At 41.4% G+C, this 144,179-nt stretch overlaps 1 protein-coding gene across 1 annotated transcript; it reads right to left on the bottom strand.

Moving 5' to 3' along the window:
• Positions 1-34,843: 34,843 nt before the first annotated feature.
• On the bottom strand, positions 34,844-100,276 carry LOC148009256 (GPN-loop GTPase QQT2-like). Its single transcript, XM_087673553.1, has 5 exons — positions 99,956-100,276; positions 38,219-38,445; positions 37,841-38,131; positions 35,518-35,723; positions 34,844-35,423 (listed from the first exon to the last, which is right to left on the bottom strand). Exons 1-5 carry the CDS (start codon positions 100,140-100,142, stop codon positions 35,183-35,185), a joined length of 1,152 nt encoding a protein of 383 aa, XP_087529679.1. The 5' UTR covers positions 100,143-100,276; the 3' UTR covers positions 34,844-35,182.
• Between the last annotated feature and the right edge of the window lie 43,903 nt (positions 100,277-144,179).

Genomic DNA, 144,179 nt, shown 5'->3' with positions numbered 1-144,179 from the left:
TCAGCATACATCTTCATTTGGTCGTGAGCTTTCTTAAGATTCATCTTGCATTGCTAAAGAAGGGTATGCATTCTTTCTAACTCTTCCTTCCCATGAGGATTGATCCTTTCATTAAAGATGACTGTAAGTAAAAGCACCTTGTAACCATACAAAGCCTCAAAGGGTGAAACTCCAATACTAGCGTGGGTAGAATTGTTATAAGCAAACTCAACCAAGTGTAACCAAGAATATTCCCATGAAGTTTGGACATCATAGTAGAAATGGCAAAGATAAGTCTCCAACCATTTATTGACTCTTTCTATCTATCCATCAGTTTGTGGATGATAGGCCGAAGATGGAACCAATTTAGTGCCCATAGATGTAAATACCGCCTGCCAAAAGTTACTCATAAACTTTGAGTCTCTATCATGAACAATCACGTGCAGTAATCCATGTAGCCTAAAAATCTGCTCCATAAACTGACTGGCCACTTGAGAAGCAGTAAACTGAATCTTGGTTGGAATAAAATGGGCTACCTTGGTGAGTCTTTCTACCACCACATATATACTATTCCATCCCTTCTTGGTAGTAGGCAAGCCAGTAATGAAATCCATAGTAATATGAGTCCATTTACCTGTAGGAATAGGTAATGGCTGTAACAAACCTTCTGGCTTATGGGTGTTGTCCTTATTCTGTTGACAAGGCATACACTTCATAACAAGTCCTTGACATCTTTCCACAGTCCTTTCCAATAGAAACTTTTTATGATCCTGTCATAGGTCTTGAAAACTCCTAAATGTCCAACTAGAGGCGAAGAATGTAGTTCCTCCATAATTTTTCGTGTAAAAGAAGAGGTAGAAGGAATAACAATCTTGCCTTTCAACCAAATAAGGCCATTTTTGAACTGATAATGCGAGTTTTCTTCCATAAGTCCTTACTATCATTTCTAAAAAATATGGCTGAATTCTTCATCCAAAAGATAAGCCTCCTGTAATTCTTCAATCCAATCATTTTGCAATTCTGTCATGGCTGAAACTTTGCAAACCCACATACGAGAAAGAAAATTGGCCACTATATTATCTTTGCCCCTTGTATGAGTGATGTCAAAATCATAATTTTGTAATGTAGCTACCCAATGATGCTGCTTAGGAGTAAGATTGGACTGAGTAAGGAAATCCTTAAGTACCCTGTGATCACTGTGTACTCTGAATCGGCTGCCATACAAGTAATGGTGCCACTTTTTAATTGCATGCAAGATAGCTAACATCTCCTGGTCATAAACATTCATGGCCATTTCTTTATCTGTAAGCTTATGGCTCTCAAAGGCAATCACTCCATGCTCTTGTAGCAAAACAGCCCCAATGCCACGGCCACTAGCATCACACTGTATAGTAAATTCTTTGGAAAAGTCCGGGCATACTAAGATAGGAGTAGAGGTAAGGAGTCCCTTAAACTGGTTGAAGCTACTATCTACAAGAGCATCCCAAAAGAAAGCCTCCTTCTTCAACCTATCAGTCATCAAAGGAGCTGCAATGGCCGCATAATGCTTAATGAATCGATGATAGAATGAAGATAAACCAAGGAATCCTTTAAGAGAGGTAGTAGTAGTAGGTGTTGGCCAATCTTTTATATATTGCACCTTCTTGGGATCAGCCGATATTCCTTTTTCACTGACAATATGTCCCAAGTATTCCACTTCAGTCTGCATGAAAGAACACTTCTTATCCTTAGCAAAAAGCCTGTGATGTCTCAATACATCAAAAAATCTCCTCATATGTGCCAAGTGATCTTGTAAAGTCTTACTGTAGATCAGAATGTCATCAAAGAACACCAAAACAAACTAAAAAAGGAAAGACTATAAAATCTTATTCATCAGGCTTTGGAAGGTAGCTAGAGCATTTGTAAGCCCAAATGGCATCACTAAGAAATGATAGAGCCCATGATCAGTCCTGAAAGCAGTCTTGACTTCATCACCCTCTCGCATGCAAATCTAATGATACCCTGACCTTGAATCAATCTTCGTAAAGAATCAAGCCCCCTTAAGCTCATCAAGAAAATCATCAATCCTGGGTATCAGATACATGTTCTTCACTGTGATCTTATTAAGATCCCTATAGTCAATGCACATTCTAAAAGATCCATCTTTCTTTTTTACTAACAGGAATGGAGATGCATAAGGTGAAGAACTTGGTTCAATGAATCTCATCTCAATAAGTTCCTTGATTTTCTTGGCTACTTCCTCTCGTTCACACTTTGATAATCTGTAAGGTGGCTTATTGATTTTCTTTGAGTTGGGCTCCAAATTAATGGGGTGATCTACTGCTCTCTTGGGAGGCAATGATGTAGGTACCTCAAACAAATCTCTATACTCCTCAAGAAGAGCTGTCAAGGGTGGATGGTTTGCTAAATTATTGGGCTGATCTTGCATCTCTTTATTCAAATGCAAAACAAATATTTGTGAGCACCTCTTGTACTCCCTTTTGAGTTGTTGAATGGTAATAAGCTAAAAATCTGATCTACTAGGAATTCCCGGTAAATGGATAAGCTATCCATTGAAGATAAACTCCATATACAACTATGAGAAATCCATAGTGATCCTACCTAATGTCATCAACCAATCACAACCGAGTACAATGCCTATAGGCCCCATTTCCAAAGTGATCAGGTTTACTTTTACTTCAAAATTTTCAGCCAGTTGTAAAGAAACCTGTGGGCATATCTGTGTGCTGATTTCCTCTTCACCATTGGCCACTTGAACTCTAATGGGCTGTTGTAAATCTGTGGAAATACAATTTAGCTTGTCCATGATGGACTTATTCACAAAACTATGAGTACTGCCACTATCTATCAGAATGAATACTGGCTTTCCACAAATGTTTTCCTTCATACAAAGTGTATTAGGGCTCTTAGATCCTGTCCAAGCATCCATGGAAATAGAACAATTAGTGGCTGCAAGCGGCTCATAACAAGTCCCACCTGGATCAAAAGGAACACTTCCACCTGGATCAAAAGAAAAAGAGTCAGTTGGATCATAGAAATACTCTTGCCCAACTTCTTCCTCAAGATCTTCATTTTCAGCATTAAGTGCAATTGCATTAGCTTCATCCACCTCATCTTCAAAATCCTCAAAGACCAACATACTCTGAAGCTTGGGTTTTACATTTTTGTATACACAGTTTGAGGCATGATCAAGTGTATACTTTTCCCCACACTTGAAACATAAGCCTTTCTCCTTTCTTTCTTTGTAAAGATCCATAGGAATAGATTTAGGATTCATGTTGGTTGAAATAGATTTAGGCTTGCTATGCCCTTGTTTGAAGTCAACTCTTGGACTGTTTGCTATCTTGAAATTACTTTGAAGTCTAGAAGCATTGAATGGAGGATAAGTTGGTACCCGTAAGCTCCCATTTGGCACATGATTGCTGCCATAAGTGTTACCAACTTTCCCCTGCTTAAAAACAGTCCTTGGATGTCCAAAACCAGGCTAAAATGAAGATTCTCTTCTATATTTTCTTCCATAGCACTCCGCAAGCTCAATAGCCTTAAAGAGGGAAGTAGGGTTTTGTGCCATGGCATCAGCTGATAAAGATGGCTCCAAACCATACATATACTTATGGAGCTTAGCCTCATCACTGATGCTTTCCACATACATGGTTAGGTTGAGGAATTGGTTAGTGTACTCTCTTACACTTAGGGCTCTTTGTTCCAAACCATACCATCTCCGTGCCAATTTCTCTTTTTCAAGAGGGGAGACAAATACTTCAGCCATAAGTGCCTTGAAAGCTTCCCAATTCTTTACAAGTATGTTTTCTTTTTTAATATACCTCCACCAAGTATGGGCAAATCCCTCCAAATGCAAGGAAGCAAAATGAATCTTCATGTCATCAGTTTTAGGGAATATGTCAAAGTAGGATTCCATCTTAGAGGTCGACTCCTCTAAATCAGATGGTGAAGATGACTGACCATTAAATTTAGCTAGAAGAATCTTTTCCTTTAGCTCTCTCTCATGGAATGGTTGCTATCCCAAAATAGGCTAATCATGAATACCATGTATGGAATCCCCAAATTGAGACAAAAATCTCCCAACAGGTGGCTGAGAACCACTATGCAATCTTCCTATAGGTAGAGAACCCCTAGGAATTTGAATATTCATCCCAAAATCTTGAGAATTAGCTCCATTCAAACTGCCCAAATAGTCATCATGCCATTGTGAAGCCTCTCTCTTCTACTTCATACTGGCTATTTGGGATGTCTGTTTTATCAATAATCCCATGTCCATGACCATTTTGGTTAGATGGCTGAAGTGGGACTGAAGGCTCATTGTTTGAGTAAGCTTTCTCCTTAGCTTCTTTAGATCCCATTTGCATTTGCATCCATTGGGAGAATTATGCCATAATTTTAGCATTAGATTCCACCAACTTATCAATAGAAGCCTTTGTTTGAGTCGTTGAATCCACTAACTTCTCAATGGAAGACTTCGTTTGATCAGTAGACAAAACCATTTGCTCCATTCTTGATAATATGGTCTCATGTCGTTCCCTATGTCTTTGTTTATAGACATACAAGGTATTATTGAGTATACTAACTTCCCCTTGTTGTTGAGGCTCTTTAGGACTCTCTTGAGGTGCATTATCCAACATGGAATCCCTGATTTGCTGAGCGAATCTTCCTGGACCTTATTTTTACCCTTATGTCCTACCATAATAGTACAGTCCTACAGTACCCCTGTCACAAAAATGGCTATAGCTTTTGCTAGGAAACTCCGATTTCAAAAAAATTTAGTTCAAATTGAAACCAAGAGCACCCTCTTTGAGATGAGCTATAGCACACTATAACAAATTTAGGACCAAAAATTCTGCAACTCGATTTCTGAGTCTGAACTGTCCAAACCTGCACCCTGTCTAAACATGTAAGTGCCTTGTTTTGACCCTGTAAGGCAAGACAGTAACCCCAAATGGTTACCAAACCCTATAGAAGGCTGAGTAGGACCTGTGGGTACCCTGTAGTACTTGCAGTTGTACTTCAGTAATGAAGGGTATACTTGTAACCACCTGTAAATGCCCTGTAGTGCCCTGTAAAATCCTTGTTTTACCCTATTTTGAACCTGTAGATACTTGAGCCTTTGGAAAGTATTCAATCTTCAATTCTACACTCGTTGTACCTATGTGAGGGATAAAATGGCATGACAGGCTCCCTACACGGGCTTCGAATCACTAGGAGGTGGGCAAAGTGCCCCCCGGGTCGGTTGGTTGCACCCCTTCGGGATCTTTGATAGTGAGGGAGGGTCACCTCTCTTTTGTTCCACTATCTCCCCCGGCATCCACCTTTTTCCTTGGTGGGTATATCAACATGGTAGTATCTTACTAATCTAATCAATCAGCATGAGATGCATTTCTGAAATATTCATTGAGCCTTTCATGAGATGCAATTGAATGAAATCTTGAAGTTTGGATAAGGAAATGGTCTTACCAATGCAATTCAGTGACTCACTGATTGCTTTAGTACTTACCCTTGTACAATATTTCAGCTTGGGCAAAAGAATTCAACCAAAACAAGTGAAGGTTATGCATCAAGCTTGACAAATGATATCTATGATGAAGTAATGATTGAATCAAGACCGAAATTCAATGGAATAGATTGAAATTAATGAAGAATAACACTAATCTCTGATCTATTGATCAATTCAGAGAATTAATTGATCAATAATCTCCCATCAACAAGTGGAAAAGCAATAGCAAGTTGATTATTGAGAGATTTCAGAGATTAGTAAAAGAAATACCTCAATTAAGCTTGAAGAATATGATAGATGTTAGCTCCAATCCCATTGATGGAAGAATTCTTCAAAATCCACCATAAATCCATCATAAAGCTTGAAATATCCATAGAATCAGTCCATACAAGCTCCAATATGATTAAATTCGTGAAGAATCAATGCCCCGAGCTTGCTTGAATACTTGAATATCAAAGATTCAAGCCTCTTGAAGAAAAACCCCAAAATAATTCTTCCATTTCAGCTCCAATGTCCTCCACGGGCTGAAATCTCCACAATGTCTTCAATCTCTGACTTGTACATAGTACTAGAGAAGCCTTGGAGGTCGGAGAAGTCCAAAATTTGAAGAAATTTGAGCTTCCAGGTTTGTGGCTATGGCTGCCCTACTGTGTTTTAGGGTTTTGAACAAAGAAGATGAAGATTAGAGTTCTCCTCCAAACTGAGAGCTGCTGAAATAGAGCCTGATGAAGTGCTTCAACACAAGTAATCAATCAGTGGAAGATCTAGAGCAAATCAGAAAGAGGTTGAGAGCAGGAAATTCAGTGCAATTTTCGGGCTGAATGTTGCTCCATCTCCTACATCACTACCTGACCAGGATACTCTTCTTGAAGCTCAGGTGATAAGGAATCATTGCCCCATGGTTTGGCTGTGAGGGATGATCAATAGAGAGAGATCTTTGAAGAATTCTTGGCAGCCACCATTGAAGCTTCAGCCAAAAGCTTGAAAGAGAGAGAAGAGAAGCTCTCTTTTGAAAAGTAACTGGAGTTTAACCTCTAACTAAGCCCGGTTAACCTTCCTTTACCCTAGTTACCTCCAGTTTTGCATGAAGTTTGATGAGACGACCTGCCACTTAAGCCATCCTCCTCCATATCTAACCTTGGATATCTCCAGATGTAGTCTCTTACTAGTTGTAGATGATCTGCAGCACTCCATTAGTCACTATCTTGTACAATACTTGTCTGAAATTGATTTTGATGGAGGAAAATAGGACTGAAAATAGAAGAAAAAGAATGGATCAAAGACCAATGCTCTGATACCACTTGTCAAAGAGTGAACTAAGGAGAGAGAAAGAGGAGAGAGAAGACTGCAGAAGAGAGAGAAAGACTGTAGGAAGAGAGAGAACAAGAGTGATGAGGAGAGAGAAAAGACTAGATTTGGAGAGAGAAAGATAGGAAAGAGGGAGAAGCCATAGAAGATGTGAGCAAGATGGGAGAGAAGGACAGTAATTGTATTAATGTGTCAAAAAGATATGAAAAATTACATGTCCTCTCCTTTTATACCAATGTTAGTGTGACATGGCATAATATCAATATTATTTACACTAAATCCTTATTCCCAGCTTCTTACAGATCTCATCTACTTCTCTTTTCAGCCTCTTGTAATTGTGAAAAGCTTCAAGCATGAAAAGGCATCATCCTATTTCCAATTTGTGACAATACAAAGCTCTCAAATCCACCATTATTGCATTGTGAGATTCCTTGGGAGAAGGAAAGGTCTAACAAGAAAGGTAGCTTGGTTTTCCTCCCTAACTTCCAATTTATGGTAGATGAATTGGTGGTTGGCCTCTATTAACCCCCAAGCCAACATCATAGGAGAAAGCCAAGGATCTTAGGTCTTGTGAACAACTTAAACCCTACACCCTATTACAACCCATAACCTATTAGATGTTCAACCCAATGACCACATGTATCAGACTTAGCCACAAATAGATTGTTGTTTATAACATTAATAGATTGAAATATTTGCATAACTTTTGCTACACAAGTTGAAATATAAAACTTTCTCTAGAAAAGTCAGAGCTTAGAAGGTATACTATAGCTATTTAGAAGAAATCTCTACCTATTTGTGAGAACAAGTACCTTCTATTCAAATTGTTGTCTAAAATTCTTGCATGTTGTTTTGTACAACCAATCAGCATCTACACTTTGTAAATTCCATGTACATAGTCCAAAAGTACCAAACTTGAAACAAGAATCGGTAAGTTAACACCAACAAAAAGCTTTATATGGACATGGGATCATTTCTGACTGGCCTCTTTCTCTAGCGGATGGTTGTAAGTACCTTGAATTCTGCTTTGTTTAGATTGTTGTCTAAAATTCATGCATGTTGTTTTATACATCAATTTGGTTTCTAAGCTTCATAACTTGCATCTACATGGTCTAAATTATGCTTGTAACGATTAACATGCACGAGAACTAGGGCTCAACTAGGAATTAGATACCTAGTCACATTAACCGAGTATAAAAGGTGTAAGAGACCCAATTTAGGGCATCCATGTATAATCAAGAACTAACGCTTCACCTTCTTGTTCAATTTCCATGGCTTTCTCCCTCTCTCTTCCTCCTTTCTTGTCTTTCTCTCTCCTCTTTTAGTATTTCTCTCTTTTCTTTTAATTCTCTTTCTCTCTCTTCTGCTCATTCACCCTCTCCTCTCAGCTTTGTTCATTACAATTGGTATCAAAGAACTAGGCTTTGGTCCTTTCTCCCTTCCTTTTTTCTCAATCTAGCTTCCTTTTCAAATCTGAAAATCCCAATTACTTAGGCAACCAGTACATGTATATAGCAACGAGTACTACAATTAGTGACAATTTTCTTGAAGACAAGCAAAGTTATGGCTAAATATTTTGACACATTTGGAGGTAAAATTGTTAATTTAGCATGTCTTCACTTTTTCTTGTGCAACTTTTAGGGGTTGCAAGACAAAGTTAGAGTCTCAAGAGTTAAAAGAATGAGCGAAACCCCAATTACTTTTTGATTCAAGCCTTCTCTCCCTCTTCTTTTGCAAAATGCCATGGCTGCCATGCCCAAGAATCCTTAAGATATTCATCCCAACTCCTCTAGGACATCCAAGATAGCAAGAGATGGGCTCTAAGAATCCTAAGCTTGCCATTGAGCAATGACTTGAGTGCTTTTGATATTGTGTGGCCTCCAAGAAGCCCCCCACTTTTTTTGATATATTTCATACTGAGTGGGCTACTCCTCTCTTGCCTCTCTTCAGCTATATTCCACCTCTACTTGAGCTCTCTTAGGCTTTAAACAACTGATTAGGGAATCTTGTGTAGGATCTTGACCTTCCTTCTCGAACATTTGAGCTTCCATATTCTTAAAAACCCTAGTATACAGTAGTGGACATTTTTTGATAGCCATTTTAGCTCTCAAACCATTTAAACCTCTTCAATCTTAGCCCCAGGAGTTTCTTTAGCCATTCTTGGTTACATTAATCTAGATTGAAGACATGGAGCTCAGCATGCAAAGGCTTCTCATGGGAAGCCATGTAAGCTCCACATGAAGCTTTCAACTCTTAAAGAGGATGCACGAGATCAAACACAAGAGTTTCCACCATCACAGTATGCATCAATTACTTAAAGATTCCAACCCATTGAAGGTGTTTTGCTTTTGTGGGGTGAACTAATGGAGGATTTGAGCATCATTGATAGATCAAGTCTCATTGATCTACTCCAATTAGTGGCAAGGTATGCTGATTAAAATTTAATCTCACATTTAGTCCATTTTATTAGCTTAATCCTCTTGTATGAGTGATTTATGGTTGTCTATTTCCTTATACTTAGAATCCTTCATTGAATGCATGTTGTCCCTTTGAATCAGTAGCTTGCTTCCTTGCTTTCCTTATTGCATTTGAATTTCAATTAACAATGGAAACTCTTCCCCATTGGTTCATGTTGACCCTAATACTTCCCTTGTCATGTGTATCTTGATTTTCTCCCAAGAAAGTGACAAGATATTGTAAAAGGCTAAGTGGTAGCTAGTGAGTCACTAGATTGCCAAGGTAAGCCCTCCACCCTAGCTCTTGTCCAATTCTTGCATTTCATGAAAATTCCCAATGTATATTTTTCCACATACATCTCATGCTGATTGAGTAATTAAATTTTTTTTCCATAAATACTCTAGCTAAGGAAAAAGGTTGATGCTAGTGAGGTGGTAAGCCAAAAGAGAGATGGCCCTCCCTTATCACTTAAGACCCTGAAGGGGTGCACAACTTGGCCTAGGGGAAACTTTTCCCACCACTTGGTGATTGGAAGCTTGATACTTATATGCAAGTGTAGTTACACTCCATGACTCCAATTATATATCCTTGATATGATGCACTTTCATTGATAAAGACACCCATGTATGGCACTTGACATGTATGTAGTCAATGCAAGATGTATGGCACTAAGGCTTTCATATGTAGTGATGATAGAGCAAACTAATACTTAAATGTGCTTGAGATCATAGTCCATATTCTACATATGTTGATTAGTATGATTCTTAGGCTCCTTAGCCCTTGACCCACTCATATAGTGTGAATTTGGATGAGGACAATCAATGTTTTAGTTATAGTAATTCAAACACAGCCCTATAAAGCTTGTTGCTATAAATTTTGTATTACATATTGCAAGGAACCCTATATCTCATCTCAAATAGAGTATCATTCCCTTATATTTTAATTAAAATCTCCCTAATCAGAGTTATGATCTAAAAGATATGATCATTTTTGTGCAATGAGGTCAATGTGGAGAGGGTGTAGACTGCTCCATATAGGCACATAGATTCAATTGTAGAATTCTTTGATCATTTTTTGTCACAAAGCTTCATAGCTCAACTTGAAGAGGCTTTTCCCCTTTCATTTGGATAAAAAATCTCCTTGATCAAAGTTCTATACTAGAAGTTATACCCGTTTTACTAATAATGGGTCATGTGGATTGCACTCCTATGGTAGAGCATAAATACAAGAGCAAGGCCCATGGTGAGGTCCAGTAGGAGATTAGAGACTCTAGGGCCTCGATGAATGAGAAACCTAGCTCAGCACAAGATTATAATGGTGACATGGAAGAGGCGGTGCCCAATATGGACCTCTATAGTATACTCAATCGCACCCTTTATTAGCATGAGCTCCATCACGTGGAAAGGCACAACAACATGGTTGCCAATCACTGTCAGATGCATAGTAAATGGCCCTACCCAACTCTTGGACCTCAACAAACCTTAGAACACCTCACCATTCTAGTCATCCAATTTACCACAACCTTGACACAAGGTAAGGTAAATGAGTCCAAGCACGAATCACGATGGTCTCTACCATTAGAATAACTTCATATTTCATAGGGTATTCTTGGAGCTAAAGTCATTCCTCCTACTTCCACATGTGAGGTTAGCAAGCCCTCTCATATTAAAGAAGAGCCTCTCTTGAGCTCTCCCATCATTCATGTTGCCAGCCCTCGTGTGAGACCACACACCCTCCCTTGAGTAAAATCTCCCTCACTCACCCTAGAAGCTCCAATGGAACTTATCTGGCTCAACCTCATAATGGACAACATGGTGTTAATGGCTAGCATGATAGAAATAGGTAGCATGGCTTCCAAGGATAGAATAGGTTCAATGCACAACGTGGCATGTATGGATAGCATGGTATGTATGGACATCATGGTATACATGTCCAACAAGGGCAACAAGGCCCCGTTGAGCTCTGTGACAAGATCATTTTACTAAGTACAACAATCAATCACCATCCCCATCAGACTTGGAAGAATGGATCTCTAAATTTGATTCATGCTTTTATTTGTGCATTAATGATCAAAAAAATCTTTTCACCTCTCTCCATCTAGAGGGATTTGCCTATACATGGTGGTGCTACATCAACTGTGAGAATCATCCATTTATCGATTGGGAAGACTTTAAGATGCATATGGTCTAAGTCTTTATTTCCTCGATGGAAAAGGAGTAGTTGCCAAGATGATGGTATCAGCTTAACCAATGTACTCTCACAGTGAGAGAGTATATTCATCAATTTATGAACTTGGCCATGTATGTTGAGTGTTAGTGATGATGCAAAATTATACAAGTACATCTATGGTTTAGAGCCTAGCTTGTTAGCTCATGTGATGGCTCAAAAGCCTTCTACCTTATGTGATGCAAGTGAATTGGCTAAAAGACATGGAACGAAGTATCATAAAAATGAGAAATTTCAACAATATTTTGGTTAGCCTCGCACCCTAATGAGTCTAGGCCCCTATGGGGGCGTTTTTAAAGGCAACCCCATGCCTAGTAATAGCAGCCCCAAAATACTACTTACTGTTGAGATGATAAGCTCAACACATGTGGACATTGATGATGGACTGCCTGGTTAGATGGGTCCACACGTCTACACTTAGCACGTTGGTGGTCATTATGACTCTTACATGGCTACTGACTCATTACTTATTATATTCAGGTTGTTACACCTATTTACAGCTGGCATAGTTACAGTGCCAGTCGACTAGTGTAGTCGGTTATGTATTGTTTGACTTAGTAGGCCACTTTCCTTTATGTTGTATCTTATCTATACTTTATGTACATCATAAAGTGTGTGGAAGAAGAAGAAGAAATCAGCAAGAAAACGTTTTGGCCTCTATCTCTTCTCTTGTCTCTTGAGTGAGCTTCTCCTTGTGCATTCTATGTGTGTTTGGCGCAGCATCTTGAGCAAGTCCCCCCACCACACAATTCTTAACATGGTATCAGAGCCGCACCACTGAGAGAGGCTGATTTCGAAGGTTGAAGCGAATGAGAAGAAGCAAGTTCGAGCAAGCAAGCCACGGGTAAGAAGCTATTCCATTGTTCCACTCTCTCTCTTGGATTGTGCCTGTGGAGGCATCGGAAGCAGGGTCGAGTAAAAATCTCAGATTGCAGTGAGATTTGGTGTACGCGAAGAGCGCTGTATATTCTGCAGATAAGTCCTTAAGGGTAGTCCGCATTTATTTTGGGCATCTGAGGCCGTTTCAGGCCCCGTTTTAGAGCCGCAAGGTTGCGGACAACAGTTTCAGGGTACACTGTGACTTCGACTGTATTGACCGAGAGTGGGTGCACAGGTTACAGATTTCAGATCTGTAAGTTCAAAGGTGTTTACCAGTGAGTAAACATAAGATTTATCTGCAAACTAGTTGCAGATTGCATGTATTGTTGAGCAGACAGTGAAAAAGGCTGTCTGGTGTATTGCTGTGCACTATAAGTCGAGGGTTGCAGAAGATTTGCTTGCTGTTTGGTATTATTTTTGTGATAACGGCAGAGAACAGTGGAAGCCCCATCATTGAGAAGCTAGACAAGAACAACTACCCTTCATGGAAGTTCCGTGTCACGAACTTCCTTATTGGAAAAGGCCTCTACGAGTTTGTTTCAGGTGAAGAAAATGAGCTGGAGGTGAGTGATCCTCCAACTGCAGAAGAGACAAAGGCACGGAAGGAATGGAATGCAAAAGATAAAAAGGTCATGTATTGGTTGTCTGCAGTAATTGACAATAATATGCTGGGACATATTAGAAATGCAGAGAATTCATATGCAGCTTGGACTATACTTAAAAGTATGTTTTCTGTAAATACAAAGGCACGAAAGATTCAACTCAAGCAAGAGTTGAATACATTGAAGAAAGGGAAGATGTCTATCAATGAGTATGCACTGAAGGTAAGGAGCATTGCAGATGCCTTGGCAGCAATTGATGCAATGCCCGATGATGATGATTTGGTGTTGTCTACCTTGGGTGGACTTAACAATGAAAAGGCTTGGAAGTCTTTTGTAACTTCTGTATATGTTAGAAAGCCATTTCCAGATTTCGATGAGTTGGACTCCCTTATGATCATTGAAGAGATCAACATGCAGAGTGAGACATCTGAAAGAAGTGGTGAACAGGTCCAAGCTTTCTACTCCAATTCAAGAAGGGAACGTGGCAGGTTCTCTTCAAGAGGCCGTGGTACAGGACGTGGTAGTGACAACGAGCAAAACAGATTGAATCAGCAATTTGGTGATATGCAGGTTTCAGGAGGTCGTGGTAACTTTAGAGGCAGGGGGAGCTTTAGAGGAAGAGGTGGATGGCAGAACAGAGGTTCTAACAACTCTGGTATTGTGTGTTACTACTGTGGCAAAACAGGTCATATTGCAGCCCAATGTTATGCTAAGAAAGATGACATCCGCAGTGGTAAGTTGCAGCAAGGAAACTATGCATCATCTTCACGACAGAATGAAGACAAAAATGAATGTCTATTTGTTATGCAGCATATATTGAATGTTGTTACAGGAAAGGGAACACATGATGATGTTTGGTATGTTGATTCAGGTGCATCCAATCATATGACCAGCTATGCGGAATGGTTTGGAGAGATGCAGGATTTGCAAAATGCAGGTTATGTGCAGACGGGTGATGATTCATGCCACCCAATTTCACATGTTGGAAAAGTTTCCTTGTCCTTGCATGATGGTAAGACAAAGAGTCTTTCAGATGTATTACATGTGCCATCTATTACAAAGAACTTGGTGTCAATGGGTCAAATGGTAGAGCAAGGGCTGCAAGTTAGATTTAATGCAAAGGGCTGCTTTGTAGAAGACTTCAATGACAAGTGCAGGTTGGTAGCAAAGGAAAGTAGAGTTGGATGTATGTTTACTCTAGATGCTGGAATTCCTACTATGAATGCTGCTATGTATGCTAAAGGAAAAGGTGTTGTTGTAGATATTGAAATTTGGCACAAACGCATTGGACATGCAAATGTACAAAGGCTGAAATTAATGCAATCCAAAGGGTTGGTTACATGTTTGCCTACATTTAGAGTTGCAAAATTTCATAAGATATGCGAAGCATGTCAGTTTGGTAAGCAGGCAAGACAACCCTTTTCACATGATAGAGATGTAAGCAGAAATATCCTTGATGTTGTGCATACAGAAATTTGGGGGCCTATACAAAATGTATCTCTTGGAGGCAGTTCATACTTTGTCACATTCATTGATGATTGTTCTAGAAAGCTGTGGGTATATTTTATGAAGAAAAAGAGTAAAGCGTTTGAGCACTTTAGAACTTTCAAGGTTGCAGTTGAAAGAGAAACAGGCTTGAAAGTAAAGTGCTTAAGGTCAGATGGAGGGGGAGAGTACCTCTCGAATGAGTTTAGTGATTTTCTGAGGTCTCATGGGGTAAAGAGACAATTCACATGCAGGTATACCCCACAGCAAAATGGGGTTGTAGAAAGGAAAAACAGGCATATTGCAGAAGTTGCACGTGCCTTGATGGCTGAAAAGAATATGCCTAAGCATGTTTTGTCTGAGGCTATTCATACTACTGTTTATATTATGAATAGAACTCCCACAGCTGCAGTTCATGGTATGACCCCCGAAGAATGTTTTACAGGTAAGAAGCCTGATGTCTCACACTTGAAAGTGTTTGGCTGCATTGCGTATGTTCATGTGCTAGATGAGTTGCGGAAGAAACTGGATCCAAAGGCTGAAAAGTGTGTCTTTATTGAATACTCTTTAGAGTAGAAGGAGTATAGCTATTATAACCTTGTCACATGTAAGTTCAGAGTGAGCAGGGATGTCATCTTTGATGAAATGAGCAGTTGGTATGCATCTAGTGGTGATGCATTGGATGATGATGATGATCATGACACTCATGTGCAGGCTGAAAAGCAAGAATCACGGACTCTTAGTGGACCAGAGACATCATCTGGTAGTCCTTGGTCTGGGAGACTAAGGAGTACCTCTACATCTTCAGGTGCATCTAGTAACACTACAGGTAAAGACAAAGGAAAGAATAAAGTGTCAGATGGCATTGATGCAGTTCTTGATGGAGACTCCAGTGGCTCAGAGAGCTTGGATGATGAGCTTGGTATTCCTTCTGTCAAGACACCAGGTGTACAGAGAGCTCATAGTAATGCAAAGGCTCCATTGAGTGATCCGATGGTACGCAGATCTAGTAGGGTCAGATACCCTGTTAAAAATTTTGGTTTTGAAGTTTATCCAGCTCACCATTATGCTTATATGGTGAAGCTAGTTGAGGATATTGAGCCCACATGTTTTGAGGAGGCTGTTGGTCATGCTCATTGGGATGCAGCAATGGATGAGGAGATGGCTGCATTAGAGGCCAATAAGACTTGGGATCTAGTATCATTGCCAAAGGGCAAGAAAGCTATTGGATGTAAGTGGGTTTATAAGATTAAGCACAATGCAGATGGTTCTATTAGTAGGTACAAAGCTAGGCTGGTTGCAAAAGGCTATGCCCAGACATATGGCATAGATTATGATGAAACCTTTAGTCCAGTTGCTAGGATGGAAACTGTCAGATGTGTGATTTCTTTGGCAGCAGCCAAAGGCTGGAGATTGCAGCAAATGAATGTGAAGAATGCCTTCTTGCATGGTGATTTGCAGGAAGAAGTGTATATGGATCAGCCAACAGGTTATGAAGATTTAGAGCATCCCACGTACGTGTGCAGGTTGAAGAAGGCGCTCTATGGGCTCAAGCAAGCACCTAGAGCATGGTCTGACAGATCAAAGAGTATCTTGTCAATATTAGCTTTTATGTTTCTGATGCTGATCACTCACTTTATGTAAGAAAGGGAGATGCAGGTTTGGTCATCATAGTGATGACCGGGAAATCAGTGCAAATAAAGGCACCAAAATGTGCTAAACATGGAAACATCCTTTGTAAATTAACACTTTGCTTTTGTACCCCCTTGTCAAAAATCAAATATGAAGCAATGTAAAATGTGTAGTCCAAAAGAGACACACTATAAAATATTGTTAGGAAAAGGAAAGGTCAAATCCTTTTGTCTCATGCTAAAAATTGAAGGGTCTTTAGACCTTAGCCAATGTACGTAAATTTGAATTTCATAATTCAAGAAAGGAAAAGGAGGTGGTTGCAGTCGTGGGATTTGGGGAGGTGGGAGGTTGAGGTGGTTACACCCTCTCTCTTCCTTTATCTTCTTCTCTCACGGTTCATTTCCCCTCTCCCATTTTGGCACAACTCTCATCTTTCTTGTTCTTGTTTCCCTCTCTTGTGCTTCATGCTCATTTCTAATGGAGAGTGAGGAAGAGGAAGAGGGTGAGGATGGAAGAATTTCTCAATTTCTTGTGTGCCTTCCTCTTGTGTGTTTTGGAGCATGGTTCTTGGTGAGAAGAAGAAGAGGTTTCTTGCAGGTTTTGTGTCTAGCAAATGTATTTGCAGCCTCTCTTGGCCGGTTCGTGGTTCTCATGGTGCCGTGGCAGGGTGCTCTTCATTTGGTGCACTGGCCGGGAAAGGAGGTGGCTACAAAATCTGCAAGTGAAAGGGTTTGCAGTCTCATTTCTTAAGTTATGGTTTTTTCAAATTTGATAGAGCTTCTGGATTGAAAGAGACTAGAAGAGAAAGGGTCATTCAAGGATGCTTGTGCTCAAAATGAGAAAAGGTCTGAAACAATGCTTGGAGATGGTGGGAAGATCAAGAAGTGTTGCAATTTTTATGGGGCTGAGCATCATTAATCCATCCGTCCATCAACCATTTGGCACCACACAAGCCTCGCCATAATACATACCTCCTTCTGCTTCCTTCCTAAGCACCACCCCTGCTGCTACTATGGTGGTGTCTCAGCACCCTCTATGAGCTTGGGGGCTGATTTCATGCCGGGCTGTGGGAAAGTGAATAATTTTTTCTATCTCCTTCGTCATCTTCCTGCGTGTGCCCTCTTTCTACGGCGTTATGCAGGACTCTCCGAGGAGCTGGAACAAAGGATTAGACATAAACGTGGAGGCCTTAAATCTGGTGCTGCCGTCGAGCAGTTTGGTGGAGGAGAGGTCAAGATCAAAGCGACAAGGAGGGAAGCTCCATGGGGAAAAGCACTTCCACTGTGGCCTCAATGCACGATTAGAGCCAGGCTGCGACGCCATGATTGACAAGCTACTTCAGGCCGGATTTTGTGTGTGGGAAGGATAGAGTAATGTCTTGGTGCAGATTTTGCGGATGCCAAATGTGCGGGCGAGGAGAGACAGACGAGGGGGAAGCGTGTCTTGCCCATGCAAAGCTTCTTGCTGCTGGCTGCATTCATGGACGTTGGAATCCTTTGAGAATGCCACAGAGCACAGAGAAAAGCTATACACAGTTGAAATCATTTGCCTTATCTTCCACTCCTCTTATCTCCACGCGGCAGTTACATGCCGCTCCTTATCCACCTTAAGAAAACCATTTAAAAAATTTAGGCCTTGATTATTCTACTTTTAGATAAATACCTTGTTTGGGGGTTCATATGCTTATCTTCACCTTACCCTTAATTCAACCTTCTTTTACCAAGACTGTCATCCATTACACACATTGAATCTCCTTAAGTTTTCTTTTGGTTAATTTTTCTTTTTTGTTTTTCATAAGACTTACCTTCCTTTTCTTTCTACAATATATTTTTCTGGGTGGAGTGCGTAATTGCCATATCTTTTGTGAGGGATGCTGGATGGTTATATCTTTTTGGGTTTTAATGAGCTTCATGACGTGGTTGTGTTTCAACCTATCTTGGGTGTGATGTTAACTTTGCGTGCAAGTTGAATAAGAGCCCTATGTTTTGTGTGCTTGGTGAAATTTTCTTGTGGAGTGTTTGTTACCTAGGCTAAACGTCCTAGTTATGTGTGTATTTTTGTGTGTTTTTTTTCATTTCCTATCCCATGGCAATTTTGAGATCCAATTCAAAGAAGATTGAAGGAAAGCAATGAAGATTGACGACCGAAGATGAAAATGAAGATTTTTTCAAAGAGCTGATTGTGGTTCTTCTTCAAGTTTGTTCGCGGGGACGCTTCACACTTAAGCGTGGGAGGAATGATGACCGGGAAATCAGTGCAAATAAAGGCACCAAAATGTGCTAAACATGGAAACATCCTTTGTAAATTAACACTTTGCTTTTGTACCCCCTTGTCAAAAATCAAATATGAAGCAATGTAAAATGTGTAGTCCAAAAGAGACACACTATAAAATATTGTTAGGAAAAGGAAAGGTCAAATCCTTTTGTCTCATGCTAAAAATTGAAGGGTCTTTAGACCTTAGCCAATGTACGTAAATTTGAATTTCATAATTCAAGAAAGGAAAAGGAGGTGGTTGCAGTCGTGGGATTTGGGGAGGTGGGAGGTTGAGGTGGTTACACCCTCTCTCTTCCTTTATCTTCTTCTCTCACGGTTCATTTCCCCTCTCCCATTTTGGCACAACTCTCATCTTTCTTGTTCTTGTTTCCCTCTCTTGTGCTTCATGCTCATTTCTAATGGAGAGTGAGGAAGAGGAAGAGGGTGAGGATGGAAGAATTTCTCAATTTCTTGTGTGCCTTCCTCTTGTGTGTTTTGGAGCATGGTTCTTGGTGAGAAGAAGAAGAGGTTTCTTGCAGGTTTTGTGTCTAGCAAATGTATTTGCAGCCTCTCTTGGCCGGTTCGTGGTTCTCATGGTGCCGTGGCAGGGTGCTCTTCACATAGTCATCTATGTGGATGACTTGATTATTACCGGTGATAGTGATAGTGGGATTGCTGAAGTCAAGGATTTTTTGAAGAAGAAGTTTGAGATGAAGGATTTAGGTGAGCTAAGGTACTTCCTTGGCATTGAGGTGATCAGATGTGATGATGGTTTATGGATGTCCCAAAGACAATATGGCTTGGATATGTTGTCCAAGTATGGTATGACAGCATGCAAACCACTTTCAGTCCCGTTGGAGCAGAATGTAAAGTTGAGTGCTGATGTTGGGGATGAGATAGAAGACCCTACTATGTTCAGGAGGATAGTGGGGAGTTTGATCTACATGACCATTACAAGGCCAGACTTGAGCTAAGCTGTTGGTCTTGTGAGTTAGTTTATGCAAGTACCTAGAAAGCCACATTTGGATGCAGTCAGATGCATATTGAGATATGTGAAGTCCACATTACATTATGGACTTTTCTATGAGGCAAGTACAGATGTACAGGTGTTTGGATACACAGATGCAGATTGGGCTGGTAGTATATCTGATAGAAGATCTACCAGTGGATACATGTTCTCTCTTGGTAGTGCAGCAGTTGCTTGGAGCAACAAAAAGCAATCTACAGTTGCTTTGTCGAGTACAGAGGCTGAGTATAGAGGTGCTGCTATTGCAGCATGTGAGGTAGTATGGCTACAAAAGTTAATGGCTGATTTGGCAGGTGGAAGGTCTAGTTGCCATTTATTGTGACAATATGAGCAGTATACAGTTGGCTAGGAACCCTGTGTTCCATGCCAGGACAAAACATATTGAGGTACACTACCACTTTGTGAGAGAGAAGGTACTAGCAGGTGAGATTGACTTGGTGTATGTCAGCACACAGGATCAGATAGCTGACATCTTCACGAAGGCATTGGATACAGAGAAGCTTCAAAAGTTTCGAAGCTTACTTGGAGTTGCAGAGATGCAGTTGAGCTTGAGGGGGAGTGTTGAGATGACAAGCTCAACACATGCGGACATTGATGATGGACCGCCTGGTTAGATGGGTCTACACGTCTACACTTAGCACGTTGGTGGTCATTATGACTCTCACATGGCCACTGACTCATTACTTATTATATTCAGGTTGTTACACCTATTTACAGTTGGCATAGTTATAGCGCCAGTCGACTAGTGTAGTCGGTTATGCATTGTTTGACTTAGTAGGCCACTTTCCTTTATGTTGTATCTTATCTATACTTTGTGTACATTGTAAAGTGTGTGGAAGAAGAAGAAGAAATCAGCAAGAAAACGTTTTGGCCTCCACCTCTCTTCTTGTCTCTTGAGTGAGCTTCTCCTTGTGCATTCTGTGTGTGTTCAGCGTAGCATCTTGAGCAAGTCCCCCCACCACGCAATTCTTGACACTTATCCCCCCCCCCCCCCCTTCCATGCTAAAAGAAAAATGACATTTTTGGGACAACATTTAGCTATAATGGTGAGGGTATATATTTTGAAAATAGACCCCAAAGTGAATTATTCAAGAGTCCAAGTAATAAAAAATTCATTTCTTCAAATGTTGTGAAGGATTGGAAAGAAAAAGGCTTATGCTTTAAGTGTGGTGATAACTACACTGCATATTATGCCTTAAAATGCCCCTACAAGACAACAAACAAAGTTCATAGCATGTATATAATGGAAGATTGGCACAATGATTAGCAGGAACTACATGCCTTGCAAGCTATAAATCAATTCACACATGTTGAAAATGAGAAGTATGCAGAGGACTTGGATTGGGAGTAGCTCTATGATCTGGAGGATGGGTTTTCCTTTGACCCAGGTGAATACCTACCTCACGATCTTGGTTGGATCACCTCTACTACCCCCCACCTACCACTTCCCTTTTGCTCTATCTCCATGGATGCATGGACTAGCTCTAGGAGCCCTAGCACCATGTGCATTCAAGGAAGCACTAATGGAAAGCATGTATTTATCCTACGATAGTGGTAGAATACACAGTTTTGTGAATAAGTTAGACATTGATCAATTGAAATGTGTCCCTATGGAATTACAACAACCCCTGAAAGTTCAAGTAGCAAATGGTGAAGAAGAACATCACACGTATGCGCTTCGCTTTCATTATACTTGGTTGAAACACTTGGGTAAAACATCACACGTATGCCCCATTGATGTTGTCTTAGATTGTGAGATTGACTGAAACACTTGGGTAAAATTGCTATGCACTTCTCTTAGCTCTGCATGGAGTTTATGACTTATAAATAGCTCATCTGCTTAGAGTGAGTTCATGATTATGCTAATTTTTAGCTAATTATAGCAAGGCAACTTAAAAGGGAGTTTAAAAAATGCTCACAAATCTTGTCTTGCACTTGAATAAGGAAAATTCAGATCATCTATCCAAAGTATCTGAGAGTTCAACTTTGAAAGCCTTACTAGAGGAGTATGACGATTTGTTTCAAATGCCCATAGCCCTTCTTCCTAAGAGGTAAGTAGACCACCCACTTGATCTCGAGCCCCATTCTAAGCGAGTGAACAAGCCACCTTATAGACTCTACAAGTGTGAACATGAGGAAGTTGCAAAGCAAGTCAAGGAGTTACTTAAGATGGGTTTTAGCAAGCTGAGTTCCTCACCTTATGCATCCACAATCTTGCTAGTCAAGAAGAAATATGGCTCTTTTTGCATGTGGATTGACTACAAGGACTTGAATAATATCACAATCAAGAACCGATATCCTATCCCATGGATTGATGACTTGTTGGATGAAAGGGGCATGGTATTTCACTAAGATTGATATGCACTCTGACTACCATCGGATACGTATGCAGCAAGAGGGTGATGAGATCAAAATGGCTTTTAAGGCTAATCGTGAGCTTTATTTTTTCTAGTGATACCTTTTGGATTGACTAATTTCCCAATCACATTTTAGAGCTTAATGAATAAAATCTCACACCCCTTTCTTTTCAAGTTTGTGCTCTTATTCTTTGATGACATTCTTATTTACAATAGATCACAAGAGAGGAGCAGTTGGCACATGTCAAATGGGTATTTGATGTCTTGAGAGAGCATAAGCTATTTGGTAATGAAAGTAAGTACATCTTTATGTAGACCTCAATGAAGTATCTGCAGCACATTTTTAATGGAAATGGCATACAACTTGACCCCAAAAAGGTGGAATGTGCTAAGGATGGGGACTGGGACCCACACCATCCAAACACTATCTCAATACATGGTTTCCTTCATCTCACTTCATTTTATAGATGTTTCATCAAGCATTATGCCATCATTATTACACCTTTGATAGATTTGCTAAAGGAGGAATCATTTTTTTGGGATGATATTGCTAATCAAAACTTTAACTAGTTGAATAAAATGCTTACTTCAATCCCCCATCCTTGTATACCCTAACTTCTCAAAAGAGTACTATTCAATGTGATACTAGTGGTCGAGATATTGATGTTGTATTATTGCAATAGCATTGTGTAATTTCTTTTGAGGGCCATAAGCTTAATGAAAAGGAGATGCAAGTGAATGTTGATGACTAGGAGATATTAGCTATCCTTCATGCTATTAAGAAATAGCACCATTATCTATATGGTAGCTAGTTTAGAGTAAAGAGTGACCATTGAGTCCTCTATTACTTCTTAACTCAATATACTTTGACTCCTAAGCAAAGGAGATGGGTGGAAACTTTACAAAATTATGATTTTGGCATCTCTCACTCTAGGGGTTGATTCACTATCATGGATGCAATATGCACAGTGCCTTTTATTTCAAAGTTGCATAGTGATTAGATTGAAGAGCTTCACGAGGGTTATTTTTTGAATGAGGACTTTAGTCACATATTATAGAGATTATAATATGGGGTAATGGACAAAAACTCCCAACATCAGCCCAAAAATGGCCTTATATGGTCCCATGACAAGATTGTCATCCCCCACACTTCTCCCTTCTACATGGAGGATCATGGAGAAAGAGATGGATTATTGCAAGATTGCTGGTCATTTGGGTGCTTTCAAAACATATGATAGGATTTCCAAGATATTTTATTAGAAGGGCCTATGGAGGGATGTCAAGGATTTCGTAGCCAGTTGTGTCCCATGTTAATAGAATATAGATAGCATGCTTAGATGAACTAATCTATTGTAGCCCCTTCCTATTCTTGAAGGGAAATGGATACATATCACTATGGATTTCATTACTAGCTTGCATGTTACCAAGAAAGGATGGAATAGTATATATATGGTAGTTGACTGCCTTACTAAGGTTGCCCACTTTATTCCTGCTAAAACTCAGTATACTGCATTTCAAGTGGCCATCTAGTTTATGGAGCATGTGGTTAAGTTGCATAGGTTACTATAAGTTATACAACATGATAGGGATGCCAAGTTTATGAGAAACTTTTGGTAGGTGAATTTCACAAATATGGGTACCAAGCTTACTCCATCCATCGCATACGACCTATAGATTGATGGTCAAACCAAAGTGGTCAATAAATGGATCGAGACCTATCTAAGGTACTTTTTCCATTATGTGCAACATAGTTGGGATATGTGGCTCCACTTAGCTTAATTTGCATACAACAACTCCACCTACTCTAGCATTGGGGTTTCTCCTTTTGAGGCACTATATGGGTATACGGTTCTCCTCCCTATGGTGGTCATGTTCAACGACAAGATCAATCCCCAAAATAAAGAGGATTTAGAGCACATGCAGGCCCTGCTTTAATAATGCAAAGTGAGTCTTCAAAAGGCACAAGGTCATATGAAGCTTTATGCTAATGAGAGAAGAATGAATTTGGAATTCCAAGATGGAGAGTTGGTTCTATTGAAAGTGCCCAAGTCCCACTACTCCACTCTCAAATGTTGAGATGTTTGCAACCACACCTACTTCAGTCTCTTTGTAAAGGAGCGGTGAGGGCTTAGGATTAGAATCCCATATGCACAGTAGAAGAAGTGCTACCATCCAGCTTTCTATAAAGCATTGTATTTGCTCTCTTTTCTAATGCAATGTCATAGTACTTTTGTCCTTCAGTAAATTCTCTATGTCTTTGTCATTCTTATACATAAGATGTCTTTATGAGTCCAAGTCTCAATCTTGGAACCTAATTTACTTGTGTAACAGTCAGTCATGTCAATGTCTTCATGAACTCACTCTTTCTCTTCCAACCTCCATAGCTTCCACATCTACCATCCCGTGTCTTTTCACATGGTATCAAAGCTCAGTTGAGCATGGCACTACCTCCTTAGTCTCTTCTTACCTCCGATCATCTCTTGCCAGCTCACATTCAGCTCAACACTTCATTTTTTCAACTTCATCTTCAGTGAATCTTGTGACTGCCATATCCAAACATGACCTAGTGTACTTGGAGCTTCCATATCTCATCATAGAGGTCATATATTTGGAATCTTCCTTCTAAGGAGTTATGTCTTTGCTCAAGACAAAGCTTCCTATCACATAACACCTTGACATTGGCCACTCCAAAGCTCAATATTGCCAAAATTCATGGTCGCTACCCAAAATGCGTCTGCTGCCGTTCGTACTACTGCTGCTGCCATCACTATAGTTCATGATGTTGACGACAACCATAGGGAATTTATAGCCCATCATTAAATATTCATTTCCATATTAAAAGTTTTCAAAATGATCAAGTATATCTCTTGCAATGTCAAAAAAACCAGGCTACCCCCAAAAACCCTAACTATGACTCCATAGCCATTTTCACCTAAGCTCAAAAATCTCATCATTTTTTCTCTCCTTCCACCTGGAGCAACCCATTGCCACTCTGATCTATTTTCCTAGGATCAAAACAAGAAGGGGAAGGACCTAGAAAGATTGTAGAAGGATCGATGACCCCGAACTAAGAAGATTCAAGTTTGACATCAACTCAGACATAGTCTTTACATAGTGTGTTTTCACACTGTCATTACTTGTGTCTCTTGACACACTGTAATCTACTCTTCCACTAATAAAATTTGAGAATTCTGGAGTTTATTTTTTGTTGTCCCTGCAAATCCAACATGGAAAAATACTCTCCAACAACTCACTTCAAAGGAGTCGGGTTTCACACCTGGCAAACCCACATCAAACTCATTCTGATGAAGAAGGGCCTCTAGGCCATTACCATTAGAAAAGAAAAGAAGCCTCGTGATGTGGACCTTGCAGTCACTTGGCAAAAGAATGATGATAAGGCTCAGGCCATTATCAAATTGGAGCTAGACAATATCTATATCCACCATGTGGATAACTGTGATACTTCACATGATACATAGAAGAGACTTAACACTTTGTTTTGTGCACAATCTAATTCATCAAAGTATGGTCTCTTGATTGAATTTTTCAGGCTTGAAATGAAGTCCAGCACATCACTTGCCACACATCTAAATTACATGGAAGGACTTCTAACCCAGCTTGCATGAATCAACATTAAAATGGAAGAAGATGTTCGCATTGGTGTTCTACTTAAAAGTTTGCCTCCTAAATATAATAATGTATCAACAACTCTAATCAATATGCCAAACCCTGAGCTTGTTGATATCCAAGCATCACTATTAGAGTAGGAAAAGAAGCTAAAAAATAAGGAAGAAGCAAGCACCTCTAGAGATGAACAAGCATTATATGTTGGCAACAAGTACAAAGGCAAGAAGGACCAGCTTTTCTGTGACTTCTGCAAAAGGACCGGACACACCGAGAAGTTCTGTCACACCAAAAAGAGGTCCCAAAAGGCCTATCTAGTTGCTGTTAAAGAAGAAGAAGAAGAAGACCACCAAGAGAAGGACAAACCTCATCAGTCCTTCTATTTGGATAGACTTTTTTAGCCTTGTATTACCTAGCCCTAATGCTTCGGACATAAACTTATAAACTCCTCATGTAGCCTTATACTACAGCCTCTGTACACTTTGTGAGGCCGTTGTTATAGCCTCTGGATGTCCATCATGCTTGTGGTACCCACACTTAGCCTTTTTTGCAATAGCCCTCTGGTTTTTTGCCATGTTTATGGTGTGCCCACACTTTCAGGTGTTGCTTTCACTAAAGCCTCTATATGCTTTGTACTTTTGGTTGTGATTGAGGAGGGGTGTTGAGATGTTTACAATCACACCTACTTCAATCTCTTTGTAAGGAGAAGTGAGGGCTCAGGATTAGAATCCCATATGCACAGCAGGAGAAGTGCTACCATTCAGTTTCCTATAAAGTATTGTACTTGCTCTCTTTTCTAATGCAATGTCATAGTACTTTTGTCCTTCAGTAAAGTCTATGTGTCATTGTCAGTCTTATACACAAGATTGTGTTTATGAATCCAAGTCTCAATTTTGGAACCTAATTCACTTGTGTAACAATCAGTCATGTCAGTGTCTTCATGAACTCACTCTTTCTCTTCCAACCTCCATAGCTTTCGCATCTACCATGCTTTAGATCCCCATCTTTTCACATCAAAGAGGATAGCCATAATAAGTTGGCCCATCATTTCTATGGCCCCTATCACATCCTAAAGAGAGTTGGTGACTTGGCTTACCGATTAGAGATTCCCTTCACTACTAAAATGCACAATGTATTTCATATCAACCAATTAAAGCCCTTTATTGGCACCTTAGTAGACTATGTGAAAGAGTCAAGGCATCATTGAGTATTTCCTTGAGGCAATCATTGGGCAACGAGATAAAGCTTGAGATCTTGATCCATCAAGAAATACTTCATCAAATGGCAAGGCCTACCCTTGGAAGAAGCCTCTTGGAACTGAACCACTTTCATGGAAGAGTTTCCTATGCATGAGTGTATTGAGATATATATAGATAGAGATATGTAGGGATTATGTGGATGATTCATAAGGATATGTATACATGTAGATTTCAGACAACATGTGCAAATTCATCTCTTTTGACTTTCATCCTAGTTCATGCTCATGCTGATTCCTAACTTTTTCGCACTGCTTGGGGTGATCTTCAAGCCTAATGCTTGAGAGCAATTTGTGCAATTGAAACTCATATGCCTCAATTTTCATCTCAGTGCATGTGTATCAAAAGATTATTGATAACAAAAAGCGTATATTAATATATTTTGTGATTGAAAAATCAACATTCCACTTATCTTGTATCTAAGCCAAATTTTGGATTCCAAACCTAATGATAAGCGTGATATCAGGGACTACTCTACCTCTCACAGAGGGAGTACATTCATAAAGTCCTTGAGTATTTTCACATGCATGACGTGAAGCCTATTCGCTGTCCATTACCTTCTTATGTGAAGGTTTCATAGGCCGATTGTCCACAGACAGATGAGCAGAAGGCCAAGATGGCCAAGATCCCTTATGCCTCATCCATAGGAAGTTTGATGTATGCCATGATAGCCACTCGACCTGATATTGCCTTTGCAGTTGGTGTTGTGGCATGTTATATGGCTACACCTGGCGTAAAACATTGAGATGCCATGAAGGGTGTCATGAGGTACTTGAAGGGCACTGTAGATATGTGTATTTGCTATGGTGGCTAGGATACAGGAGTTGTGGGGTACACAGACTCTGATTATGTACATACAAATAGTAAGAAGTCCACTTCTGGCTATGTATTCACCTATGATGGAGGTGTTGTCTCTTGGATGCCTAGGGTTTAAAGTGTATGGCTCTCTCTACCACTGAGGTTGAGTATGTTGCAGCCACTGAGGCTTGCAAGGAGGCCATATGGTTGGGTCGTTTGGTTTATGACCTTGGGATTGATACTATACCTACGTTGCATTCAGATTCTATGAGTGCTATTCAGCTAACCAAGAATCCAATCTTCCATGCAAAGACAAAACACATTGAGACAAGGTATCACTTCATACGTGGGGTTGTGGAGGACAAGCCTGTTGACCTTATCAAGATCTCCACTGGCAAAAATCCTATAGATCTACTCATGAAAAGCCTCACTACTGAGCATTTTGCCCTCGGGGGGTTCACTATAGATGTTGTATGGTATCACATGAGTGTAAGTAAGGGGGGTTTTGGAAGGGGACACTTAAGCGTATACATTAGAGGTAGACCCCTCTTAATTTCCTATATTGAACTTAAATTTAAGGAGGGGATAGAGGGAAAAAAGAAGGGGGGGATGCATTTGATCACCTCTCTCCATATATTGGTCTCTCCATGGCATACAAGAGACCTTGACAAGTAAGGTTAAAATCCTAAACCCTCACATCGTAGGGTTATTGAATTAATCATAGTGTGGGAGGGGGGGACTTGGCACTCTCCCATGGTTTTGGTAGAGAGATTCAACTCCCCTTCTTCAAAAGAGAGCTTGGTATCCGCTTGGTGTAGTCACTTTAAGTATAAAGGGGTTTGATTCCCCTACTCTCTCTCCTCATATGGTAAGAGGGCATGGGCACTCAAAAACATTGCAACACATACTTTGATGGTATCCAAGTGCCACTACATAAATCACTTTGTGATATGACCATTTTGATACTTTTAATTGCTTAGGATAATTCCAACTTTTAAAAAAGAAAGTTAGTTATGTTCTATGAAAACTTAGATTTAAGAAAGGGGATACATAAAAAGTCATACATGTATATATCTTAGAAGCTTAAATAGGGGGATATATTAGTCTTACAATCTTCATAAATAGGGGTTTTTTAGAAGTCCTTGCACACAGGTGACATGCCTTCTTTACTATGAGTGAACCCCCCATGGCTTTGCCTTCCTCAAGAGTTTGATGGGCATTGGATGAGATGATGTGTTTCCTCATCCTATTGTACATGTGTATATTGTACTGTCTTTTCTTTTTCTTTTCACTCCTCACTCGGGCAGATTTTCCTTTAAGTGGGAGGTTTTTGGGAGTAAATGTGCCTCCGCCTAGCCGCCCGTGTATTACTACACTGACAGTACTTGCCATTGCACACTGCAGGTGGCAGGCGCCTATTACCGTCACTTTATTCTTTATTCTTTTAGTGACAGTTTGAATAAAGGAAGGCCCGTTGGTCACACATTGTGACTGTTGGAGTTCCCATTTGGTCTCTCTCTCTTTCTTTCTCTTGCTCTCCCACCATAGCTCTTCCAAGCAAGCTTCGATCCTTTGCACCTTTCACATGTCTTGTTTTTTGATTTTTTACATTTTTTCCTTGATTCTTGCTCTTCATTTTCTAATGAGCCATCCTTTTATGCTTCTTCTTAGGCCTTCCTTGCATCTTGTGTCATTCATATGGTTAATATTACCCCCCTTCTAGCCAAGTTGGCTCCACATCGAGCTAATAACAATTGAGGACAATTGATATCCCACCCCGGGGGTATGATGCCAGGAGGCATATTCCACGGTGGATTCCATGAGGTTTTGTGGTGGATTCCATAAAATTTTATTACCAGGGCTCATACACAAGGTGGATTCCTTGTGCAAAAAGTCGATAGGTACGCCTGTCCTTTTCGGGCGTCTTGTTAATTTAATGTGCAAGTGGGTGATTCCATAGCGGGTGATTCTGCAAAATACATATTCAAATTAATAGATGTTTATAAGTTTAAAGTGCGCACTCGTAATAAATTAAGGTTAGGATTGAGTTCTAACCAATTTATTTATTTTGTAGCTGAAGACTACTAGGTATTCACTTTTGTTGGTTTAATTTTATTATTTTCTAACAATTGTGAATGCTTCAATTGATGTGTAGAGCAAGCAGCGGTGGCGTTGGGAAGCACTAGAGGATAGTGTGTATTCAAATCATTATCATTTTTTATGGGCGCGCATCTTAGGCATGGCGCCAATATTTTGACGTGCTTATTTATTGAAGCACTTGATATTTATTTATTATTTTTGTATGCGCATGGACGCACGATTTAAATATTTGTATTGGACATTATATTTGGGTACCACCCGACTCCTTGGGCGCCCAATAGCTTTAATTCTTTAGTGGGACAAAAGTAAACACAAAAGCTAAAGCGTGCTAATTGTAAATTGGGCTATTTTTTGAGCTTGGAGATCAATAATATATAAAATACATGCTTTGTGGAGCGCTCACACAAGGCATGGGGAAAAATTGTATCCAATTAGTCTCTTGCTTCATGTTGTGCAAGCTTTCTTCCTTGTTCTTTGTGCAAAAGTAGAGTTCTTTTGTTCTTGGGGACCTTTCGGCGCTTACTACGCGTGCATACAGCGTCTGATCTGTGCACCATGTGGATCATGAGCTATGAACCCAAACAAATGCAATTTACATATAGCTTGGATGGAATTGGGTGGATTTCAAGAAATCCCTAAAAGAATGGATCTTCATTACCTAATGTGCAGAAGAGTGATGTACATAAACCTTCTATTAACACCGACATAGTGGCTAAAGGTAGTATGCTTGAGACTTCAAATCTTGAGCCTAAAGCTACTAATATCCCTACTAGCCCATCCTATCAGTTAGACCAAGTTGAGCCAGTTGAACCCTGAGATATCCCAAAGGAGGTTGCTCAAAGTCACCTCTAGAGGGGCATGTGATAAGATGAAGTTGATTTAGACTTTTAATATATATTTGCAATCACAACAGTAGTAGAGCTGCAACAACAATAGATGCAAGCTTCTGCAAAAATTGAAATCTATAGTGGTTAAGGCTTTGTAGCTTGTGGAAAATGAAATGAAATTATTTACCAATCATAATAGTCTGACTTTGTTGCATTTGTATGTAGTAGAAATATAATTTTTTGGGATTTCACAAGTTGCATGGAGCTAGTACTTTGTCAACTCATCACACGAGTTAAAAGTGTGCATTACTAAATTCTAAGTGAAGGAGCCAAATCGGGTTGAATTTAAAAAGGCTTTAAGAGAATATATATACATAGAGGATGCTAATTTGATTTCTCATAGAATATAGGTAACTAAGCCTAACAAAAGACTTGTAACCACTAAATTGCTATGTGAACTTGAAAGCACATATTATTTAGTTAGATGTAGCAAAGTAGTTGGCTCTTAAAGACGCAAAAAATTGAGATGTTTTTCTAGGCAATAGATCATGCCTTATAGGAGAATTTGAAAGATCCTTTGGAAGATTAAATAACAGAAATGACGCAGAATCTATTACCTTAATGAACTTGTGAAGAAACAAAGAAGAAGGGCCAGATTGCATGTTGGGACTTTGCCTAACACCTCTAGAAAGGCACAATAGAATCTATAGTTAATCTATTTATGCCTATGGTTGTACCTCCTACACCAATAGTGAAAGAGGATGTCATGGATGAGTTAGTGAAAGGGATGCACAAACCTAGAATTGAAGGTTATGAAGTTGGACTAGGCTAGATACCAAGCAAAATGCAATGCCAAACAAATTGAAGGATCTGTGGATTGACAATAAATCTTAGCAAACTAGACAAGATTGTGAAAAACTTTTGGTGGAGCATCCTATTCTCCTGGAATAATATGCCAATGATTTTGGAAACTTGTTATAGAGACTTGCAAACTCCTTTGTCATCATTAAGCCACTTGAGAATGAAACCCACTATATGCATTGACCATTTGAGGGGATCAAGAAAAAGAGAAGTGGAAGGAGGAAAGGGAAAAAATGTTAATTGATGAAGAAGAGGATAAGCAAAATTATAAAACAAAGAAACAAGAAATAAAAGGGAATCGCACAAATGAATGCATTCTAATAGGAATGGATATAGAGAAAAGGCTAGAAATGTTGAAACAACAGGGGTAGAATGCATAAGAAGAGGAGGGGTAGGAAATATGCAATCAATAATAAAAGAACAATGAGTAAAATGGGTATCTGAGGTTTTAAAGAAGATTGGAATAAAAGAGGAGGGAATGAGCTAAGATTGAGTTTGCAACATGGAAAGGTAGGCTTCCTATTTATGAGAAATTTGTTGATAATACATAAGTGAAGGAATTGCTATACCTATGGTGGAATAACAATAATAAGCCTCGAAAAAGCAAGAATAAAATGGAGGATTTTGAGAAATATAGGACAAAAGATCGTGCCTCAATTGGGTATGATTCTGCAAATAGGGGCCTTCAATTATCTCTAATTTAGAACAACATATTCCACTAGAGAATGCCAAGATTCCGCAAAATATATATTCATCCTAGAGGAATAACCTTGGAAAAGCTCATCAACATGCAACTCCTCCTTTAGGCTCTACCTTGGTCTACTCAAGAGGATTGAAGGTTCCCATCCCTGGATGCAATTAATCCAATCACTGGCTCTCTAATGCAATGGTTGCAAGATGCACTTGGCCAAATGGCAAGATGTGATGAATGGTTGCTCCATCAGGATTATCCAATCTCAAGTCAATTAAGCTTTGGCAAATGCATGGACTAAAGTGCTCACGGACTCAAGTTGGCCCACGGAATGGAGTTGTAAATTTGATCCATCCCTCCTCTGCAATGTATGGTTGGTCCCACATGCCTACAACCCACCATTTTCCTTGGCTTTGAAGAGCACCAAAATGGCTAAAAAATTACACACAAAAGGGATTAGCCAATGTGTAGATGTATGGAACATTGTAGCTCATAAATTTAGAGATCCACTATGGATCAAACAGCACTTGAATCTCACTGACAAGAAATAGGCTTGGATTGAGCAAAACTACCTAACATGTATGGCCTATTGCCTATGAAGCCGACGGACTTCACCCAACCAAAGTACTAGAGGGAGCTAGTAGACGAACATATGGCATTGTGACAAGAAGCATGATATCATGGCCCCATCCTCTAAAGTGATTATATAGATCTATGGAAGAGATGCTTTCCACATGCGAGCATTAAATCATGGGTGAGATGCCTCCATAGGGTCTAGAAGGCAACTCCCTCTCCCAAAAGTAATTTTCTTCTATGGAGGATAGTGAGTCCTACTAGTTCGTAGCCACCTGGCTAAAAATTATCTCACTATTATATGCTATCTGCAAAAGACAGGAGAAAATGGTGATCCACCTACTATGGGAATGTGCCAAAGTGCGACTTGTTACGAACTTGATTAAAAGTTTCCCAAAATTGGCTAATCTCAAATATAATTTAAGCATGAAAACCGCCCTTTTTGGTGATCTAGATGGCCTTGATGACCAAACATTGAAACTTATGAATGATATTAGAGCTCTCATCCTTAGGTTTATATGGAAGTTACATAATGAAATGTACTTTGGAAAGAATGTTATAGTCTCTTTGATGGACATGTCAAGGGAGTTGAAGGATTCTACTGGTAATCTTATGACTAGATTGGGAAAAGCCCATTGGATTTATGAACTATTTGCATGGAAATTGGCTATTTGGCTAATGCATATTTCATATGCTTGTAAATATTTGCTTTTGATTATGTAATATTATCATCTCACATTAAAACTTTTAGAATATTAGTTAGTAATTGTTTAGTTAATTAACCTAATTAATCACTATGTAATTGTAATGATTAGCTAATAATTAATCACTCTAATAACTAACTAATTTGGCTTAAGTATGTTAGTTATGTGTTAGGCTTAAGGGATGGGTTTTAAACAAGTAGCTATCTATTATTAAGTAATTCATTATTGATGGTGGTTATTTTTCAAGCATAAAACTAATCATTGCTTTACTTGGAAAGTTTTATGTGCGTACAAGAGAACGTTTTCATTTGCTTCTATTTGATCATTGCAAGCTTCAATTTAGCTAACACACTACAATCTTCATACGTACAATCTTTCACAAGGTTAGGTCTACCTTCATCAATAAAAGAAAATAAAGAAAAGCAAAGAAAGATATGTCTCTCCTCGAAAGACAAGGGAATGGCAACTTCATAGTTAGAAAATAAAGAAACTTATGCACACTCTTCACCAAGCCACTTGCGTAGTGTGTTTATGTGTAGCTACAAGTTAAGTCTCAAACCAAAAGTAACTTTCACCCCAAAAAAAAAGTCAAATGTAAAAACCATGAAATCTCAAATTTTGATCATGCAACTTTCTTGTTTTCCATTTTGTGTTTTGTAAGATATTCTTCATCAACATGTCTCAAGTTGTACAAGAAGTTTCTAACCAAATTTGATTAGCTCCAAAAGTTCGAGCAATATTCATCTAATGCACAACTTAAAAGAGATGTTTCATTTTGCTTAGATATACTTAAAGAAATTGTGCTTTTTTTAATGTAAAAATTAGGATGCAAAACTATATTCAATCATAGAATGGTACTATTGTGATGAACAAATACACATTCTTATGCTAATAGGATACACAAGAGTAATGCACTCCATGCAAATTCCAAATCACAAAACCTCATTAAGAACTTCTAAGAAAAGGAAAACTATGGCTTTCAAAAAAACATCACTAAAATCAATTAATGTGCTTTATGTTCAACTTTCATTTTTGAACAACAAAAAATAATGCACACTGCTCCAAACCTTTCAAAATAAGCACCTAGCTGCACATGTTAACCTGGCTCAAAGTTTGAGAGATTAAGTCACTGCAAAGACGAGCTGGATTGAGAAAGACGAGGAGACATATGTTTGATAGGAAATTTGTTTTGATAAACCCAATGTATTTCACTGGCTTTCGTCACAAGATTTAATTTAAGGTTATGTCCCATTGCAATGCAAGAGAGCATAAGAGAGATTGCAGACAAAGGCATTTGTGGGTTCACTGCACAGCATTGACCAGTTATTAAGTATTCATGCTTATGATGTGATTGCTTCAAGATCTTGCTTTGAGGTGTTGAAGGTCACACATTAGATCTAAGAGTGGAAAGCTTGCTTCCACCTGGTGAGATTTCATTGGCTGTGGAAACTACTGATAATGCAAGTGGTCATCTTTGTGCCCAAAAAGATCTTACTCTTTTTGACAAAGAGCTCCCACCCAAGTTAAAGTTGTACAGCAAGTACTTGCATCAACAAAAAACATCCCAACATGAAGATTGTCAGCTAAGATATTCAAACTTGCACCAAAATCTATGCAGTCAAGCATAACCCCAGCCAATCCTCCAAGAAATGTCAAATTACTAAACTTTCAAAGTTGAGGATTTTACACAAGTGCTGAAAACAAAGTCTCCTTCACACTTTTACCATGATGTTCGTGGGAACATTGATAACAGTCACCCAATATAGTCACATAAGTCTTACTGCAGCGATATGTGTGCATGACTGACAAAGCACCACCTTATTAAATCCCCCAGCTACAATTAAAGTCTTGTGTTGCTTGTGTTCTTCACTTTCTGAACCAAGCCAGTTGTTTACAAAAAGGATGTACATAATGCCTACCATATGGAGACTCAGACCAGGGTCAGAACAGGTAATTTGCAAATAAAGATGTTACAAATGTATGGCCAATTTCAAACATGAAGGTATCATCTAATATTGCTGATTTGAGATGATGCTAATAGCGATCATCTTCCTCATCATCTTCAACTTCATCTTCATTGTCATCTGTTTCTTCATCTGTTCCCTCATCTTCTTCAATCTCATCTAGCTCCATTACATCCTTTCCCTTGGCTGAACTCAGTACCACCTTCTGGCCCTTCGATTCTTCGATATCTTTATTCAACCGATTTAGACTCTCTTTTCGCTTCAGCTCTTCCTGATTCTCCTTCTCTGCTCTCTTAGCCTCCAGCTCTTTTCTGTGAAAAGTAAGATCTTTATTTAGCATTCAAAACTACAAATTATACCAGCATACGCACCAAAAATGGAAACATTCAAAGCTTCTATACAGACCTGTATGTGCCCATATACTCATCTGCACATGCTTCAACGGCCTCAAAAAAAGCATTTACACCGACCCCAGTGATAGCAGAGACTCCAACACTATGTAGATTTTGATAGAACTCGTCAAGAACTAGGCATAAACTGCGACTTAAGTTTGAAGTGTATGATTTCTCAGTCTCTACTGCTGATTGAAAAGCTTCAAAGTCATTCATCCACTGCAAATTCAAAGGATTCAATCTTTCTTACAACATATACCAACTAGTAGAAACATTACACCGATAAGAACATTTGGAGATAAGAAACTTTAAAGTATCTGTAAAGGATGGGAAACTTGTTTCTGAAACCTGTGTTTTTTATTGTGTATGTCTCTATGTTCGTTTATGCATTGCTAACTGCTGTGCATACTTTGACAAAATCCCCTTAATAGATAAAGATATAAGATTAAACCCTTTCCCACACAGAGAAATTCAAGCTCAATATGCATCAAGCTTGCAGTTCCAGTTGTTGATGCAAGGTCTTAGGTTAACCATTGTGCAATGAGTGTAAGAATAAAATCGGACATATGTGTCCATCAAAGCAGAATCAAATTGTGTCCATCAAAGCACAATCTTGTCTGCCAAGACCCGTGTGGACAGAACACTTGCATTCACTTCCCCATTCTTTATCTTGTACTAGACCTGCTGTTCTACATAGTTATACTAGCATAATGTTTTGTTGCTCTTCACTTTGATTATCTCTATGTTACCCTCTCTTGGGTTCTTTATGTAGGCTAATGTTTCAAATGTGACCATTTTCAACATTTCTAAAAGACTTTCCTTAAGAAAGGAAATTGTCTATGTTATGAGAGCCCATCAACTTTGGTAAATAATAATATCAATACGGGTTGCAACAAGTGGGCAAGCAAGATGATGACAAGTTGCAAACACCAAGAGTAAGAAAGGCTTTCTAATAGTGGTTCTAGTGCTTCCTAGTTATCTTCCTCAAAGCTGGCCAAGGGATAATCTCATGTTGCAGCTCTTATAAGGCACCTATCATTAGCTTGTTATCATAAGAGATGATCCGCATAATTGGAAAGATTAATTGTGTTGCTACTGTTGATATTAAATCTACTTCTCTTAGTATGCCACTGACTAGAGATGGGATTAGTCCTTTGTCATCTTTTGAACCTCTTCAATTGTCTATTTTACAAGCTGCTTCTTATGGACACAGATCTTATTACTAGATGAAGCCATGTGCCAGGATCTTTGATCCATCTGCACCTCCAACTTTGATTTTACTACTCTAGATAGAATGCTAACCTTGGCCCCAATTTAGCTCACCCATTTGCAACTGTTTGCAGCAATCATAAAGTCCAGAAAAAAAAACCAGCAGGGCAATGCTCACATGCACTTGTGCACCCTTGTTTTATGAGTAACAATTGGATGCCTGCAGTATCAAAATTCAACTTGAGGTCCTGCACTCCCAATTTGATCAATTATGAGTCTTGGATGAATTTCCATAGTTCAAATTCCTCCCCAATTGTTTTTGCCACATATTTGTAAAAGTATCCAATCAGATACTTCAGCAACTATAGAAATTTTTTTAAAGCCAAAGATCAATATTCTCCCCTATGTTATGGGCCTGTGATTTTAGCAGTTATGCTTGGAAACTAAATAATCTGTAAGCTGGTAAAATTTTAAGTCAATTTATCAATGATAGTAGATTCTTTAGTTTTGCTCACACGGACTACTTACTTTTGGCTAACATATGGACTACCACATCAAGACTCCGCACCTATGGCCGGCCATGTCAACACTTTCAAAGAATCACCACTTATGACTGTCATACTTCCAAAACAAACACACTCAGCTTCCACTGATGAGATGAATACAGAGTGTTGCTTCTTTATGGACCAAAAAACAAGACCACTCTGAAAAGACGAACAGTACCTATGACGTTTTCTTGAATCAATATCTTCTCCCAATCGTCATTTTTATATTCAAAACATTGAATACCCTGCCTATAAGTAATGCCAAAGATGGCTACACCTTTGAAACGGCCCCCAGGGCATCCTTCACACATTATATCCATATCCTACGAACTAAAAATATGAGATTTATTTGTATGTCCAAAATGAAATAGCAATCACAGGGGGCAAGAAACAGGAAATCTGTTAACCAAAAAGTCTTGAAACAATGCATTTCTTGATGCCAGGTATATAGCATGGTTTACCTCATTCAGTTGCTATTCTTTTATTCTGACTTTAAGAAGAAGAGAAATTCCTTGACCTGGAACAAAAAAACCACACACAACTGAAAAGATATGGTAGGCTAGTAAGTGCAGAAATACTTACCTCAACAGCAAACTGGTGCTGAGCCACATCTGTTTTGTTGAATACAAGCAGCAAAGGAAGACGGGTTTTGTATAATATGCTACAAGCATAAAGCATGTTGCTCATAAAAGTGACCGGATTTGTCGAGCGAGGAGTGTCAATCACATATGTCACAACAGTGGGAAAGGTTGACGCAAATGCTTCTGTGATAATTGCTCCAGAAGCTGACCATGTAAAGATTTCAATCTGTCCTGGTGTGTCTACCAAAACATAGTCCAGCTCATTTGCCCTTTTCTCCACCAGTTCAACAACCTGAAGCCATATATATCAAACTAACTTTGAGCACTATAAATATACCAACTGATGTCTAACAAATGACCAGAATATATTAAAGAATACCTCATCAAACTTTGTAGCGAACAGGTTTAGAGATGTGAGAATACCACCATTTGGACCCAGATTGTATTCCTTCATGACATTCTTATAATTGACAGTGTCACGAATGTCTATGTTTGCAGTAAATGGTAGTGATACAACTGCAGGATCCAAGTTCAAAACATATCCTCTAAGTCCTAGCAGTTGAGTATCAGCAACTAGCCGATGTAGAAAAGTTGTCTTTCCACTTCCTGTGTGATAAATAGCATCAGATATCAGTCAGGTAAATACATGAACCTGTATGCTTCAGACAGGTCTTTTTTCTGTAATGAGTAACACCTTTTATCTTTATCTTTTGCTAAACTGAAATCTTGTAATCTGACATCAATGAAGTGTTGCACTGAACATTTCATAAAAATCTTCAGACACCTTAGTAAACACATTCAACCATAGTTCAAAAAGCTTGCCAGAAAAAGAGCACTGCTGTCAACAAAAGTCAGAACCTGAATAGAATTTTGTGAAACTACTTGAAAATAAAGGGCCCATGCACACAACCATAGTAGCCAGGAGTTTTGGAAATGGCACGATAGCAAATAAGTTTCAAACAAGTTCCCTGCATTATCTATGTTTAGGGACCATCTGACAAACATGTCTTCCATGTGTAGCAAAAGGTACAGATCATAGAGCTTGTACACATGAAATGTTCAAAGAAATACCCAATTTATCTATTACATACATGACCAATGATCAAAGGCTACAATATAAACCTCTAAACAATGTCAAACCTTCAAGAATAAATGCATTTCATGCTATTTCCAAAAGATTATGACTTAAAGCATCATGGTCAAAGACTAAATTCTAATGTGGTAATCTATTTACTGAGAGAGGGAGAGAGGTTTTGTTTTTGAAGTCATGAATATGGCTTTTGCATGCTGGCCAGATGGCCTCTTGTCCAGCTGCTCATTCTTGAACTCAAAAACACGCACACGCACATGAATATTCTGACTGCTGTCCACAGCAATAAACAATTAACTGTAATAGACTGTAATGTATTCACTGTGTGTGTGTGTGTGTGTGTGTGTGTGTGTGATGTCACGTCAATGGTCGCAAAGCTGTCATGATTTCCGAAGCACCTTACATTCAACACAATTTTCAAGACACCTTACAGTCAACACAATTTCCAAGGAAAAAAGTGAGAGAGAGAGATCTATTACCACAATTTTTGGAACCACAAAAATTTTGGATGATAAGAACATCTTAAATTTGTAAGAAACATTTCTCACGAGTTTCGTAGGTTTCATGTTTCAGAAATGAGTTTCCATGCAACTATGCACAAAACTGGCCTGACAACACAACTAAAGCATTGCAAGTTCAAAACTATTGGACTCGGACAGCAAAGCCTGTGCTGTGTCAAGATGGCAGACAGTGACCGACTAGAACCCAAAGAGTAACTGCAAAACCAGATATGCAATCAGAATGGGTGGTGAGTGTCATGTTGCACAGGTGCCTCTTACAAGCAACCTTGAAGAAAGATAATCAGAGTCCATGCCAGGATGAACTCAAATTTGCTCCACTTTATGTCTAATGAATGCCTCAAGTAAAGAATTTCACCAAAAAACTTGTGAGTGCACATGCACAAGCGGAAAGTGCACTGGAAGAGAGAAAAAATGAACACTTGAGAGAAGAAAACACAAACACTTGTATAATGCTGAATGAACAAGGCAGCATACAGGACCGATGCAACAGAGAATAGCCCTCACACAAGTGCTAATGAGCATTGAGCATTGTGTACTAGTCTCTAGACTCTAATAGCTACTGAGTAATAAGTATCTCCTATCAACATCAATGAATAATTGGCAACTATAGTCTAGACTCTGCAATACTAAACTGACTCCTGTATATCACGAGTCACGACTCATGAATCATCCAAACTCTGAGAATCTGTGCACCATCTCCTCGTCTGCATCCGAAGACCATGATCGAGAGGTTGATGAAGCAACCTTAGCCTCAACCTCAAACTCTGGCTTTAACTCTACCTATGATACATGACCATACGTGGGCCTCGTCTAACCCTCCTCTGTGCACGAGTCTCATGTATCGGTGCCGATAGCTCCTCATAGAGCATGGAGAAGATATCCCGCTCCTCCTATGGTATTGGCGGGACATCACACACCTCTATATCAATCTTGTCAACATTCACCTGTAAAGGTGAACGAGAAAGATATATCATATGAGATAAGATTCAACATGTTCAATGTTTACACATATCACAATTTACAATCCAACTTCCGAGCAATGAAAGTGTCAAGGTTAAAAAGTTAATTACACATAATATTAATCATTACCAATTTACCTGTGAAGGCTTAGGGGACAGAGCGGTCCTCTTAAGAAGCTAAAAATTGCAATGGCAAAACACTAAACGCTCCAACTGGACAGTTATGAGCTTGTTTCTCTTTTTGATTTGGAAAATGGCCCATGTGCTCCAGTTTCTCCCAATAAGTATTAAACTACAATCTTGCGAGAGAACCCGAATGGCAATGCGTTTCTATTTGAATTTAAGAGATTGAGGTTAAGTAATTAGCAATTGCTAATATGCAAGCTGCACAATTAACATTTAAGTAGACAATAGATTATAAAACATGTTCCCTAGGTTGCATAATGCATTAGATAATCAAGATTCAAAATATGAAAGCCACTAGTCACATGCCAAAGTAGAAGCACAATTGCCGTATTTCTCCCACCAAGAGACAAACTAAAGTTGTGTCTCTTACGCCTGGGTATGGGTCGGCGAAAATGAAAAAAATAATTACAAAATATCAACAAATCATCCTCTACTCTCCCCATCATATCTATATCATCCCCTGTGAGATGCCACATGTACTCCATAAAGCCCTCCTCTAACTCCTCGCTAGTGTACTACTCACTGCACCAAAGGGCATACAAGATATATGCGACAACATGGATTGGTTTATGAAACCAATCCCATCGTGCATTTCACATTGCATGAATCTCATCAACCCTTCAGAGCAAAAAATAATGGATCATAGATAAAATAACTTTAAAACTTGGAAGTTAAAATAATGATCAATCATCAGGAAGTCGTCATTAACACCAAATAATTACATGTATAAAAGTTAAACAAGAACTTACTTGTCTTGGAACAAAAAGCTATTGCGAAGCATGGCCTCGCTAATTTTATCCATATACTCATATAGAAGGCCCAAGTGGAACTTTTCACCAATGTCTCTCCCTCAACCCACCAACTCTCATTTAAAATATTGCGTCTAAAAGTAAGAGCCTTTGCAGACTCTCTCTTACTCCATGTGAGTCATTCCTGGCATGCAATGATTCATATCAAATTTGGACGGACCCGTATCAACCTTTTCAATACAATAAACATATGAGCAAATCTAATGATAGAGGGCTTCAATAGCTTAAGTGTACTATTGGCTCGAAATATGCTTGTACGGATGGTCTCTTCCGAAACCTTACTATGCTTGTCGTCTTGAAAATGTCATCCACCCGAGATATTTGCCCAACATCTTCAATAAGCAAGTCAAGGCAATGGAATACACATGCAGTCTATAGACACACAATTGCTTGCATTATTTGTCACTATATTCACTATTCATTTACTTCATTATTCTCTATGTTCACTGTCTTTGTATTACCCTAACCCTGACTATGTTCTGTGTTAGCAGTTTATGCTTTTGTCATACGATTTGGTTTTGTGTTTTTTATATTTTAGAGTATTTCTTCACACCTTGTACTTTGGTTGTTATTTATCTAACTTCTTTGGGTCAAATATCTTGGTTTTCTTCCTTTGTGGTTCTTCTGCTAAGACTTTATGTCATGATAATATGTATTTTTGAAACCTCACTTAACATATGGATTAATTTTTAGTAACATGGTTATGTAAATGTTGCACATGTGAGGTGTAACTGGGGTTAGAGGAAATTTATGAGCCTGGGACCTAAGAAAATCACGAGATGTCAAAGACAAAAGTTGCTAGGAGTTATACTACACACATATTTCGTGGTATACGACACCAATTGTTAGTCTAAGTCATTCATTTGGCCATAAGTATCAGTTGTAGTGATACTAAAGAAGTGTCATTTAATGGTACCTAATATCAATCTGATGGTGAAAGATGATACAAAGACACTCAAGAATGAAAGTTGCCTAGCTAATTTCATTATTGACCAATCAGATTACTTTTTGGGACATCGAAATAATTAATAGATTAATTTTTAATATTTAAAGACTGAAAATTAATGTTTAATTTATTTAATTATGAATATTGCTGAAAAATGGGATTAAAAGGTTGCCTCATGTAAGTGTAAAACACGTTTTTAGGGATTGGTGGAAGTCTATACTAGCCATTGTGAGAAAGAAGGAGGCTATTAGAGAGCAAGGAGAGACTGCTGATCTGATTTTCAACCACTAAGGATCAATCCTACAGCATGAGACATCAGTTTGGAGCCCTCTAAGAGCAAGTGACAATAGCCCAAGGTTCTTTTGGTGCAAATGATAGCATATAGAATGGGACAACAATCTGTCTAGCAGTCCTAAGCTGTAGATGACAGCTTACATGGCTATTTAGTAAGGCAACACCAATAAATGACTAATTTTCTTCAGTTCTTCCCAAAGAAAGTCTGAATTCTCTCTCTCTAGCATGCTCTCTCATCTCCCAACCTTGCTCCAAAGATTACAACATTAAGATAACCGAAGGCTGAGAAATTTCAAATTTCTCTACTGTAAACCCTAAGAAGCGTGCCAAAAATTGGAAGCTCCAAGACTTAGATTCAACACAGCCGAGGCTATTTTTCAGTCAAATTCAAGTATCAAATCAATGAATTTGGGGTATTTTCTATCTCCATCAAAGTGAGTGAAGGTCAATTGACTACCCGAATCAAAGGGGCAAATCAGATTGAAAACTCGCTAGTCATTTTGGACAGCAAGGGAAATTGAAATACCGAAAGGAATTGGGAAAATCCCATTGTACATCAACTTCTTCTTTAATTAAGTTAAAGAAATACCGAAAAGAATGCTAGTTTTGGAGCTAACAGGGTGTCCATTGTCTAAGATTGTGAGTTAATTTGCATTTCTCAGTTTTTTGATAATGTTGCTGTTGTAACTAAGTTGTAATCAAGAAATTACCACCCATCCACGGAAGGAAGGCTAATTTCATGGTTCCATTGCTGGGATGCTATCAAATCCTTTGAATTGGTGGGCCTGTGGCACTTCATTGCAGCTTGGGACTATTGCATTAGTGTTGAAATTACTCTCAGCAGTGAATTACAACAAGCATGTCTTCATATGGTGATATGGGATCAAGTGGAGAGGATGCATCACTCCTTGGTCAGTCACGTGGTGAAGGAGGAAATGCAATGACCGATGTTAGGCATGGTTCTCAACATGGACAACAAGCTGAAAATGTAGGAAATGACCCAAAGCTTGGCACTTCAATGCATAAAGAGGTTGATGACCAGCAAGGGACTGAAGAATTCAATGATAGCTTCAAGGATCGAATGCGTATAACAGCAAATCTTTTTGCTGAATTGGCAAAAGATCCCCAATTTTCTTGATTCATAAATGCCCCAAGAAAGGATAACAAAGGCAAAGAGAAGAAGACACTTTCTACAACTTCGACACAGCCACAAGAACCGAAGGAAATGCCTAAGCCTTCTTTGGAAGAGCCCAAAATGCCTGATCAGCACAAACACTTGGTACCCGTGGGGCAGCAAGGGCAAGTGCATCGCCAACTTGATAGTGTCAATCCATGGGAACATGCGTAGCAAGGTAATTATGCACAACCAAGCATAGGACAGCAAGGATACTTTGGTAGCGGCCGTAAGGGAATGTATGGCTCAAATCCCAATGGTATCCAGCAGCAAATACATGGCTCACAACACCCAATGTATCTGGGTAATGCAAGTGGAATGTTTGATTCCATGTATGGCAGCATAGGCATGATGCCTAGGGTACAAATAGGGCCATATGGATATGTATCTGCACCCCCAGGGACTCTCGGAGCACAAGGATTTGGTGCTAGTCATATAGGAGTATCTGATAGTGCTAGTTATCATGTAAATACAGCAAATGCACCCTTTTTGCAGCAGCCTATTCATGATAACTTGACTTTCATAGATCCGCCGAAGGACTATGATGAAGGTGGTCAAAGTGTGAAGCTTGAGCCTTTCAATGGTGCAAAAGGGAAGATTTCCTGAAGCTGCTGCTAGTTTTTGCTGTTAGAGAAGGAAGAAGGCTGCGTGTAGCCTAAAAATTTGGGGCTTTTCCTGGATTTGGAAACCGTAATGCAAAACAGTGACATTTGACCCAAAAATTGCAAAACATTGTGCGCATTTGCCCCCAAAAATTTTGGGGCTTTTCATGTATAAGTGAAATTTTGCTTAGTTGAGCCAATTTCATTGTAATTTTTGCACATTTGGATCCTGAAATTTGGGGGTTTTGCAGAATTTGTGAAATTTCTACAACAATTGCCCGTATTTGATACTTGGGATGATGTATTGATGCAATTGGGGCAAATTCACTCGAAAATTTTAGGGCTTTTCACATAGGTGATACATTTTGAGCCGATTTGTGCTTTGACAGTGAAATTGCAGCAGATTCACTATTGAGTGGGAGAAATTTGAACTTGGGATGTTTCAAATGTTATAAAAGGGCAGCTTCTCTTGGTACATGCTTTGCTGAATGCTCATTATGCAGAGAAACAATGGTATATACAGTACTTGGGGTTATTGTATTTGGGCATTATGGTGATGTATTACTAAAGTGGGAGTTGTCATTTATGCAAATGTATCAGATTTGATCCATGTACATGCTGTAATCAGTACTTGAGATTGAAATTGCAGCAAAACATCTGCTTTTTGGACACCTTTGGAAGCACAAGTGTGTATACTTGCTGTTATATTCAGCAACCTTGCTATTGGCTGAAAGTATTCAGCATTTTATTGCAGTCTTTTATTGTTGAAGATGGCTGGCAGTGCACCTACATCTGACGCAAAGAATCTCTTTGAGATTTGTAAATTTGATGGCAATGGCTTTGATCTTTGGAAAGATCGTATGCAAGGTATACTTTTTCTAAAGGATTGTGATGATGCAACATAAGCATGTCGCTTTGTCAAATGAGGATTGGGCTAAATGAATAAAAAGGCCATTACTTGCATTAAAATGGCTGTCACTGATGATATCTTGGTTGATATCAAGGAACTTACTACTGCTTAGGCAGTTTGGGAGAAACTCAAGGCTACGTATGATAATACAACCCCTGTCCCCAATCAAGTACATCTCATGCAAAAGTTGGTCAACTTGAAGCTTGATGAGTCTAAGTCTGCCTCAAAGCATTTAAATGCTTTCATTGGTATTTTGAGTCAGCTTTACAAGATGCAAGCTTGCCAGCTTTTGATCCTAAGCTGAGGGTTATCTTTCTGCTCATGACTTTGCCAGATTCATGGGAAGCAATGGTTGTATCATTGAGCAACAATCCCAACTTTACATTTGATGGTGTGCGTGGTTCTATTCTCAATGAAGAGATTAGATGCAAGTCAAGTGGGGAAAACAATGGATTAGTCTACAATGTAAGAAGAACAACTAAAAAAAGGACAAATGCTGCAATTAAGAACAAAAATCGTAACAAAAGCAAGGAAAAACAACAAGATGTCACTTGTTATCAATGTGGACGCAAAGGGCATAAAAGGGGGATGATCTGAAAGTCAAGTTGGCTGAATATAGACAATTACTCGCCGAGTTCGCCACTACTGGCTCTCCAAAGTTAGACGACGATCAGGTTCCATTCTTCTTGAATAAGTTTGTGAGAGATTGAGTGGATAGAAGCTCACCTAAGAGTGAAGTAGATAGTGTGGAGAGTGGAAGCACAACTCCCAATACAATAGACTGAAAGTGTAAGATGAAAGTACAAGGTACAACCCTTAAACCTTAGGGTTGTAAGAGGGTGTTCACACCCGAATTGTGTGCAATACGATAAGTGCCTGAAAATGTGTAACATAGACACATAAAATAAAGAGAATAAATCTGCAGAAAAAAACCTCTCGTACGGAGAGTAAAAAGTACCCCAATGTCCTACTGAGATCACTAACACTCCTCTGTGAGCGTAGGCGTAAGTAAAACCCAACAAAACCCCCTAGAGTGAAGAGTGATCAAAATACAAGGATCATCAGCTACCAAAGAAGATCAAACTTAAAGTATTGTGAAATGCTTTAAATTTATTAGGAGGAAGAGCTTTGGTGAAGATGTCTGCCACATTATTGGTGGTAGGACAATAGACAAGGCTAATATCTCCGGCATGTAGCCTCTTTCTAACAAAGTGATAATGGATCTCAATGTGTTTCATATGTGCATGAAACACTGGGTTCCGTGCCACTGCAATGGCACTCTAATTGTCAGTGAACAAAAGAGTAGGCTTCATGATGGATACATCCAGATCAGCTAGCAAGCATCTAAGCCATACACATTCAACTATGGTGGTCAAAGTTGCCTTGTATTCAGCTTCACATGATGATGTGGCAACAGTGGACTATTTCTTGCTAAGCCAAGATATGCAAGATAAGCCAAGAAAGAAACAATTGCCACTAGTGGAGTCACGTGAATCATTATCACCAGTCCAATCATGTAAGTGCAGTGGTCCCCCCTTGGCATAAAGCAATCCAAGAGATCTAGTACCCTGCAAGTAATGGAAAACACGCTTGACAACTTGCCAATGTGACATGCATGGCTAATGCATATATCTGCTCAAGGATGAAACTACAAACTATATGTCCGACCTAGTGTTGCATAGGTAGATAAGACATCCAACTATTGGAGCATATGTGTGTATATCAAACAAATAACTGTCATCATGCAATGACAGCTTCAGTCCAGGTTCCATTGGTGTACAGACTGGCTTGCAATCCTATAAACCAAACCTCTCAAGAAGTTTACCAATGTATATTGACTGTGATAAACCAATACCTCTAGCATCATGAATGAACTGAATGCCCAAGTAATAGTGCAAAGACCCCAAGTCTGACATCTTAAAAGTCTGCTGCAAATTTTGTTTAAATGCTGATATCTGATCAGCATGGATCCCCCCTCTTTACATACGTAAAGAGTAGACTCTAATGAGTTGTTTATGAACTCTTGGCTGAGTAAAAAACCATAAATCTTTGCATACCAAGCTCTAGGAGCTTGTTTCAAGCCATATAAAGCCTTTTTTAGCTTGCAAACCAAGTGTTCGAATCCCTCAACTGCAAAACCAATGGGCTGCTGTATATACTTCTTCATGAAGTTCCCCATATAAAAATGCAGTCTTTATATCTAACTAATGCACAGTCCATCCACAATGGGCAACCAAAGCAACCACAGAGCTGATAGTAGTCATGTGAGAGATAGGAGCAAATGTCTCCTCATAGTCAATGTCTTTCTTCTGTGCATAGCCCTTGGCTACAAGCCTGGCTTTATATTTGTCAATGGAGCCATCTGCATTCCTTGTCAACTTGTAGACCCATTTTGTTCCAATGGCTTTCTTCCCACTGGGCAAAGACACTAAATCCCATGTTTGATTCTTAATATGGAATCAAACTTAGCTTGCATTGTTGTCATCCAATGCACACTATGTCGTGCATCCTCAAAACATTCAGGCTTCTCATCATCAACTATATTTGCTGCCATAACAAACTCCATGGTATGTGCAGTATCATGCATATGAGCTTGCCTTCTAGTACAACCAGCCATGGGAGCATCTAAATGACTATGTTTCATAGTTTGTAAATACCATCTAGGCATTTGTCTTGCCTCCTAATTGTGCACAAGCTCTTGCTGAGTTATAGATTCAGCACTTTGCTGAATATTCAGATCAGTCATTGGCTGATTTTTTGCATTATCCAATGGAGCAGTTGGCTGAATATTACGTTCACTTGCTGAAACTCCAACTGAATCACCAAATGAAATGGGCAACAGCCCTTCAAATACATCACTGGTAACTGATATGTGTCAAAACCAGCAAGGGATAATTTTAATTTTTCATTGAAAAGTGCATCCCTACTGACAAATACCTTTTTAGAGACAAGATCATATAATCTGTATCCTTTGCTCTCACTGCTATACCCCAGAAAATGCCATTTGACAGCCTTGTTATCCAACTTTTTTCTAAGTATTTCTAAGTACCTTGGGAATATGTGCATATGCAAGACACCCAAAAGTACGAAAGTGCCCAACATAAGGTTTCTGGCTATTCCAAGCCTCAAAAGACATCATATTCTTTAATGCTTTGGTGGGGCATCTGTTCAAAACATAGCAAGCACACATAATGGCTTCCATCCAAAAACTATGTGGCAAGCTCTTTGCTTTCAGCATACATAATGGCTTCCATCCAAGCACACATAATGGCTTCTATCCAAAAACTATGTGGCAAGCTCTTTGCTTTCAGCATATATCTGGCCATCTCCATGAGTGATCGATTCTTCCTCTCTGCAACCATTAAGCTCTATTTCTCTCTCCAGCTCTTCCAAATCCCTGAAATGCAAACTGAGGTCTCCCCTGCCACTCTGCCACTCTTGGCCTCTTATTACCCTACCCAAGCCTGCATTCACCTTAGTCTTGCTTCCCTTACCAACATTTAACCCAAATTTTCATTTTTTGCCCTTCTTTTCCCTATTTCAACCTATTATACAGCAACAGAAACCCTACTATGTGCTCAACTATTTTGCTCCTATTCTACCTAAATGCAAACAAAAATCATAAAGAAAGCGCATGCACTACTCCAATCTACCTTTCCAATCCCAAAAAACCAAAGACTTACTTGCTAAGGAGATCGAATACCTCTTTAAACTCCCTCGCTTTCTACCTATCTACCTCAAACACCGGTTCAGGGAAAACCCTACTTCAATGCTCAATTCGAAGCGCGCAAGCGCTCAAGGCTTGAATCCGTTGGTCGCGGCAATGGAACCAAAATGAAATGGCGAGCACAAGCTCAACCGCCAAGACCCACGGACCGCTTATTGTTTCAAGTCTTCCAAGCCAAGCACTAATGGCTACCTCCCACATAGCCGACGCGCCATCCATCTCTATGGATGTAGTGAGCTTACCTCTATGCCTGATCGAGTTACCTCCTCTCCCGAGCACTTCAATAGCTCCACGAACCAAGTGCAAGCTTCAAGCAAGCTCCATCCTCAAGCTCCACGCTCCACGCTCCATTGCCGCAAGAAAGACAAGAGAAGAGAAGAGAAGAGAATAAGAGAGGAGAAAATGGAGAGCTTCTTCACAACGGTCCCTCACCCTCCCACACTCACTCTCTCACACTCTCACACTCCCTCTCTCAAGCACAAGCTCAAGCAAGCAAGAACAAAAAGAAGAAGAAGAAGAAGAAGAAGAGAGCTACTTTTGGCCACACACAAAAATGAGTTTCTCATTCACTTTTCAACTTTATATACAAAACCCTAAATCTCTTTTGGGCGGTCATCCCCTTATCCCCTTTTTTACATGGCCGACCGTAGCCTAGGCTCCTTTTTCCATTGTTCTTCTATCTTCCTAACTTCCTTCCTATCGCCTATCTACCTTTACAATTTGCACGAGTGAGAGCCCGACGCTCTTAAAATAATTCATGGTGCGCCTTGCGCTCTTTTATAAAAGCATTAACTTGTGCTTTTTCTTGTGCTCCTTTCTCCTTGATTTAGAACTATTTTGCACTTCTTGTGTTTCCAGATTCTTCTTTGGCGCGCCTTTGCCTTCCATTTCACTTTCGCCTTAGCCTTGTCTTCTGCTTTAGATTTTTTGGATTTTCCACCTTGTTCCTTTGAGGGTTAATATCCACCCAACGACTTTGTCTGCATAGGGCCACATACATCTGAGTGAACTAACTATAACCTGGCTGTGGCTTAAAAGCAACATTACGGGAAAACAAAAACCAATGCATTTTCCCCAAAATACAACCCTCGCATAAGTGCTCAAGAGGTCTCTCCAAGAGAGGTAATCCATTAAGCATCTAGGTACGCTGTAAAAACATCAAGCTACCATAGTTTACATACCCCATGCGAGCACGCCATAACTCCACCTGTAACACAGTAGGAGTAAGAGTAGACGCTAAATATGCCGACTGATCAACTGAAAGAGCATCCAACTCATATAGCCCATGACATAGAGTGCCAATCAAGACCAAAGTCATGTGTTCCTTATCTCGCACCATGTATCTATCATCATCAAAGGTGACATGCAAACCACACTGTGCCAAAGAAGAAATGGTTAACAAACTCTTCTTTATACTTGGCACAAATAAAACATCCTCTAGGTGGAGAATAGAGCCATCAATGGCTGTGAGCACAATCTCCCCAATACCTCTAACAGGGTATGATGCATTGTTGGCACACTGTATAGACCTTCCAACTGGGGATGCACCAACAAAAGCAAAGAGATCTCTGCAAGATGTGATGTGCCTAGAAGCACCAATGTCAAAAAACCATGTGCCAACATCCTCAGTAGAGCTAAATGCTCTATCAACCCAAGAAGAGTTATAACTACATGTATAAAAACAATAGTCCCTGTCTGCAAAGGATGTTGACTCAGTAGCAGTGGAAGGAGCATCATGAAACAAATATCCTTGTCTCCTTTTTCTTCTTCTTGGCTATGCGCTTTCTACACTGAGTGATGTAGTGACCTAACTTCTTACAATAATGGCATTTGCCCTTCCTGGCTTACGTATCCCCTTGTTTCTTAATACCTTGTGAAGTGCCTGAAGTCCCAAAGCTCTGCGGAGCATTTTTTGTTTAGCTGCCCTTGCCCTTCTGTCATGCCATAAAAGCCTGCTCAGAGGCTATAACATCCATACCACTGTTTCTTCTTGTCTGCTCCTCCTCTAAGATCAAACTGACCAGCTGAAGAAAAGTAAGCGGCTCTAGGGCAATCCTCATGGTGAGGTTCAAGGCCGTATGAAAGGCCAAGTACGAGGGCGGCAATGAATTCAATGTAGTAGATATCATCTATGCATCTAAGTAATACTCATCAACATTCATAAGCTGCTCACGCAAGTCCTGAATTTTGTTTAGGTGATCATGCATAGAATCACTTGTTAGCAGATATGTCAGCTCATATGTGAGTTTGAGTTGCAAAGGCTTGGGCATATTATTTAGGCTACTTAGGCATTTTTTGTTGTGCTATTTTATGGTCATATTGGGCATTTATTGCTGGACGACCAGCATTAAATATTGGCCGACCTAACATATTTTATGACATTATTCATGCATATTTATTCTGAGCTCCTCCTCAGTTGTTCAGTTCACCACCTGGAGGTCTCGTGGAGAGAGGAGCTGGTGCCGTTGCCCACGCGGCTAGTGACTCACTGTTGTATGCGACAATCTGGTGTCTGATATATGGACTCCATTTTCCGAGCATACATCTGAGTTCTCATCTGTATTGAGTTCTTTCTTTCCCTTTCTCTTTTGTATTGTGTTTCAACAGTTTATTACAGCTTATGTTTATGCTTCCATTGCTGCACCACTTCTGACATGTATCAAATTTCAAGATTTGTGCTCCTACTGTGTTTTCTTGCTGATTTCAGGACTGTTTTCACCCTTACTCATATGTGACTGCTGCTCCATACAAGTGACCTGCTTTACCTGCGTTTTCTGCAGATTTGCCATTGCCTACTGTCTACAGCCCCTCTGCTGCCTGCGTTTTCAGTTTTCAGGCTGCTGCAACAGTTTTTCATTCTATTTGTGGTAGTACTCAGCCTGTGTTTTGGTGTTCTTGACTCCTTCCTGGCTGGGCGACTGTACCTTTAGGCCATTTTTGCTATTTTTGACTGATTTTTTAATTTTTAGCAACAACTTTTTGTCTTCTTTTGGTCAGATTTTGGGCTATATTGTATGTGAACTCTTGGTTTTTGCAATCTGTGCTCGTGTTCCGGCTGTGTTTCCTCTCTAAATACCTTATTTTCTCTACTTCTCTTCTAAATCCTCTATAAATGGCTCCTCCATGCACATCCACTAATGACAAGCTCCATGGACCTGATTATTACACATGGAGTGCGGTGATGAAGGCCTGGTTTATCCAAAAGCGGTTATAGTACGTGGTTGGCAGAGCTATTGCACGTCCTCAACAACCTTCTCCTGTTCCAACTGATTTTGATGAAGACAACCATGAGGAAGCAATGCTTACATGGGATTCCGATGATGTCGGTGCTTATTCGGCCTTACTTTGGTGTATTTCCAAAGAAGCCCTACAGGTGGTCACCTCCTATAGGACAGCTTCAAACATATGGTTGAAGTTGCAGTTGATGTACGAGACTCCTTCCACCATGAGGGCCGTTACTCTCTATGGCCAGCTCCAACAACTGAAGTTTGAAACCAAAGATACGATCCAATCATTCCTACTTCGAGTTACCCAAATCCAGGACCAGATTGGCACTATGCAATCTGCCCTCTCAGAGGCACATCTTGTTGGTACGGTACTCTACAAGCTTCCTCAAGGATTTGATGGAGTGGCAAATGCTTTACGATCACAAACATCTACAACTCCTGTTAGTTTTCTTCATATGTCCTCAATGTTGCTTGAGCATGAGGCGACTTTGCGAATATAGAGGCAGGCTTCCGTCACATTATGGAGATTCAAGTGAGGCTCTTGCAGCCATAGTATCCCAAAACGCTGTTTCAGTAGCTCTGAAACGGACCGGCAGTTTCAGTCTAGAACAAAAACGGAAGACCATCGTTTCGCAATCCTACGGCCTGTTTCGGTACTGGTTATCCAGTGCGCCTTATCACAATTTGAGTCCGATTCTAGGCTAACCAACTTCCGATTCCCACAGCACATTCCAGCTCTCGCCTCCTCCTCCTCTGACCTCCAGCTCCCTCCTCCTCTCGAGTCCTCCTCCTCTTCTTTCTCTTCCTCTTCCTCTTCCTCTTTTTCTTCATCCTCTTCCTCCCATAATCCTCCACCACCACCACCACCACCACCACCACCACCACCACCACCTCCTCCTCCTCCTCCTCCTCCTCCTCCTCCTCCTCCTCCTCCTCCTCCTCCTCCTCCTCCTCCTCCTCCTCCTCCTCGCACGTCACTCCAATCAAGGGATATGAGGGCTCCGACGGATCAAAGAAGTGGCAGTGCAACTATTGTGGATTGGAGAAATCAAGAAGCGTAACGCGCGTGAAAAACCACTTGACATGTGTTTCGAACAAAGACATCGGGTCTTACGCAAATGTGCCGACAGAAGTAACAGTAAGTCTCCATCTTTGGCACCAAAAGCATATGGGTATTAAGCTAGAAGAGGATGAATCCTCTCATCCAACACTACATCGGGCTAATGAAGCATAAGTGGGGCAAAGAGAGGCTAGTGGACCTAGTGGCACTAGCCAATTGGAGGTGCTAGTGCCCCATCAAAAAGAAGTGCATCCATATCCGTATCGGGTCTAAGTGCAAAAAGAACCCCATTGCCATCTTCTAGTGGTGGTGGGCAAAAGGGCTCCAAGTGTCCATACAGGACTTCAAAGGCAGGTAATTCTGAAGGCAACTAGGAAACTCACACACTTATTTATTCGGTGTACTATCCCTTTCAATGTGGCTACTACACATCAATGGAAGAAGACAATCAGGGCAATAAGCCGCATAGGGTCTGAGTGGGAAGGCTCATCCACAAATGCATTACGCACACGGGAGCTTCGAAAGGAAAAAGCATCCATAGAGGCTCAATTGGAGCCCTTGAAGGAGACATTGGTGAAATATGGATGCACAATATCATGCGATGGATGGTCAGATATGTGCTGAAGGAATGTTACAATGTTTTGATGTCTTCATGTAAAGGCACCATGTTCATTTTAAGGCCATCGATGCCTCTGCCTCAGGTCTTATGATCACATGAGCTTTCATTTGGGAGCACATGCGACAGTTCATCATGGATGTAGGAGTTCAAAATGTGGTGCAAGTGGTGACAGATAATGGAAGCAATTGTGTGTCTATGGGACGTATGCTTGAGGAGGAGTTTCCTAGTATAGTATGGACTCCATGTGCATCCCATTGCCTTGACTTGCTTATTGAAGATGCTGGGCAAATATCTTGAATGGATGACATTTTCAAGACCGCAACAAGCATGGTAAGATTTATGAAGAAGAGGCCATCCGTTACAAGCATGTTTCAAGCCAATAGCACACTTGAGCTATTGAAGCCCTCTACCACTAGATTTACTTATATGTTTATTGTATTGGAGAGATACGGGTCCGTTCAACTTTGATACAGACCATTGCATGCCAAGAATGACTCACATGGAGTGAGAAAGTGTCAGAGTGCAGCGATGCGGAAGTGTGGGACCAAGACTGAGAGAGAGAGTGAACATTGAGAGGAGAGAGAGAGAGACGGTGGAAGATGAAGATCTGCTGTATAAGGTGTGCTGTATACAAAGATATGCAGATATATACACGGGCGCAGTGCGCGAGACTGCGTGTCTCCACCTCGACGATGCAACCTGTTGTTCACCTCGAAGTACACTGCAGTTTGCACGAATCTCCAACCTGAAATCTACAAACAGAAGTGTGGAACAATGTGCACAATGTCGGCTATGAATAGCCAAAAATAATGTGATCAAATATGACAGGTCGGCTGCATTAAATGCAGCCGACTGGTACAGTCCGACTGTACCAGACTGCCACATGGCAGCTGACATGGCCTGGTGACGTGGCTGCCTGCTCCGCCGGGGGATGACCTGCTCCGCCAAGGGATGACAATCGCTAACACCCCCTCTCAGAGCCTGGACGGGGCAAAAGCCTGAGGGATCTGGCATGTCTCCGAAGTAGAGCTTGGGGAAGCGCCTTCGTAAACAAATCTGCAAGATTGTTCTCCGTCTTGCAGTACTCCACAGCTATGGTCTCATCCAGAAGCTTCTCCTTGATGAAGTGGTACTGGATCTCTATGTGCTTCGTCCGGGCATGGAAAACAAGATTCCGTGCCAAGGCAATGCAACTCTCATTGTCACATCGCAGAAAAGTAAGACGAGTCTGGGGGCAACCAAGCTCCTCCAGCAATCTCCGAAGCCACACAGCCTCACATGTGGTGGAAGACGCGGCCCGATACTCCGCCTCAGTAGACGAAAGGGCTACCGTGGGCTGCTTCTTGCTACTCCATGAGATAACACCTGCACCCAAGGTAAAACAGTAGCCTGTAGTAGACCTCCTGTGGTCCACATCGCCACCCCAATCCGAGTCGCTCCAACTGGCAAGTATAAGATCTGAACCACCTGTGCCTGCTGGATAATGAATCTCTAAGTCAAAGGTCCCCCTCAAATACCAAAATATCCTCTGCGCAGCCTGCCAATGCACCGTCTGAGGTTCACTCATGAACCCCGCCAAGAGACCAACAGCAAAACAAAGATCAACACGAGTGTTGAAGAGCCAAATCAATGATCCAATCAACTTACGGTAGCGGGAAGCATCCGCCAAGGGAGAATCGGAATGTGAAGTGGCCTTCCAGTTCGGATCCATAGGAGTAGAGATGGTCCAACAATCCTCCATCGCAAAAGAACCCAAGAGCTCCTGTACATATCTCTGCTGAGAGATGAAAATCCCCCTCTGAGACTGATAAATCTCATGGCCCAAGAAGAAGTGGAGTAGACCCAAGTCCGTCATCTCAAACGTCTGATGTAAAGCTGCCTTCGTCTCTTTGACCTTCTATGCATGATCACCTGTGACAATCAAATCGTCAACATACAACACAAAAAGCACACAACCAGCCTCGGAAGTGTGTACGTAAAGCTGCGGATCGGCCTTGGAGCATCAATATCCCAACTGTGACTGAAGGAACGAGTCAATCTTCTCGTTCCATGCACGCGGAGCCTGCTTGAGGCCATACAAGGCCTTCTTTAACCTATAGACTTGCCCATCTGAAGATCCAAAGCAAGGAGGCTGCTCTACATAGATCTCCTCCTTCAAATCACCATTGAGGAAGGCCAACTTCACATCCAACTGGTAGACATGCCGTCTCCTATGGCCAGCCAAGGCAAGAACAACTCGAATAGTCGCCATACGAGCAGTGGGGGCAAAAGTATCACGACAGTCAATCCCTAGGCGCTATGCAAAACCTTTAGCAACAAGGCGAGCCTTGTGCTTGTCCAAAGAACCATCGCTAAGGTACTTGGTCTTGAAGACCCATTTGACACCAATCACCTTCTTATGAGAGGGGCGAGGCACGAGGTACCAAGTGCCATTCCTCTCAATAGCCTCCAACTCGGCTTCCATAGCTTTCTTCCATGGTGCGGACTGTAAAGCCTCCTTCACGGAGGTGGGCTCTCGATCCTGCATAACACGGGTCATCAAACAATAGTTAGAGCAAACAAGCTCCATAGAATGTGCCTGGTGCCTCCGTGACCGCCGCGGACCATCTTGCGGTCCCCACTCCTCAGGGACCCCCTCGATCCCTGAATCTCAGAGTGTGTCACGGGCCCAACGAGGAGGAGGCCCGACCTCTCCTCGTCGCTCTCCATCAACTGAAGACTCTGGGATATCCACCGGTGGTAACTCCTCGGGGGTGACCGGTGGAATAGTAGACTCTGTATCGAAAACAGAATCGGAATCAAAAGGCGCTGGCTCCAAAGGAACTGTCTCGGGAGCCCAACTCTCCCCTGGATCTCCAAGAACGGGATGCTCCTCACCCGCTGCTATGGCTGGAACCTCCATGAACCGCACATCTCGACTTGTGTACACATCCCACTTTACGAGATCATACAAACGATAGCCTTGGGACTGAGAGCTGTAGCCAACGAACACCTGTCTTCAGGAAGCCGCTTCAAATTTATCACAATGAGTCTTGGGAATGTGAACATAGGCATCACACCCAAAAACCCTAAAATAAGAAACATCGGGCTTAGTCCCAAAGTAAGCCTCAAAAGGTGTCATCCCATCAACAGCCGAAGTGGGGGATCGATTGAGGATGTGAACTGCAGTAGCCACAGCCTCGGCCCACAGAAACTGAGGTGTCTGTTGGTGCTCCATCATGGTACGCGCCATCTCGATGACACTTCGGTTCTTCCGTTCAAGAATGTCATTTTCTTGAGGAGTATTGGTGTTAGCAAACTCCTGGTGAATGCCTTTATCTGCACAAAAACGAGCAAATTCATTAGAAACAAATTCACCACCCTTGTGGAGCGCAAGGTCTTCAATCGTCGGCCCGATCGGTTCTCCTCAAAGAGAAGCCAATCCTTGAAGTGGGAGAAAGCCTCTGACTTCAACGCCAAGAAGTAGGCCCACGTCATCCTGCTGTAGTCATCTACGATCAACATGAAGTAGAGCTTCCTTTCAAGGACTCGTTCCGCATAGGGCCACAAAGATCCGTAGATACAAGCTCCATCGGTGAAGTAGACCGCCGCGAAGCTTTGTTGGGAATCACATCCCTATGTTGCTTCCCACGAATGCAGGAGACGCATGGCTGCTGGCACACCACTATGTCCGGCAATCCTCAAACAAGTTGTCCACGTGACGCCCTCCGAAGATAATCATAGTTGAGGTGACCAAACCGAGCATGCCGTAGCTCTGACTGTGTCTGAGAGGTAAGAAGAAGAGTAGGGAGAGCGGTAGAAGACGTCAATTTGTAGATGCCGTTCTTTTCTCCTCATATCCGGATGAGAGAACCTTCCGGAATCCACGATCAAGGACTCGTACCGAATCACTATCAAACTCCACCAAAAGTCCAAGTGAACAAATCTTATGAACTGAAAGTAGATGATACCCTAAACCTGACACATGCAACACCTCTGAGGTATGGGTACCACCACGTCCATCTAGAATAAGTTGTATCTCACCCCGGCTTGCAATAGACACCGAAGAGCTATCTCCGATGAGAATCTACCCACGCGAGGGGCGCAACTGGGCAACACCAACTAATGAAGGAGTCATGTGCCGAGAGGCACCACTATCTACGAGTCACTCTCGAGCCTGGGAGGCTGACATCGCAGCATTAGAAGCCATCGGTGTAGAGTCCTCAATGACTGCTAGATGAAGAAATGCAACTGATGAGGGTGCAACCACCGCTCCAGAATCCTTCGAGTCCTTCTTGTTGGTGTCCTTCGTGTCTTTGTCGGGGCAATCCTTCTTCCAATGGCTGGTCTTACCACAAATATGACATGTGGATTCTTTGTCCTTGTCCTTCTTTGACTTGTTGTCCTCCTTCTTCTTCTTTTGGTCCTTCCCTTTCTTCTGAGAGGCTTGACCTGTCAATGCTTCTGACTTGGAAGCATGTTGTCCCTTCAATTGTTCCTCTTGGTCCAAGACCATAAGAACCAACTCTTCCCACCGAAGAGTAGACTCACGCCCCGAAGCAATAAGGGCGGAGTAGAAAGCACCGAATCGTGGTAGCAACTGGGACAAAAGTGTAATCGCCATATCTTTGGAGGAAATCGGCTTCCCCGCATTCTGAACCTGCATCTGAAGCTGTCTAAGCTTGTTGATGTGCTCTCGCAACGAAGAAGACTTGTTCACGGACAAAGTCCGCATCTGCACCTCCAAAGAAACCCTCTTCATAAGGGTCATCCGGTTATACATCTGGTCAAGCTCCAGCCATATCTCTCGAGCCACCGTCAAGTGCTCGATGTGGGCTATCACGGCTGTAGTACAAGACAGAAAAAGAAAAGAACGAATCCGGGCATTCAATTTGTCCCAGTGAGACTGGGCCTTGGCCAACTCCGCACGAGCATCGGAAGAGAGTTTGGACTCATCTCTCACCAAGGGCCGGTCGATCTCCTCCTGTACCAGCTCTACCAAATCATAAGACTCAAGGATGGCCAACATCATCACACGCCAAATGCGGTAATTATCGCCATCGAGCTTTTGATATGAGGGAAGAGCCGGTAAGACAGGCACCTTTCGATCCATGATCATCTGGAACTCCAAGTCAATCTCTATAGACATCATCACCTGTAATGCCTGCACAAACGCAAAAGCAGCCCCCTCTGACTGTGAAAACGCAGCCTGCTAGGGCTCTTTCTTCCGCGTCCCGAACCTTCTTCACCCGCCGGGGGCGATGAAAAAGTACTGCACTTAAAAGCTGAAAACACAGCCTTCCTCCTCTTCAAACAGCAGCGAACAGCAGCAAATTTACCAACTGGACTCCTTTCCCGCGCACCCACGCTCGCCTCAACCTTGTTCCGATGGGCAGCCCTCCCGCTCGCCCTCGAACACTGGAAACGCAACCTTGTGTCGCGATGGAATCTCCTCTTCAGGCAGGTTCTTCACTCAGTCAACCCTTCTTCACTGCTCTGATACCATGTCAGAGTGCAGGGATGCGGAAGCATGGGACCAAGACAGAGAGAGAGTGAACACAGAGAGAAGATAGAGAGAGAGAGAGAGAGAGAGAGAGAGTATATTAACGTCTCTAAAAGGCCAATGTGGCCTATGAGACCAAAGCAGTACAAACAATGATGGTGTGTTTCTCATCTAGAACGAGAAAAAAGATGAAAAACATGCCTATAAGACTGAAAAGGAAATGAAATAGTGTCCCATAAAAGGGAAACATGTCAGTGATCTGAAAGTGAGAGTAGAGAAAGGAAAACTCTCCATCAATGATATGTCTGTTCTCTAGGGAGGTGTATCTCTGCATAGCTGAGGCGTCTTGGCATCTGTCTCCTGTGGCGCTCAATGATGGCTTTAATTTGTCTGTGGTGTGGATGTCTAGACCTTCGTCCGGGTGGACGTGGACACCTAGACCGGCTAAGTGCCACTGCTCTATCCAAAGGGACACCTACAGAAGATGAGGTCCAATGATGATGTACTCCTGTAGGCTGTGTGGCAGTAGTAGTGGTATCTGCCATACTCTGTCGTGTATCCATGAAAAAGTCAGTGACTGCTCTCTGTCTATGTGAGCCGAGCTGTGGGGGCCTCCTACTCCGTAGAATTGTTGCTCTGCGCCTCTGGAGCTCCAAGAGGAAAAATCCCAAGCATCTCTGATCCTCATACTGCATGATCCGTCTCAGGGGTCCAAAACCCTCTCGAAACAAACAGTGGTATCTACCTCGTATGTCGTAATATACAGTGCATCGGCAGATGTAGTGTTCCTCTGTCTCTGGCTCTCTGTCGCATAGTGGGCATATGCGTTCTTCTGTCTGTATACCCTCCCATCTGCCTGTCTCAATCCTCAGGTGGTGGGATGAGTTGCGGATCTGACCAATAACTGTGCGTAGTCCATGAGGCAGCTGTGTGTCCATGTAATTGGGTCGGGTGATGAAACCATCCTCAGATACCTGGAGGAAGTGGGTCTGGTAGTGTGCCATCCTCGTGCCATGGGGCGAGGGGGGTCGGATCCAGGTCTTCTTCGTATCTAACTTCAATATGTCTGCTCTGATCACATGGTTTAGCTCTGATCGGCTTAGGTCAAGTGTAGGGCAATCCAGGCTATAGTCAAAGGGGGGTAGTCTGTCAATCTGCAGACCATGTAGACGCATCCATGTACTCATCTGAGCATACCAACAGTGTCTGTCACCGTCTGCTGCTAGTTGTCTAGAAGAGGCCAGGGCTAGCCGTGGGTATCTATCTTGAGGGAGCTCCCATAGTCTATGTATGAAAGTCACTGCCTGAACCAAGGCCTCAGCCACCATGGGTGATGCCCCCAACTCAGCTCTGATAATCTCATGTGGGGTCGAGCTCTTTGCTCGTATCATGCGTGAGATCATCATGACCAGTGGTCTTTCCATATGCTCCCATCCATCATAGTATTCCTTCTCTGGTCCATCCTGGTCTCCCAAAGGCTGTCTCCTCGTGTGAAACAGACTCGGACCCCAAATAGCTGCCCCATATAGGAGTGTGGGTGTAACCAAGGTGTCAAAAAGCCACAGTTTGGTGCGCGGCTCATGAAATTGTATGTGAGCACATTGCCTCTCCAATGCCCCTAAGGCTGCATATGCTTTTGCCAAACGAGCCTCTGATGTCTCTCTCCAAGAGAACTGTGGTCCCTTCAATGTGACCCCCAAATAAACATACTGCCTAACCATCTCCACTGGCTCTCCGTCAAAAGTAAACTGGTGCTCAGCTCTTGTCACCCAAGCAGCTGAAGTGTTAAATACCATAACTTTAGTTTTCCCAAGGTTCACCTTAAGATCTCTATCTCTGCAAAAAGCTGATAATGCATCCAAGTGTCTATTTAGTCCCTCAGGTGAGTCAGATATAAGTACAATATCATCGGCATAAAGCAGTAATGGTATCAGCACTCCAGCTAGGCTGGCTCCGGCCCCACCCGTCCTATCCACATATTCTGAAATTTCATCTATATACAGCCCAAAAAGTGTCGGTGAAAGTGGACAGCCTTGTTTCACCCCAATGGTGCTATTGACTGTATAAGGTGAAGATCTGCTGTATAAGGTGTGCTGTATACAAAGATATGCAGATATATACACGGCCGCAGTGCGCGGGACTGCGTGTCTCCACCTCGACGATGCAACCTGCTGTTCACCTCGAAGTACGCTGCAGTCTACACAAATCTCCAACCTGAAATCTACAAACAGAAGTGTGGAACAATGTGCAGAATGTCGGCTATAAATAGCCAAAAATAATGCGATCAAATATGACAGGTCAGCTGTATTAAATGCAGCCGACTGGTACAGTCCAACTGTACCAGACTGCCACGTGGCTGCCTACTCCGCTAGGGGATGACAATCGCTAACAGAAAGAGTCTCCAAAGGCTCTTGCTTTTAGACACAATACTTTAAATGAGAGTTGGTGGGTTGAGGCAAAGACATTGGTGAAAAGTTTCACTCCTATTTACACTGTAGTGCGCATCATTGATATGAAGGGGAATACTTTGGAGCTTCTATATGAGTATATGGATAAAATTTGCGAGGCCTTGCTTTGCAACAGCATTTTACCCCAAGATAAGTAAGTTTTTGTTTAACTTTTACACATGTAATTATTTAGTATTAACGACTCCTTCATGATTGATCATTATTCCAATTTCTAAGTTTTTAAGTTATTTTATATATGATCCATTATCCTTTGCTCTGAAGGATTGATGAGATTTGTGCAGTGTGGAATGCATGATGGGATTGGTTTCATAAACCAATCCATGTTGTCGCATATATCTTGAATTCCCTTTGGCGCAATGAGGGGCAATACACTAGTGAGGAGTTAGAGGAGAGCTTCATGAAGTACATAAGACACCTCACAGGGGATGATATAGATATAATGAGGAGAGTAGAGGATGATTTGCTAGCATTCCGCAATCATTCTTTTCATTTTAGCCGACCCACTGCTAGGCTTCGAGAGAGACAGCTTCAGCCTCTCTTGGTGAAAGAAAATACGGCAATTGTGCTCCTACTTTGGTATGTGATTGGTGACTTTTATATTTTTAATCTTGGTTATCTAATGCATTATACAACTTAGGTAACAAATTTTATAATCTATTACCCACTCAAATGTTGATTTTACGGCTTGTATATTAGTAATTGCTAATTACTTAACCTCAATCTCTTAAATTTGAATAGAAACGCATTGCCATTCGAGTAGGTTTTGATCTTAGTCAGTGTGACAAGACCATCATTCAAGACCTGTCGAATAAAGTGGTACCGAGCATCTATGTGTTTGGTATGTGCATGGAACATGACATTCTTAGCTAGTCATACTGCACTCTGGCTATCACAACCAAGCTCTGGAGTATGTGAAAAAAAGACCAAAATCCTTGACCAAACGGCCAAGCCAAATAGCTTTTTAGAAGCTTCTATGGCTGAAATATATTCAACTTCTATAATACTCAGTGCCACAATTTTCTCCAATCTTGAACACCAAGAGATAGCCCCACTAGCCAAAGTAAAAACATACCCACTCGTAGATTTCCTAGTGTCAAGATCTCTTGCCATGTCCAAATCACAAAATCCCTACAACTCTAGTGTACCCTTTCCATAGCATATACACTTTTCTTGTGTACCTTTCAAGTATCTGAAGATACATTTCACTACTTCCCAATGTGGCTTGCAAGGGTTAGACATGAATCTACTAACAACTCCCACTACATGAGCAATGTCACGACAAGTTGCAACCATGGCATACATCAAAGATCCATAAGCTAATGCATAAGGTATACCCTTCATGGCATTAGTAGCTGTATCACCCTTAGGGCAGTCAGCTTTGCTAAGCTTTGTATGTAGCGGTAAAGGCACACCAAGCGCCTTAGCATCAACCATATTAAACCTGTCAAGCACTTTGCTGATATACTTGTCCTATGAGAGAAATAACAAGCACTACCCTCTGTCTCTTTTAATGCGCATGCCCAAAATGTGTTCAACTGCCCCCAAATCTTTCATGGAGAAGACTGAATTCAACTGCCTTTTAAGAGCATTCAAAGTACCCTTATGCTGTCTTGCAATCAGCATGTCATCCACATATAAAACCAGCACAATAAGACTTCCATCATCAGTCTTTTTAGTGTATAAGCAGTGATCTGCATGACTGCATTTAAATCCATGGTTGAGCATAAAGGTATCAAATTTTTTGTACCATTGTCAAGGGGCTTGTTTCAGCCCATATAAGCTGTGTTTCAGCTTACAAACCGAATGCTCTTTTCTTGGAATAAAAATCCTTCTGGTTGCTTCATGTACAGCTCTTCATCCAAGTCACCATGAAGAAAAGCAGTCTTCACATCCATCTGATCCAACTCTAAATCCAAGCTTGCAGTAAGAGCAAACAAAACACGGAGCGTAGTCATTTTCACTACTCGTGAAAAGGCCTCCTGGAAGTCTCTGTCTTCCTTTTGTGTATAGCCCTTAGTAATCAGCCATGCCTTGTACTTGGGCTTTCCATCAATACATTTCACTTTGTAAACCCATTTATTAGGAATAGCTTTTCTATCCTTGGGCAAAGGTACAAGCTCCCATGTGTTATTTGCATATAGAGACTTCATCTCTTCCTGCATACCAAGCTCCCACTTTCTCTTGTTTTCACATGACTGTGCCTCTTTAGCCACATCATTTGATGCAAGATTATAAGGGGTTGTCAACTCCCTTTTAATGCCATGCATCTCACAAAACTTATTAAATTCATTTGAGACATACTCATCCCTATTATCTATTCTTATGGCTTTCAACTTAAGTCCTTTCTATGTAGTAACAAAAGCATGAAACTTTTTAAAAGCATCCAACACTTCCTTTTTGCTCTTAGGTACATAGACCCATGACTTTCTACTGAAATCCTCAATGAAAGTAACAAAGTACCGTGCACCCCCATACGAATTAACAGGCATAGTGCACACATCAAAGTGTACTAAGTCAAGAGTATTAGACTTTTTAACAACACCAAAGTGATAAGGAAACTTCACTTGTTTTCCATATAAGCAATCATTACAAAATTCAAGACCAAAGCCTTTTACATCAAATCTCCCTAAAGAGGAGAGAACCTGAAGGCCTTTCTGGCTCATATGAGCAAGTCTTTTGTGCCAAAACTCCATCTGTGAATGGACTTCAGCCACAACCAAGAACTTGCCAGGTAATGCTTTACAATGCAAGTAATATAAAGCCCTCTTTTTGCTACCTTTAACAATCAGCATAGAGCCCTTATGGACCTTCCAAAATCCACCACCAAAGGTAGTAAAATACCCTTTAGCATCAAGCTGCCCAACTGATAGTAGACTTTTCTTTATGCCAGGTACAAATCAGACATCCTACAAAATCAGCTCTTGGTCGTTTTCAAGGGCCAAATGAATGGTGCCAACACCCTCTATCTCACGTACATAGTTATTATCCAAGTAAACCTTGCCTAAGCAACCTACAATGTATTCAAAAAATGACTCCAAAGAGAGGGTAACATGAAAAGAGGCACCATTGTTCACTATCCATGATTGTGACAGCCCATCATGAGCTGAAACTAAGGCATCAATTACCTCCTTTTTGGTGATGTGCATATCACCTGCTACTACCATAATATCTGCATCATTACATGAGGCTACAACAAGTATCTCTTTAGCGTCAGGAAGCTCTTCAATGACCACACTAAATGCAACATTTGCCTTTGTAACTTCTTTTGAGGAAGAGCTGTTATCATCTTTCTTATCATCCTTCTTTTTCTTACCCTGCTGTTTCTTTCTTTCTTGCTTTTTCTTGAATTACCGGCAATCGGGTTTTTTATGCCCTTTACGCCCACACTGATAGCATGTGACATCCTGCTATTTGCCCTTGCTTTTCCTTCTGCTTTTGCCTTTACTGGCTACATTACCCCTCTTTTCAAACTTGCCTCTTAAATGGTAAGCTGAGCCACTGCTTTCACCAATAGACTTTCTTCTGATTTCTTCATTAAGGATTGAACCTCTAACACCATCAAAAGTCAAAGCGAGGTCGTTGCTAAGTGACACAACCAAAGATTCCCAGCTGTCAAGCAAAGTCATCAATAAGAAAATAGCTTACAATTTATCATCAAAAGCCGCCAAACCAAAGTCCTACAACTCACTCAAAACCCTTCTGAAAGCACTCAATGCTCAAATGTTGGCTTAGACTCATCCAACTCAATGTTCACAAGTTTACGCATAAGATGCACTTGATTCACAGGAGTTGTATTTTCATAAGTGTCCTTAAGCTTTTTCCATATAGCATAACCTGTATCAAGACGTTTGATGTCTATAAGTACATCATCAGACACTGTCATCTTAATGTATGCAATGGCCTTCTTGTTAAGTCTAGCCCAATCCACATCTGTCATAGCTGCACGCTTAGTCTCCAAGAGAGCATCTTCAGTCCTTGAGAAACAAAATGCCTTGCATCCTATCCTTCCACAAGTCAAAGCCAGTGCCATCAAACCTCTTGATTTCAAAGAGGGATTTAGTGTCACTGCTGCTAGAAGCATTTGCTGCCATTTTTCAGCAATACACCAAAAATTCAATGCTGCAATTTATGAAAGCAAAATGAGCTGAATATTCAGCTGATTTCAGCCCAAATTTTCAGCAAATAATAGCAAGATTCAGTCCAAGTACATGTACAGCAGTAGAACGAATGACTTTCATAGTATAACTGCAATTTCAGCATACATTAAATGCATACATCACTGCCAGGTAACTCCCACATCAGCAATATTACCAAAAAAATACATCTGCGACAATCCCAGATCTGCAAATGATCATTAAGACTGCTGCAACATGAATAATCAGCAATACAACAACTCAATGGGAGCTGCCCAACATATGTACTGCATACATATGTGCTCATATCAACTTCTAATACACAAACACCAAGAAATCTCTGCAATTTCTCCAAAATCACACAAGCGGGAGATTAAAAATGCTCAAATCACTGCTTATGGCAACAAGATTGCTTCAGCAATATTCCCAAAGTGCATTTCACGCATCAACTTAGCCAAAATCCACATATTTCAGCAAAAGCCCCAAAATTTCACTGACCGATCTGCCCTGATTGCATTAATACATGTTCCCGAAAGCATAAAACGGGCAAATTTAGCAAAATTTCACAAAATTTTGCAAAAGCCCCAAAATTTCCAAGTCCAAGTGTGCATGAATGTCAGCCAATTTGACTCAGCTGAACAAAATTTCGCCAATATAGCAAAAGCCCCAAATTTTATGGGTCCAATGTTGAGAAATTTTACTCAAATGAGTAAAATTTTACTAAATTTGGTGAAATCCCCAATTTAAACACACACAATGTCTGCAATTTCTGATGCACATGCCTCAATTATGCATGAACAGCACTAAATCTGGAAAAGCCCCAATTTTCTAGGTCTAAATCTGTACAAATCTACGCAGTGTGCTTGCCTGCGCAAACACCCAAAAGAGAGGAGATAAAATAAGTCAAAATTTCTGATTTAAAAAAATGGCCGTTGACCTCCTTGCCAGACAGATGTCAGTCCGCCGTCCAGCCCTACGTGCCAAACGTGCGATCCGTCAGTCGCGTTACCTGGAACCCCACACCGGCCTATCGCCCCGGCCTGTCGCCCATCTAACGACTAGGCTTGCCACCTATCGAATGTCCAGTAGCCTATCGACTGTCCACGAAGCCGTCTCCCTTCACTCACATTGGTCATGTCTGCACGGTCGTCTCCCCCGTCACGTCACGACTACTGGTCATCGCAAGTCCAACAACCGTCGCCCCACTGCCACACGCCTGCTGGTCACCTGACTGCTGGTCTTCACCACAACCTGTGCTGAACAGGCCTTGTGGTTCAAGCTGCCTATGTCGTGGTCTCGGAAGCTCGCAAAATTTGTGCTCTGATACCAATTTGAAGGGAAAAGAGTGCACAATGGAGTGCGAGATGGAGGGACGAGCTGCAAAGCTGAGAGTTAGAGAGAGTGAATGCAAAGATAGGTGTACCTGATCGTGATGGTATACAAAGAATAAAAGAATGTATTTATATGTTAGGGTACAATAAGGGTGTGTTCACACCCGTATGACTATATACACGGAGATGAAGGGACTTTACACCCAATAGTGGAACAAGGGACATCCCCATTCAGAAGCGTCACAAGGGGACGGTTGTCCCCCCATTCCGAGGACGTATTACCTGTCAGGGATGGGACTGTCAGGAGACAGACAGTCACCTCCCGTGCAACTCCTGCTGGGCCACCTAACTCGCGCATCTCCCACCAGACTCGCGGCTCCTCCAACACCTGCTCCAGTTTCCAACTCCTACTCCCCCCGCACCCCGCCTTACTGCTCGCCTTGCAACCTGGGCCCCGCAGCCCTTCTTCTTCTTCTTCTTCTTCTTCTTCTTCTTCTTCTTCTTCTTCTTCTTCTTCTTCTTGTCTCCTCCTCCTCCTCCTCTTCTTGATTATCATCATCATCATCTTCTCCTCCTCCTTGCTCCTTGGAGCTTGGGCTCCTAGCCTCCCTGCATCGAGCACCCGGGTCCTGCAATGAGCAACTGAGCAACTGAGCAACCAGCATGGCTTCTTCACGACCGGCTCGTCAGGTCGTCGGAGAGAGAGACAGACGCTCCAACACATGGTCGTGGTGGGATGAGGTAAATGTTGAACGCCCATTAAGTGGAGGCAAATCACACCCTTTGTCATGCAAGCTGTGTCCATGCCGGCGTACGAGTGGCGAAATAAAGTAGGGCCCATTTATTACATGAGCCAAGATTGGAAGTGCAATTTTGTCCCAATGTAACGCCAAAGAAGAGAAAGGAGCTTCTAGATCGTGTGGCTGGACAAGAGGCTCTATTTGCATCGAGGCGTGTACGAGTGGCGGTCGGTCCAGCTACACTTGTGACAGCAGTAACAGCAACAGCTGATAGGCCTAAAGCTTCATCTACAGTAGCGAGTGTGGCATCCACACCACATGGAGTCGCTGGATTGAGTCCATATTCACCATCAGTGCCTTCGTCCTCGACCATTAGACGCTAGACTACTCTCGAGGGAAGTTGGGACCCAATCAAAAAAGAGGAGACAGATTCAACAGTGGCTCATTTTTTCTACCACAACCATATTGTCTTTCATACGGCCAAGTTTTAAGTCTTGACAAATTGATATGCTCAAATCTTTACTATTTACATTTTTTTCCCTTAAATAATATAATTTTTAAATTTATAACTTATATAATATAAGCTTATAGCTTATTCTAAAATCATGTCATCATGCTAATTATTGTGTTTATTATTTTATGTCCCTAGGTCGGAGTACTTTAGAGCCATATTTAAGAAGGTTGAAGAGTATAGGCCTAACTATGTGCCCCCCTCTTTTGAGACTTTACGCACTACCTTGCTCGATAAGAAAAAGCGTGTTGTGGAGCAAGCTGCAGCAAACATAAAGAGAGATTGAGAGAAAAATGGTATCACACTTATCGCTAATGGGTGGAGTGACACGAGAAAGAGGTCTATCCATGGCATTGTAGCTTATTCTCAAGGGGAGATGTATCTTATGTCATCCCATGATGCTTCAGGGACTAAGAAGTCCGCAGATCGGCTTGCAGCAAAGTGGATCTCTGCCATTGAGATTGTTGGGCCACATTTGGTGGTTGGTTTTGTAGCTGATGGTGAGCCCATAAATAGGGCAACAAGTGTCATTGTTCAAAGAGTGTATAAGCATATCACATTTTCTTATTGCATGGTGCATTGCCTGAATAATCTTTTGAAGGATATTGGTAAGTTATCATGGGTCCATCCTGTGATACATGATGCAAATCAAATGATTGCTTTTATTTTAAATGTTGGGAATAAAGGCCTCATGCCTTTTACATGTGCTCGGGTGTGAACACACCCTTACCATTTGTACTTACACATATATATCTATCTAAAAACCTAAAGGTACACACTCGTCATTGTACCTAAAAACGTGCCCACTCTCTACTCTGCTCTCTCTCACTCTTTGTCTCTCTCACTGCACGTAGGACAGTCTGTCTCGATCTCCGTGCCTAACTGGTCCCTACAAACTGACATCAGAGCGTAAGGTGCTGCAGACGATCGTCAAGCTGAGGCAGAAAACCAACGTGATGGCAAGACAGCTCAAAGGTGAGCAAGAGAGTCACATGCAACAAGGCCAAGCTCCAGAGAGGAGAGTGTGGCGGACTGGCGATGAGCGTCTCCAACAGACGTGACATGTAGGCAATGGATAGCGGGAGCAGCAGTTGACTGCAACAGGCGTGGATCAGGCATGTGACGGGCTGCAGCGCTGATGAACACCAGGCGATGCTGCAGACGAGCTAACAACTGCAGTGCTGACGAACGAGGAGGCTACTGCTGCATGACACGAAGGCAGGCTCATGCGAAACAGGGACAGGGTGCCGGGCTGCACGGGCGACGAGCACGACCAGCAAGGACGGAACCGGCAGCCAGACTCACGCCGCCCGACTGACAGGTCAATGGACCCGTCATCTATTCCTTTTTTCCAAAAAAAAAAATTGGAAAAGTCCTCTCCTTCTAACCAAGGTTCGTGTGCATAAGCACAAAATTCAGATTTGTGCATATTTTGGCCAGCAAATTTGGGGCTTTTCCCAGATTTGAGAAATGTGATGCAGGACAAACAAATTTGTCTCAGAAATTGCATGAATTTGTGACATTTTGTCCCCGAGATTTGGGGCTTTTAATGTACATGCGCAAACTGGGCTGAAATTTACCCAATTTCTCGACATTGATGCACATTGGACCCTGTGCAATTGGGGGCTTTTACAGTTTGGGCAAAATTTGTGTACCATTTGGTCATTTTATGTACATGAAGGTTGAATTCCGCACAATTTGGACATCAACACTTGATAAAATTTGGGAGTATTGCTGAAATTGCTCTATTTTGGCAAAACTGGCCTGTCCTATGCATGAAAGAGGAAATGCAGATGTGTGTATGATGCTTTGAGCACAAAATTTTGGAGCTTTTGACTGTTCGTGTCTAATTTTATGCCTGTGGGTACATGTACAACAAAAATTGCAGCTGAAATTTTTGGATTCCTCATGTAATGTGATGTATATGCCCTTGCAACACTTGTAATCAGTTGGATAATGCTGTAGCACATGGTTTGGTTTCTGAAAATTTAATTACAGAACTGAAATCTGTGCTTCTGCGTGGTCATTTATTGCTGATTGGTACTTGTTTGTACCTTGGTCACTTGGGTGACAGTTTGGACTTGCATTTGCTGGTTTTTTTTGTCACATTTGGGCTGAAAATCATGGCTGGTAGCAATGACAACAGTAATCTGATGCACATAAAGAAGCTTGAAGGCGCACACAATTTTGGCAGTTTGGCAAAAGCAGTGCTACAATATCTTGTTACAAAAGAAGCAGGCAAAGCCAATCAAAACCAAAGGGGCAAAGCCCACGGACATGGATCAAGATTCCCATGAAAATGAGCCATTACTTGGTGCAAATGCCTCACAAAAAGTCTCTTTCTTTGAAATCTTCTCCTCTAGAGTTAGTACATTCGGATGTATGTCAAATGCCAAGATTATCTTTAGGGAACAAGAAATATTTTGTCACCTTTGTCGATAATGCTACATGGAAGGTATGGGTTTATCCCATTCATAGCAAGGATGAAATACTTGATAAGTTTAAAAAATTCTTGGCATTGGCTGAAAATCAAACAAATAAGACACTTAAGTATCTTCGCTTTGACAATGGTGGGGAATATGTGTCCAAGGCCTTTCAAGCATTTTGTGACAGCAAAGGGATAAAGAGGCAACTCATTGCCCCTCATAATCCACCCCAAAATGGAGTCGCAGATCGTATGAATCGGACCATACACGATAAGGTCCGTACGATGCTATCTCATGCTGCATTACCCCATGGTTTTTGGACAGAGGCTGTTATGACAACCGTTCTCTTAATTAATCGGTCACCAAACAAGTCTTTTGAAGGGGGGGGGGGAGAGAGGGAGTTCCCCAAGAAGCGTGGTCGGGCAAGCCACCTTCATATACTCATCTGAAAGTGTTTGGCTGCTGCGAGGCTTTTGTGCACATTCGTAAAGAAATACTCAGCAAACTTAAGCAAAAGTCCTGTAAATGCATTTTCCTAAGATATGGTGACGAGGGTGAAATGGGGTATAGATTGTGGGATCCTGAGAAAAGGAAAGTAGTACCTAGCAATGACATTATCTTCCGGGAAGATCACATGCACAAACAGCCCGAAAAGACTCAGGAGGTCTATAGGGTTGTATTCCGGGAAGAAATACCTTTTGGATAGCAAAATGTGCCTGTTGTACAGCAGCAAATACCTGCTGTAAATGAACTTGTAAATGCTGGAAATGATCAGCCAGCTATTCCCCATGAAAATGAGCCATTACATGTGTAGGAACAACCAGGACAGCAAGCTGTTAATGATGATTTGCAAGCTGAAATGCCAAGACAGCATGCTGAAAATGGAAATTTGCAAGAACAGTCAATAAACAATGACCATTGGGTTAGGAGATCGTCTAGGGCTGCTAGACAACCTGACAGGTTTGTTCCTGGTGCAATTAATGTGGCTGATTATGTCATGTTGACAGACTGTGGTGAACCGTCTTGCTTCAAGGAAGCAATGGACAGACAAGACAGCAAGAAATGGTATAAAGCCATGCTGTCAAAGATGGAATCTCTTGAAAAAAATTGCACTTGGGACTTGGTGCAGTTGCCTAAAGGGCAGAAAACTCTTCCATGAAAATGGGTTTATAAGATGAAGGTCGCTTTTGGTTCCTCACCAAAGTACAAAGCAAGATTGGTTGCAAAGGGGTACAAGCAGGAGCATGGAATTGACTTTGATGAGATTTTCTCTCCTGTAGTCAAGATGACTACATTAAGAACCATTTTGGGCTTGGTTGCAATTGAGGATATGGAGCTCATACAAATGGATGTAAAGATTGTGTTTTTACATGGTGATCTGCATGAAGACATATATATGCAGCAGCCTGAAGGGTTTGTTGAACAAGGGAAGGAAAAAATTGTATGTAAACTCAAAAGGAGTTTGTATGGGCTGAAACAGGCACCAAGAGAATGGTATCATAAGTTTGATACATTCATGCAGTCCCAAGGCTTTCATAGAAGTTAAGTGGATCACTTCTTGTACACCAAGAAGACAGCAGATGGCAGCCTGATTATCTTGGTTTTGTATGTTGATGACATGCTAATTGTTGGCAGGGATACTCATGCCTTGGATTCATTAAAGCAAGGTCTTCATGGCAGCTTTGACATGAAGGATCTTGGTGATGCAAATCACATTCTTGGCATGCGAATACTCAGAGATAGATCGAAAGGCTTACTCTATCTATCTCAGCAGGTGTATATCTCCAAAGTTTTGCAGCATTTCAATATGGAGGGGGAAAAAACAATTGGGGTTCCATTGCCTCCATATGTGAAACTTAGTGCAGAGGACAGCCCTACATCTGATGATGAGAGGGCTGAAATGGCCAAGATACCATATGCTTCAGCTGTTGGCAGTTTGATGTATGCTATGGTTGCTACACGTCCTGACATTTCCTTTGCAGTGGGAGTGGTTAGCAGATACATGGCAACCCCTGGCAAGAAGCATTGGGATGCAATGAAAGGTATTATGAGATACCTCAAAGGCACAAAGAAGTTGTGCATCTGCTTTGAAAAGCAAAAGGCATCTGTTGTTGGCTTTACGGATGCAGACTATGCTGGTCATGCGGATTGCAAGAAGTCCACTTCTGGACATGTGTTTACTTTCACAGGAGGAGAAGTCTCTTGGATCTCCACGCTACAAAAGTGTGTTCCATTGTCTACTACAGAGGCAGAGTATGTGGCTGCCACTAAGGCATGCAAGGAGGCTTTATGGCTTTCACGTCTAGTGGGAGAGCTTGGCATCACAGAGTTACCTGTTCTCCATTGTGATAGTCAGAGTGCTATCATGATAGCACGGAATCCTGTCTTTCATGCAAAGACAAAGCACATACAGGTGAAGTACCACTTCATTAGAGATGTACTTGACAGCAAAAGCATTGAGCTTATCAAAGTGCATACAAATGATAACCCTGCGCACCTTCTCACGAAGAGTCTTCCAGAAAAGCGGTTTGCTCATTGCCGACAGATGATGGGAGTTGGATAGATATATGTATTTCAACTTTGTACATACCTAGACTTAGCTGATTCTTTTCTCCTCTTAAGGCACATTGCCTTTAGGTGGGAGGTTGTTGGGAATAAAGGCCTCGTGCCTTTTAAATGTACTCGGGTGTGAACACACCCTTAGCACTTATACTTACACATATATATCTATCTAAAAACCTAAAGGTACACACTTGTCATTGTACCTAAAAACGTACTCACTCTCTACTCTGCTCTCTCTCACTCTTTGTCTCTCTCAATGCGCGTAGGACAATCTGTCTCAATCTCCATGCCTACACGGTCCCTACGTTAAATCACCAATACCTTCGCTATGAGTTTACAAAAAGGTCAAAAAAAATATCGTTGAAGTATTCAGACACAGTTTGCCTACAACTTTTTGATGTTGGGACACCTCAGAGAATGCATGGGTGCAATGAGACAGTTGTTTGTTAGTGATGAGTTTAGTACTTCTTCATTGGCAATCACTCCTATGGGCGTGACATGCAAAGAAAATGCAAAGAGCAATGAATTTTGGAATAATGTAAAAAATTTTGATGCAATTGTTATGCCTATTGTATAGTTGTTGAGACTCATTGATGGTATACAGCCATGTATTGGCAAATTGTACGAGGCAATGGATAGGATGATTGAAAAGTTAAAAGATTTAGTGTTTGATGCTGAGCAATATGAGGAGATATACGATTTGTGCATTGAGAGGTGGAATGCCTATAGCTCACCTTTGCATTCAGCTGCATTTGTTTTGGACCTTCAGTTTCAGGGTAAGGATTAAGAAAATGATGCTGAGGTCAATCTCCATTGGAGGCAAATTCTTAAGCACATGGTGCCTGATGTTGACACTAGGCACAAAATTAGAGATCAGCTTGCTCTCTATAGGAGAGCAAAAAAATCTTATGGCTGTGGGGATGCTCTACATGACTGATGAAAGGTCGGAGCACCTTTGTGGTGGAAGAATTTTGGATCAGATAGACCAAAGTTGCAGAAGTTGGCTATTCGTATCTTAAGTCAAGCAATGAGCTCCTCTTGCTTGGAGCAATTATGGAGCACCTACCGTCATATTACTTCAAAGAAGAGGAATCGCCTTGGAGTAGAAAAAGTAAATGATTTGGTCTTTGTTAGTGCCAACTTGAGAATACTTTGCAGAAGTGTTACATCACAGGCCGATCCATTTACCCAATGCGAGATGGAGTAGGAGGAGGAGCATACTCGCTTTATGGAGACTATGCATGGCACCCATGATCATGAGGAAAGCACTTCAAGAGCTGCAGATGCACATTTTGCTAGAGATGATAATGATTCCCTCTAGATTTGGCCTTATTCCTTGCTAGATTTCATTTTGTATGTTGGTTCCATGTTTATGGCTGGTTATAGCTTGGTATCCAGCTGCTAGCTGCCTATATGATGTCATGACCTATTGCCACATGGCACAGCTTGTAGATGCTCATTTTGTTGCAAATGATGATAATTTCCTTTAGATTTGGACTAATTCAATGCTAAAGTTTATTTTGTATATTGCTTTATGGCTAATTACAGCCTAGCAACCAACTGGCTGCTGCCTACGCCCTAGGACCTACATGATGTCATGAATGATAAAGCTACTTTAGTCTTTCGTCTTTAACTACTTAATGTTCACTATTTTTCTCCTTGAACATTTGTTTTTAGTTCCTATCTTTGAAGTTTGAAGTTTGAACTCTTAAGCTTTCATGTCACATTAACAATGACAAGCCACAGTGGAGTTTGGACGCATGCTCTTTTGTAATACATTGATTGTTAAAATTTATCCATATGGTTTGTATTTGTCATTTGCTCATCTCATGTTCGTTATGCGATATGCTAATAAAATTCAATGAAAAATGATGTTTTAAAAGCTCAAAAATATGCTTGTTTATATATTTCATTGCAGTAGAGTCCAATGTGATGAGCTAAAAACTGTTTTATGTGTGAAAATGCATTTTTTAATATGTCGTTCCTCCCCCCCCCCGGTCCCCGATCCCTGGTTTTGGCCAACCTCCGACCCCATTCTTGTCCCCAAACCCTTATTTCTATGGTCCGGATGAGTCATGAGTCATGACTCGTGATATATAAGAGTCAGTTTAGCAGTGTAGAGTCCAGACTACAGTTGTTACATGCATCATTGTATCTTGATCCCACTTATTATGCACCTTGATTCTTGTTCCATTGTTCTTGATGTCACATGTTGTTGTAGGCATTGATATATTTACATACCCACATAATATTGTATTTATTATAGTGTACAATCCGAAACGTTATTCCCCCGTTTCCAAAATTTGGTCGAAACTCCGAAACTCCAATTTTTCCCATTTCTGTTTCCCCCGTTTCTGAAACTCCCTCATACTAAGCTTGCAGCTTCAAAGAGGGGTTCGAAGATGAAGAAGTTCAAGACCCAGTGTTAACACTGTGGCAAGAAGGGCCATTTACGGAAGGACTACAAAGAGTTAGCACTTCTAGAAAGAAAAAGGAGCAGAAGACGAAACGGGATGTGGACTGCTCTCACGAGTTATCATCTACCTCAGATTCCGACACAGATCCTCCGGCCAAGGCAAAGTCCAAGGCGCGGAAGCGATCCTCTTCTTCGGATTATGGGAAGGGCTTGGTGGCCCCTTTCTCAGTTGCTTTCTAGTGGTGGTAATGAGGTCATCCCTCACGACTCTCCAGTGCCAGAGAGGAAGTGTGAGAGAGTGGTGAGATGGGGCGGCCATGCCTCATCTATATTTCTATACAGATGCATAGGATCCAGAGAGGGACATCCCTGACACATCAACCGCACTATGGCAGGTACAAATCCTGGAGCTAGGATTGACATTCACGTTCATGATGGATTAATTCTTTGACAGAGAGCGGATGGCTTTCGTCTAGAGCTCACATGAGGGGACACTTTGGCGGTTTGGCCAAAGAAGGGGAATCCATGGTCATTTATGCGCTGTAGCATTGGTGACAAGATGGTCATGTGTGCTACTTCAGAGGCATTGTTGACAGATATTGAGAGCTGCTATGATCTTCTCTATCTTCGAGAGCTAGTACGATTGACATTGACATCAAGTTCTCTCCAAGGCACCTTGGTAGTGGCTTGATCACCCACCACTGCTTGGGTGTCCATGGTCCTACTTCGTGGTTCTATATTGTATGGTTTATGATTCCTTCTCATTGTACCATTGTATTTTATCAGATCACTCATGATCTAAGAGAGGGTGTTAGCAAATATGTCAACTTGTGTGTGAGTCTGAGCTACAAAGGCTTGGGCACATTATTTAGGCTATTTAGGCATTTTTTATTGTGTTATTTTATGGTCATATTGAGCATTTATTGTTGGCCGACCAACATTAAATGTTGGCCGACTTGACATATTTTATGGCATTATTCATGCCTATTTATTCTAGGCTTCTCCTCAGTTGTTCAGTTCACCACCTAGAGGTCCCGTGGAGAGAGAAGCTGGTGCCAGTGCCCACACAGCCAGTGACTCACTATTGTATGCGACAATCTCGTGTCTGATATATGGATTCCATTTCTCGAGCATACATCTAAGTTCTCATCTGTATTGTGTTTTTTCTTTCTCTTTCTCTTTTGTCTTGTGTTTCAACAATTTATTACAGCTTATGTTTACACTTCCATTGCTGCACCACTTCTGACATCACCCTCATCCAACTTCAGTGTCTCAAGCTCTTTCTTCAAGAAAGAGATGCAGGTCTCATTCTTACCAGCAAACATCTGCTCCAAGGTCAGCCAAGCTTCTCGTAAAGAAGCTGCGGACCGAATGTGAGGGATAATAGACTGTTGAACTGCCAATGTAGTCAGTGACAAAGCTTGTGCATCTCATCTATCCCATGCCTTTTGTGCTACTGATCTTTGGGGAAGTGACTGAAGTGGAGCAAGTTGAACAGGCTGAGTTGCCCATTGTCCATGTCCTCCTAGAGGAGGAGTAGCAGGAGCCACAACTCCGGGCCTAACTTCTTCTCTGCTGACATAGTTCCAAAGATTCTTCACAATCAACACATTCTTCATCATGAAGGACCAGAGTGAATAGTTGTTACCATCCAACTTGTCCTCCTTGGATACATAGGCAAATACATCACCTCCCTTATTTGCCATGATAAACAATGCCAAAAAAGGAGCAAAAGAGCAATGTCCTAGCTAGACCAACCTGGAAATCTCAAAATTTACAAAAATTACAGCAAATAACTTGCTGCAGTTAGCAAACTGCAGTACACTGGCAAAACTGTCTGTGTAATGCACGCAGTCCAAGGTGCATTCAATGCTCAACAACACTGTAGAAGCAAAAGCCCCAAAATGCTCAAAAATAGTCTATTTCAGACTGAAACTACTCTGCATGTACCAATGTCTTCACAAAACTCAAAAGCCCCAAAAGGTCTTGCCTTATTTGCCAAGAAATTTCTGTATAAATCGTGTCCCAGACACGTACCAAGACTGTTGTGCCTGCCCAGGCAAAAGCCCCTTCCCCAGAGATGAATTTGGAATAAAAAAGTATTTTTTACTTGAAATTTTGTTTACCTAGCACAGGAACCAGTCAAGCTGGTGGCGGGCGGCCTGAGCAAGTGGCAGACGGGTGGCAGACTAATGGTCTGGGCATTGAGAATGCAGGGGCATAGCTTGCCACATGCGGGCACCACTGGCCGCCACGCGAGCGGTTTGAGGCACAGGGTGGCGCAGGGCAGAGGGCAGAAGCAGAGCGCAGAGACAGAGCACAGTGCGGGCGGACTGCAAGCGGCCACAAAGGCGGAGCACACGGGCGCTGGTATAGGGCACAGGCAGCGCTACAGGGGAACTGCACAGGAGCTGCTGAGGCTGGAGCAGCACAGGGCAGAGGTGGCTCAGGCGCAGGGAAGCTATGCAGGCGGACTTCTTAGGCGGCAGCTCTGGCTGACAGGGCGGCACAATCTGCAAGGTACAGACTGGCGCAGACTGCAGCTGACTGTTCGTGTTGAACTGAGCTGTACACCGAGAAAGGACTGAGCTATACTCAGCTCTGATACCAAATGTGAGAGATTGAGTGGATCAAAGCTCAGCTGAGAGTGGAGTAGACAGTGTGGAGATTGGAAGCACGACTCCAAATACAGTAGACTGAAAGTGTAAGATGAAAGTACAAGGTACAACCCTTAAACCTTAGGGTCGTAAGAGGGTGTTCACACCCAAAGTATGTGCAACACAATAAGTGCCTGAAAATGTGAAGAGAATAAATTTGGGGGGAAAAACCTCTCGTACGGAGAGTAAAAAGTGCCCCAATGTCCTATTGAGATCACCGACACTCCTTTGTGAGAGTAGGCATGAGTGAAACCCAACAAAGTTGCCTGAAAAAAACTTCAATTTCATTCACCACATCATCTCATAGCCTCAATTGCCAACTTTTTACAAGTTTGAGTCGTAGTTACCTGGAACGGGGAACGGGAACGAGAACGGGAGGAATATCCAAGGTGGGGGAACGGGAACGGGGGGAATGGCACATGTCTTAAGTGCCCCAAATATGCCCCGAATGACCCAACTTGCCCCAAAGAATGTCCCTCTAATTGCCCCAATACCCCTCAATGCTCCAAATTGACCCAAATGTCCCAAAATTGACTTGATTACCCCCACAGCTCCAAATTGCTTTGAACTGCCCCAATTATCCCAGTTTTCCTTGAAATTAGACAATATAAATGGATGATTACCTTGGAATTGAGAATAGGCCAAAATTTGATTGTGATTTGCAAGAGTTCATAATGCATCAAATTTGAACTTTGCATTGACTCCTAATCGGCTTGTGGGTTGTCTTAACACTTTGAATATTCAATGAGAGAGAGAGAGAGAGATATGTGTGTGCACATTAGGCGATGAAGATGGGTGAACATGTGGTAGAAGGAGTGTGATACACGCATAAAGAAAAAACGTGAAAAAATGTAAATTTTTCGTCAACAAGCTTAGAACGGCCGTTCCAAACAAGGAACGACAGGAGGAATGACAGGGAACGGCCATGGGAACGGCCTTGGGAACGGCAAGGAATGTTCCCTGGCCGTTTCACCTCCTCCAAGGGTCTAGAACGCGTTAGGCCATTCCTACACGCCGGAACGGCCGTTCCTTGTTTCTATGGTTTGAGTGTCAATTCTTGCGTTGCGCGAGGCTGCATGATCAAGTCCTGAAGAAATCCTCATCACAGCCTTATTCAGAGCAAAGGGGGTTGGTTGCCTCTTCTTCGGGAGGGAAAACCAACAATGGCAAGAACTCACAAGATGCGAAGTCAAGCCAATCAAAGGGTGACTCCTCTTCCTCATATGAAACCAAAGAATCTAGACCTATCTAGTAGCAACTCCCTAAGAAAAACCAGTTTTGCACACATTACCAGAGAGCATGCCATGTGGACGAGGAGTGTCGCTCCAAGGCCCAAGGTCTTCCACCTAAAAAGCCTCAGCAGACTACTACGACTGCACAGTCCAATGGGGCTACACCTTCTCCTCCTCCTTCATCTGCTCCTTCAACACCCGTTGCTGCAGCTGGACATGTGGCCCGCGCACAGCCTCAACAGACAGTCTCTTTCACTCCCGCTGAGGAACTGGCTGATTGGTCCGCAGGTCCCGATCCCATTGCAAGCCCTGCTACTGAACGTACATAGCAGTGGACACCTTCTTAGACTAGCATATCTCTAGGTCCTTTAGGATACCCTAGGTCAATCTAGCATCCATTTTTCGCACTCTTAGAGTCGGACCCATAAGATTCATTGTCCTTAGTTTTCCCCTAAGTCTTCCACTCCTTTTACTCCCACACATACACATTCATTGCATTGTCTTTTCAGTTAGATTTTCTCTCTGTTATGTTTTACTTTGGGACATCTCACCACTAACCTCTGTGTTTGCATATTCTCATCTCTTTTGCAGGGTTTTGTCTTTCTGTGTAGGGCTAACTTGTAGATTGCTTTGGTCCTACCTGGGCTAGAGACGTGGGGATGTGTACCGTTCCTTTCATGGTTTCATCACCCTAGGAGTGCTTGCTCTTCTTCTAGCATGGAGGTTTCCCCTCCCAAGGCCGATCGTGCAGCATCTCTCTCGATGCTATCATCATGACAGTGACTTCTACCTTTGTCTTCCAGCGGGGTGCTTCATCCACTTCATCTTCATCATCTTTTTCTATTCTTTATGGTTCTTGGCACCACATGAAGACCAACGTCAATCTCCTCTTCCTTCTTCACCATCTACATCCAAGTTAAGAGGGGGTTCCTACCCTTCTTGGTATTCTACAAGCTTCAGCACTTTGTCTTCGACATTGTTGTACCTTCCCCTTTGCATTGCATGATTTTATCATCTTTGTACTAAGGCGCTTAGGCAAGTGAACAATTTCCCCACGAGGGACACTGTCCAAGTGGCACCTACTGCATAAGCATTCTTCAACATGTAGCATACTTTGCATCTCATTGTGAAAAGCACCACTTGAGCGGATCCTAAGTTGTTTCCACCGGCAGCTGTTGACACCACACCACCATACTACCTCATCATATTTTTCCTCATCATCGACACCCTTGAGTGGATGGGTAAGCTTGTATTGTTTTGTGATGTATTGGGTGTACCCTCCCTACTCCCGTCTTCTGGGTCACTATTACTCAATTGACCACATCCCATAAAACTTAACTCTCACTTTTAAAAATAGAAAAAAGTTCAATGTGGTTCCATCCATCTTTATAGGGCTTGGTAGGCCAGTGGGAAGCTGACGTGCACCCTTTGTCCGATACCCTATTCACTCTGGGGTGACTACTTGGACTCCCTTGGTAAGATAACCATCACCTCTATAGTCTTGGTAGGCAACTGGGCAGCCGATGTGTACCCTTTGTCTGATGCCCTAGTTCCTTTGGGGTGGGACGCCTTGGGATAAGTAAAAATCAAAGTGGCTTGCCTAACCTTTCGGCTTCGTTTTGGGGCCGAGAGGGGATATTGAGCTAAAACACGCTTTTCAACTTATTAGCATTTTTAAAACAGCCCCAAAATACACTTAATTAATGAAAAACCCTAAAAAGGGGAGCGCTCCAAGAGAAATTCAGTGGTCTCCCAAAAACCCTAATTCTTTGGGGCACCCTTCAACATCTATAAATAGATAGGCTGCCCCCATTCAGCCTTATTACCATATGTGCAAGTTTCACACCCTTGAGTGCAAATTTCAGCCATCAGTCTACCTCACGTGGCTGTCCAGCCTTCGAGACTCTTGCCACCTCTTCATCAGCCCTTGCAGTGCCCTAACGCATTCCTCCAGGTTGTCGCCCACCGTTTGGCGCCTTCATCTAGGCTCCGTTTGGCATCTTCCAACAATCGCCAGCATTTTCATCACCTTGCTTGCGTTTGGTGTCTCTTCCTCCAGGCGATAGGTGCTTGTATTCCTCATCCAAGCGACATCCATAGTTTGCATTTACACTCATCTGGGGGCCGCCTTCCATCTCGGCAACTTCTCCTACTTGCGTTTGGTGCTCCAGGTCCTTCTGGCAACATTTTGCAAACTACACACTCTGACTGTTGGTCACAGACTTGGAATCCGTCTCTGATGGACGTCACTCTCCAACACACTACTCTGCCCTTGAGTATATACACACTCTTACATTCATTTGCAATATTCATTCAGTTCAGAGTTGTGTTCTTCTTTCCCTTCTTTTGTTTGCGTTTGAGTTTCTGTGTTTGAGTTTTGAGTTTTGTGTTTAGGGTTTGAGTTTTGAGTTTTGCATTTAGGATTTGAGTTTTGCTTTCTCTATCTGTCTCTTTGTGTTTCTGTCATGGCCGTACACTCTATGTTTCCTCAATGCAAACCCTAGCAGTTTTCTTCACACTTGTTTCTCTCTCACAAGAAAAGTACATCAGCAAAGTACTTGATCCTTTTTCTATGGTAGATACTGAGCTACTTGGTGTTCCTATACCACCATACCTTAAGTTTAGCAAAGCAAATTGCCCAAAAGATGATAAGGCAAGCAGCTCTATGAAGGGTATTCTTTATGCTTCAGCTTGTGGTTCACTCGCGTATACTATGGTTGCTACTAGGCCTGACATTGCTCATACAGTAGAAGTTGTGAGCAAGTTTATGTCAAATCCTAGCAAAGCACATTGGGAAGGAATGACATGCATCTTATGGTACCTTAAGGGCATGCAAAGAAAATGCATTTGCTATGGAAAGGGTAAGTTAGATCTACAGGGGTATTGTGATGCAAACATGGCAAGTGACTTGGATACTCGCAAGTCTACTGGTGGGTACATATTTACCTTGATTGGTGGGGCAGTTTCTTGGTGCTCTAGATTGCAAAAGATAATAGCACTTTCTACCACTAAGGCTGAATATATTTCAACCATTGAAGCCTCGAAAGAAGTTGTTTGGCTTGGTCGTTTGGTCAAGGACTTTGGGCTGCCCATCAAAACACCCATACTTGGATGTGATAGCCAAAGTGCTATATGCCTAACTAAAAATGCCATGTTTCTTGCACGTACCAAACATATAGATGTGCGGTATCACTTTATCAAACAGGTTCTAGATAATGATCTAGTCACACTGACTAAGATCAAAACAAGATAGCACTGCAAATGTTCTCACTAAAAGTCTTGCAAAGGCTCAACATGGGCATTGCATTCAACTAGTGGGAGTTGGCTAAGGGTTCGCTTTCCACAAGTGGTTGGGTGTAAAGACCCTTACGCTACTCCCATGTGTATATTACTTTACATATGTGAGCACACCCTTGTGGGTGTAAATGTACTATACCCTAATATATATACAATCTTTTATTATTAGTGTGTGCCACACTGGTACACACCCATCCCTCAACTCCGCTGCACACACCTCGATTGACGCACGCATTTCCTAAGTGCTTCCTCTCGCACTCTTCACTATTCATCGTCCTTTGCAAGATGAGTCCAGACTCTCTTCCCAAGATAAGGTGCAGTTGGCAAAGGCTCAAGCACATTGGGATAAACTCAATGCTCATATCCACTCGTTCTTATTTCTCTCATGTACTACCATTCTTATCTCTCATATTGAGGATTTGACGATAGCCCGAAAGATATGGTTGAAGCTTGATAAAATGTACAATCGAATGACCATCATGAAGAAAGTTTCTTTAGAAGTGCAGATATGGACTGTGAGTGTCAACAAGTCATTTTCTATGCGGGAGCATATTAACAAGCTGAGGTAGCTTTAGATGCAAGTTCAAAATGCAGGGAAGGTGATCACTTCTGAAGACATGACAATAACTCTTCTTTCACAATTACTGCCCCATTTCAGAGGTTTTATCACAGACTTGGGATCCATCTTCAGTGGACATCACACTCCGACATTGCTCTACCCTTGAGCACACTATACACTCTTACATTCATTTACAGCATTCATTCACTTCAGAGTTGTGTTCTCTCTCTCCCTTCTTCTGTTTGTGTTTTGAGTTTTTAGTTTTGCGTTTAGGGTTTGAGTTTTGCCCTCTATGTCTGTGTCTATCTCTTTGTGTTTCTGTCGTGGTCGTACACTCTATGGGTCCTCAGTGCAAACCCTAGCAGTTTCCTTCACACCTTATGCTTCTGATGTTGCGTTGACGGCCGCATACACTCTGGAGTGGATTGTTAACAATGGTGCCTCACAACACGACTCCTTCAACAAGTGTTGCTCATTTGTGGCCTTTGCATAGCCAAATTCTCATTGGACAGAGACATGCATCTTATTCCAAATGGGTAAAGCGGTGAGCATACATCCGAGATGCTTTATGTGTTGGTCTTGGGGTACCATCTACTTTCAATGCACAATCTTTGTGCCCTCGGCCTCTTGGTCGAATTTGATGTGGACTCCTTTCGGATTCTTGATCGTGGATCGCGACAAGTTCTTTCTTCAAGTTATAAGGAGAATGGAGTCTACAAATTGAGATCTTCTTCTGCCTTGATTCTCTTCTTCTTACCTCACAAACTCAGTCCGAGCTTTGGCATGCTCGGTTTGGCCATCTCAACTATGATTATCTTCGAAAGGTGTCCAAGGGACAACTTGTTCGAGGTTTGCCGGATATTGTGGTGAGCCAACAGCCTTGTATATCTTGCATCCGTGGGAAGCAAACTCATGATGTTGTTCCCAGCAAGGCTTCGAGGCAATCTTCCGCACCCTTGGAGCTTGTTTCTACCGATCCTTGTGGACCGATGAGGATGGATTGCCTTAGGGGAAGCTTGTCGTTCATGCTAATTGTGGATGATTACAACAAGATGACCTGGGCTTATTTCTTGAAGCTGAAGTCGGAGGCTTTCTCCCACTTTAAGGATCGGTTGCTCGTTGAGGAGAACCGATTGGAGCGGAAGCTGAAGACCTTACGATCGGATAAGGGAGGAGAATTTATTTCTAATGAGCTTGCTCCTTTTTTTGCACATCGTGATATTCACTAGGAGTTTGCCAATACAAACACCCCTCAAGAGAATGGCCTATTAGAGCCGAAGAATCGCAGTGTGATCAAGATGGCCCGTACCACGATGGAGCATCTTCAGACACCTCAATGTCTATGGGTTGAGGCTGTGGCTATTGTAGTTTACATCCTTAATCGTTTCCCTGCTTCCGCTGTTGTTGGTATGCTTCTATATGAGGCATACTTTGGGTCTAAGCCAAATGTTTCTTATTTCACGGTTTTTGGGTGTGATACCTATGTTCACATCCCAAAGACACAACATGACAAATTTGAAGTGGCTTCCAAGAAAGACAAGCATTTGTGGGCTATAGCTCGCAATCTCAAGGCTACCAATGGTATGGTCCCGTTAAGCGAGATGTCTACACGAGCCATGGCATTAGGTTCGTGGAAGTTCCAGCCTCAAAGGGGATTGAGAAACACCCTGTTCTTGAAGATCCCAATGATAGCTAGGCCCTAGCAACTATTCCTTTGGAGCCTATGCCTCTTGAGGACTCTTCTTCAAATGAGGAGCTCAATTCTCAACCACCCAATTCACCGATTCCTCCTTAGCTGTCGCTGGACATTCCAAAAACTTCAACAGATGGAGAGCGACGAGGCGAGATCCGGCCTCCTCCTCATTGGGCTCGTGACACTCTTCGTGATGCAAGGATTGAGGGGATCCCTGAGAAGTGGCAGCTATAGGATGGCCCGCAATGTTCTCAAAGGAACCAAGCACACCACACCGAGCTTATTTACACTAATTACTATTTGATGACTCGTGTCATGCAAGATCGAGAGCCCACCTCCGTGAAGGAGGCATTATAACACGAACATTGGTAAAAAGCGATGGAGCAGGAGTTGAGAGGAATGACACTTGGTATCTTGTGTTGAAGCCTCCCCATATGAAGATCATTGGAGTCAAATGGGTCTTCAAGACCGAGTACTGCAGTGATGGCACATTGGACAAGCACAAGGCCCGCCTTGTTACTAAAGGTTTTGCACAGCACCTAGGAATTGATTTCCATGATATTTTTGCCCCTACCGCTCGGATGGCTACTATTCACATCATTCTTGCCTTGGCTAGCCATAGTCGTTGGCCGGTCTATCAACTAGATGTGAAGTCTGCCTTCTTGAACGGAGAGTTGAAGGAGATCTATGTTGAACAGCCTCCAGGCTTCGGTTCTTCTAATGGTAAGGTATACAGTTGCAAAAGGCTCTCTATAGCCTTAAGTACGGTCCCTATGCTTGGAATGAGAAGATGACTCATTCCTCTAGGAGAAATTGTGGTATCAGCGTTCCAAAGGGGACCCCCAACTCTATGTGCACACCTTAGGTGGAGGTCGTGTATTGTTTGCCCTTTATGTGGACGACTTGATTGTGACAAGTGACCATACTTAAATGGTCAAGCAGACAAAGATAGTACTTCATGAGAAGTTTGAGATGACAAATATGGAACTTCTTCACTTCTTTCTAGGTCATGAGATCTATCAGACTCTGAGGGGGATCTTTATATGTACAGGAGTTCTTGACTACGTTTGAGATGGAGGGATACAAGTCTCTTACAACTCCTATAGCAACTCACAGTTGCCCTCTCTTCGACTAAGGCAAAGTATAGAGGGGCATCTTCTACTACATGTGAGACAATGTGGCTTCGCACACTCTTGGAAGAGCTTGGCTCTTTGTAGAGAGGTCCTACTATTTTACAGTACGACAACAAGAGTTGCATTGCCTTGGCCCGGAATCCTATGTTTCATGCTCGGACAAAGCATATTGAGATCCGATACCATTTCATCTGGGAGAAGATTCTAGATGAGACCATTTCTCTAGTCTATTACAAGACAGAGGACGATCTTGCAGACTTGTTTACCAAGGTGCTTCCCCAAGCTTTACTTCAACAGCACACCAGAACCCTTAGTCTTCTTCCATGTCTATGATCTGAGAGGGGGTGTTAGAGCTGGACATTCCCTGGACAGCAGGCACGAACAGTAGGCGTAGTGCCCAGGCAGTGACACGTGGCAGACGGCAACTGATGTGGCAGTCGGACGGGCTGGTCAGACTGATTCCTGACCGGTCGGCTGCATTTAATGCAGCCGCTGACCTGGTATTTCTAGCATTTTTATGCTGGCCTATTTATTCGCCTTGGTTTTTGCAGTCTTCCTCACTCGTGCTCCCAATTTTCGAGCTGTAGACTATGGAGACTGCCCTCGGGGCTGATGGAGATCGAGATCTTCAAGGTGGAGACACACACAAACACTCTCTCCGTCTACATCCTTATACAGCATTCTTCACTGCAGACTCTCTCTCTCTCTCTCTCTCTCTCTCTCTCTCTCTCTCTCTCTCTCTCTCTATGTGTGTGTTCACTCTGTTTGGGCCATTCGCTTCCACATTGCTCCACTCTAACAGATACTAGTAAAGTTCACTCCACTAAAATACATTTTCAAGCCCCTAGGTTGCATTCCTTGTTTTATGAGTTGAGATGGGGGACATTTGCCAAGCACTGCTTTAGATGTGGACAATTGGGACACTTTATGTCTGAATGTAATCAGGATCATGTGGGATCACAACATTGTATGGATTCAAACAAGGAGACACATATGCATATGCAAGCTCCTCAAGCTCTCTCTCAAGAGCAAAATGTATCTCCTCTTCCACCCACCGAGCAATCCAGACTTTAGGATTTGTGCCATATCAAGTCAATGGAAGAGTCTCGACCCTCCTATTGTGGCCAAGCTTCTAAGGAAGCCCCTTGGGTAACAGTTGTGAAGCTTGGTGCTTGCCAAGACACTTGCCCGGCTCCTATGCATGCCCCCTCACAGAATGTTACTCAAACGTTTTAGAGAATGGGAAAGGGATTTTATTCCAAGCCGCCCGCATCTAAGCAAGAGGGAAGAGTTCTCCAAATTCCACCTTGCGATTTGATTCTTGGGGAAGGTTGCTTCCACCAAGGGAAGCTCTTCATGCACAGCAACAACAATTTCCTCCCCGTGCAAGGATCGTGGATTTCCAAAGAACTAACCTTATAGATGTTATTCACGATGAAATGGAGCGATTTCACGTTGGTAAAACCGCAAATGCCAAAGGGAAAGCAATGCAATAATAGTTTTCCCTTCTCTATTCTATCATGAGAATAGCATTATGGAATGTTAAAGGCGTCTCATCTAGAAGCAAAATGTATAACCTATGGAGGATTATTTTTGCTGGCAAGTGGGATATATTATGTACAATGGAGCACAAGCAACATGCTATGGCTGGTTCCACTTATATATATAAGGATTTCACAGTATTTTTCAATGGTCGGGGCACTTGGGTCTTGTTCTTTGTTCACTCTTCCCTACAACCATCTTTGATTCACCAAAATGCTCGAGGCAAGTTTATGATTGTGGAGATTATGTACGAGGGGAAAGCTCTTTGGTTGGTAGGGATGTATGCTCCCAAAATAGCTCGGGATTGGCAACAAATTTGGGTGGACTTGCAGTGTCCCAATTTGGCCCGCCAAGGGTTTGTATTGGGAGAATTCAATACATGTGAGTTTGTGGAACAAGCAACTTTGATCCATTCTGTGATGGATGGTCTCAAACTTCAAACATGGGATGCCTCTTCATTAAAATAGGACATGTGGTCCTCGCTCCATCCTTCAAAGCCAGGTTTTACCTTTCATTGTCTTCAACATACTAAAACTTGGGCTAGATTGGATAGTATGTACATTTGTCAATGTGATTCTTTCCTTTCGGCAATGCTTAATATGGGAATGGAGAGACAACACATCCTTTACAACCACTTTCCTTTGACCTTGGAAATGATTCATCACCCAATGGATGCCTTCAAGGCCCAACTAGGGCATATGCCCTTGGTATTCAATCAGCCCTTCTTGTTGCATGATCAGTTCTCAAAATACATGCTGCAATTGATAGCCTCATAGAAACAAGGAACGGCCGTTCTGGCTTGTAGGAACGGCCTAACGCGTTCCAAACCCTCCAAGGAGGTGAAACGGCCAGGGAACGTTCCCTGCCGTTCCCCCTATCGTTCCCTACCGTTCCCTGCCGTTCCCTGTTCAGAACGGCCGTTCCAGGCCTGTTTACTGAAAATTGACGTGTTTTCTTGCTTTTTTTTTTGCTTGGGTCATAGTCTTTCTACCACATATTCACCCATCTCCATTGCCTAATGTGCACACACTAATCTCTCTCTCTCTCTCTCTCTCTCTCTCTCTCTCTCTCTCTCTCGGGTTGAAGATTCTAAGTGTCAAGACAACCCACAAGCTAATTAGGAGTCCATGCAAAGTTCAAATTTGATGCATTATCAACTCTTGCAAATCACAATCAAATTTCAGCCGATCCTCAATTCCAAGGTATTCATCCATTTATATTGTCTAATCTCAAGGGAAATTGGGATAATTGGGGCTATTCAAGGCAATTTTGAGCTATGGGGGTAATCAAGTCAATTTTGGGACATTTGGGTCAATTTCATGCATTGACGGGTATTGGGGAAATTAGAGGGACATTCTTTGGGGCAATTTGGGTCATGCAGGGCATATTTGGGGCACTTAAGGCATGTGCCGTTCCCCCCGTTCCTGTTCCCCGACCTTGGACGTTCCCCCCGTTCCAGGACCCGTTCCCGTTCCCGTTCCCCGTTCCAAGTAACTATGGATAGCCTCTTTTAGCCGACAGGTACTATTTGAGGGGTTGGATGCATGGGCGATCTTTCTGAATAATTCACAAGATCTGTCTAGAGTTTGTGGTATTCAGCAAGCAGCTGCATTTAATGCTGAATTTCAGCATTTGTAATTCTTGTTGGAACACTCTCACCCTGCAACAAGCCAAGGACTCCTTTGAGGAGCTGTCCACTTACTCCGAATGGTTAAAATGCAAAGCGTAGGCTCTCCATGATGAGCAATATGCAAAATACAAATTGCTAGCCCATTTGGATGCCTTATATGATAGTAATTACCAAACTCATCAGTTTTATGCTAGGATTTTCCAAAAATGTGTGTGAGAGTATAGTGCACTTGTTGGATCCACAAAATGAGGTGGTCACTGAGCCTCACTCTATCATACAAATGTGCCTCCAATATTATAAATCTTTGTTGGGTGCTCAAGAAATTCTTACTGACACGGTTCATGCTACCTACAATTATGTTATGGGCATGGTGCATGACCAAGTGAAACTTGAATGGGTGGATTTTATGGATGTCGATATTATTGAGGAGGTTGAGGAGGTGTCTCATCTACCATGCAGCAAAAGCCCGGGTTGGGATGGCTTGCCTAATGAATTATTCTCGACATACGTGGATCAACTTAAGGATCCATTGGCCCATCTTTGTCAACAAGTTTGGTGGTTAAATTGCATGCCCTCAAATTGGAAGGTCGCAATGCTTCACATATTACCTAAGATTCCCTCACTTCAAACTTTCAAACAATGGAGGCCCATCTTTATTATGGGATCCTTATATAAAATTTTGTCGAAGATCATTGCGAATAGACTACAAAAAAAATTTATGCACTTGATTCACCCACGTCAATATGGTTTCATCAAGGGACACAACATCATGCACGTTATTCTCAATGTACAATAGGGAATTGATTATGCAAAAGCCTCTAACCAGCAAGTTATAATGATCCAACTGGATATTGAGAAGACATTCGATCATGTCAACTGGTTGTTTCTACGACATTTAATATCTACTATGAGTTTTGGGCCTCGAATGATCTCTCTTATTGATACGAACAGCACTGATGCAATGGCGCATGTCATGCTTAATGGGGGAGTGATTAAGAAGTTTGCTCTTACTTGCTCACTTTGCCAGGGATGCCCTCTTAGTCCCTTTTTGTTTGCTTTAGTGACACATCCAATGCTCTCTCTATTGGGTAAGTTGACTATTGATGGAGAGATCATTGGATTGACACTTTCTAGTTGAGATACACTTTCAAGCCTTGCTTCGCGTTTATATATCGATGCATAGAAATCTACATTGATCAATTGTATAGAGAGGGACTTGAATAACTTCGGGTGATAGGTAGGTGTGGTTCTGTCAGAGTGCAGCGGTGCGGAAGCGTAGGACTGAGAGAGAGAGAATGCAAAGAGAGAAGAGAGAGAAAGAGAGTGGAAGATGAAGATCTGCTGTATAAAGAGTGCTGAGTACAAAGATATGCAGATATATACACGGGCGCAGTGTGCTGGACTGCGTGTCTCCACCTCGACGATGCAACCTGCTGTTCACCTCGAAGTCTGCTGCAGTCTGCACTGTCTCCTGTCTGAAATCTGCGAACAGAGACGGAATCTGCGCGTGTCACCAGTCTGTAATCTGCGAGCAGAGAAGTGTGTCAGACTGCTGAGAATGTCGGCTATTTATAGCCGACAACTGCCTGGAAAATAGGGCGCCAGAAATGCCCAGTCAGCTGCATTAAATGCAGCCGACTGCCTGCAGTGGGTCGGACTGCCACGTGGCAGTCCGACTGTGCAGTCCGACTGTACCAGGCTGAAACCTCCTGCCTGGCTGTGATCTCTCTAACACCCCCTCTCAGAGCCTGGGCAGGGCAGAAGCCTGAGGGATCTGGAATGTCTCCGAAGTAGAGTCTGGGGAAGTGCCTTCGTAAACAAATCCGCAAGATTGTCCTCCGTCTTGCAATACTCCACAGTGATGGTCTCATCCAAAAGCTTCTCTCGGATGAAGTGGTACTGGATCTCTATGTGCTTCGTCCGGGCATGAAAAACAGGGTTCCGTGCCAAGGCAATGCAACTCTCATTGTCACATTGCAGCAAAGTAGGACGAGTCTGGGAGCACCCAAGCTCCTCCAATAATCTCCGAAGCCACACAGCCTCACATGTGGTGGAAGACGCGGCCCGATACTCCGCCTCAGTAGACGAAAGGGCTACCGTGGGCTGCTTCTTGCTACTCCATGAAATAACACCTGCACCCAAGGTAAAACAGTAACCTGTAGTAGACCGCCTATGGTCCACATCACCGGCCCAATCCGAGTCGCTCCAACCTGCAAGTACAAGATCTGAACCATCTGTCCCTGCGGGGTAATGAATCCCTAAATCAGACGTCCCCCTCAAATACCGAAGTATCCTCTGAGCAGCCTGCCAATGCACCGTCTTAGGTTCACTCATGAACCCTGCCAAGAGCCCAACAGCAAAACATAGATCAACCCTAGTGTTGAGAAGCCAAATCAAGGACCCAATCAACTGACGATAGCGGGACGCATCCGCCAAAGGAGAAGCTGAATGGGAAGTGGCCTTCCAGTTCGGATCCATAGGAGTAGATAGGGCCCGACAATCCTCCATCTCAAAAGACACCAAGAGCTCCTGTACATATCTCTGTTGAGAGATAAAGATCCCCCTCTGAGACTGATAAATCTCATGGCCTGAAAAGAAATGGAGTAGACCCAAGTCCGTCATCTCGAACGTCCGATGTAAAGCTGACTTCGTCTCTTGGACCTGCTGTGCATCATCACCTATGACAATCAAATCATCAACATATAAGACAAAAAGCACACAACCATCCTCGGAAGTGTGAACATAAAGCTGCGGATCGGCCTTGGAACGCCGATATCCCAACTGAGATTGGAGGAACGAATCAATCTTCTCGTTCCATGCACGCGGAGCTTGCTTGAGGCCATACAAGGCCTTCTTCAACCTGTAGACTTTCCCATCTGAAGATCCAAAGCCAGGAGGCTGCTCAACATAGATCTCCTCCTTCAAATCACCATTGAGGAAGGCCGACTTCACATCCAACTGGTAAACAAGCCATCTCCTATGGCCAGCCAAAGCAAGAACAGCTCTAATGGTCGCCATACGAGCTGTGGGGGCAAAAGTATCATGACAGTCAATCCCTGGGCGCTGTGCAAAACCTTTAGCAACAAGGCGAGCCTTGTGCTTATCCAAAGAACCGTCGCTAAGGTATTTGGTCTTGAAGACCCACTTGACGCCAATCACCTTCTTATTCGGGGAGCGGGGCACAAGTGACCAAGTGCCATTTCTCTCAATAGCCTCCAACTCGGCTTCCATAGCTTTCTTCCATGGTGCGGACTGTAAAGCCTCCTTCACGGAGGTGGGCTCTCGATCCTGCATAACACGGGTCATCAAACAATAGTTGGAGCAAACAAGCTCCGTAGAATGTGCCTGGTGCCGCCGTGACCGCCGCGGACCATCCTGCGGTCCCCACTCCTCAGGAACCCTCTCGATCCCTGAATCACGGAGTGTGTCATGGGCCCAGCGAGGAGGAGGCCGAACCTCTCCTCGTCGTTCTCCATCAGCAGAAGACTCTGGAATATCCACCGGTGGTAACTCCTCGGAGGTGACCGGTGGAACAGTAGACTCTGTGTCAGAAACAGAATCATAATCAAAAGGCACGGGCTCCAGTGGAACTGTTGAAGGAGCCCAACTCTCCCCTGGATCTCCAAGAACGGGATGCTCCTCACCCGTTGTAGTAGCCGGAACCTCCACAAACCGAACATCGCGGCTAGTGTACACATCCCGCTTGACGGGATCATATAGTCGGTAGCCTTGGGATTGGGAGCTATAGCCAACAAATACCTGTTTGCGAGAAGCTGCTTCAAATTTATCACGGTGAGCCTTGGGAATGTGAACATAGGCATCACACCCAAAGACCCGAAAGTAAGAAACATCTGGCTTCGTCCCAAAATAAGCCTCAAACGGGGTCATCCCTTCCACGGCCTAGCCACAGCCTTGGTCCACAGAACCTGAGGGGTCTGTCAGTGCTCCATCATGGTGCGCGCCATCTCGATCACACTGCGGTTCTTCCGTTCAAGAATGCCATTTTCTTGAGGAGTGTTGGTATTGGCAAACTCCTGGTGAATTCCTTTATCTGCACAAAACCGAGCAAACTCATTAGAAACAAATTCACCACCCTTGTCAGATCGCAAGGTCTGCAACTTCCGGCCCGATCGGTTCTCCTCAAAGAGAAGCCAATCCTTGAAGTGTGAGAAAGCTTCTGACTTTAATGCCAAAAAATAGGCCCAAGTCATCCTGCTGTAGCCATCCACGATCAGCATGAAGTACGAGCTCCCACGCAAGGACTCATTCCTCATAGGGCCACATAGATCCGTAGATACTAGCTCCATCGGTGAAGTAGACCGCCGCGAAGCTGTGGAGAATGGCATCCCGATGCTACTTCCCCCGAATGCAGAAGACACATGGCTGCTGGCTCACCACTATATCCGGCAACCCTCGAACAAGCTGTCCACGTGACGCCCTCCGAAGATAATCATAGTTCAGGTGACCAAACCGTGCATGCCATAACTCTGACTGTGACTGAGAGGTAAGAAGAAGAGTAGAGAGGGCGGTGAAAGACTTCAGTTTATAAATGCCGTTCTCCTCATATCCAGATGATAGAACCTTCCTCGATCCACGATCAAGGACTCGCACCGTAGTACTATCAAACTCCACCAAAAGGCCAAGGGAGCAAATCTTATGAACTGAAAGAAGATGGTACCCTAAACCTGGTACATGCGAAACCTCTGAGGTATGGGTACCACCTTGTCCATCGGGAATAAGCTGCATCTTACCCCGACCTGCAATAGATACTGAAGAGCTGTCTCCAATGACAATCTGCCCACGCGAGGGTCGCAACTGGGCAACACCATCTGATGAAGGAGTCATGTGCCGTGAGGCACCACTATCAACGATCCACTCTCGAGCCTGGGGAGCCGTCATCGCAGCATCAGAAGCATTCGGTGAAGCGTCCTCAATGACAGCTAGATAAAGAAATGCAGCTGATGAGGGTGCAGCCACCGCTCCAGAATCCTTGGTGTCCTTCTTCTTGGTGTCCTTCGTGTCTTTGTCAGGGCAATCCTTCTTCCAATGGCCAGTCTTTCCACAAATATGGCATGTGGAGTCTTTGTCCTTGTCCTTCTTGGACTTGTTATCCCCCTTCTTCTTCTTTTGGTCCTTCCCCTTCTTCTGAGAGGCTTGACCTGTCAGCGCCTCCGACTTGGAGGCATTCTGTCCCTTTAACTGTTCCTCTTGGTCCAAGACCGTAGAAACCAACTCTTCCCACCGAAGAGTAGACTCTCGCCCCGAAGCAATAAGGGCAGAATAAAATGTACCGAATCGTGGCGGCAACTCGGACAAAAGTGTGATCGCCATGCCATGTCTTCGGAGGAAATCGGCTTCCCCGCATTCTGAACCTGCATCTGAAGCTGCCTTAGCTTGTTAATGTGCTCCCGTAGCGAAGAAGACTTATTTACGGACAAGGTCCGCATCTGTACCTCCAAAGAAACCCGCTTCATTAGGGTCATCCGATTGTACATCTGATCAAGCTCCAACCATATCTCCCGAGCCACCGTCAAGTGCTCGATGTGAGCGATCACGGCTGTAGTACATAATAGAAAAAGAAAGGAACGAATCCTGCCATTCAGTTTGTCCCAATGAGACTGAGCCTTGGCCAACTCCGCACGAGCATCGGAAGAGAGTTTGGACTCATCTCTTACCGAGGGCCGGTCAATCTCCTCCTGTACCAGCTCCGCCAAATCATAGGACTCAAGGATGGCCAACATCATGACGCGCCAAATGCGGTAGTTGTCGCCGTCGAGCTTCTGATCTGCAGGAAGAGCCGGTAAGACATGCACCTTCCGATCCGTAATTGCCTGGAACTCCAAGTCAATCTCTGTAGACATCTTCAGCTGTAATGCCTTCACAAACGCAAAAGCAGCCCCCTCTGACTGGGAAAACTCAGCCTGCTAAGGCTCTTCCGCGTCCTGAACCTTCTTCATCCGCCGGAGGCGATGAAAAAGCAAAACCTGCACTTGTAGGCTGAAAACTCAAACTTCCTCCGCGTCAAACAGCAGCAAATCCACCACCTGGACTCCTTTCTTGCGCGCCCACACTTGTTTCAGCCTTGTTCCAAGGCGCAGCCCTCCTGTCTGCCCTTAAACGCAAAAAACGCAAATTTGTGTCGCGATGGAGACTCCTCTTCAAGTTGATTCTGCGCTCAGTCAGCCCTCTAACACTGCTCTGATACCATGTTAGAGTGCAGCGGTGCGGAAGCGTAGGACTGAGAGAGAGAGAACGCAAAGAGAGAAGAGAGAGAAAGAGACAGTGGAAGATGAAGATCTGCTGTATAAAGAGTGCTGAATACAAAGATATGCAGATATATACACGGGCGCAGTGTGCTGGACTGCGTGTCTCCACCTCGACGATGCAACCTGCTGTTCACCTCGAAGTCCGCTGCAGTCTGCACTGTCTCCTGTCTGAAATCTGCGAACAGAGACGGAATCTGCGTGTGTCACCGGTCTGTAATCTGCGAGCAGAGAAGTGTGTCAGACTGCTGAGAATGTCGGCTATTTATAGCCGACAACTGCCTGGAAAATAGGGCGCCAGAAATGCCCAGTCGGCTGCATTAAATGCAGCCGACTGCCTGCAGTGGGTCGGACTGCCACATGGCAGTCCGACTGTGCAGTCCGACTGCATGCAGTCCGACTGTACCAGGCTGAAACCTCCTGCCTGGCTGTGATCTCTCTAACAGGTTCTTCCAGGTGAGATTACTCACCACCTAGGTTATCCCATAGGGGTGGCTCAAGCCTTGCTCGACTAGATGTCTTCCTGCATATGATAAGTTTATGTTTTGGAAATCTCATGGTTGTCCTCAACATGTGCGATTGAAAGTGGCCCAAACAATCATGGTCAGCATGATTTCATATTTTTTGCCACTCCTTCCATGGACATGAAAGTCATTGCATGAGCTAGTGCAGCCTATCAACTTCGTGCTCTAGAAAAAACAAGGAAATTGTATGGGCCAAGTGAGGATATCCTAGCAACATGTGATTACGCCAAAACAATTAAGTGGTGCTACCTTGTTGGATGTGAAAATCCACATGATAGATTTGAGGTTTGCTCTTTTACAAGTTCTATGAGTTCAACATCACCCTTGGACCGATATTGCCAAGTTTTTTATGGAGGATGTGGGCATTTCCCATGGACATACTACTTTCAAGGCCTCATGATGGAATATCCTAAAGTCCACCCAATCATTTAGAACTTCTAAGTCTATTCTTCGCACCCACTTGATTGCATCATGGCATGACTCTCTTCGCGCACCTCTAGACTTCAAGCGAATTCTTTGCAAACAAATGGTGTTGGCTACTTCTAGGCTGCTTGGCTAGCCTGACAAGCAATTGCAAAGGGCTAAATTTGATTATGGCAAGATTGGGCCTAAACACAATCTAGGATGCTGCTATCCTGGGTTGGGTGAGGGTTTATTCTTCACACCGCATTTGCCAATACTTTCCAATTCTAAGCGGTTACAGGTTACTCTGGTCAACCTTGGAGGGCCACCTTTGAAGGCACTCTCCCCTACTTGCTCCTTTACCCTTATCGCCATGGTTAGATTGGGCTTTGGTGCAATCCCAAATTTTCTAAAGTGATTAGCTAATCAATTTTACCACAAAATGGTGGAGGGTAAGAGATGGATTACTGAAAAAGCTTGCAAAGTTTGGTCGATTCATGACACTGCAGCTAAGTGGAGGGATCACCTGCTTCGGTTATGGAAGTCAAAGCTTCCCTATCAAGGGAAAGTTTTTCTTTGGAGGCTTCTCATTGAGGGTCTCCCCACACACAATGTGCTGCGGGCCTAAAAGATATCCCAAGGGTCAGTGCAGATGCATATTTTGTACTACTTGTGATGAGACACCGGCTCATCTTTTTATTTATTGCCTGATTGCCAAACAAGTTTGGACTTCATTTCCAAAGTGTGGACCTTGCTGACAAGTCAAAGACTGCCACAATCCATTCTTGGCTCCTTGGCAAGATGCGTTCCTCGGCCACATTGCAGTCTCATCATCCTTGGCTCTTTCACTTCATGAGCTTTAGCATATCTAGCGGACTAGAAATGTCTTTATAATTGATTCGGCCTTAGGTATCCAGGGCCATGTAGGAAAAGTGCAAGGCTTGCTATTATCGTAGATTTCTTCCATGATTTCAGCTGATCTCATTATTGAGAGGTGGCTGCTCTGCACATGGACATTGTTGGCTCCACCCTTGTTGTACCATCTTGATGATCCCCTTCCTACATTCCTGTGGATTGGTGCTTGATAGCTTTTTAGAGGGTTTTTGTTCGTGCATTGTGCTCTTTTGTTAGCCTTTTGGCTTCGTGACAGCTCTTGCCATTTATGTCTGGTTGGCCTGGGCCCTGAAGGCCTGATGTATTTCGAAAAGCCTATGATTGTGCTTGGTCAGCCAAAAGGCCTGATATAGATATTTCTATACATTATTTCAAACTTCTTCATGAAAAAAAAGAACTCGGAAAAGACTGAACGCTGAATCCAAAGGAGAACATGTACACAATGTGTGTTGGAGTACGCACTCAGCCTGACCACACTCTCTGACATAAATAAACACCCAGCAGGTCAGCCAGGCTGAATCTGGCCGACTGCTCTGCCACATGGCTGACTGCCTGTGGGCTGCCTGGACCTGCCTGACTGCCCGCACTGCCCATAAACTGCCTGTGCAGCCTGCCCACTGCCTGGGGACTGTCTGCCTGCCTGACTGCCTGAAGGCTCTCCGCATGATTTATCAGGATTCAGGATTGGCCAACCATTTGCCAAGAGCCACAGAGTCATAAATACCCCAAACTGCAGGATAGATTCTGGCATCACTCCAATGGACATTGGAGCCCAGATGTTAGCAGGCAGCAAAGGCAGAGCATTTTAGGGAGGGCAGGTCTGGACAGCAGTGCCTGATAGCATGGATAGCTGGAGCAGTCAGGTCAGAAGGCAGTGGGCTGCTACAATCTGCATTTTAAGACAGGACAGAAATGTGCAGCAACAGGGTAAATCAGGTCAAACAAGGTAACACATGGCATGTCACCCTGCCACATTCTCAGTAGCAGCCCATCTGACTAACTGGCCACTGTCCACTTGTCACTTGCATGTCAGATGTCCATTCAAATTTCAGTCCCCATGTCATCTGCCACATGGCAAGCTGCCACACCATTGCTTCATCTACAATCAATGGAGCTATGCAGGTCATAGTCCAGGCGTAAGCCCAATTGGGACTACATGAGTCCTGAGGTTGGGTTTAAGCATGAGAACATGGGCTAGGTGCCTAGTGTAGCTAGAGATATTGGCACCCTAAGACATTTACCTAGTAAACTGCTGCTTGAGGTTGGTAGTGCTGCTTTGTCAGTTTTAGGTGCAGTCTATCCTTGTTTTCCTAGGTTTTTTTCCCTTTAATGCTCAGATTTTTCAGGCTGTCCAAAGGGCAGTATCAACTATCATGCAAGTTGTGAGAACACATAAGAAGCATATACTGTTTCCAAGAGGAGACATAAGATATCATTCCCCTTGAGGGCCTTAGGTGTTCTGTCTATCAACCAGCAGCACAAGATTTCACAAGATTGTAGGGGTCAGTAGGTGGGTCATGCATGCATGCATACATGTGTGTCTGTGTAACCACAAATTTGAGTATGTTATGACCAAATGAAACATGCTTAAAGAAATGAGTACAAGTTTAGCAGAGAGAACCCTACACAAAGCCACTACCTTGGTTCACCACAAAAGAATGTTGAGTATGAAGCTTTTCAGAAACTAAGGACGAACAAGTCTCTGCATAATCATGTCAAGCTGTAATTGCTGCCTTTTGACGAAAAATGGGGAAACAAGTGTGTAACTTGTGTGTGTGTGTGTGGGGCTGCATACTTGCTGGTGTACGTTCGTACATGAAGCACATCAGACACAACTGAATGTCGTAGACAAAGCATGTGTAACAATTAGTGTGCACCAGAAGCCAGTGTACAATTGAGATGTGTCTTCTATACGTGTATATGTACATGCAGACGGTGATCACAAAACGTGCTTTGCATCAGTTCTTATGCCTATGTCTTGCTCCCACCGAAATCTCAGAAGCTACGCAGGCATGAATGATGCTCCCATTTCCCTGCAACAACAACAGAAATCACCCGGACAAAACAGAGGGATAACAAGAAGTCTGTCTTCCATACCTGCCATGCCAATGACGATCAGGATAACAGGTTTCCTTCTTCCCGAACCTGAAGGTTTAGAGTCTTGAAGCAAATTTTGGATGCCATCCTCTACGTGCTTGAGCTGCTCTGGCTCAATGGTGACTCCGGGACGAGAAGGGCCGCCCTCATCGTCGTCTTTGAATTTGTCTCCGTCTGAGTCAATCATGTTGGTCCGGCGCCACTCTCTTCCTTCTACTTGTTCCTCTTTTCTCCTGCAGCTTCTCCTCCTCCTCTTACTATGTATCTTCTCTTACTGAGACTGCACGTTTCCTCGCGAAAGGATCCTGGTTATTACAACTTAAAATGTCCGGGAGCGTTCAGGACAAAACCAATGCAAATTACAAAAATCTCACAAACACCTCCAAAATTTAAATTGAAACTTTCAATTTTTAATTCTAGAAATAACAAATTCATATGACTTCTTTTTCCATTAGACTCACACACCCAAAAGTTCACAAGGGGGGTCACCCCCCCCCCCCCCCAAATTCATACAACTTGATTCAAAAAAAAAATCTCAAAATTTTAACTTAAAAGGTTTTTGTATCCACCGCCGCCAAAAAGTTTGTCCGTGAACACTAGTCTCGACCAATGAAAGCTGTTAAATAAAATTAGTTAAAGAAAATTTAGTTTTTTATACCTGGCTCCTTTCTTTTGATTCAAAATTGTAATGTACATTGGCATTCTCGAACTTGCATTACTTGATTGAATTCTCATGATGCCATTCTGGCAATCGTTATTGCTTTGCAGCATAGCTCTTTGCATGTGATAGTGAGAGAACCAGTCTACATAAGGGCAATTGAGTAGCAAGTTTGCTTTCCTCATGCAATAGCTTTCCATAATAGCACAAAGTTGCTACAACCAAGAAGAAACCTAACATTTGCATGTGAAGGACTAGTGTACCCTAATATGCATTGATGGGTGTAAAAAGTTGCATAAGTCATCATATTGATCCCCTACAAAATAAGATTTCTAGCAATATAATAATGATTACATGCTTTTATCGTCTCACTATAACTGACAATGCATCTTAAAAGGTGATGTATAGCACAAAGTTGCTACCACCACCAAGCAACATAACATTTGCATGTGAAGGACTAGTGGACCCTACCTAATATGCATTGCTGGGTGTAAAAAGTTGCATAACTCATCATATCAATCCCCTACAAAATAAGATTTCTAGCAATATAATAATGTTTACATGCTTTTAACATCTCACTATAACTGGCAATGCATCTTAAAAGGTGATGACATTTTTAGAGACCTCTTTCATATGGACATGTTGATGCAACTGCTAATCATGTTCAATAAACAACACCTTGAGGTTGATAAATGTAATGCATTACTTTGTCAATAATCTATATAAGATATTAGCATGTTGTATATGATAACCCTAAAAGCAAGGTGATCCTACAAGAATTGGGAAAGTTCCAACATATAGCATGTGCTAAATAAGCACTAAGAAAGTTGGTGGTAGGTACTAGGACGGAAATGTTCCAACATATTGCATGTGCTAAATAAGCACTAAGAAAGCTTGTGGTGGGAGTGGTAATGACTATGATGATATGGAGAGGGAGCCATGGTGATGGTGGCAGTGGTAATTATAGCAATAACAGTGGTTGCAATGAAGATGGTGGTGATGACTTGATAGTGACAAGGCAATGCAACAATAATAGTAATTAATGGTGGATGGAAAGTGTGAATTACTTGAATAAGTGGAACAACAAAAAGGTTGTTTTCGAAAGAAAACTAAGCAAAAATTACTTCCTACTCCGTGTGACATTTACTCAAGTTTGGTGTCCATACCACTTGCACTCCTCTGTCAATTACTTACCGTACCCTAGTTGATTATTTATGATCAAAGCCCAATACTTGCACATTTGGAAGATATTATATTTGAAATAAAGCTTTAGCATGTATCCATTTTCCATGTGTCTACTTAGTTCACTTGTATAATCAAGCCTAGTTGATAGGAAAACTAGTTAAACTTGGAATTATATCTCATTATGTCCTTTATGATCCCCTTTCTAGATGAGAAAGCATTGAGTTTGGCTATACTCTTCTTTGTTTGCATATGATGATACCCTATTGAAGCTTTGACTTGCTATAGCTATAACTTTTGCATTCTCTACTAGAATATATCACAAGGTGTATTTTGATGCCTCAAGCCTCCCAATTATTTTTAGCTACTTCCAAACTTTTATAGTAGGACAATAGCATCATTCTCCCAATTTACAAATGCATCAAAAGCTACAATGGACATTTTGAGGTTCTACATATCAATTCCTTATCAATGTTCTCTTGGCAATTGTGACATGTTTTGCATTCCTATTATGCATCATGGACTAAGGAAGGAAAACAAAAAGCTAGCTTTCAAGACCTTGAAAGTAACTTTCTCTTTGTTATAACCACTATCATCATGGCTTTTCTAAGTATATTCTCCTCCCATATATGAATTAGATTTTATCTAAGCATTAACGCTCTATGTACTAATCTTTTCTTTTGTAGCATAGTGTAATGGCTTGAAAGCATCAATGACTTCAAGAATCTATCCTTGTATTGCATAGTGTAATGGCTTGAAAGCATCAATGACTTCAAGAATCTATCCTTGTATTGCAAATATTTTCTTTTTGCATATAATGTTTGCATGACATGAAGAGCTTGCACTACAACTTGTAGCTTACTTGCCAATGCATCAACTTTCTTATTCTATCTCAAGTTTGATGTTGAAAAGCTTGAATATGTGCATAGGACCTAGTAGGTTGACCTTTCTAAATGTATGACACTAGCATAGGTGCTCAAAGGGTCACTGTGTATAAATCCTACACATCACACACATTCAAGGAATGTTTTATATATCCCTATGTAACATATTTGAAGAAATTTCCTTCATCCTTTTGTAAATTTCTATAAGATATATAAATTCATTGCATTAATTTTTATTTTTTCATAAAATAATTTAAGAAATCCTTATGTAATATACAATATGATGCTTAATCCTTTCCTTATATATCAAACTAAGTAGTTTGGCTTTAGTGACATTATAACTAGTAACAACAATCACTCTCTCAAGACATACCTATATTTACATGGCTAGGTTTACAACATCTCCAAGGTACTACATGTTGTGCAGAAAAGCTCAAATATAGAGCAAGAAATGCAAAGTATATGACAAACATAGAGTTTGATGGAGAACTTAAGAAGAATGGAACTTTAAAAGTATGTGAATGAATGGATATATATACCGAATTTACTTTAGGGGGGCTCAAACCTTTGTGTCTCAAGGACCGAGGCTGAGTCAAGGAAGGAGTCGAAGATGATGATGCCAACTCTAAGACTTAGAGATGCTAATGTTAGCTCCAAGAGAGTGTCATACTCAAAACAGATCCCGAAACAATAGTAACAATCCAACAAATGTTGATAATAGTAGTAATAGTGTACACTATCCAAGAGCAGCAAAGTGCTAAATATGTTATCAAAGAATGAAATATTTGACCCAAAATGTATCATTGAGTGTGGACAATAAACTGGCCTCTTTCTCCAGTGGATGGTTGTAGGTACTTTGAATTCTGTTGTGTTCAGACTGCTGTCTAAAATTCCTACATGTTGTTTTGTACATGAGTTTGACTTCTAAGCTTCATAACTTACATGCACATAGTCCAAATAGTACCGAACTTGAAATGGTAATTGATAAGGTGCCAAGGATAACTAAATGAATGTTTAACATGTGAATCACTGGCCTTTTTCTCTAGTGGTGTGGATGGTTGTTCCCTTGGCTTCACTACCCCACAATAGGTTGTCCATCAAAACTTATAATGATAGATGTCCCAACTTTCACCATATCTCAATTAGCATGTTGCACAAATTGTGATTGTAGCTCCATCTAAAGCTTGTTGCTTGTGTTAATATATGCACATTTGAGCATTGCAAATAATTATTCAACAATCATTGGAACTCTATCAATCACTGCTTTAAGTTTGGTACCATTTGGACCATATACGTGCAAGCTATGAAGCTTAGAAGTTGTACTGCTCTACAAAATTACATGTAAGAATTTTAGATAGCAATCTAAATAGATCAGAATTCAAGGTACCTAGTTTCAAAATTAGGCAAAGATTTCTTCTGGAGAGTTGTATCATACCTTCTACTCTCCCTTTGCTCAAGAAAGTTTTTTAATTCAACTTGTATAGCAAAAGTCATGCACAGGTTTCAATCTGTCAATGTTGTAAACAGTCGCATGTTCATGACCAAGTCTGATACATGCGGTCATTTGCGTGAACATCTAATAGTTTCATAATTGAGTTTGATATATGTGGTCATTTGGTTGAACATCTAATAGGTTATGTTCATGATAGAGTGTAGGGTTTAAGTCATTTACAAGACCTAGGATCCTTGGCTTTCTCCTATGTTGTTGGCTAGGGGTTGATAGAGGCCAACCGATCGATTCATCTACCATAGATTTGAAAGTTAGAGAGGAGAACCAAGCTACCTTTCTTGTTGGACCTTTCCTTCCCCCAAGGGACCTTGCAATGCAACAATATCTGATTTGAGAGCTTTGTATTGTCACAAATTGAAAATCAGACCTTGTAAGAGGGTCAATACAAAGCTTTGTATTGTCACAAATTGAAAATCAGACCTTGTAAGAGGGTCAATACAAAGCTTTCTATCTTCAATTTGTGACAATACAAAGCTCCTTGTAAGAGGGTCAAAACAATACAAAGCTTTGTAACGGTATCTGTGGCATCCTCTCAAGGATCTTAGTTACTTCTTTTTTTGGCTCCTCTTACAATCGTGAATACAAAGCTTTGTATCTTTTTCTTGTAGGGTCAAAACAGGCCATATCTAGTCTTCAGTTCGTTAGGATACTTGAGGTGAGAAAACTCTTCCACGATAGTGATTGGGTGTCAAGAGGCTTCTTCCAAGGGCAGGCCTTGCCATTTGATGAGGTATTTCTTGATGGATCAAGATCTCAAGTGTTTATCTCATTGTCGAATGATTGTCTTAGGGATATGCTCAACAATGCCTTCTTCGTCTATGGGAGGTAACTCTTCCATATAGTCCACTGAGGTGCCAATGAAGGGCTTCAATTAGCTTATATGAAACACATTGTGAATGTTGGTGGTGGAGGGAAGCTCTAATCAATAATCCAAGCCACTAACTCTCTTTAGGATCTGATAGGGGCCATAGAAATGATGGGCCAACTTATTACTTCTACCATCCTTTAGAGTGGAGTAATGGGACTTAGGCACTTTCAATAGAACCAACTCTCCCTCTTTGGAATTCCAAATGCCTTCTTCTCTCATCAACATAAAGCTTCATGTGACCTTGTGCCTTTTTAAGACTCACTTTGCATTGTTGAAGCAGGGCTTGCATGTGCTCTAACTCCTCTTTACCCTGGGGATTGATCTTGTCATTGAACATGACAGTAGGGAGGGGAACCTTATACCCATATAGTGCCTCAAAAGGAGAAACCCCAATACTCGAGTGGGTGGAGTTGTTGTATACAAATTTAGCTAAGTGGAGCCACTATCCCAACTGTGTTGTACGTCACGACAAAAGTGCCTTAGGTAGTTCTCAAGCCATTTATTTATGCTTTCGGTTTGACCATCTGTTTATGGGTGGTATGTGGTGGATGGAGTAAGCTTGGTACCCTTAGTTGTGAAAACTATCTACCAAAAGTTGCTCATAAACTTGGTATCCCTATCTTGAAAACACCCAAATGACTTGCGATCTAGCAAGAATGCATCTCTTCCATAATCCTCTGTGTGAAGGGAGAAGTGTAGGGATGACAATCTTGCGATGGGACCGTACAAGGCCATTTTTGAGTTGATATTGGGGGTTTTGGTCCATTACCACATGCTGTAATCTCTAAAATATGTGATAGAAGCCCTCATTCAGCAAATAAGCCTCATAAAGCTCTTTAATCCAATCACTATGCAACTCTAAAATAGAGGAGACACTCTGCATTCCACATCCATGATAGTGAATCGGCCATTATATTGTCTTTGTCCCTAGTGTGAGAGATGTCAAAATCATAATTTTACAAAGTTGCCACCCATCTCCTCTACCTAGGAGTCAAAGTAGATTGAGTTAAGAAGTACCGGAGGACTCGATGGTTGCTCATTACTCTAAACGAGCTGCCATATAAGTAATGATGCCATTTCTTAACAACATGAAGAATGGCTAACATCTCTTAGTCATAAACATTCATTTACATCTCCTTTTCATTAAGCTTACGGCTCTCAAAAGAAATCACACCATGCCCTTGCAGCAAGACAATACCAATATCTTGACCACTAGCATTACACTGAATGGTAAACTCTTTCGAGAAGTCAGGGCATACAAGGATGGGAACTAAAATAAGCATTTTCTTCAATAGTCAAAGTTACAATTAGCAATAACATCCCAAAAATGATTTCTTCTTTAACCAATCTATCAAAGGTGTTGTAATGGTGACATAATGCTTGATGAAACATCTATAAAATGAATAGAGGCTAAGGAAACCATGTAATGAGGTAGTGTTGGATGGTGTGGGCCAATCCTTAACACATTGCACCTTTTTGGGGTCAACTTATATGCCATTCCACTAACAATATGCCGCAAATACTCCACTGAGGTATACATAAAGATGCACTTACTTTCATTACCAAATAGTCTATACTCTCTCAAGACATCAAATACCCATCTGACATGTGCCAAGTGCTCCTCTTGTGATCTACTGTAAATAAGAATGTCATCAAAGAATACAAGAAAATTTTGAAAAGAAAGGGGGGTAAGATTTTATTCATGAGGCTCTGAATGTGGTGGGGGCATTAGTCAATCCGAAATGCATCACTAGAAAAGATAAAGTCCATGATCAATCCTAAAAGTCATTTTGATCTCACTACCCTCTCACATATGTATCTGATGATAGCCAGAGTGCATATCAATCTTAGTGAAATATCATTCTCCTTTTATCCAATAAGTCATCAATCCGTGGGATAGGATGCCGTTCTTGATTGTGATCTTATTCAAGTGCATGTAGTCAATGCACATGTGAAAAGAGCCATATTTCTTCTTAACTAGCAAGACTGAGGATGCATAAGGTGAGAAACTTGGCTCAATAAACCCCATCTCAAGTAACTCTTTCACTTGCTTTGCAACTTCTTCATGTTCACACTTAGAGAGTCTATAAGATGGGCTTGTTCACTCGCTTAGATGGGGCTTGAGAGATCGAGTGGGTGGACCATTTGCCTCTTAGTAGGAAGATGGGCTATGGGCACCGGAAATAAATCGTCATACTCCTCTAGTAAGGCTTTCAAACTTGAATTCTTAGATACCTTGGAGAGCTGATATGAATTTTCCTTATTCAAGTGCAAGACAAAGATCTATGAGCATTTCTTAAACACCCTTTTGAGTTGCCTTGCTATAATTAGCTGAAAAATAGCATTACCATGAACTTCCTTTGAGCGAATGAGCTATCTATAAATAAATCATTAACTCCACGTAGAGCTAAGTGAAATCCATAGAAATTTTACCCAAGTATTTTAGCTACAACCCAAGACAACATCAATCCATGCTAATGCAATTAGATAAACTAATGCCATATAGTTTTCAACCAAGTATAGGGAAAGTTGGGAGTATACATGTGTGCTTTTCTTCTTCATCATTTGCTGGGGAATGGTTGGACCTCTGAGAGAGAGAGAGAAATCCTACCCAATGGGGAATAGAGGCTCTAGACTATTGGGAAAACAAAGTTTATGAAGTCCTAAGAATAGTAAAGGGCTATGAATGCCAACCAAAGTGGAGGATGCGCATTTGGGAGGGTAATGCTGATTCTTGGATGTCATTTTGCAACACCCTACTGTTCGAAAGAAATAACCCCACTTTTATGCCATATCCAAGAAAGGTAGAAGTGGATTATGACCCCAACAACCACGGCCGATACGACTTCCCTATAATATAATATAATGTCAATGCCACAAACACTAAAGAAGCCCTCACCTTTACACTACAAGATCTACATGACTCCATAACCCACTTCCTAAACGAATTCACTTCATGCCCAGACCTAGCCTTCCTAACCACATTTAGTTGTGTATTTGGGGACTCAAAGGCATGTATCAGAAGGCTTGAACTTATAAGCCAAGACTTGGAAGATGAAGACATAGTACCGCTTGTTTATCTTAGGGTCAAACTCACCGCAAAAAGAGAGCACAATGTCGATGCTCTCATCAATGAAGGAACATATTTTAATATCTTGACCTATGAAGCATAGACTTGACTAGGCCAACCAAAGCTCACATTGACTAATGCAACTCTTAATCCTTATGGGGGATAGCCACAAGCACTTATCTCTTCTCTTCTCTTCTCTTCTCTTCTCTTGTGTGCGGCTATGGAGGATGGAGCTTGAAGGTGGAGGCTTGGGGTTGCTTGAGCATGCATCTCGAATCGTGGAGCTACCGCATTGCTTGAGGGAGGAGGCTACTCTTTTGGGCATCAAGGTAAGCTCACTACACCCCCGTAGGATTGAAGGTGTGTCGGCTAGGTGAGAGATAGCCATTTGTGCTCGCTTGAAGCAATAAGCAATCTGTGGGTTCTAGTAGTTGAGCATTGTCGTGACGCTACACGTCCACCTTTGCGAACTTGAGGGTGGAATTTTTCATCAAGAATTTGATCTCATTAGTCAATGTCATTAGGAATTTGTTTTTTGTTGTGTGTGTCTTTTGTTTGCATTCTACATGATGCATGAGCACATGTAGATAGGCTATACACATTTTCTTCAGTGCATTCATAATTTTTGTGTGGATCATCGTTTGATTGGTTGCATAGCATGGATTTGATTTTGCATGTCCTCTTCAAATCATGAATGATTGAGCACGAAGTTCTATTTCAAAGCATATTGTCTTGCTAGGACATTGTACAACATTAAAACATGTATGTTCTAAAGGCCATGAGGATTCACCATTTGATGAGAAAATCTTGTGTCGTGCCGTATCAGATGCAAATGGGAAATTTATTTTCAGTTCAATGCATTGTGGACAGTCTAAGCTTCTGCCTTATTACAAGGGAGAAGTTACAATCTTTGATGTTTCACCTGCTTCCATTGAAGTAGCTGTTGGTCATGGCAATGTTGTTATCACTAAGCCATTTCAAGTACCTAGGATAAGTGTTGATGGCTGAGTTGTAGACAATCAAGGCTCAGAAGCCTCACTATAAATTTAGTACATTACATTGAGTAATTTCATGGTGCTCCTGAATATTGCTTTGCTACCAAATATTGTTGTAATCCAGTATGACTTGTATGAAACTATTGTAGCTAATAGGACTACTCATCATGGTTTTGTGCCCAGGTGTTTTGGCCTCTAAAGTATTAAAGCAAACAAAGGAAGTCACACTAGCATCAATTGATGCAATGCTAGCAAGACAAATTTGTTGACTGGCTTGCTATCATAAGCATCTAAAAGCCAAAATGACAATGTAGTTGGAAGATGTCATTATTTGATGCACTTATGTATGTTTTCATCTTGAAAGCTTGCAGTACAATGGGAACTTCTGAATTAGATGAATTCACACACTCTGAAATAGTGAAAAGGGCAATGGAAAAAGAGCCTCACTTACACAAAGGAATAGTTATTATGTATATGAAATGTGGCTTGCTAGCACAGGCAACCAAGGCATTTGGCACTTTGCCACTTCAAGATATAGTTGTATGGAATGCATTGATTGTGCATTATATAAAGCAGGGGCTTGAGTACAAGATTTCTTGCAATACTTCAAAGGTCTCATATGTTTTGGACGCAGAAGACTAATCACATGAAAAGGAAGAGGGAGGCCTCTAACAATAGTAGGAGAATGCACAAGTTTCACAGGTGGATTGACAATTTAGCAAGCCACAAAGTGGATAGAGGAATAGCTACACAGAAGCTCATGCTTTAAGTGTTTTGCCCTTTTTTTCATGTATTGTACATTAATACCATGCTAAAGCGTGCAATGCTGTTGTTGAGAATGACTTTGAAGTTGTCTGGTATGCACAACCAATTCAGCATATGTTGCAACCGAAGTGGGGGTCCTTATTAGCTAGTTGGAGACTAGCTTGGTAGAAGGAATATTATTTACAAGGCATTGTGCTCCTCTCTGTAACATATTACACAAAGATCCAGCAGGGCATCTCTCTGTTCTTGGGGCGCTGGACCGCTCTGCAATTGCCTCACCCACTCCAAAGTGCAACGGTACATAGATGAGTTAGAGAATATGCTGGATAAGAATATGATAGTGTTGTTTAATGCAAGTACTGAGGAAACTTGAGGATGATGCATCCAAGTTTTCCATCCATGGTAGGTATTAGTGAAATATAAAATGAAGGAGAGGGGTTATTGTCCCTTCATCAAAGGGACCAATGCCATTGACCCATCCAACCCTATATAGTTGTAGAAGATGATGAGAGCCCAAGCCATAATAATGTTGAATCCTGACAAATCCTTAATCCACCACATTGATCAACTTGCAATTGCAAAGGAGAAGTGGGATGAGCTCGAGAAATTGTATGGTGTAAGGGAAAAGAACTCCAAAATCTCTTTTTCAGCTTGGAATACAAACAAGGAGAAGACTTTGGAAAGTTCGTTTCCCACATGAAGGGACATATGGCACAACTAGCTTCAATCCGAGCTCTAGTTGCTCAAGAAGATGCTATTGCAATACTTTTAAAAGCTAAATGGAAAGTCTTTCCAACTCTTGTAACTACTCTAACACATGTTTCAAATCCTACACTTGAAGGTGTCCTTCAATCTTATCTAGATAAGGATAGAAGAAATCAAAAGGAAGGCACCACTAGCTCAACATCTACCTCGATAACCCGAGGTCAACTCTTAGTTCATACAATTTCCACTAAATGTTCCTTTTGCAATAAAGAGGGACATATTGTAAGCAATTGCTAGAAAAAATATCCCAACAAGATAAAGTGCAACAATGTAAGCAAGCATGACATATCACCAGTAAATATTCTAACTCCCCTAAATCACCAAAAGAACTAGAAGCAGACTATGTCTTCAAAGCACTTGATGATCACCTTTTTTAGTATTATCTTCCCATAAACATCCTTGCAACATACTATATAAAGGCATCCCACTGATTGATTGAGAGGGGAAACATTTCCATGCTATGTAATCCAATGCCACCTTGGCATTGAGAGGGGTGTTAGAAATATAGCATGAGAACCTATGCAAGCAAGGGTGCATGAGGAAAGGTGAGGTGTGAATGGACTAGAGGATAGGAAAATTCCTAACCCTAGCTCATCCAGTGGCTATATGAATAACCCTAAGGGTCGCTCTGAGTGTAAATGAGTGAGTGTACCAGTTGTACTTCATGAGCAATTGAATAAGAAAGATCTTCTTCTCGCACTTTGTGAGCTCTCTTCTTCCTCTTGTGCACACTCTTCCATCTTGCAACTTTGATATGCCAACATAATCCATGCAACCTGTCTTGCATCCTCAACTATAGCCACTCGCACCTCTATCACCTCCCACCTCCTCAACATGCCATTGTTGACTCCATATCTTGATAGCTCATCGTGCCACTACACTACATGTCATATCACTATAGGGCACACCATGTCCCCATTGTGGACCATCATGATCATATCCACTAGTTATCCACCTATGCTCCATGCTACATCACTACCATCCCCACCGTTCCTGCCATCATCATCATTGTTGCTCTTATCCCCCCACCGCCAAATTCTCTTCACCACCATGTTTGGCACCAACATCGTCTTCATCATAATTTTTTGCACCACCATCATTATCTTCACCATAACCTTCACTACCTTTATCACTTGTGCCATCGGAAGGAGAAGGAGCCCTACATCGATAGCCATATTTTGAGAGAGAAGAAGAGAAAGAAAATTGGAGCCACTAAAGAGGAGAGACACATCAAGAGGGGAGCAAAGCCACCATTAGGGGAGGAGGAGCAACCCAAAGCCACCATAAGACATGAGCAACAACATCGAGGACACCATGGCAACCGAGCCGGAATCATACGTAGTGTATTTAACCCATTGCATGTGAAGCTGTTGAGAAATAGAGTATTTGTGAGAGGTCAAGACCCCACCTTACCCTGTTAGTGTGATTGTCACCCTTTCTAATAGGATGAATGATTACCCAAGAGAGGATGTATGCGTGTTAGAAACAATCTGGCCGCTTAGACATTATTACTGATTGCACATGCAAAAGATTCCTTGATACGTATATGAACTGTGAAGGCTTAACACTTGCTTCCTTTGTATCAATGCATTGATCAATTTTCCTTCACATGTGTGTAGCCATGCGAGCATAAGGATATTTCCCCCTCACACACTCAATCACCAACCTATTGGGTGGGAGGTTTGATAGGAGTGCAAAGGACAATGGGTGCTTAGTACATTGTGACTACACCATGTGACCAAAAGGGGACTGATAGAGCATCCACTTGAGGTGTACATCTAGAGAAGTGCATCTTCTATTGTGCATTCATCACCATGTATCCATCCTTGCTACATTGCACTATCCTTCCACCACATGGTGAGAACCTAATAACCCTTAGTCTACCTTAGGCAATGATAGTGCATTCTTTCACTTTGTTCACTCACACTTTGCATATACTCAAGGAATATGTAGAGTACTTGACTATATGTATTCACCCCAATAGAAGTAGCCTCAAATCCACTGAGTACACCAAGCCATCTGGATGCATAGTAAAACACAAGGAGACATGAGCTACCGACTATGTGTAGCTATGTACACTTGTAAAGTTCACCACACCCTAAGCTGCATAATACACTAGAGCATCCATGATAGGCATTCACTACAACTTGGGCCCCATGCACCCTTAGGAGACCATGTGGTTTGCAAATTGCATATAAGTTTCCATGATAGAAGCACACATGTTAAGCATATTAGGCACCTTGATTGTGTTAAAGAACTTGCACGCATGATAACAACTAGACATAAGACCCAAGAACTTGCAATAGAAGAGAAAGAGAGCATGAAAAACCAAAATCACCAAGGGGGTTATCGACCCTTGAGTTAGCTCTAAGGCCTAGGCCTGAGCTGCATGCACCTAAGAGTGGCTGAGAGCTTCGCACTCCAACCACCAAAAGGAACCTAAGCCCTGCTCCTACTTTTGAACCCAAAACTATACTCGTGCATGATCTTATCAACTTGGTTATTGATCTAGTCAATCATCAAATCCCAAAAACAATAACCAACATGGTGGATTGGACAAGACACTTAGGAGGAAGTTTGGATGACTTCTAGCCATAGTAGATAGTTTCCAACAAGCCACAAGATTTGGTATTTTGAGTGTGATTCTTGAGGCCAGGCAATGAAAACTACCCGAACTCACAGACAAAGGACAAATGGCCTTCAACCACTTAATAGATCTCAACAATGACCCTAAGATACTGCTTGCCACCATGTAGGTAGAAATGGATGAAATTCACAAAATGCTATTCAAAGCAAGAGCAATAAGCTCTTCACAATACTCACTTGTGGATCTTGTGCAACATCAATTGTTTAACCAGTGACATCCTTCAAGTAGGAACACACATTGCACAAACCATATTAATAGGGATGGAAAAAAATCCACCCTAGAGAGACCAATCGAAAATTCCATTAGTAGCCAAACAACTAGATAAGTATAGAGTGGATGATGATCCCTATAGCTTCTTAGAGAAAATTGAGCAAGTTTTTGATGCAAATAATCTCACAGGTGATGTGAAGCGGGCACAAGCTTTCGAGCTTTACCTAGGTGAGAAAGGGCGTACCTAGTTTTTGGCTTAGACACCATAGAAAATACTTTTTTCATTCTATTAAAAGATTTCTTCATCAAAAACTTTGCCAAAGCTGGCTATGGAAACAATCTTATTGTTTGACTAATGAATATAGAGTAACAAGATATGGAGAGAGCATGAGGGACTATATCTCCACGTTCAAAAGCCTTGTTAACCGCATTTTGATTTGCTGAGAGACCTCACTGTCGTAGGTAGCAGGCTTTGGCCTACACTGAAGACGTGGGTGGAAGGGACATCGATGGTTGCCGTGGAGGAGTGTTGGGGGTGGTGTGGAGGAAGATCGTTGGGGGCATGTTGGTGGCCTAGGTGGCTGGTGGTAGGGCTATTCTTTGTTGGGGATTTCACTAATGGCCAGCACAAGTGTTGGTTTGTTGGGGATTCTGCACATGACGATTCTTGGTGGGCTTGCAGGATGATAAAGTATAAGAATTCGGAATTGGGTGTCAATGAAGAGCGAACGACACTTTCGTTGGAGTCTTCAATGCCTGCAATTGAAAACCTCTCATAGCTGGTCTCACCCTAGGGGTAGTGCTAGTCTTCTCTATCGTGCACAAGACATAGTTCACTTAGTTTGGGAGATAGGTCAAGGCAAGCTGAGAGTATTGTCCTGCACTTGGGGACCCAAACTGTGTATATATTTCGGTGCAGATATTATGTGAGTGCTCTTGCATACTTAGATATTACGTAGTTAGAAGACTGCCGGCTGGTTTCTCGCAACAATGTGTGGATAAAGCAAAGTTGTCCATGTTGAGAAGAAGTACACGTGAAGGTGTATGAGACATCCTTTGCATTGTGACTGCACGACGTAGCATAATTGAACACAGGGACACCGCACTTTTGGTAGTAGTAGCTGGGAGCTATTGGACTGGCTTGATGAGGACGGTGTACTTTTCATGGCCATTCGTGCGGTGCTTACCACAACTGATTGCAATGGTATTAAGGCAGAGTGCAAGAGGGAATCGTGCGAATGGGTCAGGGTGACAAGTTTAACCAAAGGCAAGACAAGCTCCCTAGGTATGTCCTGCCCTTGATGTGCCCTGAACAATTGTGGGTGATGCTAAAGGGCTAGGGGACTAGGGATGGAGCCAGCCGACCAAGGTCACTGGACGTACCTAATTTGAGGACCCCTAGGTGTGCTGTGTTGTGATCGTGGGGTGCTTCTTATTTTTTCGTTCTTTTCTTTTCTTTTTCCTTTTTCCTTTTTCTTTTTCTTTTTTTTTCTTTTCTTTTTCTTGTTCTTTTTTCTTTCTTTCTTTCTTGCCTTTTTCTTTTTTCTTTTTTCTTTTTTCTTTTTTGTTGTTGTTGTTGTTGTTTTTTTTTTTTTGGCCTTTCATGAGTATAACCATTGCAATATGTTGAGGCTATCAGCCTTTTCAACGGGCTAGGAAATGTCAGGCTTCGAAGGCTTAGGAAATGGATATTACAACGATGATTTTTTCTTAGCCTTGTTGTTGGAGAAGCAATTGTTGAGATGGGGAGATGCACTTGAGATATTGCAACCCTCTTTGGAACATGGGATGTTGGTACAATTGGGGTAACAGCTACCGTGAGTGCCCAGTGCAGAGTGTAACCCAGAAAGAGGAAGTGGTTACGATCATGCTTTGGGCTATGTGACGTGGGCACTCGCACGGGTGATTTTTGCTTTCGGCAGCGTGGCTTTGTCACGGCTCTTTGTGGGGTCAGTGGTCTTACTGTGACTTGGGCCTTGAACACTTTCGCACAAAGACATGCGTCATCCTGCATCCACTTGTCACTTCATGAGAGTACATGCATGGCATATGCCGCAACTATAATAAACCAGTGCAATGCAAGGAGACATCACTTATTTGAATTCCATGGTGTTGGCATATATACTTATCACCTGCGCTTGATTAGCTTTTTCTTTTGCTAAAGACATGAAATATATTAAACGCAATTATGAAAAGTTTGTACAATTGAGGAACATGTCAACACTTAACCATTTAAAGACAAAAAATTATGGCCAGGTAGCATTTGATAAGCCTTTTATACAACATGGGGCTACTTTATTTGTACGAAGCGGGGTGAGTTTGGGTGGTCGGGCAACTGAGGTTGTGCTGATGAGGGGCTCCTGTGAGGCTCGACGGAGAAAATGTTGGTCGGGACCTGAATGGTGTAGTTCCTGGCCGCAACTATTTCCAGAATGCTATTAAACAATGCGTCGAATTCCTGCTTGTCTCGAGTTGCCCTCTCCTCTTTTGAGCACCTGGTGCGTGAGTGTCTGGTGGAAGCCTGCACGACTGATGTTGCCATGCCCCATGTGCTCCCTTGAGCTTCTATTCCCGTGACCTGGGGATTTTTTGGCCTACGTCCGAGGCGGTGTTGCTTGGGGCCTCGTGTCTTTGCATACCTTTTAAGGGTAGGTATGTAGCGTTTTGGCAGAGGAGCTTGTGCTATATGCTCCCTTCGACGATGGATAGCATCCTTGCAAGCCAGCTGCACTGGGTGCTCCATGTCGGCTACCATAGGGGGACCTGCAAAATGCGAACCAAGGATTAGGCCTTGAGGCAGGATAAAACTATTCGCATGGAAGGGATTATACAATGGGTTATCGAACACATATAATGAGGAGGGAGAGGTATGCAGTGTTTGTTGTAGAGGGATGGTCCCCATGATAATGTTTGTTTTGCTTCCAGCCATTAGCAGATCTTGGCTTATGCTAAGTTGCATGGACTGGTTGTCATGGAGTGGGGCATGGCTCATCCTCGGAAGGATAGACCGGAAAAGGGGGAAAGGTGTATAGAAAGAGATGGTACCCTGTCTACACCATCAGAGATGTTGGTCAGGGCTTCCTATGTCGGTAATGAGGGTTGCATGCCCTCCACCTAGAGGCGGGAATGGTCACACAACTTCTAAATGTGTGGTGAGAGGAGGACATGAGGAGCTTAGCCTATTGAACCCAACTCTTCTCCCTGCGCTTGACTATCATTGCTTGTGTGTGTTGATATTGCCTATACAAGGTCACAAAATTCATTGTTTATTTATATACATATCTACGAATCTATGTCACTTCACAAGGATAAAAACCAATTGTAGAACTCAGGATTGTACTGGAGTGTAGCACATGCATCCAGTACTCGTGGAGCCGTTCTCTTGGCTAGTTCTAGCTAAGTCCGTACCCCGAATGGCAGTCAACACTCAGAAGAAAGTTGGTGCCATATAGGTTAGGTCTCTTTGAGACCGCCATTTGGCCAATCGCTCCTCTGAGACTATCATGATCTAGGCTCCTAGTTCGGCCATTGCAATGCAGTTTTCAAACCAACATTGTTCAAATTGACTTCGACCCTCTGATTGTCGCTTTAGTTGCTCTATCTCTAAAAGATTTGGTTGGCAGAGCACATCATTGAATGTTACAATTAAGTGCAGTTCGTCGGCTTCCTCGTCAGAGTTGAGTCGCATGCATTCATGTAGGAGCCTGAGATTAGCCTCTTCTTGCTTGGTCTAGTCACATCAGCTATAGACACGATTGAGGTTTCTTCCCTTCCCTTGCTAAGTCGACTTCCTTGACTTTGGTTGGTCCTTCTATCGGTTCACTTGTCTATCCTTGTCTCTTTGCACCCAACATGAGCACTACCCTGTTCTCTTTCTTGAATTTAGTGAAGCACTTTGGTAGGTCTTGAGGTTTTTTCTATTATTTGACTTCCAACCCTTTTGTATGTCCTCTCTTTTCCTCCTTCAACCATCTACGCCTTAGGTGGACTGATATGTCCCCTTTGGTGTGCATAGTTTTGGGTGGTCATGGCATCTCTAGATCACTCTTAGAGCTTACCTCCGATTCCAAGTTGAACTCACTTTGTTAACAAGGAATTGGCTCAAGAAAAGGGCGTGGAAGCCCCAACTGTAGGGCAAAAGAGACTGGCAACAAGTCAAGGCAGGACCCTAAGTGGCAAAAGGTGGGAACTTCCTTAACTCCCATCCCCACAACTATGATGCCACCCAATAACTATGACGAGTATGTTGCGGAGCTACTCTCTCAGCTGGAGAAAGCCAAGGAGGAAAAGAGAATAGTGTGGCTAAGTTAGAAGCCAAGAAAGAGTCATAGTGGTGGCCTTTGAGCTATTGGAAAAAACCCAGTAGGTGGCCATGTATCAAAAGGAGATTAGCGAGCTAAAAGCAAGGCATAGTACCAAGGAAGAAAGGGAGGAAACTTGGAGAAAACAACTCAAAGATGAGAACCAAAAGCTAGTTGGACTACAACTTGAATATAAACTCTTAATAATGCAACATGAGGACATGGAAGCTCAGCTGAAGAGAGTCCAACTAGGCATGGATAAGCTTGTTGCAAGAGAAGCAAAAAGAGAGTAGGAAGAGAAAGAGCATCACCGAAAGGTCGAAGACCTGCTAGTAAGGTTATTCCTAGAGATAGATGAGCAAAAGAGGTTGGAGAAAGAGATCAAGCACCTGGAAAAGGAGAAGGAGGTGATACCTCAAAAGTGGAAAGAATAAGAATCAACAATAATAGCCTTAACATAGAGGCAGGTAGGGGCATAGCTTCGGGGAGATGATGAAGAGAGTAGAAGAGTGGGCAACCCGCAATGACAGAAGGGTAAAAACCTTGGTGCACCATCTAGCTCAAGTGGAGAAAGACAAAGTAATCACTAAAAACAGAGCAAAGGCCGCCCAAGTGGGCTTTCAAACTCAGCAACACGCCTTCTTGAATACCTTATTGGATGTCATACAATCGGAGGAAGGAGAGTCCATAGAAGTTGTAAAGAAGAAGCTAGGAATGGCATGCAAGGCCTTGAGAGCAGGCCTACAGATGCCACCACAACATGGGAGTTGGCCTTAGCCTCGAAGAGCAATGCCACTATCTCCTACTAAGAGGCCTAACCCCACAAGGAGTTGACACACTTGGATTCACAAAAGGGGCATAGCAAGAGCCAAGGCAGGAGGAGGAGGATAAAATGAACTCTGAAGTGGGATCGCAAGAGAAAAAGCTTGTTCCACTGCCTCCTTTCCCACGACTAGATGAGTAGTGACAAGTAGATACCTCCGCAGAAAGAAAGGTGGCACTAAGAGAAAGGAGAAAGAAAATGGTGGAGAAAACAAGGAGAAGATGGAGTGCTAGAGGAGTAATAGCACCACTGGTACCTATCCCACCATGTAAGGATGAATCCCCAGTAAGCTTCCACGTCCACCTTGTGATCTGAGAACAGCAAGAAATGGCCAGGAACCCCTTTGATTTTAATTTCCAATTCCCCACCACCTTGCGTGGAGTTTGCCCATCAAGGTGGTGGAGGAGGTGATTAATATCGAAGGCAGGATTTGGGAGAAGTGGCTGAAGGAGAGAGAACAAAACCCCACTCTATGGGCACTAAAGATGCTGAATTTTGGCAAAACAAAGTTTTTGAAGTGTCGAGGTCAGTGCTTGGTTATGAATTTCAACGTACATGGAGAAGGCAGATTTGCGACATCAACATGGAAAATTGGATGGCCTTTTGCAACACTCAACCCTTCGAGCAGAACAACCCAACATTCATGCCATACCCTTGAAGGGTAGGAGTGGATTTTGACCCCAGTGTCCATGGTCGGTATGATTTCCTGATAATCTACAAACCGCATTGTACTACATATGAAGATGCCCTTATTTTCACATTAGAAAATTTATATGATACCATGCTCCACTTCATCAATGAATTCTCTTTGTGCCCTGACCCCGCCTTTATTACCACCTATAATTACCTTAGATTGATTGGGATACTCCTTAGGCAAGACCCCACTCCACACAAGCGCAGCCTCCCAGCCCTCTATTTTGATCCTAATGCTATAGATAGTTGCACAATGGCTCGACTAATGATGCAAGTTGCACTACTACCTTCATTTTGCTTAGCTCTTCTAGAGGATATGAATGATAGCCACTTCACCCGCTTCAATCATCCGTTCCTCTCCACCATCACCCTTTAAGTCTGCCTAGACCTCAAGGGGTATCTCCATAGCCACCAATTCCTTAACAAATCTATTAAGCCTCCTTCTCTACCTCACTCCAATGACGAATACTAGTTATGTAACTCAAGAGAGAGAGAGAGAGAGAAAAAGAAAGAAAAGGGAAGAAAGTACAAAATAAAGAGATAAACAAAGAAATAAAAAAAGAGAATGGAAATGGAAGGAGAAATCACACGAAGATATAGTGAGCTGCACATAGACCATAGTCATTGCACTTAGGGGTTTTCAAGTTAGGCATGCCTGATGACCTCCATTAGCTGGTTCCATATCTAACCCCCTAGCCCTTTTTGATCCCCCACTACACACTCTTAGGTCACCTCAAGGGCAGGACATACCTAGGGAGGTAACACTCGCCTATGGTTAGACATGTCTCCCTAAGCCGCAACCATTGCACCTCACTTTCGTGTGCACGGGGTCCTCAAGTGCGGGACATCACCCAGACCTATCTCCCCGTTCCACCAACACAAGCACGATGCACAACACGGTGAGGTAGACACTCCCCCTAGGTAGAGCACGTCTTCTCTTTTCACGTACTCCCGAATGCTGCAACCACCAACATCAAAGGCCCCACCATCCTCTCAACATACCCTTGGTCTCCAACAACACAATCATTGCCAAGCTCCTGAATCACTACCAATCAAAACAAGGCCTCATCATCCACTTAGGAAACCACCCTTTGAAGCACCAGATCCTCAACAAAAAGGCCCCACAAGTGTCATGGGACTGGCACTCATCTAGGAGGGGGGTTAATGTTAACCCTAGCTCGAGATGGAAGCAAAAGAAGTGAAATGTGGATGAAATGGAAGAAGCAGGACGGAAAACAAACAAAGGTGCAAGGGTAGCCTCTAAAATCAAGTTAAAGGCAAAAGTGCATTTTTAAATGAAAGGGGCCCCGAAACTTTTGTAAAAGAGCGCTAGGCTCCCTCCTGTGAAAATTGTAAAAGGGTAGACGTGCATAGGCTAAAAATAGACCAAGTAGAAGGGAATGGAAAAGAGGACCTTGCCACAATGGTTAGTTATGTAAAAAAGGGGATGGGTGCCCATGGGATTTTAGGGCATGTATATAAAGTTCAAAAAGTTAATGAGAGCTCATTCTTTGGTGTGTGGCAACAAGAGACTCTTCTTCTTCTCTTCTTTTCTTCTCCTAGCTTACTTGTGTGTGCTTGAAAGAGGGATTGTGAGAGTGTGAGGGAGAGGGAGTAAGTGTGTGAGGGTGAGGGATCAAGGAGGTGAAGCTCTCCACCATCTCCTCTCTTCTTCTTCTCTTCTCTTGTCTTACACACGGCTATGGAGGATGGAGCTTGGAGGTGGAGGCTTGAGGATGCTTGAGATTGCATCAAGAATTGTGGAGCTACTGGAGTGCTTGAGGGAGGAGGCAACTCATTCAGGTATCGATGTAAGCTCACTACACCCCAGTAGGATCAAAGGCGCGTTGGCTAGGTAGAGAGAGCCATAGTTGCTCACTTGAAATGCTTGAACAAATAAATGGTCAGTGGGTCTTGGCAGTTGAGCGTGAGCTCCCTCTATAGAGTGCCTAATTAAAAGGGTATACCTCACATATCTTTTAATAAAAACTTGACCATATCAATTGATTGCTAGACAATTATATCAGGATATGATGGTCTCCTCAAAATATGAGTTTGTTAGTATGAACTAGAAGCTGCATTGGAAGAGCCACATGGTGGTATTGCTGGAGGACACCTTGATGCAACCAGTATGGTTGGGAGGGTGCTTTAAGCTTAACTCTAGTGGGCTACGATATTCAAGGATGCTAGAGACTTTGTTAAACATTAGGATGAGTGCCAATGCACCAAATTTACACTCACAAGGACAAAATGGAGCTCACATGAGTTATTGCTCAGCAACCTTTTGAAATGTGGGGCATAGATTTCATGGGACCAACCAGCCTAGTTGCTCAGTACGTACTCATAGGCTCGATACATCATCATAGCAACTAATTACATGACTAAATGGGCAAAAGCATGAGCAACTTGTAAAAATGATGCACAAACCACTAGTAGATTTCTTTGGAAACAATTCATCTTATGATTTGGATGCCCCATAGAAATAGTCAATTATTAAGGGACATACTTTCTAAATGAGGTAATCCATTATCTTCTATCCACATTTCTCACATCCATCAAAAATCTAGCCCACCTTGTCCTCAAGCCAATGGCTAGGTAGAAGCTACCAACAAATTTCTTGTCATCAATGTCTTGACCAAGTAAGTTTTGGCTTCATGCTCTCATTGTGATCACAAGCTCATGGACCCTCTTTGGGTATGTTGCATAGCTTACAAGACTGCCACTAGTCAAACCCCATTTCATTTGATGCATGGCACTGATTCCCTCACGCTTGTAGAATTCTTGATCCCTAGTCTATGCATTGCTATTCAAGAACATTGGGAAATCATTAAAGCATGGCAAATTTACTTTCTTGAGTTGGAACAACTGATTGAAATATGATTGCTAGCCACTCATGTCCTACTTGCAGAGAAGGCTAGGGAAAAAGCCTAGTTTGATAAAGCATGTCTGGCAATGCTCTTTTGACAAGGGGGACATTGTTCTACTTTATTCAATTAAAGGACATAAGTAGAAACTCAAATTACAAGGCCCCAGACCTTTTCATATTCATGTGATCACTAGAATCAAGAGTGTAGAGTTAGAAACTCTAGATGGCTAGTCCATTGGCCAGTTCAATGGTAGCGAATTCGAAAGTACTACCTGCTTGGACACCCTTCATATGAACCACCGATGGCCAATAGAGAGGGTCATGTACCATGCATAGAATAAATGTTCTACGAGCAGTATGAGGAGAGTCAACACATGACCTCTCTTGTGTCTAGTACTACCGAGCTGAGATTTGTGAATATAAGAGCTCTCACTATTAGTATCCTTGAGTTAGATGATGAACCTCTCATCCCCACTGCATATATTTGGATTCACCTCATTGCCACCTGGTTTGTGCCAACCAATGCTCTCATTGATGAGGAATCTAATTATAATACCTTGCCATGCTACTATTGGAAGAACCTAGGGCAACTTGCATTGTAGCCTAGCAATGCAAGCCTTAGCCACTTCGAGGATGACCATACACCTTGGTGGGTCAATGTAAGATCACAATCACAATTGCAATAGAAACTATTCCAATCCTCTTCTATGTTGTTCCCAACACTGAAGGAGTAGGTACTAAGATTCTCTTAGGATGCACCTTCAAGTATCTGACCAATTGTCACGTCAAACTACATTGATAAATGCATTCATCTTCAGCTGATTGATACCCGTGTGATCACTACATTTGTATTTTAGGATGAGCAACCTAAATTCAATTTGGATAATTACCACCCTCCATCTAACCAAATTGAGAGGACCACAATCTTATTGAATCGACTTCTAGATGATCAAGAAAAGAGGCAAACTCCCATTAGCACCACAATCCAACGGCAATGTGGCCAAAAACACCCTCACATGCTTCTCCAAGACTTAGATGCCCTAAGCACTAGCCCCACTGCCACCCCCCACAATCTTGACACAACCCATGCCTCCTTAGGTGTGGGTTTCCAAGAAGCTTCTAGAAGCTCAAGGCTATTATTAGGGATCCTACAAGCTCTGGTTAGCCAACTTCCTTTAGCCTCAAGCCCATGCATCCATTGTCTCTCTTGATCCTCATGCTGGAGGGCTTCACTTTCACCTTGACCCTACCTCTAACCCCCTCTCCCCATTGGGTACCTTAACCTCCACCACCTTTCCAAAAACCCTAGACTCCACCACTGCTTGAATTGACATAGCCATCCCAAAATATATCCTACAATAGGATCCATTTCCCTCATAAGAGCACATTCTACTAGATGTTCCCTCCTCAATCCCACACAGAATCAACCCATATCGACCTGGGAGAGCGCTCTTGACAAAACTGGGAGATGAAGAATTGATGGCCATTGCACAAGTCTTTCACCACCTCTTCACTTATAATAAGCTTATCTCAAGCCTACTCAGAGTTCCAAAATGGTTCATGAAGGATATAATGACAAGGAATATAATGAACCAAGATTTGATTGCACTGTGGTTGGAGTGTATCTCTAAGCGCCTAGTACAAGCTCATAAGGTTTTTGAAAAAGATACACCCTACAAGTTGATTCATAGAGAGGCCAAGAACATAATCATCATTTATGGATCTATGTTGACTCACTTGTTAGCTACCCACCTTAGAGCACCTCATCAACAATTGATGCTTGCCAACTCTGGAGGGAAAGAAAAGGAAAAAGAGCAGCAAAACAGAAGAGGCCAAGAGAAGACACGGTAGGTAAGGAGGAACAAAGACTATTCAATATGGTAGCTAAAATCTCCAAGTCAACATTTGACAAAGTGAAAGCTAGATGCACACAACAAGAGAGGAAGGGTCTCACAAGGGCTATCTAGGCATCACTAGAGACATCTATTTGATAACAAGTCATAACTATGATAGCTCTTGAAAAGGAAAAATCTAGTTCCAAGAACGATAAGAAGAGGGTAGATGAAGAACCTGTTCCTTCATCCCTCTTATTGCTCAACATGCAAAGAAAGATGGATTAATTGCAAACGTAGGTCTTTAAACTAGCCAAAGCAAAGATCTTGTAGGAGACCATTACAAAAAATCAATAAGAGAAGTAGCAGCATGCAGAGTCCATGAGAAGTGTCCACGATCATCCAAAATAACATGGGAAAGGAAGAGGAATAGAGACCCTAGAGGATGTGTGAAGACCTCAAGAGAGCAAAGACTAATGCGCTTAAGGAAATATAGGATTTGTAAGAAGGGTTGGATGACTTGCAAGAAGACTATAGGATCTTCATCATAAGAAAAAGAGAAACATGCAATAGAATTGAAAGAACAACTCAAGGAGAAGGAAGCACAAATCCAAGTAAAAAAGGGAGAAACTTGATAGGGCCAATGACACATTGAGTGAAGACGTCCAAATGGCATTACAAGAAAATGAGTCCCTACAAGAAAAAATCCAAAAAGTTTAGTTGGAAAAATAAAACCTCTTAAAGGAACAATTCTTGAAGGAAATGGAGGAGAGGAAGAATGACTTGAATGTGGAAAGCCAAACCACCAATCAAAGGGAAGCAACACTTCTTCATAAAGAGCTTAAAACATAAAGAAGCTATCCTCCAAAACACTAAGGACAAGCTTAAGGAAGTACAAATGAGCTACAAAGCATACCAGATGGAGAATAAAAGGCTCAAGGAAGAAAATCTATGGTTAAGCCATGCACTCACTAAAAGTAAAGTGGTGATTTCTGAGGAAAAAGCCAAGGTTCAACAATAAGAAAGAGATCACCAATTGCATTTGTAGGAATAAGAACAATGGAAAGTAACCTATGATGCCTTGCAACAACAGATCATCATTAGTTGGCCAGGGCACACTACACATTCTGTAGAGAAGGAAGCCCCTCTAAGATTGAAAAGAGAAATGCTCCTCAAACTATCTAATGATTTAGGCATTGCCTTGTACCAAGAAACCCAGTATAAGATCCAGCTAGATGCTTATAAGTGTATCCTTGTCAAACAATAGGAAATCTAAGGAGGTAGCCACTAAAGCATGCATACCACTATTCGAGAATCCCAAAATGAGCTTAAGGCATAAGTAGGGATGGTGCAAAGTCTCTTGGAGGGAATGGAGTAGATCAAGGAGCTATGCTTGTTAACCACCGATCCAATAAGATTGGAGGTCATAAGAAACCTATTGTAGAAGGGATATAGAGAACATGAAATAAGGGATGGTGCAAAGTTTCTTAAAGGGAATGGATCAGATCAAGGAGCTATGCTTGTTAAGCACCGATCCAAGAAGACAAGAGGTCATAAGAAACCTATTGTAGAAGGGATATAGCAAACATGAAATAGAAATGATGGGACTAATAGAGAAAGAATCTTCTCCCCCCTGATTCTCCACTAATCTTGGAATCACCAGCTACCATGACCCCTCCCACAAATCTATTTGATATTCCCAACTTTGACTTTAGAGAACCAGTGGATCACCCAATGGAAGGAATCCCAAAACAAAAAGAAGCTTATGAGGCCATGATTGAGAAATTGTAGGCACGGTTGCAGAAGGTCGTTGATTGTTCCCTTCCTTCAAAACTTCTGGTTAATGTAGGGCAAGTAAATCTTGAGGAAGCAGTGTAAAAATGCCAAGCACAAGAAGAATCCAACTATACAATGATTTTTGACTTTAAGGTGGATGAGGGAAACAAATTCAAGGAGCCACTTTCCCCACATAGAATATGTGCTCATTAGGGCAACTAAGAGCATAATAGAAAAGTGGGCAGGGAAACTTGATGTAGAAGTTTTCAAGAAAGCTTACTAGGTCACAGGAGGCAAAAGGAAGTATCTCACAATGAAGCCATAAGAAGCATGGCTAGGGCAACTGGAATGGGGACACCTCATCTTGGAAAATGACAAAAAAACTTGGCATGCCTTTTTCTACTCCGGCAACATCACAAAGGTGAATCTACTCCATTACCCCTACCCTTGTCGACATGGCAAGAAATACACAGAAGAAGAGCATGATAGGTATAGCTTTCCCAAAATCCCCAATATAAGAGCCAATGACAAGAAGAAGTCCTACATGTTCCAGCCACTTGAACTCATCCCATCATTTACCATCTTTGTGAGAGGATTCACTAATTGCTATGATCCTTCTTTTATCATTACTTGCAACTATCTCTATCTCTCATTACTCTACTCTGGCAACCAATGATGCCATATGAGGAGTGACTCCCATCTCTATTTTTTGATGCAAAAATAGGAATTGACCAGGTGGTGATGATACAACTTCATCTTTGAGCTGCATTGCCTCAATATTGTGTACTATATACACAATATACAAATTCATATAGTCAAATTGTATTATATACACATGATCCATTCTACTTTATGTCACCCCTGCAACTGTGTAGTTCATTGAAAGAATACATGGTCAGCAACATGGGATGCATTGAGCATATACTAAGGCTAGTTCTTGAGTAGCGTGCTCGCTTGTCAAATTATTCTACTAATCTAGTATTTATATTTATTGGTCCATTTCTTAGCCCATTCTCCCACATCACCACTTTAGGGCACATTAAGGACAGGGCATCCGAAGCTTGTTTGGTAGACCTGTCTCCCTGAAGTTAGTGCAACACCAAAACCTTCCATGAATTGGGTCCTCAAGTGTTGGACAACACTCCAAGTTTACTTAGAACTTGACCCATGTTCTAGTTCCACTCCACAAGCACTTCAAATCACTAACAAGTAGTCATTGTAGTCACCCCCCTTAGGGAGTGCACCACAACATGACAAGTACTTGGAGTGCTTGAATACCTATCAACACCAATGGTCCACACCTGTCTCTTTCTATAAACTTCCTTACCTTCGACCTCCATAGCCCTTCTTGTCTCCACCCTATCCAATCCTCACCATCACCATTTGAGCACCCCCTCCATCAGAATTGCTACATCCATTATCCGAGTACCCTCTATCAATCTTATCTTTGAGAGTCGAGCTCTTCTCTTGTGCAAATTTTCAAAGAGTGACATAGGAAAAGGAACCAAAAGTATGGAAAAGAGAGAAGTCAATTAGTGTAATATTCCTGCCATAGCGCTTCTTTCATATCAAGAAACAAATTCGGGCTTGAGATGTTTTAAAAATTACTCGTCAAGCTATCACATAAGTGACCGCACATAATTTTCTTAATATCGAGTCTCGCATTAAATCAATTCCTCAATCCGACACGAGAAGAGGCCTCAACATTCCTAGCCAACAAAAAGCCAAGATGCCTCGTAAATAATATTACGACGGCTTGATCATATAAAATTTCCCACATTATATTTGATTTGCCATTCCCGATTCCATTTAATGCATCAAAAATTGCATTGATTTCGTAACCGTAAGACAAATCGCAAAAGCCTTAATTGGTAGATGAAGAACCCATAAGAACAAGAATGATATTGAGTAATTTAAGTATCAAAGAGTATGACATGACTTTATAAACTAGAAAATCATGAGGTAACCCAGCCAAAAATCACCAGATGAAGTCGTTTTGAAGAAAAAAAGACATTTTTGAAAAAATAGGCCAAAATTTATGATGTTTTTGATGCTTGGAGGGAGAGAAATCATAAAATAATCATCCCCATGCACCATCCAATAGGTAGGCAATCAAAATGCATTTTTAATAAAGCTCAATTGGCTCTTGACAAGTAGCCAAAAGAATGAGTCGACTGCACGCTCCCCCTCATGCCTATAAACATAAATACACCCCCCCTCTCCTTCACAAAAAAGGCAAGAAGGAAACCCTCCTGATGATGGAAAAAATTATCTACTTATCTTATCCATTGAAGCTTGAGTCTTGAAAGAGTAAAATACATCCCTTCTATCTCATTTCTATTTTCTCTACCCCCTGTTACACCTTCGTTCCATACAACCATATCGCTAAGCAAAACATTGGTGAAATTTTTTTGGATGATCACCAACTCTCCCTGAACTACCATGTCAATTTTGCCTAACATTCATGGCTTCGTGAGGTCGTAGAAATTGAAAAGACCCATTTGAAGCAAGGGAAGCAAGGAACGCGGCCGATGGAGAAAATGACACAATAGGAATTGAGGAAACCCCCATTATAGCAAACCTGAGAGCGATAACATCTCATCGGTTTGGAAAAAATTAATGTTTTATAAGCTTATCACTATATTTGGCTTTAAATGATTATAAACACATTCTAAAGAAAATATATATGAACTGTTGCTTAAGAAAATAACCTAAGTAATATAATAATTAGCTATTCAGTGAAAAGACTGTTTCACTTGGAAAAAGATTATATGCTTGTCATTAATAAAATATCTTAATTATGGTTTATTTCATGATATTTATTGTTATTTCATTAATGACACATATAATCATAATAATAGAAAAAAGGTAGACGATGTTAGGGAAGGGAATATTTTATAATGTTCCCTTGAAAGTGAATATATTTATTTCATTTTGCTAATGATAAAAGTATGCATATGAGTTTTATAATAACTTATAAAAAATTATTTAGATAATATTATAAAATAATCAATACATTAAATCAACAGAAAATGGTATAGAAAAATATATACTACATATGCATAAATTAGGTGTGTATTAATATAATTCGATATATGAAAGATGAAACAAAAATTACACTTATGATTTTTGCATTGCCTAGAATAAAGTTTTCAAAAAAAACAATCAACATTACACTTAGGACATAGCTAAATGAAAATTAATCTTTCTAGATAACGTTGAATGTTCGCAAATGATCAGACATTGTCGATTAAACCATAAACTATAAGTAGAATAAAATAAAAATTATTTTCTTGCTAAAAACACACGTAATGTTAAATTTAATGATTATATTAGCGAGAGTGTCAATATCATGTGTTGATCCAAGTATGAGTCAACAAGAGAACTAACCTAAAATATCAAGAGTGTTGAAGCAAAAACAACTATGAAATACTCGACAACCCTGAAACTATCAGTATTAGGAAATTAAATAAATATTGGAAGTTTATAGGACTTGTTGGACATTGATAAGAAGTTGTCGAGATACAAATTCTAAAGTTGTAAGAAGTTGGGAATAGTTAAAAATGTTGATAATATGCCATGTCACACTGACATTGGTATATAAGGAGATAAGTTGTAAATTTTCATATCTTTTGACATATCAATACATTTACAATCTTTCTCTCCCTTCTTGCTCCAAGCTTCCATGGCTTCTTCATCTTTCCTGTCTTTCTCTCTCCAATTCTAGTCTTTCTCTCTCCTCGTCACTCTATTTCTCTCTCTTCCTGCAGTCTTTCTCTCTCCTCTGCAGTCTTTCTCTCTCCTCTTTCTCTCTCCCTAGTTCTCTCTCTGACAAAAGTCTAAACAGACTTGGAAAAGCATTTGAAATCCTGTTAAGCACGGGTTAGGGCAGGGCATTGCATGAATTGCTTGCCATAGGGTATAAATGCCCATCTTATCTTTTAGGGAAGAAATACCAAAATTTTCATAAAGATAAAATAGACTTTAGATTCGTGAAATAATTTGCAGATCCCAAAAAAGAGTTGCAAGTAGGAAGGGAAACCTTGAGAATAAGGTGGGACCTTAAAAGAGAAACCCTAGATTTGGGTGGGGCTTCTTTCTATGCTAAAAATGCTTCCTACTGTTTCTTTTTTATTTTGCATGCATTGATGGTTACACAAGAAAGATTGATTGTGCTTGCAAAAGTTAGATCTGATTGTAAATATATAATTAGGATAATAAGAGGAAAGATTGCGTTATGCCTCTCCTACGGATAGACATGGAACCTTGCTCCAAGGGGGATCGTTTTGTATTGCCACGAGGAGCTTTGGACCAACCCGACGGGCAAGAGGTCACTCGGTGAGGAATCCGTTAGGTAGGAGGAGGCGGGAGTGCCAGGGGGGACTCTGGCCGTAAATCTCTCGATCACTCCAAGTAATTGCTTGACCCTCACACGAATCAGGATGGGATCTTGGAGTCCTCGGTACTAGTAAAGGGACATAAATCTTGGAGGGTTTCTTTTCTTTTGTGTAGACAGAAGGGATTTTTCAGTGAACAAAGGTTTATCTTCTATGTAGGTTCTATGTAGGTAGAAGGGAAAAACCATTGTAAATAACTTTGCAAAATATGTTTTGCCAAAAGACTGTTTTCTCTGTCTTTGTGTTGTGCCCTAAAAATTATGCGAATGAACCTATGATAACGGGTTAATTAATGAAGTTGCTTTTATATGACATAACTTAATGTGATAGGTAATTAGAAAATGAAAGAAAACCATTTGTGGGAAGCGGGTGGGCGAGATCCCTGACGATCCGTCCTACCCAATGGGTGGTCTTGGTAAGCTGGGAGCTTCTCTCAAGAGATTGAATGAAATGTTAATTAGGAAAAATTAGGTAGAGCTTAGGTCTTAAAACCTTGATTAGTAATTATCTTAGGGGAAAGGTCCAGCAGCTGTGCTAGAACTCTGTTAAGGTTCCCTGAATCCTAACCAGTTTGTTGGAAAAAGGTGTTGTACTCCACGAACCAAGGGTAACTATGATCTCTCTAGTTGGACGAAAAGCCCTTGTGGGACACCTCTGATGGAGCTACTTGATGCATCGAGACCTCAGTTGTCAAATTAGGACCCTGAGCTTGTAGGTTGATCCTTGTGGGGACGATTGGTACCTTCCATTACGGGGAGGACTTGGGAAGCCTAGATGATAGACCCCGTGCATTCTCGTGAGTGTCGGGAAAAGCCGTCTAGGATAGTTCCTTGATGAACCACTAAAACCTGTTGCCATAGGGAATTGTTAGGTAGGCACGTGACAGTTACCCAAAAGTTGGATAGGATGCTCAAGGGAAAGAGAAAACTCTAACCCGAGAATTCATGTATAAAAGTAATGAGCTTGAATGGAAATAGTTATTCTTTTGTGTGCAAACATAGCTCCTCTACCTTGCTCGCTCTAAAGTCTTGTATGTGAGAGAGAGTGTGTTAAGAGAGAGAGAGAGAGAGAGAGAGAGAGAGAGAGAGAGAGAGAGAGAGAGAGAGAGAGAGAGAGAGAGAGAGAGAGAGAGAGAGAGAGAGAGAGAGAGAGAGAGAGAGAGAGAGAGAGAGAGAGGTGAGGAACAAGGAAAGTGAAACCTCTATCATCCCCTCTAGTTCTTTCTCATGCCCACCATGCTTTCTCTTGTGCGACAAGGGTTATATAGGATTAATTTGCAATGGAGTGCTCAGTTGGATCATGGAGCTAGGCCTTGCTACCTTCTTGGTAGGAGGAAAGTGACCTATGCTTGATACAATGGTTGGTTTGTGACTAGGTGAGAGCTAGTCAATGATATGTGTGTTAAAGCTCTTGAAAGAATAAGAGTGTGCCCAATGGCCTTGGCATGTTGAGCGTGTGTAGCACAACATTATGTCATTGATCAATATAAGCCACATTGTAATGGTGATGCATGAAATTTAAATCTCTCCACACCCTTTTCAAAAGTTATAATTCTTGTTATTAGCAACAACTAAGGAAGTATACATTAGAGGCCTTAAAGTAGACACTAATACATGTGGGGTCGACTATCTTTGATATTAGCCATTTCTTGAGTCCATGTTTTCAACTACTAATCGTATTCTCAAGTCAGTCACATGCTTTAATACATGCCCAATGATGTTGTGACATTGGTGCTTCACCATTTCTAGATACCGTAATCTCATCTTCGATAAACATTTGTTTCCCTCTAGCTGTAAGTGTATCTTTGTGTTGCCACATAATATTGAATCCACAAAGTTATTGCACCACACAACATTGTGAATAAGGCTCTCAATGAAGGTGAAAATCATCTCACCAAAAATGATATTTACAAGCTCCAAAGGGATCACCCAAATCCTCTCTCCTATAATCTTTCTCATAATTAGAAGTTATTTTATACACAACATGTCAATGAAGAAACAAGCATGGCGACTCACAAATGTTATGTTGAGAAAAAAAGTATGTTATCTTGATAATGAATTTTGAAATGGACACACATCTTGATTTCCTATGTGAGTGTCCATGCTATTCCATTGACTATACAATTGGAGTTCATTAACCAAAAAATGATGGGTACAAATGCAACAAGAGAAAAATAGAGACAAGAGAGCACAATAAGAGAATGGGTATAATCTTTCCTCATGTATGAATGACCATCTCCCTCATGTATGTATTTATGGATTTGTATTTCTTAGCTTCCATGCTCAAAAATCATAAAAAGCATCATTTTGGGATTTTTTCTCTCCCTACATTTAAAACATGTTTTTGCCTAATAATTTTCTAGATATCACATATAAATAGAATCTTGAAAAAATATATATATTTTCTATATGATATTATACTTTATAATAATAAAAATAAATATTCACATAAGCCCATAAATAAATTCATGTAATAGTAGCACTTAAAATAATAATAATAATAAGCATGTGCACCAAATGTGCTCAATTGATAAAATAATTACATTTGCATATCTCTACCCAATCATCTACTCAACATAAGCATGAAAAAGAGTATCTCCCTACCATCTATCCACCAAGCACAATGTGACTAGTATTAATGTGCATGAAACGTGTAGCAAGTCACTATTATGATGTGAATAGAAAAATGGAAATTCAATACATAAATAAATAGTATCTCATTTTGATGTTAATTCTTTATTGTGTGGACTTTCATTTTTGTATTTACTTAATTACAGTAACTTATTGCACACTACACATATGTGTAAGAAGTTATTATTATGCATTGATAAAGAGATGAAAATACATAAAAGAGTAAATAACATCTTATTTCCATCGTAACAAAAATAAATTGTTACTCTCTAAATGAAGATAAACATTTACTACACTCTCTAAATTTTCTCTCTCAGCAATGCATATAATAGTAAAAAAAAAACACAACATATTGTATTTTAAATTAATATGCATTACTGAGGGAGAAAGCATTTAGAGAGTAAGATATCATATAATTCCTAAATATTAGAGATAGTATAAAAATAGAGAGAATAAAGAAAATTTAGAGCAAGTGTGTATGTAGAGAGAGTATTTAGGCGAAATGATCTTAGCTCCATGACCATGATTTAAATTAATATGCATTACTGAGGGAGAAAGCATTTAGAGAGTAAGATATCATATAATTCCTAAATATTAGAGATAGTATAAAAATAGAGAGAATAAAGAAAATTTAGAGCAAGTGTGCATGTAGAGAGAGTATTTAGGCGAAATGATCTTAGCTCCATGACCATGATCACTCATAAGGGAGTATTTCCAAGCTCAATCACAAAAGACTTGTCCAAGCTCATTTGAACATATAAAGAAAGTTATCCAAGCTCAATCCTAAATAGAGTTTTCCATGATCCATCAATCATAAAGAGAGTTAAAATGAGCTTGGCCCCATTTTCAATATCACTTGTTAAGATATTTTGCAAAGCTCAATCTCAAAAGATATTTTCCAAGCCCAATCTCAGGGATCTTAGAACTAGAATTAATATCAACCCTTATGTGAGTGAAAGAAACTTGGCCCTAAGGCAAGCTTAGTCTCAAAGGAACTTCAAGCTAGCTTGACCCAATGTGTAAGCCTAGCACAAATAGGGTTGGTTGACTTCAATTTGAAGGAGAGTTGAAAAAACCTTTGTTGCATGACGAAGCTCAATCTCAAAGATATTTGAATTGAACTCAATTCAAGGTCTAATGTGAATCTCAAAAAGAGAGTTGAAATGAGCTTGTCCCTAGGGCCAAGCTCAATTGTAATGAGAGTTGGCTAAGCTTGATAAAAATCTTGGAGTTGAAGTGAGTTTGGCCAAATGTCCAAGGAAATTAATCATAAAGAGATTGATCTATTCTCAATATCGAATAATTTTGAAATGAACTTGGCCTTGGCCCCACAACCAATTTTAAAATCAAAGAGAGTTGAAATAAGATTGGTCCCAAAAAGATAACTTGAACCTTATAGAGAGTTAAAGTGAGATAAGCTTGGGCCTAGGGTCAGCATCAATCATCATGAGGGGAATTATCCAAGCTCAATGTCAAAGAGAGAAAATGAGACCTCAAGGCCAAGGCAATCCATAAGATTAGTTCTATGGCCTTCATCAATTTCCCAGAGAGTTAAACCTAGATGCACTAGAATTGCTATGCATCAAGATAGGGTATAAGTATTTCATGGAAAGTAGGAGCTCAAGGTGCAATTAGATGATTCCTATGAGGCTTACAAGAAAGTCGTAATTGAGATTAATCACTAGATATAGGGTCTCTAGGTGTAGCTAAAGGAGTGCAACCTAGGCTTAGAGCACTCACCACCCACATGGTTTGACAAATCCATCATCCATTGTTGTCATAGAATTTTATGTCCATACTATGAAGGTAGATGAGATCCTGTAGCTCCATCTATTCAAGGGTTTTTACACATAACATGACAAGATATGTTGTATGAGATCTAGAGTCATTGCAGAGTCTTGATTTAGTGGTTAACTCACAAAATAATGAGGTTGGACTTAATAGGAGAAGGGAAAGTAAAGTAAGTCCATAACCAAGAGTTAGAAATCATGTGATTTTGTGTAGGGGAATAAGTGAAGTCTTGTGGAAATTTTGTGGAAAAGGGAAAGTAGAGAGATAAATGAGGAGATGACATCATGGAGCATGGAAAAAGAAGGATTCAAGAAGGATTCTTGTGGCTCATATGAGCTTTGAGAAATAGGAAAAAATAGGAAACTCATAGTGAATATACTAATGTCATCAGTTTTCATATTGATGTTGTCAGTTTTCAACTTGAATCTTTGGTCACAAGGGTCAACACTTGATGCATATGCTTATAATAGGTAAATATTTGAAGTATATAAAGAGCCTACTCTAGGGTGATTTTGGGGTTACTATTATAAATAATAGTAAAATAGGGCTAATTGGTTTCATACTTGAATGATGGTAGCTACTATATGCTATAGTTTTTTTTAGATTGGATATTATGAGATTTGAAGATTATGTGCTTGTATAAAACCTATACATAGCAAAGGATTGTCCTATAATAGGGTTATCTATGATTTCTCATCTTAGAGCTTTTGGCTATCATCCCAACATAATGTATTGCACTCATACATTGATTGCATGTATTGGACTTGCTTTGATGTACATCATATGAATCAAAGGTCTTTGTGATAGCTTGAATTAGCATTTCTCTATTCTTGAATTGTTTTCATATTCTCATTTCTTATTATTTCCAAACCATATTCTTTGCATTCTTATCTCTTAAATCTCTATGGTTAATACCCCCATGACATTTGGTGAACTTGATGTGAAAGTCATTGGAAGGATGTAAGATGGGTGATGCATTAGGTTTGGTTTCTTCTATAAGAGCATGTGAAAAGATGAAGTAGTTGATTTAGACTTTTAATACGTATTTGCAATCACAACAGTAATAGAGTTGCAACAGCAACAATGGATGCAAGATTTTGCAAAAATTGAAATCTATAGTGGCTAAGGCTTGTGGAAAAGGAATTAAAACTATTTAATGATAATAATATTCTGAATTAGATGCATTTCTATATAGTGAAAATATAAATTTTTGGGAGTGCACAAGTTACACAGAGCTAGTATTTTGTTTGGCTCATCATACATAAGTTAAAAGTGTGCATTACTAAATTCTATGTGAAGGAGCCAAATTGGACTGAATTTAAAAAGGTTTAAGAGAAGATTTATACATAGAGGATGCTAATTTGGTTTCTCATCGAATATTCCAAAAGTAGGTAACTAAGCCTAGCAAAGGGACTTGTAACTACTACATTGATATATGGATTTGAAAGCATATATTATTACTTAGATGTAGCAGAGTAGTTGGCTCTAGAGATACAAAAAGTTGAGATGTTTTTATAGGCAATAGATCTTGCCTTATATGAGAGTTTGAAAGATCCTTTGGAAGATTAAATAACATAAATGAGGCAGGATCTATTGCCTTAATGCACTTGTGAAGAAACAAAGAAGAAGGGCTACATTGCATGTTGGGACTTTGCCCTACCACCTCCGAAAAGGCACAATAGAATCTACAATTAAGCCAGTTATGACTATGGCTATACCTCCTATACCTATAGTGAAAGAGAATGTCATGGATGATTTAGTGAAAGGGATGCACAAACCTACATTTGAAGGTTATGAATTTGGATGAAAAGGGACATGCTACATCCCCTAAGCATCCTCGGTTCAAGAGGGCTTTATTCATCATTATATAAGGTGTGATAGATCCTAGTATGATAGATGTGATTGTGACATGTATCAAGATCCATTAGAGAGGGTTTTAATCTTTATGAAGGATGAAAAATTTCATGCAAAAGAAAGAGGTCTTCCACTTGATTTGAATTTTGGAAAAGGAGAAATGTAAAAATTATTGGATGATAAGGCTATTAGAATTGCATACATAGTTGTGCATGTTGCTGTGTGTTGTAGATATTGTGGCTAATTTCAATAGTGATAAATTGTGAAAATATCGTTGAAAACAATGTACTACATGTTTGTTCTTTGGACATGTCCCAAGTCATAGAAGGGTTTTCTTAACAGGAAGGTTTATGGTTGAAAGAATGGATTGATACAATTATAGAAACAAAATACAAGGCTGCAGATAAAAATGTCAAGCTGGTTGCTATGCCACTACCACTTGACAGTGATGGGATGCATGAGTTAGTGTCTAGATAGCTAGGTTTGTGAGATCCAAAGGGCATTGGGTATAGGTCTGAAACATTGAAAGAGCTAAAAATTAGCTATAATGCATTTCTTTTGCCCTACAAATAGGAAATGTTTTGAGTGGACATCATCTAGACATGGGAAAGCTTTTGTAATTCAACCAATTGAAATAAGCAATGTGGATCTAAACATAGTGGCTTTGATGGTGATATTTACAATTCTATATGTTTCATGGAATTTGAGGTTGATTTCTATGCCATGGGCTTATTTTCCTAAGCAAATGGAGTTGCTAAATTATTAAATATGCGGGATCTAGAGCATGGCAGATGCAGAAGCTAGGGAGGTTGGAAGAGAAAGAGTGAGTTCATGAGGACACTGACATGACTGACTATTACACAAGTGAATTAGGTTCCAAGATGGAAGCTTGGACTCATAAACACAATCTTGTGTATTGACTGACAATGACACGTAGACTTTACTAAAGGACAAAAGTACTATGACATTGCATTAGAAAAGAGAGCAAGTACAATGCTTTATAGGAAACTAGATGGTAGCACTTCTCCTACTGTGCATATGGGATTCTAGTCTTGAGCCCTCACTACTCCTTTCAAAGAGACTGAAGTAGGTGTGATTGCAAACATCTCAATACCCTCATCAATCACAACCATAAGTACAAAGCATATAGAGGCTTTAGTGCAACCAACACCTCCAAAGTGTGGGCACACCATAAACATGGTAAAACACTAGAGGTTATTGTAGAAAAGGCTAAGTGTGGGTACCATAAACATGATGGACATCCAGAGGATGTAATAGGGTCCTCAAAAATTGTATAGAGGCTATAGTGCAAGGCTACATGAGGAGTTTACAAGTTTATCTTGAATTGAGCTAACCAAAGGTTAAGCTGAGAGAGAGTAGAGGAGAGCTAAGTCAAGTTGAGCCATGCCCGAATGGGCTCTGATACCATGTTAAATATGCAGGATCTAGAGCATGGCAGATGCAAAAGGTATGGAGGTTGGAAGAGAAAGAGTGAGTTCATGAAGACATTGACATGACATGACTGTTACACAAGTGAATTAGGTTCCAAGATGGAAGCTTGGACTCATAAACACAATCTTGTGTATTGGCTAACAATGACACACAGACTTTACTGAAGGACAAAAGTACTATGACATTGAATTAGGAAAGAGAGCAAGTACAATGCTTTATAGGAAATTGGATGGTAGCACTTCTCTTACTGTGCATATGGGATTCTAGTCCTGAGCTCTCATTGCTCCTTACAAAGATACTGAAGTAGGTGTGATTGCAAACATCTCAACATAAACGAGAAGATACAAATGAAGACTATGGTGCTATAATTAGCACTATATTCAAATAGATCGGTTATTGTGGCCAAGAAGAATGGTGCATTGAGATTTATCCAAGGTACATAGCTAGTCAACAAAGTGCAATATTGGTATGTATCTTGTGATCGATAAGTTTGTCGAGACATTACCTCGTAGAGAAATTTATTCTTTGAGTGATTTATACTTAGGGTATGACTAGTTCTTGTTGGCAGTGGAGAGTAGGGATATCATTACCATGAAGGCACCCTTGGATTGGTACAAATATGTACTCTTTCTTAGGGTGCAACAAACTATACGGTGCATATGATGAATGCAATGAGCAAGGTCTTAAGGGATTACATACCATATTTAACTATGCCATTCTTAGACAATGCACCAATAAAGGGTTGTGTAGAGCATGATCAAATTGAAGAGCTAAATAACCATGGTTGTAGATTGTTTATTGCTAGTCATATAGCCGATTGTGAAAAGATTGTGGTTTGTTTAGTAGAGAAAGTGTACATTAGGGGAAATATGGACTTAAAAAGGGCATTGTAAGAAATTGAATAGTCACGGGAGGATTACATTTTCCAATTGGTCAAAATGGCAAGTTTAAAAGCTATGATGAGAGTAATGGTGCTTTTCTCTTAAAAAAGGAGGTTGCTTTCAGTGGAAACTAATATAATAGACATTTCTTTTTGGTTTATTATGCTACAGGCTACATGTTTTTTCACAATTGGGTCATTATCCTAGTTTGTAAGAGCCTAAGCCTCTAAAAGAGAGGTCATGGATTCTATTCCCATGTGCGACCTTGTCAAGCGTTTTTCTGAAAATTGAAAAGCCCTAGTCAAATTGTAGTTAGGTTTGATTTATGCTAGCTTAGTTGTTGTGTGACAGTTTGTTAAGCCTAGGATTTGCTTCTGTCATTTTGTTTGATTTGTTGAGTGTGAAACTTGATAGCCTTGGTTGAGCTTGGTATTTTTTTGGATAGGATGAAGCTTGTGTTTGTCAATAGCTATTGAACATTGTGGAACATGGTATGTATTCTTGTCGAGACTCTTGCACATCATGGGGATAATGGATTCACGAGCACTTCACGTTACACTTGTTGATGCACTGCACTCGGGGGTCGTCGCTTGTTCTTATCAAATATTTCCATGCCATGGGTTGGGATTATGCACGTTTTGCACCATCATTGAGCACTAGCACGGCATGAGGTCCACTGCAACTATATGCAATAAATCTTAGATGCACGCGCACATGAGAGAGCACCTGTCATTGAGCATGCACAACTCTTGCACACACCATTTGGGATGTTCATCACAAAGCTAGGAACCTCTTGTTGAGAGTGTAAGGTGGTTGGGAGAGTTCGAGGGTCGTGAAGGACGCCACCAATTGTGAGATGGGTTGTTCATATTTGGTCAACATCTTGAGGACCATCCTTTCTAGAGTGATGTGAGATATTCGATGGGGGGAGCGGAGTATATCATATCTTTTTTATGAGAGTTGAGAGGTGAGGATAAGAAATTTTAAATTAACAAGGAATTTTGTTTGCATCTTGCATGACGCACAATCACCTCTAGATAGGCTAGGCACAAATATCTTTAGTGCATCCATATTTTTTGTGTGAGCATTGATTGATTGGTTGCATGTCATGGATTCGATCAATTGCATGTTTTCTCAAATCATGAATGATTGGGCACGGAGTCTCTTTCATAGCATATTCCTGTTAGGGCACACGACATTAAAAAAATAGGTTCATATCCAGAGAATGTTTATTTTGAAGACTCAAGGATCAAAGGAAAAGATCGTACGTTTTATATCGTCAGCGAGTATTTCTTGAAGGAAAAGAGGATATGTGTGTTGAAAGTGGATGCAATCATAAGAACAATAGGCCAAGGAAGGGAATAAGTCATCCAAGATAAAAGATGGAGAAAAAAGATGGGATTTACGAAAATCAATATTTTTGTTTAATTTTGATAGATTTTCATAATTCTGCCCGCGTTGGCTTGTCTACCAGATATGTTTTGATCGTTTTGAGTACCCTAACGACTATATTCAGAGTTCAAATGATGAAGTTATGATTCAAACAATTTGCAAACAGGCATAACGCAGAAAAAATGAAAATAGTGAAAAGCAGTAGAAAAGCAAAAGCTAAAAGCTAAAAGCAAAAAGCCTAATGTGTGTGAGTGTGGATAGAAAACTATATAAGGAGATGAGAATGGAGAGTTAAGGGCCTTTCCCCTTGATTACAATTGTATTATGTGAGAGAGGAGAGTGGAGGGTCACACGCTAGAGTGAGCTCTAGTCATGCCAATTTGGAAGTTGGAGCCTTTGGATGTCAAAGTGTCAAGCCTCAGCTCAAGGATGTTAAGGTATGAGAGTATATTTCTCTTGGTTTGTTTTCGAATTATTGGTATTTCCATTGTGTGGTTGTGTGATGCTCTACCCACATACGGGTTTTAAATTTATTGTGAGCTATAAGAGGCATTGTTTTTAGTCTTGTTTTGTGGTGTTTTATCAAATATCTAAATTTTTCAAATTGAGTTGTGCATTCGACAAAGTCAATTACCCCAACCGGCACTCCTTAATGTCTCGTTATCGGGTTGTGAGTGAGGCTTGCTCTCGATCACCGCTCGCGTAACATCTCTTTTTTGGTGCCCCTGCTGAGGAGTGCCGAAATTGATATTGTTGTTATTTTGAATGTGAGTTTGTTTTGATTTCTTGTGATTGTTGAAAATGGTTGATAATTTTCCTGAGTTCCATGGTAATCATATTGAAGATCCCGAAAGATTTTTAGAAAAAATAGAGTTGTGTTGTTTGGTAGAGAGAGTGACTAATCTTGAGGATAAACTTCAGATTTTTAGATATCAATTGCAGGGAGAAGCATGAAATTTGTTGCTTGACTTTGAGAGAAGCTTGAAATTTAGGAGACAAAATTTGGACTATGAGACCATTAAAAATGCTTTTTTATCTAGGTTTAAAAAAAGAGAAAGTCAAAGTGAGATATGGGCAAAAATAGAAACTTGTGTTCAAAAGGATGATCAGTGTGTTGAGGATTTTGCTAGGGAGTTTGAAAGATTGTGGAATCGATGGAGTTTAGCATTGTTAAAAGGTGAGATAGCCCCAGTAATATTGAAGATAATGTATTTTGTAAATGGGTTAAAATTAGAAGATTGGAGAGTGAAATTAGAGGTAAAAAACCCTAAAACTTTTGAGAAAGCGGTGAAGATAGCTCAATATCAAGAGAGGAAGACCAAAAGAAAAACAGAGTTAGGGTTTGATGAACCAAGGGAAAGGTTGAGTTCAAGGCAAGTTGAGAGAAAAGTTTTTAAGGAGCAGATAGTTAGTTATGCCTATCCTGAGAGAGGTATACTATATTCTCTATTTAGGAGAGATGAGTTTACTAGTGAGAAATCAATTGAAGTATGTGAGAAGCAACTCCCTAGGGTGGTTGAGGATAAAAATACTTGTTTGATTGATTGGAGTGAAGATTCTAGGAGTGTGAATTCATACCCATTGACCACGGATACTTCTAATTCAGTGATTAGTGATTTAACTAAAGAAGAGGGATCGACTGATGATACTTTGGAGCTTAAGGACTTTAGAGATGAGCTAGAGATAGATCTGAGTTGTAAAGAAGAAAATGAGAGACCAGATTGTTTTAAGGGCCAAGAGTTTTCATGTTCTTCAGGAGAGGATGAGAGTCAAAAAAGTTTTGATATTTCTGATGAGGGAATGTGTGATGAAAGTTTTTATAGTCATGACTGTGTTGAAGAGAGTAAAGACAATTTAGAGAGTGAGCTTGTTTGCCTTGGTGATAGTATAGATGGATCTGATTGCTTGAAAGATGAAGAGAGAATTGAGGACGAATTTTTGAGTTGGTTAGAAGACCATGAGGGGGAGGGCTTAGAAACTGTAAGTTTTCAAGATGAAGTTAAGGGTTCAATTTTGTTGCATAATGAGTTTGTGGAGATTTGTTATGAGTTTGGTTGTGAGTTTGTTGATCAAGAGAGTATTGAGGTTTTAGGTTCTGACTCATGTTGTGATTTTGGTATTGGTGTTGTTGACTCAGTTGAGTCTTGTGAGTTGGTTGGTGATGTTTTGAGTAGCCCTGGAGAGGCTTTTGTTTGTGGTGTTGATGATGTTATTTTGAGTAGACCTAATCTCTTACTCCTTGATAGTTGTGTAGATAATTGTTTAGTTGATTTTGGCAATAATGACGAAGAGAAAACTTCATTTGATAGTCTTTTAGTTTCTTTGAGTTCTCCTAGGATTTGTGATGATTCTGATTGGGGTTTTAAGGATCTTGAGAGTGACGTTGATGAGGATGTAAGAGAGAATTTGAGTAAGGCTTTGAAAAGAATTGAAAATTTGAGGGAAGAGAGATTTAAAACCAAGGAAATAGAGTTGGAAGGTATTTGTGAGGAGGTAGTTGGGGATTTGGTAGTTAAGGAGTCTTTAGTTGACGTTTTAGACTCAAAATTATTGTATTGTGAAGATGTTATTTGTGATGATATAGATGTGAAAGTTTCTTCAGTTTCTTATGAGGTTTCTTGTAAGGATACTATGAAAGGTGTTTACCACTCTTTGTGTGTGAAAGACTCGATGGAGTCTTGTATTGTTGATGATGAAGTGACCCCATTTGTGGATGTTGTTGGTTCTTGTGGTGTTGTGAGTCCGGAGTTGACTCCTTTTGATGTTGTGCTTGATTTGGATATTGAGTTGGGAGATCCTGACATAGTATCTTTAGGAGAAGTTGTAGATGAATTAGTGGATGAATTTGACATTGGCAACAAAGAAATGGTCAAAACTTTATTTAGAGACTCTAAAAGTAACATGGTTTTCCCTAGGGAGGATGGGTGGGATATGAAGATTTTGGATTATGGTTGGGATTTGTGGGATTTGAACATTTTTGAGATTGGTTGCGATTTGAGGGATATGAATATTTTGGATTATGGTTGGGATTTGAACATTTTTGAGATTGGTTGCGATTTGAGGCATATGAAGATTTTGGATTATGGTTGGGATTTAAAGAATTTGGAGGATGATGTATTTTCCTTAGATGGAGAGGATTGTCTCAAGGATTTTGATGAGAATTTCATGGATGAGTTTTGTTACCTGTAAAGGAGTTGTTTGAGAGAAATGTGCCATTTGTGTTTATTGAGAAGATTGTGGATAGATTATTGGATTTGTTTTTTGATTGGCTTATAAATGCTGCATCATTTTATGAAAACAATTGCTGCACATGAATGTTTGCAGACTAGGGGGAGGGCCAAATATGTCAAGCATTTTTTTGAAAACTGAAAAGCCCTAGTCAAATTGTAGTTAGGTTTGATTTATGCTAGCTTAGTTGTTGTGTGACAGTTTGTTTTGTTGTTTCGTAGTTGGATTTATTGTGTTTATTTAAGCCTAGGATTTGCTTCTGTCATTTTATTTGATTTGTTGAGTGTGAAACTTGATAGCTTTGGTCGATCTTGGTATTTTTTTGGACAGGATGAAGCTTGTGTTTGTCAAAAGCTATTGAACATTGTGGAACATGGTATGTATTCTTATCGAGACTCTTGCACATCAGGGGAATAATGGATTCACGAGCACTTCACGTTGCACTTGTTGATGCACTGCACTCGGGGGTCGTCGCCTGTTCTTATCAAATACTTCCATGCCATGGGTTGGGATTATGCACGTTTTGCACCATCATTGAGCACTAGCACGGCATGAGGTCCACTGCAACTATATGCAGTAAATCTTAGATGCACGCGCACATGAGAGAGCACCTGTCATTGAGCACGCACAACTCTTGCACACACCATTTGGGATGTTCATCACAAAGCTAGGAACCTCTCGTTGAGAGTGTAAGGTGGTTGGGAGAGTTCGAGGGTCATGAAGGACACCACCAATTGTGAGATGGGTTGTTCAT

Source organism: Lygodium microphyllum, unplaced genomic scaffold (genome assembly GCF_053477565.2).
Source record: "Lygodium microphyllum isolate KBCC unplaced genomic scaffold, Lygodium_microphyllum_v1.1.10 scaffold_31, whole genome shotgun sequence".
Classification (NCBI taxonomy): Eukaryota; Viridiplantae; Streptophyta; class Polypodiopsida; order Schizaeales; family Lygodiaceae; genus Lygodium; species Lygodium microphyllum.
The sequence above is the reverse complement of the archived record's forward strand: the minus strand, read 5'-3'. Positions and strand labels throughout refer to the sequence as shown.

Bases quoted from the DNA above. Each gene is read 5' to 3' on its own strand.
- LOC148009256 (XM_087673553.1), bottom strand. From the start codon at position 100,142: ATGATTGACTCAGACGGAGACAAATTCAAAGACGACGATGAGGGCGGC. The intron at 38,446-99,955 runs GTATGGAAGACA...TTTATCACACAG, and splicing joins GATCGTCATTGGCATGGCAG to GAAGTGGAAAGACAACTTTT. The intron at 35,424-35,517 runs GTCTGTATAGAA...TACTTTTCACAG, and splicing joins GAGTATATGGGCACATACAG to AAAAGAGCTGGAGGCTAAGA.